Raw genomic sequence first — 144,179 nt, forward strand, 5'->3', positions numbered from 1 at the left:
TTTAAGCACTACAAAGAGTGTAATAAGAAATGTAAAGATGAAATCAGGGCGGCTAAAATAGAACACGAGAGACATATAGCGGAGGAGAGTAAAAAGAACCCCAAGAAGTTCTTTAAGTATATAAACAGTAAGAAAGCGAGGCCAGAACACATTGGCCCCATAAAAGATGATAAAGGAAAAATGGCCACTGAGAACAGAGAAAAGGTGGAAGTGTTAAATAATTTCTTTTCTTCAGTCTTCACAAAGGAATCGGGGGGCTACACGAACCCCGCTTGTAAGGCCGAACTAAATAATACACCTCAGGAAGTGCCGCCATGGCTAACAGAGGATAGACTTAGAGCTAAACTAGAGAAACTTAACAGAAATAAATCCCCGGGACCGGATGGCTTGCACCCAAGGGTTCTTAATGAGCTCAGCCAGGTGATTGCAAGACCATTATTCTTGATCTTTAAGGATAGTTTACAGACAGGTATGGTGTCAGCTGATTGGAAAAAAGCCAACGTGGTACCAATATTTAAAAAGGGGCCGAGATATATCCCGGGTAACTATAGGCCGGTTAGCCTAACATCAGTAGTCTGCAAAATTTTGGAGGGGATGATAAGGGACCACATACAAGACTTTAGTAATGAAAACGGTATTATAAGTAGTAATCAGCATGGATTCATGAAAAATCGTTCATGCCAAACCAATCTATTAACCTTCTACGATGAAGTGAGCTGCCACTTAGATAAAGGTAAGCCTGTGGATGTGGTGTATCTGGACTTTGCAAAGGCCTTTGACACCGTTCCCCACAAACGCTTACTGTACAAACTAAGGAAGATAGGTATGGACCATAAGGTGAGTACCTGGATAGAGAACTGGCTCCAGGGTAGAGTCCAGAGGGTGGTGATTAATGGGGAGTACTCTGATTGGGCGGGTGTGGAAAGTGGGGTCCCCCAGGGATCTGTCCTGGGACCAATCCTGTTTAATTTATTCATAAATGATCTAGAGGAGGGGATATCAAGTACAATCTCAGTATTTGCAGATGATACTAAATTAGGCATGCCAATATCTTCTATGCAGGATGTGGAAATCTTGCAAGCAGACCTGAACAAAATAACGGGGTGGGCAACTACATGGCAGATGAGATTTAATGTAGAAAAATGTAAAGTAATGCACTTGGGGGCCAGAAACCAGAAAGCAAGCTACTCACTAGGGGGGGAACCTCTGGGTGAGTCTAGGATGGAAAGGGACCTGGGGGTACTGGTAGACAACAGGCTTGGAAGTGGCATGCAATGCCAAGCCGCTGCAAGCAAAGCCAACAGAATACTGGGATGTATAAAAAAGGGGATTCACTCCAGAAATAAAGAGATTATTCTTCCACTCTACAAGACTCTGGTCCGGCCACATCTGGAGTATGCTGTCCAGTTCTGGGCACCGGTCCTCAGGAAGGATGTGCTGGAACTGGAGAAAGTCCAGAGAAGGGCAACAAAAATAATTAGGGGAATGGAGGACATCAGCTATGAGGAAAGACTACAAGCACTGAACCTATTCTCTCTGGAGAAGAGACGATTGAGGGGGGATATGATATCAATGTACAAATACTGTACTGGCGACCCTAGCATAAGGAACAAACTATTCAGAGAAAGGAGATACAATAAGACACGTGGCCACTCACTAAAACTTGAGGAAAGGCGGTTTAACCTTAAAGTGCATAAGGGGTTCTTCACTGTAAGAGCGGTAAGGATGTGGAATTCTCTTCCGCAAGCAGTCGTATCAGCGGGGAGCATTGATAGTTTAAAAAAACTATTGGATGGACACCTTAAAGACCACAACATACAGGGGTATACAATGTACTGTTAAAAGCAAACACACACACACATCATAGGTTGAACTGGATGGACTTGTGTCTTTTTTCAGCCTCACTAACTATGTAACTATGTAACTATATATAGGTGTGATAGTAGCAGAAATATATTACTGTAAATGATTTCATTAGCGCAAGCATATATTTCTGCTACTATCACACCTATATATGTCTAGGGGTATATATGTGATATATACGTGTATGTGTATATATACCCCCTATACACATGTTCAGATGTCATGTCTGACATCAAACATGTCCTCAAAAAAGCACTGGCAGTGGCAACCCCTGCAGCATGAAAAATGCTTGCTGGTGAGAAGCCATATTCCTGTCCCGAAGCAACTCAGAGAAATGATCATTTCTCTATAGCGGCCACCCTGCTATGGAAGGGTTTTGTCACCCTTCCATAGCAGTCACTGTCAGTTAACCCTACACTACACTACGGTCCCCTTACACTTAACACTTTCCCTACAGAAACTAAATTTTTGAAGCTAACTAAAGTGTAAAAGGAGCACTCTAACTACACTAGATATCCCTTTCCTCACACTAAAAATAGCTAAATGACACTTTGTAATACATTAGAACAGAACAGCATTCCACTCTCTTCCATGTCCCGTACAAGAATGCTAGGAATTTGGCGGGGGCGATCTTATATACTGGGGGGCGTATTCACTAATGATTGGACTATGGACCCCCTACTCACTCCAATCACATTCCTAGCATTCTTCTGCCCCTCAATTGGCTTTTACTGATGGTTCTGGTCCAATCACTGGCTTTTAAAGCCCATTTCCTGAAGCATTGCATTTTGGTCGGTTCTGGTTGCCGAATTCCGAACTTTTTGGGCAAAAAGTTCTAAATTTGGCCGAACCTCGAACATCCAATGTTCAGGCCGAACCGATGGTGGACCCGAACCGTTCGATCATCCCTAGTTGTGGCTACTATAGAACTTACCTGGTCTGTGATTTAGCGCCATCTATTTCGGATGAGCAGCTTTTCTATATATATAAACGGTTTAGTGGGTTGGAGACAGGGTGTTCGCTTCCTCCCTCGAGGCGCAGTGTGTTCCCTTGGGGCCCGGTCGGGCTCCAGCCCACGACAAGAGCCATTGACCAACTATTTTTTGTTCAGTTTGCCATATTCCTGCTTTCCTCTGTTGACCTTGTTACATATTGCTAATTGTATGCTACTTCCCATGGTGATTTTTGCCTGTTTATACCATGAGTGTTTCTCTTTTTTCATAAAATCAATAAAAATATTGAAATCTAAAGGTGAAAATTGGGGTAGATCAGTATTTTGACTTGATTTGTGACTTGACCAAAATAAATGACCTGACTTGACTTGCTTGACTTCTAGCAGCGACTTGACTTGACTTGACTTGCTTGCTTTTCACCACAGTAACTTGGGACTTGCTTGAGACTTGAAGGTTAAGACTTGAGACTTGCTTGTGACTTGCACATGTGTGACTTACTCCCATGTCTGATGGCTCTTGAGCATACCGCCACCACTCCGTGCGCCTTAGCATACCAGTACACTCATTTTGGACATCTACACCCTCAATTGCCCCCCCAAGAATATTTCCCACTCCAGAGCCAGACCAGTCACCACCAGTGAGTCCCCCTTCCCTGGAGTCCCAGCCCAGGCCGGGGGTGCTCTGTGGGGACCCTGATGTGGGGTGGGGGCGACAAAATTTATAGGCTATAATAGAGTACCGTCACCTCTTTTGGGCCACTTAAAACACTGGTGAGAACCGTTCTAATTTGGCAGCTATTTCCTTACTTTTTTCCTTTACTGTTTGTTGGGGCTGTGAACTGGGGGCCTCCTGTAGCCATGATATATCTCCTTTCTTCCTTGTCATTTTTCTTAACCAATGTAAATTCAATAAATATTAATAACAACCTAGTGGTCAGAGTAGAGCATGAGGTAAAGGTTCTGTCATCCAAAATAGGGTCGACAAAGGTAAATGGTGACCCAAGAGGAGAAAAAAAAATATTTAAGGGACTATCCGTTGTAATTGTATATTTGAAAAGTTCTGTAATATTGATATATCACCTTATCGTATTTCTTATTTCATTTCCAGTTTCCAGTTAATAATAAAAGTAAAGAAAAAAAAAAACAAGAAAGAGGTGCACTTATCTGACTTTTCAGGAGTTTAGGAATAGTTAACAAAAGTCTAGCATCGCCATCCTTTTCCATTCAAGTCAAAATGGAAAAATGTCATCCACAGGCAAGACAGGCAGAGCTGGGGTAACCTTTTACCAGTATCTGGTTCTACTCAGCAGGTTCCAGCAGATCTCATTTAGGACCGGACAGAGCAGAGAGAAGCCGAGCGGAGCCAAATCTTCCTGCCCAGGCACAAACGGTGACCAGCCACTCCCCTCCCTCATTGACAAGACCGAAAATCACAGAGGGCCGCCGATGCTCCACACCAGCCAGCCGGACCACATAGAGTCCTGGCACCGTTCCCCAACACAGCGCACTCCCCGCTGCCTGCCTCCACATCCAGATCAGATCGTCGCTTCTCCATGTACTCTCTGCCGCCCTGGGTGCGCCAAACTTGGCCGCCCTCCCGGGACACCTCGCTCTTGCTCTCAGGATAAAGGAGCCAGGTGAGCTATGAACACCTGCTCACATTGGTGTCAAATCACGCCCTCCACCCATAGTCTGAATAACTTGATTAAACCTGAGAAAAAGTATTTTTGCTAAAATGTTAACATCTGTTTGTACTATGTATATAGGTTTTTAGAATGTCACAGATCGCCCTTTCCTTTCCTCTGGTTTCTGGATCCGCAGTCGGTCCCGGAGAGAGCTGCAGCCATGCCCCGCAAAATCGAAGAGATCAAAGACTTCCTGCTGACAGCCAGAAGGAAGGATGCCAAATCTGTTAAGATTAAGAAGAACAAGGATAATGTAAAAATTCAAGGTCCGCTGCAGCAAATACCTGTACACTCTGGTCATCACAGACAAAGAGAAGGCAGAGAAGCTGAAACAGTCCCTTCCTCCAGGTCTGTCAGTGAAAGAACTGAAGTAAATACATTCTTGTCCTTTGTTCAATAAAAAAAATGTAAAAACAAAAAAAAGAATGTCACAGATCAAGAGAGTCTTATGTGTGCAAATCACATATATTTCTTCATGTAAAGCTAGGGGGGGGGGGGGGCAATCATCTCAATGTATTTGGCATAGAACTCCATTGGTAAGCCATTGATGTTGAGGCCTTAGCCAGCGCAAATTTAAAAATGAAAGACTGGACCTCTCTAAGGGTAAGAGGCATGCCAATATGGTCAGGGCGAGTTGTGGAAAACTAAAATATTGTAGGTGTTGGAAGATTTCCTTAATTGTGTAGGTGGACCTAGGGGCATAAAGTTGCTGGGTAAAAGAGACAGAACCTCCAAGTACCTTCTGCAGATCCATTTTCAGGGAGCCCCTGGGAGAGCAGAGAGCAATAACTGTGGGGGGCTTAAATTCATAATTATCTAAATGTTCCAAGAGCTTGTCACAGCACTCTTCATGTTCAAAAATCCTCGGCTGCTGAAAGAACAGGCATTTCTTGGCTTTAGCTAAGTGTATCGTATTATTAACTCAATACAAACACCTGTGCTTAGTACAGGGACAGATCCTGAGCAAACGCGTCAGTGGCAGCAGTGTTAATTTTGTTCACAAAAATGTTTTCTTAATCTAAATTAACACTATTTTTTTTTTTTTTTTAGAAACTATTTTATTGAATCGTAAGTGCAAAACAAACAAATAGGCCAGTAACACAAGGTAAGTACAAAGCACAGGCTCAATATAAGATCTAACAAAGGACAACTAGCCAGCATCAGAGAAGTAAATATACAATAAGAACCTGATATTTGGACAGGTATTAGCCATAAAACCTCAAAGCAACTGTAACAAAAAGGGGGGGGGGAAGTATAACCCAACTCCCAGCGGGAAATCAAACCTGTACCCCCCTAGTGTGGAAGAGGAAACTCTAGAATAGGAGCTATAACATCTCTGGTCAGTAGACCGTTATAGAGGTTAAAAGGGTTATGTATAAAAGGGTTATGTAACTCGGGGGAATCTCAAACTGGGAGATTTAGGTCCGACAGGACAGGTCCTAGGGCATTCCCATATCCTGGATGCGTGCCACCCAGGAACGGGAAAGAGGGAGTTGTCTGCACATTGGTGAACAAGATCCGGGTATGAAGATTGGGCTAAGGGTGCGTGCCGTCCGGGGCCTGCTGGACGGCAAGTAAGCACCCTGCATAAACGAGGGAGGGGGGGAGGCGAGAAGGTAGAAGGGAGGAGGGGTAAGGAGGGATGAGGAAAGGTGAGAGGGAGAAGAAAAAAAAAAGGGGGGCTTCCAGGCCAAAAGAGGAGGTGATCCCCGATGAGGGAGATCTTGAGGGAGAATCCAAGGGAAAGAACTACTATTGGCAGATACAAGCAAATTCCGGTGTAGAGGTGTAGTGGATCCAACATGCCCACTTTTTGTAGAATTTAGTAGGGGAATCCTTTGCAACGTGAATGAGTACTTCCATTTCGGCTACCCCCTTGAAGTGTAAAAGCCACTGTTTGATTAAGGGGAGTATTGGGATGCACTGTCTGGCCACATTTACCATGTGCGCTGTGAGTGATTTTGTATACGTTTTGCATGAGATAGGGGAATGGTGGAGAAGGAATTGGGCCGGTGTGAAAGCAAAATCATACCTGTTTGATGATCCTGTGGACCTTCTGCCAGAAGTAAGACAGACTTGGGCAGGACCACAGGATGTGGAGAAGCGTTCCAGTCTCCGATAAGTTTGTGTAAAAGCTTCGAAGTGCGATACCATCGAGATACTATTTTGCAGCTGCTTTCCTGAGTGCTCACGTTTAAAGAACATTTGTGATTAATAGTAAATATTTTTTCCCATTCGTCCTGAGAGAGCGATAGAGTTATTTTTCCCACAGCTTACATCGTTTGTTTTTTTGCTGGCCAAGTTTTCAAGCAAGAGGGAATGAGTTGTGGATATAAGCCTATAGATTGGGCCTTCCTGCTGACAGAGGCTGTCGAAAGGGGTGGGGGGTGTCGTACAAGGGTGTTTACATTTCAAATATTGATGGAGTAGAAGACAAGTCCACTGGGGTATGGGAGGTTTGTTCATGCATGTAGCGATGGAGGAGGCGGGGAGTATGGAATGTCCCTCACAGAAGTTAAAGATGCGCTTTTTGTTGAGGGACCAATTGTGGTCTAGGTATTTTTGGTGCATGCCCGGAGGGAAATCAGGGTTCAATCTGACTGGGGTCTTTGGACCTTGGACTACAGAGATATCCCGCGCTTTACACGCAAGTTTAAAGATCTGAATGGATGGGCCAATGAGAGGGTGATGTTTTATCGCTTGGGGGATGTGAGTGTCCAATAGCCAGGGTAAGGAGTGTAAATCTAGAGTGGTGTATCCCCCCTCAATGGTCACCCAGTCTTTGTGGGGTCCGTGCACGTTCCAGTTCACCACTCGGGAAAGGTGACAAGCGGTGTAATAGTTATGTAAGTCCGGGAGTCCAATTCCGCCCTTATTTTTAGGTAAGGTCAGATGTTCATACAGTATGCGTGGTTGTTTGTCATTCCATAGGAAAAAAGTGTTTATTTGTTTATATGCCTTAAAGAAGGTCGAGGGGAGCGAAATAGATATAGTTTGTAAAGCATAAAGTAGGCGTGGCAGAACGTTCATTTTTAAGATTGCCGCCCTGCCAAACCATGAAAATGTTGATTTGGTCCAGGCTTGTGGGTCTTTTTTAATTTTAGTGAGAATTGGAGGGAAGTTGCATTCATATAAATGTTGTAGATTGGACGGAATTTTGATTCCCAGATATCTGATGGAATCTGACTTCCAATTGAACCGGAAGTTCTCTTGGCAGTGTGACACATCTTGTGATGGTAGGGTGACATTTAGGGCATAGGACTTGGAAAAAATACATTTTTAAATTGGAAAGGGACGTGTAATTACCAAACACTTTCAGAACCGAAGTGAGAGTCGTGAGCGGCTCCGTTAAGAAGAGTAAGAGGTTGTCCGCGTAAGCGGCCACCTTATATTCCCTACCACATAGGAATAAGTAGGGAGCCTCACTAAGCTGCTAGTGTTGGCTTAATTCACATAACTGTGAAGAATAAAGAAAATTACCATGAAAAACTAAGTGAGCATTGCACTAAATAAATTGAATAGCAGGTGAAAAATCTTCCATATGCAAATCATACCATACAAAGATGTACACCAAGATGACAAAAATTAATGAAAGACAGCAGGCAACCAGATGGCCATTTCACACACGCACAGAAAATGCATACATTAGTATGTGATTATATATATTACGAAATGTCTCTCTTTACAGTTCCTGCATCTTAAAGGGGTTCTAAAGCTTTGTTGTTACCCTTATGCATTCCCTGTATTAGGGTAAAAAACACCCCACTTACTATTTCCTTCTCCCCTCTCTAAAGTATTACTTGAGCCTGACAGAAATCTAGGGATCGACTGATTATCAGCAAAGCCGATACATCGAGGGCCGATCTGCACTTTCCCCGATATATCGGAATCGGCCCCTGAGGTTACTGATATTGCCGATATTTCGGGAAAGTGCTGTAACCAGCATCCATAGCCGACAGTAGGCTGTCTTGTAATGACAACCGATGCGGCTGAGAAGCCACTGGGCTGTCATTACATGGAGCGGGAGGGGACGTCCCTTCCGTGGCTCGCCCGGGTCTCCCGTCCCACCAGGAGACCGGGCATCCTACCTGCACGGCCGACGAAGACCCGATCAAAGCCGCATTTGGCTGTGATTGGGTCTTCATGTAAAAACCCAGCCGCCAGTTTAAAAAAAAATGGCAGCATTCAAAACAGCCAAACTTGGCGTTTTGAATGCTTAAGTGCAGAGGAGGGGTTTGGGGTCTTTTAGACCCCCAGATCCCTCCTCAAGAGTACCTGTATAAAAAAAAAAACTAAAATAATAATAATCATTTTTTTTTTTAATGTCTGAAAATATTGGCACATATCGGCTGATACTGATATGTGATGACCAAAATATCGGTATCGGTTTAGCAATAAAAAAAACGATATTGGTCGATCACTACAGAAATCCAGGCCTGCCCCGACTTTAGGTCTACTCTCCTCTCTTTTCTTCTTCCCACAGGAACTTGGGCATCAGTGAGAGAAAGGAGAGGAGTATGGGGCCGTGCTGCACTGTGTGTGTCTATAGATGCACACAGCCTGGCTCAGAAATGAGCCTGCAGGTGTGCCCCCATAGCAATTAGCTTGCTATGGGGGCACACCAAGAAGAGGAGGAGCCTGGAGTGTTTGTGTTGCTATCTTGCAAACAAAATAACTCGTTTTAATTAAATTGCTTTGATTTTTGACTTTTTACAATAGGTAGTTTTAAAGCAACATATGTTTCCTAATTACCCTGGAGTTCTCCTTTATAATGATTTGCAGGGAAAAGCAGTATGAAAAAAAAAATAAATTAACTGAGAAAATGAATCAAACTACAGTGATACTATAGCAATTAGGGCAGCATTTCTAAATATAGACCAGCGACATTAAACATGTGCATCTCTAAGCCTATAGAATCTATTTCATTTAAGTACTAATATTGGTCACTCTGTCTGTGTTATCTTTAAATGACAGCTCCGGATTTATAGTCAGATAAGACTAGAGGCAAAATACAGGACAAAATATTTCTTTTTTTAATCAATCCTCCATATACGCTTCTACCTTCCCTGTACCAACACAGTAGTAAAGCAACAGCATATCACATAAAAAGCAGTTTGTTTGCTAACGGCAATCATTTATTATATTCAGGCCACTATAAATTACGCAGAACCCCCTGGAGCCTTTGCTGCTCTTGAAATTTATCATGTAATGCCATAAAGAGTTACTACATTTACATTTTTTCTAAAAATGTATCACACTTTTCAACGCTGACCCAGATTCACTTTCGACTTGTTTAGAAAAGAATTCATATTATTAATAGCTATTTATTTCCCATTGCATTAATTCCTGGAGGGTCTCTGTAGCTGAGTATGATTTCCCAGGAGCGGGGCCCTCCTGAACCTCTAGCTTTTACTGATGTTCACTACCTGCCAATTTGCTTTGTGCAACCTCATTGTGCAGCCCTGTAAATTATAATATTGTTTTATAACTAGTGCTCGGCGTGTAATAGTAACCATGCATTCTGAATAACCCACTGTTATAATATTATTATTTTATCATATGTTCCCCTTTTTTTAACATGAAAGCACAAAGGGCCCATTCACACTTTACTGTTCTTGTGTGTTGCATTAATGCATTTTAGGTCACTTGTTAATCACTTGCCGACTGCCCGCCGCAGATATACTGCGGCAGGCTGGCTCGGCTGTGCCACCTGTACGGCGGTTCGCGGGAGCGCTCCTGGGGGCCCCCTCATGCTGCCGGAGGCACGCACCTGCCCCCATTAGGCAGCAGGGAAGCTGATCCACAGGGCAGGCAGCTGCAATTGCCGAAGGGAACCCGCGATCGCACCCCGTGAAGAGAGAACAACGGCCTTACCACTAAGACCAGTTATAGGTGGAGGCGGTGACCACTTTTTGCATTATTGATATCTATATTGAGCCAGGCAACACACTGACACCTTTGCCGCCATTGTGCAATGTGCTGGGTGTTCAGTGTGACCCTGTGCCTTTAAGGAGGGGTGGGCTCCATCTAGTCACCTGTCCTCCATCTATCCCATTAAATGCATGTGCTCTCATTGTAGAGACTCTTTAAATTGTAGAGTTAGGGACTGCAGATCACAGGGTGAGTTGGTAAGTTGTGACTGGAAATCTCTTCGTTTTTTTGAGCTACCAATCAAGCTACCTCGACTTTTCTTTCACTTCGTACGCTCCGCGTTTATTAAGTTTGTCTGGCATGGTAAACACCCTCGTCTTGGCGGCAATCTGTTGCTTTGCCCCAAGGCGAGAGGTGGCATAGGCTTCCCAGATCCGGCACTATACTACACAGCTGTCCATATGACTAGAGTCATAGACTGGTGCAGGCGCCAGACTATTAACCAATTGCCGACCGCCGCAAGTAAATATACTGCGGCGGTCAGCCCCTCACAGGCAAAGTGACGTATATATAGGTCACTAGCCTGGGAGGGTCTGGGGAGCGAGTGAGCGCCGCCGGCGGCGAGCTCCCGCTCCCGCGCGGTCATGCTACCCCCCGCGCGTGTGACCGGCGGACCCGATGTCCGCCGGTCACTCTGCGATCGTCGGGGGAGAGGGAGAAAGGCAGGCAGCTTGTGTGAACAAGCTGCCTGTCAGTTCTCCCTGTGTAGAGACACTGATCATACGGTTCTACTATGTAGAACCGTTGATCAGTGTAACTACACCTCAAGCCACAGCCAATCACAGTTAGAATCATACCCCTAGGGACACACACAGTCCCTCCCTCTCAAATAAAGTTAACCCCTTCACTGCCAGTGTAATTTTACAGTAACAGTGCATATATATAGCATTGATTACTGTAGAAATGTCACTGGTAACCCCAAAAGTGTCAAAAATGTCAGTCAGGGGTCCGATCTGTCCGCCGCAATGTCGCAGTACCGCAAAAAAAAACGCAGATCGCCGCCATTACGCGTTAAAAAAAAACAACAAAAATGACAAAAATCTTTCCCTTTGTTAGTAAACGCGATAACTTTTGCGCAAACCAATCAAAATACGCTTTTTGCGATTTTTTATACCAAACATTTGTAGCATAAAACAAATTGGCCGAAAATGTTAAAAAATTTTGATTTTTACTTTTTTTGGGGGGGGAATTTCATATAAAAAAATGTGAAAAATATTGTTATTTTTGCAAAATTGACGCTCTTTTTTTGTTTATAGCGCGTGATCAAAAAATCGCACAGGTGATCAAATACCACCAAAAGAAAGCTCTGTTTGTGGGAAAAAAAGGACATCAAATTCGTTTAGGTACAGCATCGCATGACCGCGCAATTGTCCGTTAAAGTCACGCAGTGCCGAATCGCAAAATACCCCCTGGTCTTTTAGCAGCCAAATCCTCCGGGGCTTAAGTGGTTAAACTGTGGGTCCAGGTTGAACAGGACATCGCTGGAGCACCCCTTGCGGAGCTGCCTTGGACGGGTAGACAATACTTGACCTCTATCACAGGACATCCACTGATAGGTACCACCTTGGCAGAGGTGGACAGATTTTTTTAAACTTGCCTCAATAGAGAGCTTCCCCTCTCCCATGACTCCAATAATTGGACATCAGGGTTTTTTACCAGGTCTTACAGACTCCAACTTTAGCCTTCTAGTCAAAGGAGGGCTGGTGTGAGCTTTGCAACTTCTGGGTACGGATGGCTGGTGCACAGCTCGTATTCTGCCGCCCATCCCCCTCCTTCCTTGGTCAATGGCGCTCCCTCCAACCTCCAACTTTTTGTGTTCACTACCGGAACAAACACTCTTCCCTCTGCAATTACATGCTTTTGAGGAGATATGTTTGGGTGAGGGTTCGATTAGAGGATCTTTCCAGTTCATGCAAACATTTATTGGAACTCAAGGCGCAGCCTGAGCCCCCCTTTCTCGTAAAGTGGGAGAAGGAGCTTGGAGTAACTTTCTCAGATCCCCAAAAGGATCGTATACTTTATTATCAGGAATCTACATACAAGCTAATGGCCAGATGGTACAGAACACCAGACCAGACTGACCAGACTGTTTCTTCAACAAAGCAGCAGTTGTTGGAGATGCCACGCATCGGAGCGTACCCTCCTACACATTTTCTGGGACTGCCCTGCGCTCCACACTTTCTGGGGACCAGTGCTCCAACTTATTCAGAAGTTCACGGATGTGCCCTTACAAAATGACTCATTGGCTGTATTGCTTTATCTCACACCAATGTCAAGGAAAAGATACCACAAATCCTTACTTAAACACCTGTTGAACGCTGCCCATGCGTGTATTCCAGCGATGTGGAAACAGCAGTATGCCCCGACAGTCTTGCAGTGGCTTGTTAGGGTGAATGGGATTGGGGGACGACTGAGGAACATTGGACTAGATGGATGCCTTGGAACCTTTTATGAGTCTCAGACGAGTATCTCACTTACTCTGGTACCGCATAAAAGATTGTTGCCTTAGGAGTAACTGTCATTCTTAACGTTCCCTGCGGGGTGACACATCTTTCATTTAGGCCTCCCCCCCCCTCCCCAATTCCCCCCCCCATTTTTTTTGTTTTTCTCTATCTCCTTTTCTCCTCCTTACTATTTCCCTTCTCTCTTCTATAATTTCTTTCTCTTTACCTACTTTAAAATTACAAAATGTTCCTGGATGCCCACAGACACGGACCTTTATTAACACATGTTCTTGCCATATCTAGTAGCTCTCCACCAGTGGGTTGTATCTCTCCATGGGAGTGCAGTCTGTGCCCGTGGAGATGGGAAAGTAGCCTGTACTATATGTTTTCACCTTGCTGTAAAACACTTAAGGATGTTTTTTCTCATGCAATGGCTATTCTCTGAACATACACGTTGTGTTGGATATATATATAAAAACAAGGAAAATAAATTGCACTCACAAGTGGGGGGAAATGATGAGCATGTCTCTGTACTGAAATCAAGTTCCCTCAAAGGGATTGGCTCAGGTGCTACTTACCAGATGGAACACCACAGCTGAAGCAGGAGAGATGCTTCTATAGCCAGCATTTGTGCAGCATGTCCACATAGGATCACTGCTGTGGGATCTTCCTTCTCATGTGCTGAAGCACGGGACCATGGGATACACAATTCTGGACACCCTAGTATCCCCTTTCATCAGTTGAGTAGTTTTGTCAGTATTCAGTTTTTATGCCTATACAACAGTGCTTTACCATCTTTTGCTGTTTGGTTTAGTCTGGGGTTTATTTTGTCATAAGCCAACAGCCACAGACAATACCCGGACTGGCCATAGGGCAGACCGGGCATATTCCCGGTGGGCCACGACTCTCACTCATCACAAAGAAGTTCCCTCACTGCGGCCGGTCCGCGGTCAATCAGCCTTCTGCTCGGGGGGGGGGGGGTGAGTCACACCCCCCTGAGCAGAAGGCTGATTGGCCGCGGAGCCGGACAAGTCAACAGTCAAATGTTCCCGCTTCTTCCCCGCCCCGGGTGCCACTCACTGGGGGGGTGTCAGGCCAGTGTCCTGCCCAGCGCGGCCAGCCCAGCCCGAATCTCTGTGTGAAGCAGCTGCAGATGTGGCAGCTCCTTCAGTCCGGGCTGCTCGCGGGGGTCGGTGGCGGGGAGAAGGTAAGTGCCTGCAGTGCTGTGCAGCCCTGTGTGTGCTGAATAGGAGGGGGATGGGGCAGCTGCATATAAAGAATTTGATATTTCCCTATTCCGGCTCCTGCTGCCGCTGGATGGCTGATTCTCCTCCTCCCTTCTGCAGGCATCCTGCGGTTGCAGGAGAAATATGGAAATATCAATTTCTCTATATGCAGCTGTCCCATCCCCCTCCTGTACGACTTCTTTTACGGCCCCCCTTCTCAGTGCTCTTAACCCCCCCAGTGATCGAACCCCCCCAGTGCTCTTAACCCTCTTCCAGTGCTCTTAACCCCCCCAGTGCTCTTAGCCCCCCCCCCAGTGCTCTTAACCCCCCCCCCTAGTGCTCTTAACCCCCCCCCCAGTGATCTTAGCCCCCCAGTGCTCTTAACCCTCCCCCAGTGCTCTTAACCCACCCCAGTGCTCTTAGCCCCTAGTGTTCTTTACCCCTCCCTAGTGCTCTTACCCCCCAGTGCTCTTAACCCCCCAGTGCTCCTAACCCCCCCAGTGCTCTTAACCCCCCCAGTGCTCTTTAGCCCCCCCATGCTCTTTAGCCCCCCCCCCGTGCTCCTTAGCCCCCCCACCCTGTGCTCTTCAAGTCCCCACAGTGCTTTTCATCTCCCCCTATGCTCTCTGGCTCCCCCAGTGCTCTCCACCCCCCTGTTCTCCCTGGTTCCCCCTAAGTGATTTCCAGTCCCCCCCCAGTGCTCTCCAGTTCCCCCCCATGCTCTCCATCCCCCTGGTTTTCCCTGCCCCCCCCCCAGTGCTATCCACACCCTGCACCTTCCAAGCCCCCTGCAATGCTTTCCAAACCCCCCTTAATTCACTCCAGTCCCCCCCTTGCCCTTCAGCTCCTCCAGTGCTCTCTACTTTCCCTTTGCTCTCCGGCCCCCCTAGTGTCCTTCTATCTTCTATAATGTCTGCAGTCTCTGACCTTCTCTTTTATTACATCCACAGTCTCTGCCAATCTCCTGTACTATGTCTGCAGACTCTGACCATCTCCTGTATCATGTCTGCAGTCTCTGACCATCTCCTGTATCATGTCTGCAGTCTCTGACCAGCTCCTGTATCATGTCTGCAGTCTCTGCCAATCTCCTGTACTATGTCTGCAGAGCCTGACCATCTCCTGTACCATGTCTGCAGTCTCTGACCATCTCTTATATAATGTCTGCAGTCTCTGACCATCTTTTGTATCATGTCTGCAGTCTCTGACCATCTCTTGTATCACGTCTGCAGTCTCTGACCATCTCTTGTATCGTCTCTGACCATCTCTTGTGTCACGTCTGCAGTAACTGACCATCTACGGCATCACATCTGCAGTCTCTGACCATCTCTTGTATCGTGTCCGCAGTCTCTGACCATCTCCTGTATCATGTCCTCAGTCTCTGACTATCTCCTGTATCATGTCCTCAGTTTCTGACTTTCTTCTGTATCATGTCTGTAGTCTCTGACCATCTCTTGTATCAGGTCCGTAGTCTCTGACCATCTCTTGTATCATGTTTGCAGTCTCTGACCATCTCCTGTACTATGTCCAGCGAGAACACTCTGCAGCCACACCGCACAGCACACCCAAGGTAAGTGGAGGACTGGAGAGAGGTGTGACTTCTACTTAGGGATTTCTTTTGCAGATAGGCTGGGCTGGCGCTGGCAGCAACAATTTTATTCAAAAATGAGGATTACTTCTGCAAATAGGCTGGCACTGGCAGCAAAAATGTAATTCAAATCAGTATTTCTTTTGCAAATAGGCTGGCCTAGCACTGGCAGCCAGGAATAGTACTAGTCTAATACTATGCCTGCCAGTGCCAGGTCAGCCTATTTGCAGAAGAAATACTGATTTGAATAAAATATTTGCTGCCAGTGCCAGCCTGCCAGGCCAGGCTATTTTCAGAAGAAACCCTGATTTGAATAAAATTGTTGCTGCCAGTGCCAGCCTACCAGGCTGGCAGGCTGGCACTGGCAGCAACAATTTTATTCAAATCAGGATTTCTTCTGCAAAAAAGCCTGGCCTGGCAGGCTGGCACTGGCAGCAACAATTTAATTCAAATCAGGATTTCTTTTGAAAATAGGCTGGCCTGGCACTGGCAGGCATAGTACTAGTCTAGTACTATGCCTGCCAGTGCCAGGTCAGCCTATTTGCAGAAGAAATCCTGATTTGAATAAAATTGTTGCTGCCAGTGCCAGCCTATTTGCAGAAGAAATCTTGCTTTGAATAAAATATTTGCTGCCAGTGCCAGCCTGCCAGGCCAGGCTATTTGCAGAAGAAACCCTGATTTGAATAAAATTGTTGCTGCCAGTGCCAGCCTACCAGGCTGGCAGGCTGGCACTGGCAGCAACAATTTTATTCAAATCAGGATTTCTTCTGCAAAAAGCCTGGCCTGGCAGGCTGGCACTGGCAGCAACAATTTAATTCAAATCAGGATTAAGGATGATCGAACTTTTGAAAAGTTCAGTTCGACCAGAACACCCGAATTTTCCAAAAGTTCGGTTCGGATTTCAGAACCTCATTGAAATCAATGGGACCCGAACTTCGGTAATCAAAAAACACAATTTTGAAGCCCTAAAACCCAATAAATGCCCCTAAAAAGTGCCTAGAGTTCTGGGTCATGCCCCATTAACTATTAATCACACAAAAAAAGTTCTTAAAAATTGTCATTTTTGATAAAAAAAGCCAATTATTGAAAAAAAAAAAAAAAGAGAGAGATTTTTTGATTTTTACTTTGGATTTAGTATCTGGGGGGTCTAAAAGGTGTGCATGTGAAGTTTCAGCTCTGTAGCATGTCCAGAACCATGAAAAAAAAAGATAATTTTTCAGTAGAACAGGGATGTGGGTCGGGACACTCCTTTAACTTTAACACCTATATGATCTTTTTTTCTGGTTCTGGACATGCTACAGAGCTGAAACTTCACAGGTACACCTTTTAGACCCCCCAGACACAAAATCACACAAAACAAGTTCTTAAAAATTGTAATTTTTGATAAAAAAAGCTAATTATTGAAAAATTAAAAAAAAAAAAAAAAAGAGATTTTTTTGATTTTTACTTTGGATTTAGTATCTGGGGGGTCTAAAAGGTGTGCATGTGAAGTTTCAGCTCTGTAGCATGTCCAGAACCATGCAAAAAAAAAGATAATTTTTCAGTAGAACAGGGATGTGGGTCGGGACCCTCCTTTAACTTTAACACCTATATGATCTTTTTTTTCTGGTTCTGGACATGCTACAGAGCTGAAACTTCACAGGTACACCTTTTAGACCCCCCCAGACACAAAATCACACAAAAAAAGTTCTTAAAAATTGTAATTTTTGATAAAAAAACCAATTATTGAAAAAAAAAAAAGAGATTTTTTAATTTTTACTTTGGATTTAGTATCTGGGGGGTCTAAAAGGTGTGCATGTGAAGTTTCAGCTCTGTAGCATGTCCAGAACCATGAAAAAAAAAGAAAAATTTTCAGTAGAACAGGGATGTGGGTCGGGACCCTCCTTTAACTTTAACACCTATATGATCTTTTTTTCTGGTTCTGGACATGCTACAGAGCTGAAACTTCACAGGTACACCTTTTAGACCCCCCAGACACAAAATCACACAAAAAAAGTTCTTAAAAATTGTAATTTTTGATAAAAAAGCCAATTATTGAAAAATTAAAAAATAGAAGGCATTTTTTTTGGGATCTTTGCAGTCAGGAAAAACATCTGAACTTGTGTATAGTGGTACTGTGCACAAGTTCTGATGTTTTGCCTGCCTCCAAAAACCCCCAAAAAATGCCAGCAAAAACACACCTGGGCATTTTTTTTGACGCTAGCGTTTTTTTTGGCATTTTTTGGGGTTCTTTTGAGGCAGGCAAAACATCTGAACATGTGTATAGGGGGTATATATAGACATATATGTCTGAATATATACCCCTAGACATATATAGGTGTGATAGTAGCAGAAATATATTACTGTAAATGATTTCATTAGCGCAAGCATTTATTTCTGCTACTATCACACCTATATATGTCTAGGGGTATATATTCAGACATATATGTCTATATATACCCCCTATACACATGTTCAGATGTCATGTCTGACATCAAACATGTCCTCAAAAAAGCACTGGCAGTGGCAGCCCCTGCAGCATAAAAAATGCTTGGCTGGTGAGAAGCCATATTCCAGTTCCGAAGCTATTCAGAGAAATGATCATTTCTCTATAGCGGTCACCTTGCTATGGAAGGGTTTTGTCACCCTGCCATAGCAGTCACTGCCAGTTAACCCTACACTACACTACGGTCCCCTGACACTTAACACTTTCCCTACAGAAACTACATTTTTGAAGCTAACTAAAGTGTAAAGGAGCACTCTAACTACACTAGATATCCCTTTCCTCACACTAATAAATAGCTAAATGACACTTTTAAAGTAAAATTAACAAAACTGCTTCCACTCTCTTCCATGTCCAGTATAACAATGCTAGAAATATGGCGGGGGGCGATCTTATATACTGGGGGGCGTATTCACTAATGATTGGTCTAGGGACCCACTAGTCACTCCAATCACATTCCTAGCATTCTCCTGCCCCCTCAATTGGCTTTTGCAAATGTTTCTGGTCCAATCACGGGCTTTTAAAGCCCATTTCCTGAAGCATTGCATTTTGGGCGGTTCTGGTTGCCGAATTCCGAACTTTTTGGGCAAAAAGTTCTAAATTCGGCCGAACCTCGAACACCCAATGTTCGGGCCGAACCGATGGTGGACCCAAACCGTTCGATCATCCCTACTCAGGATTCATTTTGCAAATAGGCTGGCCTGGCACTGGCAGGCATAGTACTAGTCTAGTACTATGCCTGCCAGTGCCAGGTCAGCCTATTTGCAGAAGAAATCCTGATTTATATAAAAATTGTTGCTGCCAGTGCCAGCCTATTTGCAGAAGAAATCCTGATTTGAATTGGTCATGTCATGTGTCTGATGAGATTGGTTTTTGTTAATTGACTGATCTGATGCCACTGCTAGCCTATTTGCAGAAGAAAACCTTATTTTTCCTAATTTTCTGATCATGTGTCTGATGAGATTGGTTTTGTTAATTGTCTGACACTGATGCCAGCCTATTTACAGAAGAAATCCTGATTTGAATAAAATATTTGTTGCCAGTGCCAGCCTGCCAGGCCAGGCTATTTGCAGAAGAAATCCTGATTTGAATAAAATTGTTGCTGCCAGTGCCAGCCTACCAGGGGCTGATCTGAGGTGCGAAGGTGCAGGAATTGGGGCTGATCTGAGGTGTGATAGTGCAGGAATTGGGGTGATCTGAGGTGTAATAGTGCAGGAATTGGGGCTGATCTGAGGTGTGAAGGTGCAGGAATTGGGGTGATCTGAGGTGTGATAGTGCAGGAATTGGGGTGATCTGAGGTGTGAAAGTGCAGGAATTGGGGTGATCTTAGGTGTGATAGTGCAGGAATTGGGGTGATCTGATGTGTGAAGGTGCAGGAATTGGGCTGATCTGATTTGTGAAGGTGCAAAGCTCACTTGATTTCTTACTATTATTCAAGCGGTTTACAGCAGTTACTTTATATGAAGTTGACAGTTGTTTTTTATGTATCTGGCACTCCCAATTTCTTTGAAAACATTTTTCGGCACACTGTGCCCAAAAAGGTTGTCTACCCCTTGATTAGAGTAACCCTCATCTTGTGCTGCTTCATAATATTTTTAGGACTCAACCATCAAAACAGGATTTAAAGTAAGACAAAAAAAACAGCATCATATGGCAGCTCTGATCTAAATTGGCCTGCCTGATCAGATTAAAATAAAAAAAGGTACCGTAATCGAATCCACATATCCTGGAACATTAAATCCTGTTATCAACCATCCCGACGAATGCCACGCCCCCCCCAGTCCCAGTCCGGGCCTGGCCACAGATCCTTTACTTTCCCCACTGGGTCCTAATGCCCTGGGGTACAAATGCTCATCAAGGGATTTTTTTTTTTTTTATTCTTATTGGTGTTTAAGGATGAGGTTCAGGTTTGCTGCTACCATAAATAAAATATTAAAGGGGTGCTATTGTACTTTACCCAATATCACAATTATACCAGATTGCTCTCCCAAATAATTAAATAAAGGGATCAGGTAGAGTTGTGGTATAGGGTAAAATACAAGCACAATTGTGCCCTTTAATATTTGAATAGTTTTAGATTTTAGATCTACACTACAGGGTGGCAGCTTATTCGAACCTTATCCCAGGAATTTTTTTATTTAATTATTTTAATGTACACAGTTTGGCACAGGGGTTTAAACACATTTGCTGCTACCATAAGTTCAAGGTAAATCCTATGGGATTAGGGTTTGTGGTCCTAGTTAGTGTATGTGGAAATTTGCCCAGGAGATATTTTAAAAACTGTAATGCACTGTATGGCCTTTGAAGTATGGGCAGTAGGCTTAGAAGGGCCAAAAGGGAGGCTTTTGATTAAACCAGACTCTTCACCACTAATAAAGAAGAAACACAGATCTGCCATAGGGGTTGATTTACTGAAACTGGAGAGAGCAAAATCTGGTGCTGATGTGCATGGTATAAAATCAGCTTCTTCCTTAAGCTTAAAGGATAATACTGTGCCAGAAAGAATTGTGCAAAATACAATATTATATCAATAAAACATCATAAATATTGTGCAAAAATATTCCACATAAGTGCAAAATAGTGCAAAGTGCTGATAGTCATTAATCACTACATAACTCAGAAAATGATGTGTAAAAATAGTCCATAAAAAAATATAAGATCAAGTGATAAATCCCCGTGGGTGAAACTTCCATGCAGAATCGGCAAAAAACAAAGTGCTCTGTGCTTCTCCACCACCCTTACAGATGAGCCTCTCACCTCACTATCTAACCCCTGTATCACCAGCGGGTCATATTAAGCAGTTTCCCAGTGGGGATAATTCCAATCCGGTGTGCAACTCTGGCTCGGATCCCCCTCGTGGGGAGCGATAAGAGTCCACATAAAAGGCAGAAATAAAATCTAGTGCTCTCCGTAATATAGGAATCACCTTACACTTTATTAAGACCAATATGTACTCACAGGACCAGCACAATCAGCTGTGCGGGCTATGTAAAACATCCAATCATCCTAATGGCCACAGCATGAGATGGACGAACAGGCTCTGCCCCTATATGCGTTATGGGTGGATCTTTTATTTTATTTTATATCAGCCTCATAACTAGGAGCCTCCTATATATATATATATATATATATATATATATATATATATATATATATATATATATATATATATATATATTGGGGCGGGCAGAGCCTGTTCGTCCATCTCACACTGTGGTCATTAGGATGATTGGATGTTTTACATAGCCCGCACAGCTTATTGTGCTGGTCCTGTGAGTACATATGATTCTTAATAAAGTGTATTGTGATTCCTACATTACAGAGAGCACTTGATTTTCTTTCTGCCATTTTCTTTCTGCCATTTTTTCCATCAAATAAGTTTTTATTGAAATATATCAAGTCAAACAATATCAAGCAGTAACATAATGAATATTAAGTGGTATCATAGAAGGAACAAAGTATAAAAGAAGCGTTTCTCGAAATACATCAAAATCATTTTGCAGAATGCGTTTCCGACATATTCATAAACCATAACTCAAAAAGTTAAATATCACCATCAGATTTGCCTTATATCACCTATGAAAGATGACGCTCCCTGTTTCTCGGTTGTTCTCGTCATCATCGGCTTAGATAAGTGAATGGTCATGTTGCGTTAACTATATAGTGATGGGAGGAAGTCTGCTAACAGTCGATTGTATTTGGTCACAGAGCGGATGGGGGGGGTGTCAATTTGTCAGCATCAGGGTCCATCTGATGTGCCCAAGTAAAGTGTATAAAAAGAACCAAAGAGTAGATGGAACAGAAATGAAGTATTGAGAAACGAGAAAGCAAGAGGACATCAGGACAACAGGAAGAAGGTTGCGAGTCGTGTAGTGGGGGGGTGGGATTCGGGAAATGGGAATGGCAATATAGGGAAGTGAGGGAAGATCTGGGTAGTAGGCGTATCATGAGTTTTCCTCAGTCAGTGTGCCCCCGGTTTCCATCGATGGGGAAATAGGATAGGCATTTGTAAAGAAAGAATGTCAGACAGGGAAGATCCCCCTCTTTCATCCCTTGTGTAGGGGAGGGGTGATATTCTGCCGTGAGTGATAAATATATGTATGGAGTAAATGTAAAGATAAGCCAGTTAATAATTAATTGTTGGTTTCCAGTGTATTGTCTACTTAAAGCATAGAGTACCTGTCTGTGTAATGAAATTGTATCCATGGAGCCCAAGTGTCTGAAAATTTTGAAGGTGTGTCCCATTCAATGTGAATTAGTTCTTCCATCTCCGCGATTTTATCAACACGGGCGAGCCATGCAGCAATAGTGGGTTTGCTTGGGGATCTCCAAAGTGGTGGGATACACATCTTGGCTGCATTGATTAAGTGTATCACTAAGGATTTCTTGTATGAGTGGGTGGGTATTGTGGAATGGTGGAGGAGGAATTGTGCTGGAGTGATATGGAAAATATAGATAGTTGTGAGATGAGCTTGTGTACTTGTTTCCAGAACGGTTGTATTAGTGGACACAACCAACAGATGTGTGGGAGGGTACCCTGTTCTTCGAGACAGAGACAGCATTTGTCTGTTATAGTAGGGTTAAAATTATTAAGTAGGAGAGGTGAGGGATACCATCTGGTGAGGATTTTATAGCTGTTTTCTTGTACTAAAATATTAAATGAGCCTTTGTGTGTTAGCGTGTGTATACATTCCCATTGATCTTCAGTCAGGTCTATCTGTAGATCCCTCTCCCATCTTTCGCATGTTCATACTGATTTGGGGGATATGGAGTCAATGAGCATCTTGTGAATGGTCGAGATCATGTGTTGTTGGGGTGAAATTTGACTGCAGAGCTTTTCAAACGGGGTAAGGGGACAAGCTGCCGTGGATGTTTTATTGATACTTTGTAAGAAATGCCGAATTTGAAAGTAGGTCCAGAGTGGTATGTGTGAGCTGTTTTGTTTGGTGGGAATCTTGCTGCATTACAGAAGTATGCCCTCTTGGAAGAAATGGTGTTTCAATACGTCTGGGTGAGCACAGACGTCCTCTAGGAATTGGTCAGACAGTCCTGGCAGAAAAGCTGGGTTATTCCGTAGAGGTGTAAGGAGACCTGGGTTAGAGGACAGGTGGGAGTTCCTTACTACCTCTCTGAAGCAATGTATGGTCACGCCAATTAGGGAGTGCTCTTTTAGGGCTTGAGGAACGTGAGTGGGCAGGATCCAGGGCAGAGATTTAAGTGGAATAGAGGAAAAAGACTCTTCCAACTGGATCCAGCCCTTTATGTGGCTGTGCACTGACCAGTCCACAATTCTGGCTAAGTAACAGGCTTTATAGTAGTCCCATAGCTAAGGGAGACCAATGCCTTCTAGTCTTTTAGGTTTGGACAATTGTTCAAAACGTATTATGGGGCGTTTTCCCTGCCATAAAAAATCTTATACACATCCTTCTGTATGACTGGAAAAAGGCCATGGGTATCTTAATTGGGATTGTTTGCAAAAAGTACAAGATGCTTGGAAGAATATTCATTTTCAAGATCGCGGCACGCCCGAACAACGAGAATTGAGGTCTGTCCCATTTACGTAGGTCTATTGAGATGGCCCTTAGCAGAGTCAAGTGGTTCTGTGTATAAAGGTCTGGCCAGTGTGATGTAAGCTGGATTCCTAAACAAGTGATCACATCCTCTTTCCAGATAAAAAGGAAATTTTGTTTACATTGGGCTACCACTGTGGTCTGGTGTGAAATGTTGAGTGCGTGTAACTTGAAAAAATTAATTTGCAGGTTATATAGACAGTTGAAGACCTCAAAATCTTTTAAGAGGTTTGGAATGGATGTAAGGGGGTCTTTAAGGAAGAGTAGTATGTCGTCGGCAAAGGCCGCTATTTTGTGAGTGTGGCTTGCAATCGGAATGCCTTTAGAGCATATGCGGCGTAATAGGGGTTCAAGGGTCAAGGGTCAGAATAAATAGAATAGGAGAGAGGGGGCATCCCTGTCTTGTTCCGTTATGAATAGGGAAGGCAATTGACAGGTGGCCATTGACTCGGACCCTGGCTGACGGTTTAGTATACATGAACATGATAAGGCTGAGCAGTCTATCCTTCAGTCCTATGTGGCAGAGAACAGCTTCCATGATGTCCCAGGCCAACCTGTCAAATGCCTTCTCAGCGTCCAGTGATAGGAAAAAGCCTTCACAATTTCTAGTGGACAGCCAGTGGTGAACGTTCAATGCTTTGATAGTGTTGTCCCTGGCTTCTCTACCGGGGACAAAACCTACTTGGTCCCTCCCTATCAGTGAAGGTAAAAACGGGAGAATGCGGTTGGCCAAGATTTTCGCAAATAGTTTGATATCAACGTTCAGTAACGAAAATTGGCCTATAGCTGGTGACCGATGTATTGTCTTGCTCCTCTTTTGGTATAACAGTCACGTGTGCGTCTAATATTCTATGTGCAAAGGGGTCAAGCAGGGGTATTGAATTAAATGCCTTTAGGAAAGGTGGAATCAGAGTGGATGTAAAAGTTTTGAAATATGCCGCCGTGAAGCCATCTGGGCCGGGGCTTTTGATTACCTTAAGTTGTGTCATTGCTTGTTTAAGTTCTTTTTCTGACAATGGTGTATTTAGGCTTAGGGCAACCTCTGATGATATATTACAAGGGCCGTGGTTCTGAAGGAATTCTTCGATAAGGTCATGTCATGTTTTGTGCGGAAACCCGTCAAGTCAGCTGGTTGTTGGGGTAGGTTGTAGAGGTCAGTATAGTATTGCTCGAATTGAGCGGCTATGTTTGGAGTGATTACGCTAGATCGACCTTGGGAGTCTTTGATAGTGTGGATGGTAGTATTCACTTTTTATGTATGGAAAGCTTTAGCTAGGAGTCTTCCACATTTATTTCCATGTTCGTAAAAAAGTTTTTGGCTTAGTGTGTAGGTGTGTCTAGTTTTACAATTCATCATTTCCAAGTGCTGTTCTCGCATGAGTAAGTTCTTTTTTTCAAATTTTTCTTTATTAGAAAGAGAACATCCAAGCATACCATATACCAACAACAGGTACAATCAAATTTCAGGTGTGGTGAGCAGATAACAAATTATAAACAATACAGGCAGCATTCCGAAATTTTTAACGTAACACTAAGTCGCCCATAGAGCACATCAGAAACAGAATGTAAACCCTCCGTGAAGCCCACGGTCTAAACTTCTAGAACCGAATAGTGAACAGAGAAAATCTCAGGACACCTTCAGGTAGACCCCCCCCCCCCCACCGGCATCCATCTCATGGCCGGCTACCGGGGAAGGGAGGCCCCTCCCAAGCGCCCCAGAATGCCGCGGCAAACACCCGAGGGTCCACTGGCATTACTTCCCCCAAAGGGGCGTCGCACTGCGTTACTCCTGGAAACCGACTGAACGACCTTACAGGGAGCCCGTAGTAGAATAGCTAATGCCCAGAAACGGTACAGAGGATGAAAACACCTATAGACGGTATGTCTATAGCCTAGATAGAGAAGAAGGAGCTATGGAAAGTAGACAAAGAAAGAAAGAGGGGGAGGAAGGGGACCAGGGTGAGAGAGGAAGGGGTCAGGGAAGAACCAAAGAGGGGGGTGGGGGGCGGCCGGCCGGCCCCCGCCCATCAACCATCAGCAGGAAATCAACTCCGTGTATTCTGAAGTATATTTAAATTCATGCCAGTAGAACCAGCGTTTCAGGAACTTGTCTCGTGAACCGTGCTCAGTGGCTACTAGATCTTCCATCTCATTGAGGCAAGAAACCTTGCGGAGCCACATAGCTACCGTAGGAGGCTGCGTCTGCTTCCAGAGCGGAGGGATGCAGCTTTTAGCTGCCGTGAACAGAAGTGGTAGAATTGATTTCCGATAGGACGCTCTCGGATATTCATGGTGATGAAGGAGGAAGAGGGCCGGGTCCAAGGTGAGGGAATGGTCTGTGAATTTCCTAGCAATTCGTAAGACCTCCGACCAGAAAGATTGCAATCTGGAACATGACCAGAAAACGTGTAGGTAGGTGCCAACCTCCTCCCCACATCGCCAACAGACATCCGGGCAGGCCGGAAACATTCGATGAAGTCTAACTGGGGTATAGTGCCAGCGGGTTAAGCACTTGTAGCCCACCTCCTGATACCGCGAGCAGCGGGAGGTCTTGTAAGTAAAAAATAAAATTCTCTCAACCTGATGGTCCGTAAAAGATACATTCAGGTCTCTTTCCCATTTGGCAATAAATGGGGGACGGTAAGATTCGTCCGGTGAGGCCAGTGCCCGGTAGACCAGGGAGACCGTGTGGCGAAGAGGGGAGGTCGCATGAGTAAGTTCTGCATATGTTCGTTGAGCTTGGGATCATTTGTGCGCTAATTCCAAGGTCTTGATTTTGGTCAGTAAGTCAAGGATCTGTTATTGCGGGGCTTTCTTACAGGTGGGTTTGAGCTCTATAAACTTTCCCCGGAGGACAAATTTGTGTGCCTCCCATTGCGTCATCGGGGAGACCTCCAGGGTGTCATTTAAGTTAAAGAATTCACGTATACTTGTCTCAATGTGGTTAATGTCTGATTCTGTTGTCAGTAACAAAGAGTCAAGATGCCAAATTTTTGTGAAGGGGATATCGTGCCTGGCAAAGTTAATGTGATCGTGGTGGGATGATGGTCTGATACTGTCATGGGCTAGATGCTTGCTGACTTGAGCAGAAGGATGTCTTTTTGAGAAATTAACAAGTAGTCAATCCTCGAGTATTTGTTGTGTGGGGCTGAAAAAAGGTGTAGGTTTTATCGCTAGGGTGGAGGATACGCCAAGTGTCATGTAAAAGAAGCTCTTGCAGTTGAGATTTGATTTGTCGTAGGGCTTTGAATGGTAGAGAAGAGGAACCTGAGGATGAATCTAGCAGAGGGTGTAGGGCTATGTTGAAATCTCCACCAAGGACAGTGATACCCAATTGGAATCCTGCCAGGAGTGTGGAAATGGATCTAAAGCAGCCGACTTGTGCGGAGTTGGGGCTGTATATATTAGCAAGAGTCACTGGTCTGTTATGGATGTGGCCTTTCACGAACAGATATCTGCCATCTGGGTCTATACAAAAAGCATTGAATTGCCACTGGAAACTTTTTGATAGTAGTATAGAGACTCCTTTTGTCTTCGCTAATGGGTTGGTGGCATGATAAAATGTGGGGTATTGGTAGCTTGTAAGTTTGGGGATTTTGTCTGTGCAGAAGTTCGTTTCCTTAAGAAATATAATGTCAGCTTTCATATCATGCATCAAGCGTAACACTTGACTCCTTTTTTCAGGTATGTTAAGTCGTAAGATGTAGGTCTACCTGGCTGGTCAGTAAGTGGTTAAGGGCTGCAACCCTAATCCAGTGGTGTCTTGATGCTCTGATTGTTTGTAAACCCTAATACAATTTATTATGAAAAAAATGTATAATTCTAGTGTCATACCTCCTGTAAACTGCCATACCTCCTGTCACTCTAAACTGGTAACCTGTAATGGCTCTCAAAACTTTGTCTATAGAAAATTGAATGTACAATATTTTGTCACCATTCCACTGCACAATTTTTTTAATTTTATTTTTATTGAACATTTTCAAAAGTTTACAAATATATTTGGATACAGCAGATACATAGAAGGCATATATCAGTACACTTTCAGTGCCAAATGAAATATCTACACATTAGTAGTCAGCTATATGTGGTATTGCTGTCAACCAATAAAGCTGTATATTGACATGTCTTTCAATTAAGTTCTATTAGCACAGTGCTGGGTATTATGTGAAAAGTGCTTTCTGAGAAACCAGCTAATGGTAAGCTGTATAATCTATACATTACTAGTCAGTAACTGTTGATACCCGGTCAAAGCATCACTATGACAAAATAAAAATAGATAGAAGAGAAAAAAGATGTAGGAAAGTAAAGTGAGATAGGGGGACCTTTGAGGGGGGAGTAAAAAATGTAGGTAAAAGTAATAAAGAAAAAGCCTGTAACCTCCCTGCTACTGGAAGGTCCTAAGGAAATCCCAATCTCTCCATGTGCTAAGAAAACAGAGGGAATGCAGTCATCAGGTCGGTAAGATTGGCTGAATGATTTGTCAGGGTCCCCAGACCTTGTTGAATTTAGTCAACAAATTATTTATTCTGGCATGTGAAATTTAAGTGACTTGTTAGGTATCTACTTGACTTAACATCATCTTTCATATTTTTTTAAAAATAGGTATTGTGTTTGTTTGCACGGAAATTCATGAAAGTGTGTTTTTTTTCCTGAAAATTTGCATTTATTAAACCACTGTGCAAAAATCATGTGATATAAAAAATTGCAATAGCCACCATTTTATTTTCCAGGGCCTTTTCTTTCTGAAAATATATAATGTTTGGGTAGAAATGTAAAGAAGGGATTTCTAAGGTGCTAGAGACCTCAATACCACGATATAATAAAATCAAGAAATGTTATTTATACATATTTCAAAAATATTATTTAAAAAACAAGAAATAGGTACTATTTCATAAAACCATGTAACAATTTCATACGGTCATCATGTAAGCCATCACCTTACATGATGACCATATAAAATTGTTCTTGTTTTTAAGAAATATTTTTGGAATATGTCTAAATAAAATTCCTAATTTTATTATATCAAGGTATTGATGTCTCTAGGACCTTAAAAATTGATTCTTTACGATTCTACCAACATTTCTTTAATTAACCACTTCTGGACCGCTCGCTGCAATTTTACGCCGTAACTTTGACGTTAAATACTAGTGTTATGGCAGCAGATAGTTGCCATAACCCCGTTTTTTTCGTATAGGGCCGGCGGTCCTCTTTCACATAAAAGTGGTTCACCACAGAATCACTTTTATGGGCAGCGGGAGAGGTGCCTAAACCCCCCTACCAACGCTTCCCTGTCATTTTCCCCACTTACCAGGGCCGTCGGTAGCGGGCAAAACGATCTGTCCATGTCAGAGGCAGGAAGTCGAGTGAGGGCAAGATGGCAAAATTACATTTTTTTTTTTTTTGCTTTAAAGGGTTGATGTGAGATCTGAAGTTTTTTTAACCCCAGATCTCACATTAAAGAGGACCTGTCCTGCTTATATATATTACAAGGGATGTTTATATTCCTTGTAATAGGAATAAAAGTGATAGAAAAAAAATGTTTAAAGGGATGGTTTGAAAATAAAAAATAAAAGATAAAATAAATAAGAAAAAAAAATTGTGCGCAAAAGCGAATGCATATGCACGTCACACCCACATTTAGTGCTTTTATCACTATATTTTGCACAATTTATTTTGGACATGATATGTTATCCATCAATTTAATTATTTATGGACTTTTTTTTGTTCTTTTTATATATATATATATGAACTTGGACTTTTTAGTTATTTAATACATATGTTTATATATGAATTATATACTTTATGATCCTTTTTTATTAATTTATCACTTATTTTACATGCATTATTGCACTTTATGATCATGTTTATTACATTCTAGTGCTGCACTTTATTTATATATTCTGTATGGGTTTTTCTATTGACCTGTGCTAGTGGCTATTTGTCTGTCTGTCACTGTGGTATTATATATCGAGTGCAGGTTTTTTTGATTATTAAAGTGGTTAAACCTCTTGGAAGACTTCACTATTGTCTGCATATGTTACAGTGCCTGCAGCAGGAGAATGTTGTGAAGAAGAGGAAGATGCAGAAAGTGAAGAACGTGAAAAACATGGCCTTTTGCTGTCAACTTGACTTATTGAGGCACTGCTCCCATTGTGCCCCCCTGTGGTACAGAATCATGTGTTTCTGGGGTGCATGGGGTACCCAATTGGCTGATACTTGTACCATAGCTAATACACTGCAGGCAGTGGCTGAAGGCCACAACTGTGCTTTGGAGGCAGACATACAGTATTTTACAAGGCCCAAACTGTAGAGCTTTTTCTATTATCTGCCTATTGAAGAGCTCCCATATTACTGCGTTGATGATAGCCAATTTCTACCAAACAAATACCTGAAGTCTATATTTTTAATATTTGGGAATAATTGGCAAATATAGGGATGGGCAGGTGTCAGGGGAATGCGGGGCTGTGTTTTTAAGGGGGGTTAAACTGTTTTGGCAGAGGCCGATTTATACAAAGTTGAGGGCTTTAGTTGTTAAATTTGCAATAGCCCTTAGATTTGTTGAGGCTGCTACTTTCAACATTTATTTCAATCCAACTACCTAAAAAAGGTCTTTCTAGTTGAAATAAATCAGATTGAGGTGCTGTTGTTGTGTTTAAGTAAAGCTTAAAAGGATGACTATCTGATTGCTGTATGTTTTTTTTTTTTTCTTTTTTTATTCCTTAAGGCAGTGTCTAGCTCCACTTGTCTTTTTTTTGACAATTTCTTGTCAATTAGCCTTAAAAAAGGCAATAGCTGATTATAGAAATTAGCCCCCATCAGACTTTAGTGGAGTTCAATTTTAAGTTTGGAATTTTGAATTTGGATTTTAAATTAGATTAATTGAATTTGGATATTGATTAATTGCACATTTACTGATCCATAGTAAAAACAATATATATTTTTTATGAAAAGGGAGTATGCAAGAAGAAAGGTGGGTATTGGCGCTGCGGCTCTAAGTGTTTCTAAGTGAATGCGTATATGTAAACGAGAACTGTGCTAATTAATCGCCAATCAATATGTAATAAATAAAATATATATGTCACCTTACACATATATATTACCATAAAAATATATCATCACAAATACTATCACATTTATATGTGCAAAATAGCAATCCAATAGATATAGTACTGTACTATAGCATACAATCCAGCAAGGGCTGGGCTGGTCTGGGCAGGCCTCAGTCCAGCGCTGGCTGGATCATATGCTATAGTACAGGATTTCAAGTTCCTTATTTTTGTATCCGAGGGGGAGCATACCGAGGAGAAGTTACACCAACCAGATACACTCATACACAGCAAGATCCCCTTTTGCAAGGGGTAGGATATCTGGTGAGTGGGATACTGGGTGGGGGACATGATTGAAGACACTGGGACCACTGCATGCTATAATACACATCTGAATGTAACAATTCCACTCAAGGTGCCCCATCGGTGGCACTAGAAGGAGCAGCAAGTTTATAAGTGGGATCTTTTGGACACAGTGCACACTTTTTATTTACAGGACTTCACAACATCTATGCACAATCTATGAATTATTTTTCACAGTAGTATGAACTTTTTTCCACTAATTTATGACCCTTATCTTTTATATGCACTTAGTGGTTTTAAGCACTGGCATTTTTTTTGGGCATGTTTGCATAATTAATTATTTGCATAGATCTACTGGATACTGCACATATAATTGTGATAGTATTTATGATGATATATTTTTATGGTGACATATATGTGAAGGGTGACATATTTTTGCGATTAATTAGCACAGTTCTTGTTTACATATACATATTCACTTAGAAACACTTAGAGCAGTGCCAACACTTACCTTTCTTCTTGCATACTCCCTCTTCATAGACGCCACCCTAGTGGTTAGTCAGCGTGAGGGCAGCAGCTATATCCATAGCGCAGAAACATATATCCATAATTAATATATATTTTCGGTTTATTTCTTCTAGTGATCTTTTTTTTTCTAACTACCATTTCAAGGTGTGTTGTGGTCAAGAAAATGTGTGTAGGAACTCCACAGAGAGAAGACTTGCTAATTGTGCTGGTCTTACATTAAGCAAATAAGATTGCAAGTGTGTGATGTCGGCACTCGGCAGTATATTTTAAAAAGTTTACTCATTTTTGCTCTCCAATTAAGTACAAAATACAGTTGGGAGCAATTAAAAGTCTGTGAAAACTGTGGACTAAATCACAATTGTTTGTACTACTGTGCATATATGATGTGCATTTTTTCTATCCTTATACTGCCAGTAGGTAAACTTTTCATTTTTAATAATTCCTTTCAAAGCTGCCTTTGTTTTGCTTTATGCTTGCTTTCTCATATGCACAATTTTCTTTTTTCTTTCTATTTTTTCTTTTTTTCTGAAATAGGATGTATGAATCAGTTGTTAGAAAACATTTGACAGCATTTATGTAAAAATAGCCTAAGGGGACAGTGCAACAGATGGAATACATTGTACATTTCTCTGCACTCTGAAATATTTTTGCCTTTTCAATATGTTTATTGAATATCTTGATAAAAGGTACATAAGATAATAAATTAGTCTGCAGGGCCCAAAGGTGTAAGCGAATAAGTACAGTAAAAGAAATCAAAACCTTTTAGAGTGGTTTGTGTAATTATATGGAGACAGAGAGATTAAAAATCAAACAAAACGAATGATCACAACAAGAGCCAAATCTTCCTACACCCTCTAAGCTTCTAACCGTAAAAGGCCCAGGGGATCCTGGGCTAGGGGAAGGGAGCATCCCCAGGGCCCCTCCAACCTGGTGGGGAACATACACGCCACCCCCATGGGATCAAACTGTGGACGTAGAGACCCCATCATGGGTATCTGGAGACCCAGAAGCTCCCCCTCCAGCACCTGTCCAAAGCTAATGTCAGAGCCAGGGCCCTTTGAATCGTATAGAGAAGGATACGAGAAATCAAAGATCCACTCTTATGTCCAAAAAAAAAAAAACTTGTGCTTGTCTATCAAAATATAAGAGAGTGAGATGAAGAAAAAGAGTTCCCCTTTGGGAACAAGTGTTCAACCTTCGGGCACTCCATATAGTAAAACTTCAAAATATTTTCTTATTTCATTTGGATGGACTAAATATTATTACAGTTTTCTCAACATGAAAAATACAATGGAAGGATATTTGGAAGGTATCATATTTATTAATTTCTTATCATTACAGAGCACTAGAACCATATGCAATGCTGAATCAAGTGCTGTGGATCATTTACATCAGTCCCTACCCTGGAGGGGCTTTAGGACTAGGAAACTAAGCAGCTGATTTGTTTTAAAGACAGTTAAGGTTCCAGTATATTTGAGGCTGTGAAAGAAAAATTGAGCAATAGGATAAAAACAGGGCTTTAGCCACAGACAAAACTTTGGGCACCACTGTATACAGTATATACAATATACTATATATTTGTACTTAAAAGAGAAATTGGGGCAGTGTGTAACGCTCCTGCGTTTCTTATATGGTGTGGATTTTCAGCTGCAGAAATAGTTCCACGTCAGTAGTCATGTAAGAGATATGCTGAGATACCATTCCCAACCTCAATGACTCATCATGTGTGGAAGGTCTTATTTCAGCCAGTAAATACACACAATTAGCAAGCTGGTTCCTAGAATGACTTTATGTATGTGGTAACACAATGATGAAGGTTGAGGGATAGGTTGAGTGGAGGTGGTAGGTGATAGACACTTGAAGGTGAGACAGTAGCAGATGGATGCAGGAAGGTTTAACAATGTTGTATGGTAGCAGATGACAGAATAGCAGGTGGACATACAAAAGAGATCAACCCAGTGCAGAAAAGTAGCAGTAGTCTCAAGAGCTAGCAATCTAGTTATGCAGATGTGATAAACAGTCTTTACTATGCAGAGCTAGATAGTGTAAGCTTAGTATAAGTTTATAGAGAATTCCCCTGCGGGGTACTTAGCACTATTAGCGATACAGCCGAAGGGTGGTTCAGGAGAGGCGGATGATCCAGTAGCGGGATACAGGGATCAGCGCGGCGAGGTTCCGTCAGCGAGGTAAGCTTGCAAGCATGGAAGCTTCAAGCAAGGTTAGCATCCAGGTAAGGGTGTTTGAACGAACACATGTGAGTGAGAACCGGCGCTTTAAATAGCCATCTAGTCCGGCGCTGGGTGATGACAGCTCCAGTCTTAAAGGTGTATGCGCACCTTTTCCAAAAGTAAATGGTGGGGCGCATACACTTGTGGAAAGTGTAATTTAGGGTACCAAAGGTACCGGAACATTACACAGTGGGACTTTGAATGAGGCATGAATTGAAAAAAGAGGAATTTATTTTGAAAACATAAAATTTATACAGTTAATGTGTTTATAAACAAATATTGAAACAGTATACAATTCATAATGAGAATATATATATAATATAAAGAATGGGATCTCAAATGGGATCTCTACAATTAATTCCAATATAAAAACACTGTATATAATATTTCATTCATGATCAGAATAAAAGAATAATGAGTTTTTTGCATCCGAGTTATAATGTAGACTCGACGCATTTCCTGGACCTCCGTCCATTCATCAGGAGTAATGGATACATATAAAAAGTATCTGAAGAAAAAAGGGAATTTATATATTTTTGCACCAGAACAAGTGAGTATATACAAGATGTATCAATCTGAAAATCTGTAGATATAATTTATTACCTTTAACATCTCCGGGTCAATTATGACACAGGAGAAAATGGGACCCAACCCAGGAGGGAAAATGGTGGCATCTGAGGCAAAGTCTCCCCCGGGGCTGAGGTGCAGAAAGAGCCAGTCACGATCGGGGACAATCCGGGCAGGAAGTACAGACCTCCTGTGTTGGGCAATGATAATTGCAATATAAGATATCCTAGGGATCGGTAAAGATCTGAACAAACATAAAATAAATATATATTGGGTCACATAGGACTACCATAAATTGGCATATTGCTAGGAGCAAATGAACCGATCCCAGGAGAAAGGTGGGTAAAGAGAAATAGAAAGAGGGTGATGGAGAAGGTAAAAGAGAGAAACTGATAAGTGGAATGAGAGGAAAACCAAAAAAAACAGTGAAAGGGATGGTGCATCAAAGTGCTATGAACTGGAGTTCAAAGAATAGAACTGACAGTCCGAACAGAAAGTGCAAGCCTCACAGATGGAAAGATGGTAATTGTAATGGGGTATCCATGGATCGGTATTGATCTATATAGGCATACAAAATATTAGAAATGAAGTCAATTAGACTGTCTAGACACAAACATATTCACAAAAATATTCTTTCATATTCACAAAATCTTATATCTTATATTGCAATTATCATTGCCCAACACAGGAGGTCTGTACTTCCTGCCCGGATTGTCCCCGATCATGACTGGCTCTTTCTGCACCTCAGCCCCGGGGGAGACTTTGCCTCAGATGCCACCATTTTCCCTCCTGGGTTGGGTCCCATTTTCTCCTGTGTCATAATTGACCCGGAGATGTTAAAGGTAATAAATTATGTCTACAGATTTTCAGATTGATACATCTTGTATATACTCACTTGTTCTGGTGCAAAAATATATAAATTTTTTTCTTCAGATACTTTTTATATGTATCCATTACTCCTGATGAATGGACGGAGGTCCAGGAAACGCGTCGAGTCTACATTATAACTCGGATGCAAAAAACTCATTTTTCTTTTATTCTGATCATGTATGAAATATTATATACATTGTTTTTATATTGGAATTAATTGTAGAGATCCCATTTGAGATCCCATTCTTTATATTATATATATATATATTCTCATTATGAATTGTATACTGTTTCAATATTTGTTTATAAACACATTAACTGTATAAATTTTATGTTTTCAAAATAAATTCCTCTTTTTTCAATTCATGCCTCATTCAAAGTCCCACTGCCCCAATTTCTCTTTTAAAAACATTTCCAGGGATGGAGGCTTTTTCTTTTTTTCCTTGTGGCAGATCATTAATTTATTTATCTATATATTTGTACTGTATGCAGACTGTGTAGGGAGTTTGCTGGGCTGGCTGAGGGGTTAACAAGCCCCATTGAAGCAGTTCTTGATACTCGAGGTTACACGCCATGACCCAAATAGAAAATATCTGCAAACGAGAACCCTGATGCCCCATGGGACATGGATCAATAAAACAAAAAAGAAGAAGATTATTTTTTAAGGAGCAGTGATTTTATTAATAAAGATAAACAGAAAAAACTGGTAATAATCCCCGCTTGAAGGTAATATAAGTCCAAAGAAAAAGCTGCCAGCAAAGTCTGATATTGACAGTCAGTAAAAATGATACAAAAGGATTTGCATGCGGCGCTTAAATATCAATCCATTTCCATAGAAAGGTACGATCCAAGCTGCTTACCAGAAGGAAAGAAATAACAGGCCTGTCATCAACTAAAGCTGGTGTTGGTTCTCTTTAAATCAGCCAGATCCACTCAGCAAAGAAGACAAACCATGTGGAATCAAAAACAAAAAAACAAAAAGGCATCTCATGGTGTAGTATATTTGATAATGGAAATAAATCCAGAGAGACCGACACCAAGAACCCGTTTAAAAACCACACAACGCCTGGGTATGTCCTAACAGGCTGCTTACCAGACACAATATGCTTGCAACCAATGTAGATGGATATATACTTCATACGACTAATTGGATTCTTATCACAGGCAGTCAGCACAGACCAGATGTCAGAATTGAAAGACTCGGCATGTTACCAAGGAGAGAAAAATGTAACACATAGTTTAATATTAACAGCATTTATATGGTTAATAGAGAGAAACCACCACCAAGAAGCCATGCAGATGAAAAAACTCCACACCCTAGTGTGTCCAAACCAACCGCTTACCAGACACACTATAGTTGGAGCAGACAGTCCTGGCTGTGGTGATCAGCAGGCACGCTGATTTTGGAGTGAATAGTCTTGATGGTAAGGGAAAGCTAAATGGTCATATACAGGGAGATTAGGTTTTCATCCCAAACCACATCAGATACCGATGGAATTGACAGTAGATTCAGTTCACTCCCCAAAAAGAAAATAGGCTTATAGTGCAGTATACTTAATAAAAGCACATTTAATGTAGTAACTTACATGTATATCCAATAAAAACAGTAGGTGCACAATCGAAAATCCACGGTTTTAGATTCTATGGCGTGTCCCAGGAACTGCAGGAGGGTCACCTATACTGCACTATGAGCCTATTTTCTTTTTGGGGAGCTTTAGTTGATGACAGGCCTGTTATTTCTTTCCTTCTGGTTAGCAGCTTGGATCGTACCTTTCTATGGAAATGGATTGATATTTAAGCGCCACATGCAAATCTTTTTGTAGTGATTTTATTAATGCCTAAAGTGCAACAATAAAAATAAAAAATTCCTTTAAATATAGTGCCTGGGGGGTCCCCTTAAAGTGCCTGTAAAGTGGCGCATCTGTAGCATGTATAGATCTTTGCTACAGCAAAAATGGCAATTTCAAAGAAAAAAAAATGAGTCGAAGCACATTTCAGTTACAATTGCTGGCTCCAGGCTATTAAAAAAATTAAAGAAAATACACGAAAGAAAGAAGACACGTTGACCCTGTGTCGTACGCATAGGGGAGGAGCACACGCGGTGTCTCTGTCTAAACCAGGAAGTGAAGGAGCAGCACACAGAGAATCTCCATTCCCACCCAATTGCCATCACATGCAATCATTACAGATTGCTATTGAGGTTGTTTTATGCTTGGTGCACTTAAAGCACCCACTAAATGTGAGTACAATACTTGTATTTAATTAAATATCATTTATAAAAAGATATAAGCACTATTGGAGTCGCCCCTTTCTTTTTATGTGACAACGTATGGTACTATGAGCGATGTTTACCACAGTGAAACGCTCTCCTGAGGGGCTGAAACACCATCTACTCCAGGAAAGGCGACCCTGAAAGGATAATCTGCACTATAAGACCTCTGCTTAATTGCTAGGTCACAGGAGTGGAGGTGAGGACCCAGACTCATAGGGTGTTGTGGTGAAAGTGACCACAGAGGTTGCCACTGGATGCACTATTTTGTCACTTTATATTGGACTATATAAAGAAATCTTTGGAAAGTGCAATTTCTTTTTTTTTTTTCTCCAAAAACGATTTTTATTAGAATTTTTACATAGTAAAGGTTAACAGCAAAATGATTCAAACAGTCTGAGGCAAAAAAAAAAGATGATCCGACAGAAAATGGGTAATACATATATGAAAAATAACATGTAAATGTCAACAGTGCCCATATCAAGAGTTATGTAATGGCATAATTAAAGGACAATATAGTCCTTGTGACTGGATTCATCAACAGGAACCTCATCGCTCCCATACAGAGCTCTCAAACAGATCAGACTTTCACTTCAGGAGCTTCTATTGCATGACACGTGGCGCACATTAAACCCCTCCGTCAAAGACTTCACTTTCTTCTCCCCCCCACACCAAAAATATTCTTGACTTGATTATTTCTTTTTATCCCAGAAAGATCTCCCTTAAATTAAGAAAACAACAATTGAACCAATGTTGATCTCTGACCACCACCCTATCTCTCTGACTCTCGGCCTCCATACAGACTCCCCAAAAAACAAATTCTGGAGACTTGATGCTACTCTCTTGACTCAGGAAACAGATATCCTATATTGTAGGGAGAAAATCACTGATTTTTTTTTTCAGAGATAATGACACAACAGATATCTCCCCCATAACACTTTGGGAGGATTCCTAATGTCCCTCAAATCGGCAAAGAAAAAAGCCTCCCAAGCCAAAACACAAGACATAATCCGCAAGATTAGCGAACTCGAAAAAGTACATAAAAGAACTCAAGCCCAATCTACCTACCTATATATATATTAATATATATATATATATATATTAATAGAATACCATTTCTTCCCTTGGCTACAGGAGGTTAAATTAAATGGATACCCCGCTGGAAGCCAGCGACTGGCTGGATACCCTTGGAGTGTGTATTGCTCCTGGGCTGTCCACTGTGGCCCTCACGGAATGCTCTATTCAGTTCTACAGTTTGTTCATGACTCTTCTGCTCTAGTTTCGTCTCCATTGCCCTACCTGGCTCCTCTGGACTGGAACTATATTGTCTATGACTGGCTTACCACAGCACGTCCCCACTCACTGGTACACGAAACTACGTACATGTACGTAGTTTTGAGTAACAGAGCCGACTTGCCGCAGTATAACTACAGCGGCTGGTCAGCAAGTGGTTAACCTACATGTTATCTTGTTGACCATTAGCATCTGCTTTGAATATTTGTTTGCTCATGCACTGGACCATATGCCTGAAAAATCCCTTGGGCCTCATTTACACTTGCGATTGAGGGAGAGGTAATAAAACACAGTTGAGATGTTTTTTTTACTGCTCCTTCTTAAGCAAAAGCAGTGGATCGGGTGTACACATGCCACACCACATTATTCTTCTGAGGGCACCACTGGTGTAAACAAGCCCTTACTGTGTGCAAGCATATATCCTAATAGCTATCCTAACTATTACTAATTATCCTTATACATATTAGTTCTTATTCTAATTACTCATTCGATCCCGCACCAGGGGATGCTCTGCAGGAGAAAAATATTTTTATAAATTCAATATAAAAGCTATTACAATAGCTATTACTATAAAGATATTGCTATTTGTTGTGGGAATTGTATCTTTTAGTAATAATAGCTCCAGTAGTGGTATAGTAAGTATGCAGCTAGAAGAGTAAATACAAAGTCCATGATTGGAGTTTAGGCTAGGGTAGGTTCAGGATCAAGGGATGTTAGGACTATTGTTCAGGTTAAAGAAATTAAGAAAGTGACACAGCTTCTACTATGTTGTCTCTTGGAAAGCCTTATAAATCTGTGTCACAAAAGCATCCTCTATTAAATGTTAACTTGTAAAATAAAGATTTTTAATAAAATAGGGTTGGGATCTTGCTTTAAGTTGGAGTGTTTCTAACTAACTTAAAATTACAATAAATGTTTGGGGTTTTTTTTGTTTTTATTTGTTACTTTTTTTTTTTTTTTACATATGCCTTACACACCTGCTCTGTGCAATATTTTTGCTCAGAGCAGCCCCAATCCTATTCTTCTCAGGTCCCTTGCCAGTGCTCTTGGCTCCCCCACCTTGACCAGTGCCCCCAAAAGCAAGCTGCTTGCTATAAGGGTACTGATGCATGTGCATAAGACACAAAGAGCTGTGGCTCAGCCCCACCCACGCTCTCCTCATTGGCTCACTTGCTGTGTTTGACTACTGTGGAAGCCAATGGCTCCTGCTACTGCTATTAAGGAAAGAGAGAGACTAGAGACAGCCAAGGTTCACCGCTCACATCGCTGCATTGAGAGGGGGCTGTGAGGGGAGCATTGCACAGAAAGTTTTTTTTTACCTTCATGCCTTTACAACCACTTTAGTGTGTTTTCATCTGGACTGTAGTCACCTGAGTTTATGTTATCTGTGTTTGGTAAATTTGAAGCAAAATAACCTTTCAAAAAGCACACCATGCCAGATGTCAGACCCAATGAGCAATACATAAAGTGTAAACATTATTCCACTAGTATAGGGACATCATCATATAAATCAAGGAGAGCCATATCCTCATACATATTATTTAATTATATTAAATAATAAATAATATTTATCCTTGGAGCCAGAAAGAGCCTTTAAAGTGAGCATTAGATGCAAATATTTCATTCTCTTGAATAGTGAAACCTCTGGCATTATTACTGTGGCCTAGAACATATATTAAAGTGATAGCAAACTCAGCACCTATTGAAAGAAGCAAAAGGGTAGTAGGTTAAGTGATAACAACTCAAACCACTATATTTAGTCCCAAAAAAATCTCTTATCATAAGTATTCTTCATCTTACTTTCATTTCTGAATTTCTTTGCCGAAGCCTACGCCATCTTGGGATCACTCCTCTTCCGCATTTAGATTCCACCCCCTCTCTTTGAGGACAATCATAATCTCGCACATGCGCAGTATGAATTAGGCAAACCTTGCTGTACACTGCAGCCGACAAGTGATGCTCTCTCCTTCTCCTCTCGGCTTGTCCCATGATCAGAGTCAATGTTTATGCCCCCTTGTGATGTAGCAAGTCACATGAGGTGGGATGCACCCTCGCCGGATTGCAATGCAACGCCATTGAGAGTGGAGGACATGGGGACTGCATTCTATAAAACAGACTGACGGCATAGAGAGCATGCTGTGAATCGTGCCCATAGAGAAGAGATATGCAGCCGATGTTGTTTTACATGCGGATCGGTTCCCAATTGCTACATGCTGGATTTTATCTGGAACATTGTGAATTTTTAGTAGCATATATGTGAATAGACTAATATACAGTTTTACACTATGTGGGCATTCTTTATCTCTTCTCTACGGGCATTGAGAACCTGACTATCAGCCATGACAATTCTATCATGAGTATAACAAAGTGGGAGGACCAGACCTTTTGGGCTTGTGAACAATGCATTTTTAGACTCTTATAATTTGCAGTTTACTTTTCTGGTAAGGAGGCAACTGATATGATTCACGGTGGAGGTGCACCTGGATGACTGGCACATTTATTCACCTAAAACAAAATGTATTGCTGCGCTAAGCCCAAATAATAAACACAATATAATAATAAACACAATATAGAAGTCACGCCGGCCAGTTATTGTGTGATACTCTGCTGCCACTCTGCATACATGTAAGCTGCTTACCTTTTCCTAAAATAAATTTCTGTTTGCATACTACACCATGAGAGGCATTTCTGTTTGTTTTTTGAGAGAGGATAATGAGTGACATGCTGGCTAATACATCAAGCTGGGAGAGATTTACTATGTGTATTAGAGCCTTGGTCTCCATTAACTACTGCCTGCCTGCAATACATGACCTGTTCAGGTCTAGCTGTCTGGTAAGAGAATATTGATGAGTACCTGGTTGTGGATCTCTACTTCCCTGCACTACTAAGCTTGCCGGTGTGATTTACACTTTGCACGTGGACTCTTTATTATTATACTTTCCATGGACTTGAAAGTACCTGGCTATGGATTAGCGCTACACCTTCATTTTTATTACATTTGTACACCTATTTACTCAAATTGGACACACATCAGAAGAATTTCAGCTTACAAATGATTATTCATGTCATTATGGAGAATAGCATGAACTGTTTCACTTCATGGACTTCTTTTTTCATCATATTTATTTTAAATGTTTAGCGTGGCAAATTTCAGTTTTTTATGTTATTTCACAAGTTGTCCCATTGTGTTGGTGCCAGCAGCTTATTTTCACTTTTCTGTTTTTCAACCTGCGCCATCATTTTCCTTTGATTTATTGTTTCAAAAGACATAACCAGGGAACTTTACCAGAGGACCTTTCCAAGGGACATTACTAAAAGCTGGACTACAAGTAAGAGAGTGAGACTGCATAGGTCCAAAACCAATTTTCCTGTAATTACATGAATGCCCAAAAACCTGTTTGCTACTGAAATTGTGGACCATCTATAATGGAAACAAAGTGAATTTTAGCATATTCCTATGCCAATGTCAATTCATTAGGAAGTAATAGGTTGCATGTGTGCAGGTACTGTATGTATGTAGGCACAATTGTAGCACTCCATAGTACTCTGTATGTTGTGCATTGTTTTAGTGCAAATATAAATAACTATACATACAGTATAGTTATAGTAAAAGCACATTGATATACTACTGGGTTTAATTATTTGATTTAATGTAAAGAATTAGACAAACAGATGAAAAGAAAAAAAGCAAAATATTTGGGGCTGTCGTCAGGGATTTGCATCAAAATAATTGGGGGCTCTTAACAAGGAGTTGTAATAATTTCCAAAATCAAATTACAGGAACAGTAAAAGATTAGTAATTTTTGATTCTATACAATCATTCCATAATAAAGTATAATGTCCATGATTTTCCTGATTTTCTGTCAATTCTAGTAAGTAGATATTGAATTGTACAAATCTTGTTAAAAGAAACTTTAGGTGCATGAAAAATAAAATATTTCTGTGTAGATGTGATTAGTAGCAAAAATTATAGACCCCTATAATAATTAGTTTTTTTTGGTATATGTGTTCCATCAGATAAATTTTCCTTGGGCGAAGACACAAACAGCAATAAAACCTAACCGGGAGTTAATGCATCCTCAGCCTATCAAAATTGGTTGGGCTTTACATCCACTCTAATTAATAAGTGCAATATTAATATGTACGCATACCTTATTTTAATCATGCCTGCAAAAATAAAGAGTTTTGCTGTTGATGAGGAGTTTTAGGCTTGGAAATCTTCATCTTGAAAGCAGTCTGTTTACATCATCTCTTCCTGCAACAACTACGCCTAGCCACAGTGAGATGGGGAGCTGAAGAAAAGACAAGAGAAAGACTTTCCCCAACACAAGGCCAGTCTCACATCTTCCTATAATTCCACTTTAGTGGTTGGTGGGAGCAGATACTGCAGTAATAAAGGATATAAACAGACTCAAGGTTGTTTGTTTGAAGCTCCAGTTTATTAGCAAAACATATGACTTTTTTGACCATGTTGCAGGGATGATCATTCTTTAAAACAGTCATGACTCATTTTTAAGATAAGCTGTAACTTTCTATTCTGTGTTTATTGAGAGCTCCTCAAGTAGTGTTACTGATGACTTATGGATTTATCTCTTACCAGCTTTATATGTTATATGACATAAAAAGAAGATGAATGATGCTTATATTACATTGGCTAATAGAATGCATCAGTTTATTTTTATGTGACTGACCTGTGCCAGAATTGTGAACTGTCGAGATGCAAGGTTGCAAAAAGTAATGGATAGCATCATAATGTTACATTCTGAACACATGCTATAGCAGATTTAGTTAACCACTTTTGTCTGTATAACTATAGGTATAGTTTTTTTATGCCCTTTGCGTTCATCTTGCTGTTAGTGCTAACCCCTATTAGGCTTGTATATATATATATGTTTTGTATAGTGGACCTAAATCAAATCCTCTTGAGAAATTCTTCATTTGTTTTAATTAAAATTTTAATTTAAATAAGATGTCCAAATCCATTACTTCCAAAAAAATGTTCTAAATAAAACCTGTTTCAGTTAGGCTTAAGTAACAGTGACAGCAGGAATTTGCACTGGCCAGTGTGAATAAGAGGCACTGTAATGTGGTATAATACAATATCATAAAAAAAACAATGTTTCTGTTAAGTTGATAACTGTTATGTTATCTCAGAAAAACATTCCCCGGTGAGTAATACACTCATTTGAATTAATGAACAGGGCACAGGGATTTTGTGTATTAACATGGATAACTGTATAAAAATGACAATGAATTAAACTCACAAACAGACTGAAATGTATGCACTTATGCAGAGCCTGCCACAGTAGAAGATATCCAGCAGCCCTCTGTGGCCAGTGGTAGGGCTGTGTGTGGATTTTTAACTCTGTTCTGCACAGCTGCTAAGCGATCATGGCAGACCCACTGAAAGGAGAAGAGCAGTGGTGTCCTTGCAACTCCTCGGCAACATGACTGGGTTACAAGGTAACCATGGCAAAGAATTTTGGTAACATCCTCCCTTTTGAAAAGCTACTTGAGCTCACTTACTAGCCCTTTTCTTCTGTGCTGGAGAGTTTACAGGTACAGCTGGGTAGAAGAAGCAGCTGGACTGGCAAGAAGGGTTTACTATTTACAGAATAAGGTACTTGTCGCTGCTCTGAAAGGCTCAGGGGCTTCAATTGTCTAGGGAGAGAAAGTTCCATTGCACATTTTGGAAGAGACTGTGGCTACTCTTACAGAGTAAATTAAAGGAGTTTAAAGTTACCATTTTCTTACAAAAAGTAAGTTATTCAAAGTTATACACATTCTCTTTTACCCTTCTCTCAGTCATTCAGGTTCTTGGTATTTTATGTTGGATCGAATCAGGGAGGGGTAGGAGGAGTTTTCTGTTATATTTTTATTGCTCTCTCTGTTCCCATTGTGGGGATTTCCCTTCAATTTCTTCACCCAGTGACAGCTACAGAAGGTGACCAGGAAGTAAGGATAATACTCATTAAAGAATACACAGACTGAAAGATAAACTTATATGAGATTCTAATCATGCATACATAAAACAAATGCCACACCTGAAGGAGCCAATGGTTAGGATGGGCCCTGTTCCTGGCTTTGACCTTCTCAAGAACCTTAGCTCCTCTGGCACACCAGTCTAAGAACACAAACACTCAGTATTATAGAGGAATGCCTATATATATATATATATATATATATATATATATATATATATATATATATGGTTGTGTATAGTATTGTATACAGGATAAATAGCAATTAAGACAAAGCATATAAGGACACTTGGCATCCAGATCAGCCTAAACAGTAACAATGCCACCTGAAGTGCAGCAGTAATCAGTAAAAAACTTGAGCTAAAAACCCTCGGAGATACAGTGTACTGCCAGAGTGCACTAATGGCAGCTATACAAGGCTTTAAACCATCTGGTAGACACTGTCAGTGTTAAAGAAGACGATTAGATGAAAGGTGGCGTGATGAGATTTGTGGACAGGTTAGATGACAGGGGCAGCCCTTGAGATGTTTCTTCTGCTGGCTATTTTTGGGGCCCTCTAAAAAACATTGGTACACTTAACAAAGGTCCTGACTGCAGGCAGTTAGTGTAATCAATAGAGGGATTGTAGTTCTTAAATGGGTATAGAACAGATAGAGGTTGGAAACAATGAAAGTTCAGTAGAACCACAGTATTCTAAAGGTGCAGCATGGGTCCAGAGAAGAGTTAAATATCTTCACTCCCAGTCTCTGGATCAGGTTCCCTCTTTGCCTTAATTGCTCTGATCCTGGAAAACTCAACAAAAAGGTCTACTCTCTTCCATACCGGGGCATCAAAATCCCAAAACCTTCCCAGGCAGTTTTATAAAAATTCTTCTCTCCCTCCTCCAGTTTCCAAGCATCCTCCTAAAATTTTTAGTCTCTGCATCCATCCCTGCACAGTGTTTCCTAAGGGACTACATGTTCCAGTATGCAAAGCTGTGGCTTTGTCCTCCTCCTGCCCCCTATTGGTCCGAGTAGTGGTTGCTTAATGGGGAGCAGGAGCAAAGGAGAGTGGGATCACATACATTCACACACTACCTGCAGCTTTTAGACCTCAAGCTGCTCCAAACTGTGAGCGGGTGAGGTGAGCGAGGGGGCCCAATCACATGAAGTGGCAGACATTCGACTATATAATCCCCCAAAAAAACTCTTTGGTCCTCAAATATGGGACAAAATCCTTTCAGCACTAGCGTTAATAACAATCAACTGGAATAAATATTAATTTGTGGCAGGGAGAGTTAGTTTATCCATAGTCTATTGTGTCATGTGTATGACTTCTTCTTAACTTTCTCCCAAAGTGTCATATGTCAGTCTCTTTGGGGGCTAAAAGGGTCTCCTAATTTAGGGTTCTTATGATTCAGCAGGTTCAGGATCATCTACTTCAGTTGCTGCCTCTATGGTCTTTGTCGATTTCTACATCTTCTGTTGGTGATATGATAAGATCCTCTGGTGCCTCTAACAGCTGACTTTGAGAAGGGAGCTTTTGTGTATTAGATCTGCTGACCACTGAGTCTGCTCCTTGAGTTTGAGCAAATGTAGTAGAGTTTTCAGGTGGAGAGGGCCATAGCTAATCTGTGTTCATGTTGCCTTCCTCACTGTCCTCTTCATCTGAGTTCAGGATGGTAAGAATGCAGAAATTATCTTACTGCTGGTCTTTCCAGGCCTTCACCCCTCATTTGAGAAAGATCACAGTAATATTTGGCAATGCCAGCTGTAGAAACTCTGACTACCTCAGCTCCTGTCAACCCCTTGGTACGATGCTCCATCCCTTCTGAAGTTGCGTCCAACTGTCTGTGGATATGCCTGAACTGTGAGGCCTTTTGGAGAGAGCATTGGCATCTCTGATTCCCACTCCGGGTGGTACCGCAGGCTGAATCAGATTCCAGAAAAAGCATCCAGCAATCGATGCCTGGTGGTGTCTGACTTGGCTGTGGTAAGTGTATAAGTGACCATGAATTCAGCACCATAAAGATAGTACTGTAACTTGTTTACTACTGCCCACATGAGAGCCAGGAACTTCAACTTGTGAGCGGGATAGTTTTGTTCAGCAGGGGTCAGACTTTGGCTTGCAAATGTGACTGGTTGCAAATGTTCATCTTGCTCTTGGTACAAGACTTTGCCAAGTCTGTCTCTGCTAGCATTAATGTGTAATTCGTATGGTTAAGAGGGGCAACATAAGCTAGCACCAGGGCATTGGTTAGATGTCTCTTCAAATGGCTTTCAATTGGTGTCAAATAGGTTCCTGAGGCTTCCTGGGTAGGGATGATCTAACTTTTGAAAAGTTCGGTTCGACCAGAATACCCGAACTTCCCAAAAGTTCGGCCCCAATTTCAGAACTCCATTGAAATCAATGGGATCCGAACTTCGGTAATAAAAAAAACACAATTTTGAAGCCCTAAAACCCAATAAATGCCCCTAAAAAGTGCCTAGGGTTCTGGGTCACGCCCCAGGGACTATTAATCACACAAAAAAAGTTCTTAAAAATTGTCATTTTTGATAGAGAGCCAATTATTGAAAAAATTATTGAAAAAAAGAATGAGATTTCTTTGGATTTAGTGTCTGGGGGGGTCTAAAAAGTGTACCTGTGAAGTTTCAGCTCTGTAGCATGTCCAGAACCAGAAAAAAAAGATAGTTTGTATTAGAATTGCAGTAGAGCAGGATAGTGGCTCCGCTATTTTCACACCCGGACGTTTTTGTTGCAGGCGTTTATTGGGCTTTTTTGTGGACGTCTTTGGAGGCAGGCATGACATCTGAACTTCTGTGTAGGGGTATATATAGTATATATACACACACACATGTATGTATATATACACATACACATATATAGGTGTGAAAGTAGCAGAACCCTATGCCTGCGCTAATGAAATAATTTGCAGGCATAGGGCTATCACATAACATCTGAACTTCTGTATAGGGGTATATATACACACACACTTATATGTATTTATACACATACACACATATAGGTGTGATAGGAGCGATGTCCTATGCCTGCAAATAATTTCATTAGCGCAGGCATAGGGTTCTGCTACTTTCACACCTATATATGTGTATGTGTATATATACATACATGTGTGTGTGTATATATACCCCTACACAGAAGTTCAGATGTCATGCCTGCCTCCAAAGACGTCCACAAAAAAGCCCAATAAACGCCTGCAACAAAAACGGCCAGGTGTAAAAGTAGCGAAGCCACTATCCTGCTCTACTGCAATTCTAATAGAAACAATCTTTTTTCTATGGCGGTCACCCTGACATGGAAGGGTTTGGTCACCCTGCCATAGCAGTCAGAGTCAGTTAACCCTACACTACACTACGGTCCCCCTGACACTTAACACTTTCCATACAGAAACTAGATTATAAAATCTAACTATAGTGGAAAATAGTACCCTAACTACACTAGGTATCCCTTTCTTCACACTAATATTTGCTAAATGACACTTTGAAGCATGAGTAACAGAACTGCTTCCACTCTCTTCCACATCCCTGTATTACAATGCTAGAGATTTGGAGGGGCTATGTTATATACTGGGGGGCGTATTCACTACTGATTAGCCTCTGGACCCCCTAGTCACTCCAATCACAATCCTAGCATCCTCCTGCCCCCTCAATTGGCTTTTACTGATGGTTCTGGTCCAATCACTGGCTTTTAAAGCCCAGTTCCTGTCCCATTGCATTTTGGTCGGTTCTGGTTGCCGAATTCCGAACTTTTTCAGCAAAAAGTTCGAAATTCGGACGAATTTCGAATAGTCAATGTTCGGGTCGAACCAATGGTCGACCCGAACCGTTCGATCATCCCTTTTCCTGGGCACTCATTCTTTAACAACTCAGTGAGGAGTCAAGCTTTTTTAGTGACTCCTTCGCCAGATCTTTGGTAGTAAGAGCAGAATCCCAGAACTGATCTTAGCTCAGTGACATTATTTGGCTTAGGTCAAAAAGGTGACTGTTTCTATCTTCTTATGGATGGTGGCTACTCCTTCTGCAGGGACAACATGTCCCAGATAGGTGACTGAGGGTTGATAGAATTGACATTTCTCCAGTGCCAGATGTAACTCTTCATGGAGTCTCTACAGTACCTTTTCCAGTTTTTCTTCATGTTCCTCAAGAGTCTTCCCAATGACTATGATATCATAGAAGTACACCAGCCCCTCACACAGGTTAATGTCCCCTGCAGTGCTTTCCATTAGCCTTTGGAAAGTTACAGGGGCTCCTGACAAGCCTTGGGACATTCTATTTAACTTGAAAAAAACCTAACAGTGTGATGAAAGCCGTCTCTCTATCTTTAGGGTGAATGGGAATCTGATAGTATCCACTTTTTAGTCCAACATGCTGAATCACTTGACCCCTGACAGGATCTGTGAGGCATCCTCTATCCTCGAGGTGGTATACTTGTCAGTATACCTCCTCAAGGATAGAGGATGCCTCACAGATCCTGTCAGCGCATGTGTATTTCTGTGTGTGTTTATCTACCATGTACATTTTTAAATTTAATACATAAAAAGCGGTTCTATGTACTTAATAACAAGATTTAGCTCCTATGGACTTCAATAAGTTTGGGTGTTATGTTAGGGATTAGCAGATTTTTACAATTGTCCAGCAAACATCCAAGAAACTGAACTTTGACCTGCAGGAGATACTGGAGCCTTTACTGATCTGTCTATTAGTTGTCACAGCAATGACACTCTAGTAAAAAGAAACTCACAGGACTTTACCAAATTATTTGGGAGGTTGGCAAATATTAAAGTGGTTGTAAAGGCAGAAGGTTTTCTATCCTAATGCATTCTATGCATTAAGATAAAAAAACCTTCTTTGTGGAGGGGCGTGGCGTCCGCGCGGAAGATGGCCACTTAAGACCAGAGCTCCGCACGGCCACCTGGGACATCTCGCACCGGCACCCTGGAAAGCTCCTCTGTCCCCCCTAAGATTCCACCGATGCCCAGAAGGAAGAAGGACTCTCTGCAGCTTACGAAGTTGGAGGGCTTCTTCTTTCCTCGCTCCGCTGGTCTACAACAAAATGGCGCCGGCCTCCAGATCATCCTCTCCTGTCTCCCTTTCTGCCAGGAGCCTGGCTAAAGCAAGAACCCACAGAGAGTCACATCTAGACTAGGATCACAGTGCAGGTATGGAGCATTCTTCTTTGCTGCCCTCTCCTGTCATCCCTCGCACAGATCCTCAGGACCCCATGAATGCATTCCCCACTGGGGACCAACCAGTGTCAGAAAGGGCTCCTAAAAATATGTCACTGACTCTCAGGGCTTCCATACATGCAGACACGCAGTAGTGCCTCCAACAGGTGAAACAAGATGTGCACCACTTAGGTGAGAGAGTGGATGTGTTAGAATCCTCCATGTCAAAATGTGCCTTATCTTTCAATACCTTAGTAGAGGCCCATAACAACCATGCAGATGATATTGTTTGGATCAAAGACAAAATAGCAGACCTGGAGGACAGATCCAGACAGAACAACCTGAAACTCAGGGGTGTTCCTGAAACAGTTCAACCACAACAATTAAACCAATTTGCCAAGGATTTGTTCCCCTCCCTGGTCCCCAATCTCTCAGATACAGATCTGTTAATCGACAGGATCCATAGAATCCCGAAGCCCAATTTTATTGCACCAGATATCCCACGTGACGTTCTCCTCAGAGTCCACTTCTTTCCATCTAAGGAAAAAATTGTGGCGTCAGCTAGACAGAAATCTACTCTCCATGCTGACTATCCTCACTTGCACATACTTCCTGACCTTTCCCGTCACACGCTGCAGAAGCGCAGTAACCTTTCAACGGTGACGAAGGCCCTGAGGTATCATAAAACTCATGATGGATCAACGTTCCTTAATCAAACCCTTAAGGAAGGCATGGTTGTTCTCCATAAATGGGGCATTGTTCCGCCTCTGCAGGACCCATCCAACAGAAACCTGGCTCCTACCGTGCTGAATGATGAATGGAAGGTGGTTTCCAGGCATCGCTCATCCAAGAAGCAATGAGCTGCTGGAGCTGTGTATGACTTGCAAATGCTTCAATATGTCCCTGGCCCTGGACATCTCCATAGTCTCTATGGCCCCTCGTTCCTTCTTGCAGGTTTTGCCTGCACTCAGACTTTTTTATATGTTAAGCACTACATTGAGCGCATTTTTTGACGCACTTATGTCATCCTTGTTCAGTTTTACCCCTTTCCTACCCAACGTGCCTGATATGTCTCTTCCATGTCTCGTCAAGCCACCTGATGCCACTGACACTCTTACCCGCAAAATCAACGTCAGTTCTACAAATGTTCTCACCCCTTTTCAATCATGACTATAAAATTCTTGTCATTAAACGTACATGGACTGAATCACCCAGCCAAGAGGTTCTCCCTATGGTCTGATGTCCGAAGATGCCAGGTGGATATAGTTTCTGTACAAGAAACCCATTTTTTTTCCTCTTCTCATCCTTACTGTGCTCACAAAGATTACCCGCACATCTTCTTCTCCTGTGCCTCTGTTAAGAAGAGAGGAATCATGCTAGCCATCAAGCACACCATGGCATTCACCCTCAAAGACTTACAGCAAGATCCCAAAGGTTGTTTCTTGGTCGTGAAAGGGGACTTCATTGGATTACCTCTCACTCTAGCATCTGTATACTCTCCGAACACTCACCAAAAGCGATTCCTCCAAAGACTTCTCAAGACTGTTTTGATGCCTGTTTATGGTAACGTTTTAATATTTGGGGATTTTAATATGGTAGTTGACCCGACGCTGAAAGTCTCCACTCCCGCTGCGGCCGGACGGGTCTCCTTGGGACCTCTTCTGCATAGGGAGCAGTTATTTGATGTCTGGAGGTGTCAACACGGCTCAGAACATGACTACACGTTCTACTCCTCCAGACATCACTCTTATTTACGTATTGACATGTTCCGTGGATCTGTACTTGCTAAATAGGATCACCTCCACGGCCATCAGGAACATCACGTGGTCTGACCACGCAGCTGTTGAGATGGTCTTGGAGGAGAGCACACCTAGGGACAATTAATTTGTCTGGCATTGCAACACTAGAATCCTGCAGGACCCCCTGACGACTGACCTTGTCAAAATTCATTTATCTAAATTCTTCCAACTCAACGCGAGTTCTGTTTCTGACCCATGGTCCCTTTGGGGAGCTCATCAAGCTTACATGAGGGGGATATGCATACAGCAAACAGCTAGAGCCAAAAAACAATATAACTTGAAACTCACGGGTCTTCTAGTGGAGATCCGTGACCTTGAAGCGTCCCACAAAAATTCCCCTACACCTTCCCTTGCCTCGGACCTGCCCACTCGCGGGCATCCTTAAAAACCCATCTTATGGCACAATACGATCGACATCTAAAAAGACTCAATTTGACCTATTAAGCGCATGTCAACAAAGCCAGTAAACACCTAGCTAATAGAATCAAAGCAAAACAGGCCAGATCCAGAATTGCCCATATTCTTCAACCTTCCTCATCCCAAAGACATTGCAAATGAATTCGCAAAATTCTACGCCTCCCTCTACAACTTGCATTTAGACCCTGTCACCCCACAACCTACCCCTGACGCTATTCAAAAATTCCTGACCCATCTTAACCTATCCACTCTTTCGAAGGACCATCTGCAAGTCCTGAATGATCCCTTTCTACCAGCTGAAATCTCGAAAATTATCTCATCCCTTCCTAACGGTAAATCCCCTGGGCCTGGTGGATTCTCCAACGAATACTATAAGATTCACCACCAACTTCTGAGTCCCTTCTTAGCTGAGGTTTTCACCAAGGTAATGCATAATTCTCACCTCCGTACAGAGATGCTGCGTGCCTATATTACTACAATTCCTAAACCAGGTGCCCACTCTCGCCAACAATTTTTAATTTCATTATTGAACCCCTGGTGGAAGCAATTAGATCCCACCCTGACGTTGCAGGCTTTACCTTAGGGGGAGTGGAGCACAAAGTTAATCTGTTTGCTGATGACGTTGTTGTCTTACTCACTAACCCCTCCAAATCCCTACCAGCTGTTCACAAGATCCTGCTGGAGGATTACATTTTTAACATTTTTTCCTATTACAAAATTAACACTTCCAAGTCACTTATCCTAAACCTTGGTGTTCACCCTGATTTGGTTACCTCCCTACAATCCTCTTGTCCATACCCTTGGACCAGACAAGATTCACTACCTGGGAATCAACCTCACCCCCTCTATTTCTAAACTGATACCAACCAATGTGGAACCCCTTAGGCAATCAACTAATAAAGCTATGTCGGCCATGGCTAAGGTAGAACTGTCCTGGGGGGGCAGGATAGCGGCCTACAAGATGACAATTTTGTCTCAATTCCTACACTTATTCAGGTCCCTCCCAATCCCCTTCCCGATTAAATACCTGGAAGCACTATCGAGGGATATGCGTAAGTTCATTTGGCAGGTCAGAGGGTTAGGGTTGCAGCCACAACTCTGGCACTTTCCAAACATCTGGGAGGAGTAAAACTACCAGACCCACGCAGGTATTACTGGGCTACTCACTTAGAACAACTCTCGGGCTGGCTGTCTGAAGGTGAACTGAACCTGCTTGGGACAACTCAACAATGCCACCAACTATACAGGCTTCTCTTAGGGCTTGGAAGATGCTGGAAAGAGGCTGGCGGATGACTCCACGGTTCCAATAAAGTCACTTCCAGTGAACATTCTCGAATCCCATATTGACTCACTACGGTCCTCTACACTTGCCGCTACAGGCTGTCAAAAATCTTTCCCTCGCACTCACCTGACTGCTGGTGAGGTTGCGGTCAACTGGGTACATTAACCCACACCCTCTGGAGTTGCCCCTCACTTACCAGTTTATGGAATAGAGTTTTCCAATCTATCTCTACATGTACAGGAATACTGTCCCCTCCAAAGCCGGCTCTAGCACTACTTAATCTGGGTATTGATGATTATCCGTCTGAATATAGACAACTCATAATCCATATACTTCTTGCGTCTAGGCTGCTTATTTTGCGCAAGTGGAAGACTATTGAAGCCCCTAATTTCTCTGAGGTCCAGGTTATGGTCAACTCTAATTACCAAATGGAAAAATCTTTAGCATTTAACTCCCTGTCCTGCGCAAGATTCCACAACTCTTGGAAACACTGGGTGTACCAGACTTGAATTCATGGGTATGTTTAACTTGCTGTCTTAGATACTAACTGGAACGGCACAGACTCGTACCCACCTCATGGGTTTATCCTGCCTTCTGGTCACGTTACTTCTGTGTGCAGCCCCCCCCATACTTACCTGAGCCCTCTGAGAGAGACTTGGCTGTCCGGCACTCTCCCTCATAATTGGCTGAGACAGCAGAGGGACCTTGGCTCCCGCTGCTGTCAATCGAAGTCAGTGAGCCAATGAGGAGAGTGGGGAGAGGAGAGAGAGGGGATTGGACCCAGCCGCAGCTCTGGGTCTGAATGGACACACGGAGCTGGGGCTCAGCTCGGGTGCCCCCATTACAAGCTGCTTGATATGGGGGCACTCGCCACAGAAGAGGAAGACCTGGGCTGGTCTGTGCAAAACCACCATTTTTAAATTTTAAAAAAATTGAGACTTTAGTATCACTGTAAGGCAGGCCATAGATGATTATAAAAATGATCGCTTTAACGAAAATCAAAATGTAAATTCAATTTAATATGCAATAGTTCCATCATTGACTGAGAAAATGTGCAGAGAAATTATGACATTCTTCTAATCATTTCCAGCATAGACACATCTTTTTTATTTGATTACTTTAGCTCATGTGCATTTAATTTATTTTTTTATTTTTTTCAACGAGTCCCCTAATAATGATTATATAATAATTCATTCTTTCCAACATGTTCATTCATTCTGTTTTAATGGGAGCATGAAAATCGAGGCCCTCTCCACAGTCTCAGCTGTCTCCTGCCGGCTTCCGTGGAGGAACCGGCAGTGTCTTGTGACTCTGCATCCGGCTTGCGGCTGTGCGCCACGGATGTCCCCAGGAGGAGGAGGCACAGCGAGATCCCCTTCCCTCGGGATCTCCGGACCATCCACTCCCCATCCTCCATCCTTGGATCTGTGAACACACCTGTGGCTGGGTGCTTGTGTCCCAATCACCCCTCGGCACCTATCGTTGGGGATCCATGCTTTTCACCTGAATGCTGATGTTGATTCTCTTAAATGTAAGTGCATTGCAATAAATTTGTTTTTAATTTAAACACTACTCTGACCTGGCACCCTTGTTTCGTTTATTAAAATGCAATCATAGGCAATAAAAAAATAGAGCAGAAAATAAGAGCATTTTTCAACTTCTAATTGTAGCCCTATCCCATTTTCCACATTTTTCCAATGAATGAAATGTCTTTAATAAATAGTTCACACTGATAAAATTATTTGTTGACTTATTTTAAGTGCATATCTAAAAATATTAAAAAGACTATACTTCATTTTTACTATATTTTTTGTCATTTTTTTTACAGCTCCTCATTTTTGTAATATTCTGTATTTCAGGTGGCCTTAGGCTCTTCTTTGAAGTAAATTCAGAATAACTGTTTTAAGTTGTAATAGGCAATAAATGATATTTTAAAACAATGGAAATAGGTATTATTTAAATATTATTCATGAAAGTTTGTTTGAAAAATATTTAAGTATAATTAAACTATGTTTAAAGTGACACTCAACTCAGATTTTTTACATCAATTATTATAAAATATAAAAACAAATAAAGTGCAGCATTAAAAAATAAACTGTGAAAACGTGAACTAATATTAAAAGTCCATTAAATGTGTATAAACACCAATCCACAGAAGTTGTTGTAACAGGAATCGGACCACTGGTGGTAACAGATGTATAGATTCAAAAAAGGTAAAATGGTGACGTAGGTTCTTAACTTCACACCCAAGGTGAATAATATAATCTGCTTACCAGATAATAAGACCACTAAATTATAGGTGGTCAAATGAAGCATATAACAGTAGGTCTCTCATAGGATGGAAAACCCATTCAGCAGGCATAAATGAATCCCAGGGAATATGAAACAAAAAAAGCTTCCATAGCTTCCATAATGCATTAAAATATATCTCTTTAATGAATAAATGGATAATATTGCACTTACAAAATCCAAAGTATAAAGCAGCATGTAAACAGCAAGTGTAGCAGTGTTCCTGTGGGCTTTTCCTCATGCATCTGCTTTGTTTATAGCGCAAAAAACAAAAACCACAGAGGTGATAAAATACCACCAAAAGAAAGCTCTATTTGTGGGAAAAAAAAGACATAAATTGTATTTGGGTACAGTGTCGCACATCAGCTTAATTGTCGGTTAAAATAATGCACTACTGTATCACAAAAAATGGCCTGGTCATGAGGGGGGGGGGGGGGGTGTGAAGCTTCCGGGGCTGAAGTGGTTAAGATCCTGCATTTATTTTATTATATTAAAAAATGTAAGTTTAGTGTCACTCTAAAAGAGGAAAGGAAGGAAGGAACGACAAAGAACTGTTTTAGAGAATGTTAGGTAAAAATATGTTATCCCCTGGATGTGATAGGTTTCCAGGCTTTCTAGCAAAAACTGTTCTAAAATGGCCCCCACTCCTCACACCCAATGTTTTCTGAAATGTATTGGTATTTGTATAGTGGCATTCATTTACATGCTTTGTATATTGTACACTGGCATCAGCCCTTGCCCTCAAAGAGTTTACAATCAAGTTCCCTATCTCACATGAACACACATACTAGGATCAATTTAGACAGCGTCCAGTTAACCATAGCAGCATGTCTTTGGAGTGTAAGAGTAAAACCAACTCAAGCACAGGGAGAAATTGCAAACCCCATGCAGGCAGTGTGCTGACTAGGATTAGAACCAAGGACTCTAGTTCTGCAAGGTGAGAGTGCTAACCACTAAGACATTGTGCCTAATGGAAATGGTTTTCCATTTTATTTTTATTTTTGAAAGTGGAAAACCCCTTTTAGGGTGATTAAAAATGAGCTGACAGCTCCCCGTGAACAACAGGAAGGAAGATATCCCCTGAATGATTGCAGCTCCAACCTCTGTTGAGTAAAGGACTGGGCCAGCTTGCATGGAAATTTTCTAAGTCAGAAAATCTTCTGTGCAATGAGGGACCCTTTCAATGGCACTCATTATTGCTCCCTGGATAATGTATCTACTCACTGTATGGTATTAATGAAGAAGCAGCATTCTTACTCTAGGACAGAATTACAAACACATTTCCTTTCTTCTCTTCTCAAGAACATGGAAGGGAAAGTGTTCTGCATTACACAATGATGAACAACGGAACTGATAAAATTCGGCACAGGCAGGGAGCACAAGAAGTCATTGGCTGACAAAATTTCAGAAGGATTTACAAGTAGTTTTTGCACTTTTCAAATACAAACAACAAAAAGATTATATATATATAATATATAGCTAACAGATTAGAAGGTCCAAATTGGAGGAGCTTATTGTTTATATAGGGTTTACATAAGTGACATTGAAAACTAGTTGCATTGCTGTTTGTGACTAGTGTAAAGCAAAAATTTATTTTTAGAAAAATCATCATGTATAAGGAAGGTTAAAAATGTTACACCTGTTCAAAATTAAATTTCCACAGGTGTATATTTTATTATAATTAGTATGTTAGGAATGCCATATCTTCTGTAATGCCTTTGTCCTGCTGCTAAAAGAGCTACTTAAGACCAATTTTAAAGAAAATAATAGTTCAAAGGAAAAATGGTATTGTTCATAAATACCAGCTTTCAAAATCATGAACTATAGGATGTTTTTCCATTGCATTTTTAATTTGTGTTATAACAACTTACACTAAATCAAAATGACTCAAAAAGTGGATTACCACCACAAGCGCTATACCAAGATTGTAAACTGTTTTTTTTTTTTTTTTTCACATTTTCTGGAGCCAGCTTCACTTTTAAAAAATCCTTTTAATCTAAAAAGGAGCTAATGTTTTAAAATAAATAATGTCATCATTAAATAAAAGATAAAAGATGACCATATATGTTACAATTGTATTACACAATCTTTGAACAATGTTCTTTAGATGTACCAAAACTTTTGTAACATAAAAGGTCTCCATATTTCTTTTATTCACTCTGTATCCAATCAGACCTAGTTTACGTAGTAAGAAAATGTGGTTTACATAAAGTCTTTGCTATATATGAAAAATAAAGTAGTCAAATTTTTTTCACATGTCCATGGATGAGTCTTTTTTTTTATTCAACCAACACATTAAACAAAAAAAATGACTAAATTTTCCCATTTACACTCTTGATGTGGATGATTGAATCCTCCTCACTGAACTATTGTATTTTGACTATGGGGAGACTTCCCCACCTTCAGAATACACTGATCAGTAGAGCAAAAGTTCAGCCCAAACATCCTCTGTTTGCCTACTTAGGGAAAACACCCAAATTGACACAGTGTTTGCCCCCCCCCCCATGGGCAAAGCTTTGCCCAATCAGGGTGCAGTTAGCTGGTTGTTAAGGAGTGGGGCCAGGAAGCTGGCAGTGACGTTCTTAACAACCGATGAGTCATTAGCTGTCAATGGGCTTCCCCGCTGACAGTTGATTAAAAAAACAAAAACATTGCAGGCAATAAAAAAAAAGTGAAGAAAAATGGTGTAGGGCCCCCCCCCCCCCCATCCATACCAGGCCCTTTGAGTCTAGTATAGATTTTAAGGGGAACTCCACACCAAAATGACAAAAAAGAAAAACAATGTAGGGTCCACTACAAAATCTATACCAGACCTTTATCCAAGCACGCAGCCCGGCAGACCAGGAAAGGCCATACCATACCGAACCATACCAAGAAACATGCTCTCAACATGGGGTGTGCTTTTCGGGCAGAGCCCCCTGGCGATGTCACCTGGTGGCACCACTCGCTTGTGACGTCACCGACCGGTTCATGCTGGGTCTGTGATTTCACAAGGTGTCAGTGCCACTAGGTGACATCGCCAGGTGGCCCTGCCCTTACCTATATAACTGTCAAACAGCAAGCCAGGCATTCGACGGTTTGCCTTAGTTGGTGGCGAAGCATTTTTTTTTCTTTTTTGGGGACCAGCAGTGGCAGCAGAGTCGTGATTTATGATGGATCTATATTGGGGGGCACTGTTTTTTTTATTTTTAATAAAGGAATTGTCAAAAACTGCCTCCTGTTGATACTTATTTTAACACTTTTTGGATGAATGGGTAGGGGTACTATGTACCTCATCTTTATTCACATGAGAGGGTGGGATTCCAAATTTTTATAAGCTCCCTGCTTGCAGACCCCCACAACCATCACCCAGGGTTGTCAGGAAGAGGCCCTTGTCCCCATCAACATAGCCCCTCCGCCCCAAAGCACCCCCACGATGTTGAGGGAATTTGGCCTGGTATGGTTCAGGAGGGGGGCGCTCGCTTCCTGACCTGCCAGGCTGCATGCTCAGGTAAGGGTCTGGGGGACCCCATGCAGCTTTTTTAAACATTTTTCTGTTGCCGGCAATGTCATTTCATTCATTTTTTTCTTTAGAAATGTCAGTTTTGCTGCAGTAGGTTCAATCCACGGAGGTGTCCCTATACAGGCAGACTAAGGGGATCCCCTAGGCACTATATTTAAAGGAATATTTAATTTTTGTTTCCAGTTAAGCATCACTAAAATCATTGCTCCTGAAAAAACGATCTTATTAAAAAAACATTTTTGCATTGATACATGTCCCCCAGGGCATTACTCAAACCCTTTTTATGGCCAATAACTTGCATATAAGCCATTAAAATGGAGACTTTTGATTTTTCAAGTTCAGGACCTACAGACTTTAATAGGGTTTGCTGTTCAGATCAGAACTTTTTCTCTGTTCGGGAGTTCTGGTGCAAACTGAACAGGGGGAAATTCGGCCCATCTCTACTAATCAGCCCTGTCATCTATAGCCAATGGCGCTGATCAAATGGGTAAAACCTGACAAGGAGGTTGTACAGAAGTCAGTCAGTAGATTGACTTCCGTACAACCTCCTTGCCCAGACATGTATTGAAATTCAGCAGGTCACGTCTGAACCAGCCTGCTAAACTGGCTGAATTTTGTGACAATTTCAATGGCCAGCTTTCGTCTATTAGAATACTGCTTTTTAGGTCTAGTATAGTAAGCAAAAGTAGTAAGTAATAATCTATGCACATGGGGGCAGTCATATTAACTAATTTTATATGTTGGCTCTAATATCTTTGGTCACTGCCTAACCTCTTATATCAATGCAGGTCTCATAGACAGGATCTGCCTGATAACAAGCAAAAGACTGCACTCCCTATTAAAAAGAAATCAAAATAAAAATATTATTTGGGATTACTGATATGCTCCCTATTGATTAAAGTGAGTTCTGAATGTTGATATACTGTATTGTAAGGGGTTGGCTCGGTAGCGGGTGTGGGTGACCCCCTGGGTCGGTTCGTTACACAGAGAGACAGCCGAGGAGTGGTTGAAAACAACGGTCTATGGTTCATTGTTCCAATTTGCTGGAAACAAGTGCAAGCATATAAACAGCATAAATCAAACAAAACATAAAATAAACCCTAGCCACTTGGGGCGTCTACCTTCCCAACACAGGAACTTACCTATGGAGTCTGTCACAACCTACTGCTGGGCAGACACTGCTGGTCATACAGCAGAAAACCAATAGTCTATTTGTTTTTCTTTTCACATAGAAAAAGTCAACACCACCTCACCTTCAGAAGTCTCTCAGCTCACTGCTCTCCTTAACGCACAAAGCCTCAGGATGCAGCAATCAGTAGTCATCCTCTGGATAACTTATAGAGGCCTTAATTGCCTCATTCTGAATAGCTGAAGCTTTCCAACATCCTTAAACCTTTCTGGCTACCTCGGCAGCCGGCACCTGATAGTAATTGGTGAATTGTCTAAACAAGGCAGAAATGTATCTCCCGTCTGTGACAACACCCACAGATTTATCTGACTTCCTGTCACATACCCCCCCTCTTGTTTCAACCCTAGGGTTGGGACACAGGTTGCCAGGCATGCATGCACTCGGGACAAACCATCTGCATTCCCCATTTGAACACTGGGGCCATGCGTTACCACAAAACTAAATTCCTGAAGGGCCAGGAACCACCAATTTATTCTCCTATTGGTCTCCTTGTTCTGTGCCATCCACTTTAACGGGGCATGATCCATCACCAGTTCAAACTGTCTACCCAGGAGGTAGTATCGGAGAGAAACCAAAGCCCATTTCACCACCAAACACTCTTTCTCAATGGTGGCATAATTCTCCTCATGGGCCTTCAACTTTCGGCTGAGGTACATAACAGGGTGTTCTTCCCCCTTGATAATCTGGGACAGTACAGCTCCTAAACCCACATTTGACGCATCTGTCTGAACCACAAAGTCCCGTGAAAAATCAGGCGAATTTAAAACTGGCTGACTACATAAGGCCTGTTTTAAAGCATAAAAAGCTGTTTCTGCTTCGGGAGTCCATTTGATCATGACAGACTCCTTCCTTTTGGTCAAATTGGTCAGGGAAGCAGCCTGTGAGGCAAAATGGGGAATAAAACGGCGATAATAACCTGCGATCCCCAAAAATGCACAAACCTGTTTCTTGTTGGTGGGACGTGGCCTATCCTGAATAGCCTCAACTTTGTTTATTTGGGGCTTGATTAAACCTCTTCCAATGGTATACCCCAAATACTTCGCCTCTTCTAGCCCAAGGGTACATTTTTTTGGATTGGCTATAAACCTGGCTTTCCAGATGGAATCCAACACAGCCTGAACTTTTGGTAAGTGTGAGTCCCAATCCTCACTGTGGATGACCACGTCATCGAGGTATGCAGCAGCATAGGCTCGATGAGGCCAAAGGGTCTTATCCATGGTGCGTTGAAATGTGGCGGGAGCATTCTGTAACCAAAAAGGCATCCTCCGATATTGGAAAGATCCGTCTGGAGTTACAAATGCTGTTTTTTCCCTGGCGGACCCCGAGAGAGGAATTTGCCAATAACCCTTGGTCAGGTCTAACATTGTCATGTACCGGGCAGTGCCTAGGCGATCAATCAGTTCATCTATGCGGGGCATAGGACAGGTGTCAAACTTAGTGATTTTATTCAGGCAGCGAAAGTCATTACAAAACCGCCAACTTCCGTCTGGTTTGGGCACTAAGACAATGGGACTGGACCAATCACTATTTGACTCTTCTATCACCCCCAACTCAAGCATTTTTTTTTACTCCCTGGCAAATTGCCTCTCGCCAGGCTTCTGGAATTCTATAAGGCTTTAACTTGACCTTATTCCCTGGTGTGGTGATAATATCATGTTTAACTCCGGAAACCCAACCTTGCAGGTCTGAAAACTTCTCCCTATTACGGAGCACAAATTCCTTAACCTCCTGTTGCTGAGTTTTGGGCAGAGTCTCCGCTATCCCAACTTCAGGGACAGCCAGGTTAAATGGAGCAGAAAATCGGATAGGCTTAGCGACCAAGGACTCTCTATCCTTCCATGTTTTTAACAAGTTCATGTGATAGATCTGCTCAGGTTTTCGTCTTCCCGGTTGGCTAATTTTATAATTCACCACCCCCATTCTCTCCAACACTTCAGAGGGACCCTGCCATTTGGCTAGGAATTGACTTTCAACCGTGGGGACCAGCACCAACAATCTATCACCAGGTGCAAAAGAACAGACCTGGGCCCCACGATTGTAAATCCTTTGTTGAGCCAACTGGGCTTGGGCTAAATGTACCTTCACAATCGGCATCGCTTGGGCAATTCTATCTTGCATTTGTGCCACATGTTCAATCACACTTCGATGAGGGGAACTCTCACTCTCCCATGTTTCCCTGGCAATTTACAGTAGGCCCTGGGGGTGCCTCCCATACAGTAGCTCAAACGGAGAGAACCCTGTGGATGATTGGGGAACCTCTCTTATGGCAAACATCAGATAAGGGAGCAGATAATCCCAATTCTTTCCGTCTTTATCCACCACCTTCCTCAACATTTGTATAAAGTTTTATTAAACCTCTCCATTAACCCGTCTGTTTGAGGGTGATATACTGATGTACGTAATTGGGTCACTTTCAGGAGTTTACAAAGTTCTCTGGTCACCCTAGACATAAATGGGGTGCCCTGGTCAGTTAGGACTTCCTTAGGAAGACCCACACGGCTGAAAACTTGAAATAACTCTTTGGCAATGGTTTTAGCAGAGGTATTTCGGAGAGGAATCGCTTCTGGGTAACGGGTGGCATAGTCCATTATTACCAAGATGTGCTAGTGCCCTCTAGTGAACTTCAGTAAGGGGCTAACCAAGTCCATGGCGATCCTCTCAAAAGGGACCTCGACAATGGGCAGGGATACCAACGGACTGCGGAAATGTGGCGTGGGTGCAGTAATCTGACCCACTGGACAGGAAGAGCAGTACAATTCCACTTCCTTAGTGATCCCAGGCCAATAAAACCTCTGGGTGATTCTCTCCCGGGTTTTTTCTGCTCCCAAATGTCCCCCAAGAATATGCCCATGGGCCAGTCCCAAAACTATCTTGCGGTATGGTTTAGGCACTACCAGTTGCTCAAGGGTGTCCTCTATCCTCTGTGACACTCAATATAACAAGTCCCTTTCAATAATGAAGTAAGGGAGGGCAATCCTCTCGTCAGGGTTAACTAACTCCCCATCTATCTTCACTACATTCTCCCGGGCTCTTAGCAATGTGGGGTCCCTTAATTGCTCAGTGATAAAATTTTCTCGGTGCACTTCGAGGTCATCAAACCCTATCGGCCGCTGTTCCTCTTCTGAGGTAGCAGGCTCCTCCCTAGGGACTGGTGTTTCCCCTGCTAAGACTAGTTAGAGGATTCTGGAGTAGATGTTTCAGGCTCAGAAGAACCACCTACTGTGGAATCTGGGCAATCCCAGAGTTCCCAGAACTTTGGGAAATCCCTTCCCATAATGGCGTCATGTGGCAGTTTGGGAACTAAACCCACTTGGTGACACAAGTTACCGAGGGAGGTTTCAAAGGAAACCGTAGTCACCGGATATTCTCGAGTGTCCCCATGTACACAAACTACAGCCATTTTCCTAGGATGTAAGGTTTTTCCCACCACTAGATCACTTTTCACTAAGGTGACCAGGCTACCTGAATCCAACAATACCACAACATCTTTACCATCTAAGCACATTCTATATAAAGGTTTCTCATTCCCCTTTACTGCAGTGCATGTGATTGCAAAAAGGGACTGTTGTCTCTCTGTCAGAAAGTCACACTGCATGAGTTCATCACCCGCTGGGCAAACCGCTGCTACATGTCCCTCTTCCCGACAACGGTAACAAATCAACCTTATGGTCCTCTCCTGTGGGATGGGTCTTCCAGGCCACTCTCGCCAAACATTAGCAGTAGTCCTGATAATCCCGCTAGTTGCTCTTTGGTCCCTCTCTCCACCCCCATCCCTTGATGCAGTCTTACCTATATGTGGGGAGGGTCTGGTCTTGGGGTGAAAAGGCTGTGCGTCTCTGGGGAAAGAGGTCAAATTCTCTGTTGTTAGGTACCTTTCTACCAGGTTTGTCTGCGGATTCCGGACCACCATGGCTCACCCATTTCTGCAGGGTGTTAGGAAGAGACCTAAGAAATTTGTCCATGACTATTCCTTCCAAAAAAAATTTTCCCGGACAGAATTTCTGGCTGCAGCCATTTCCTAGCCAAATGGATGAGGTCATACATCTGTGACCGAGGTGGCTTCCTCAGCTGATAACTCCAATTGTGGACCCGCTGAGCAAGGACATCCAAGGTTACCCCAAAACGTGCCAATATTTCCTCTTTTAATCGATCATAGTTTTTTTCATCTGCAAGCTCCAAATCAAAATATGCCTTTTGGGCTTCTCCAGATAATAGGGGGGGCCACTAGTCCAGCCCACTGTTCTTTAGGCCAACTCTCTTTCTCCGCTGTTCTTTCAAACATGGTCAGAAACATCTCAAGGTCATCATCTGCAGTCATCTTTGGCAATAAATGGCTTACCCGAAAAGTCGGTATGTTACTGGCCTGACTCCCAGCCTCGGTCTGCTGTCTCTGAAGCTGTTTCACGATTGCCTCCATTTGCTGCTGGTGTCTCTGTTCCAGGCCTGCAATGCTCTCTTGGTGAGCCTGTTGTTGAGCTACAAGGCTCTGCTGAAAACCCGCATTTGTCTGCTGTTGATTTGCATTTGCCTGCGGTTGATTTGCATTTGCTATAGCCTGTTGTTTCAGTATCTCCTCCATTTTGGGTTTTCTTTAACGGCCCGCATTCTCCACCATGTGTAAGGGGTTGGCTCGGTAGCGGGTGTGGGTGACCCCCTGGGTCAGTTCGTTACACAGAGAGACAGCAATCAGTAGTCATCCTCTGGATAACTTATAGAGGCCTCAATTGCCTCATTCTGAATAGCTGAAGCTTTCCAACGTCCTTAAACCTTTCTGGCTACCTCGGCACCTGACACCTGATAGTAATTGGTGAATTGTCTAAACAAGGCAGAAATGTATCTCCCGTCTGTGACAACACCCACAGATTTATCTGACTTCCTGTCACAGTATATACATTCACTTAATAAGTCTTAATCATTACATCGACATTCACAATAGTTACATAAATACATAGTTAGTCTAGCTGAAAAAAAAAAAGGCACAAGTCCATCTTATTTAACCAATAAAAAAAAAAAAAACTCCACCCCATATATACACAATCCTATACCCAAAATTGATCCTATCATTTGTTTGAATATGGATTGCAGCTTTTATAATTGCAACCCTGTATTAAGGCAAGTTACTCCTTTGACATCATGCAGGTGTGTGTCAGATGCCACTAATCACACTCTGAACCATCTCCACCTACATGGGAGGCTGCTGCGGGACTCTTGAGAGATCAGCCATCTCCAATCATGGCGTACAGTGAACGCTTATTAACATCCTTTAGAGCAGCATACCCAAACACAGTGAAGCGCATTCAGCTCCCAGGTTTGGCACACACATACTATATGCAGTACCTCTAGGCTACTTGGATTGACATCCTGCACCTAGATCGAGCCGTCTGCTTGTGGGGCGTAGAGGTGGGATTGGGATTGATATGGATTGAGTTACCACTGTTTGATTTGTTAACTATCCACTTGCCTATTCCCTCCACTCCTTGCTAACAGGTGTCAGACTTGCTGCTTGAGATCCCTTGCTGTGATTTGCTGCTTGCTCTGCACTTTCTGCTGCTGTTTACCTGCCTGCTATCTACCCTCTCCTGCAAACCGTCCTTATTTCCATCTCTTAACACTATGACTATCTGTCCATTGATGACAGGGCCATACTGCGGATAGTCGCATGTGGACACTAGTCTGGTGCATTCATCTACAAATTACTGTCAGTATCATTCAGTGGAGATTACTTCATACTACAACACAGTTACTTTGTCTTCTGCTCCTATCGTTTATGGACAGTCAGAGCAGCAATCCTATTCCTGTCCCATGTTCATATTTATGGTACTTTTCTTTACCTGGGGACTCTTCCTGATGTTGCAGCAGTGACAGATCATTAGTTAACCCAGATTGACTTGTACTTTGTGCTACCTGGGCTGTATTTTTGATAATTCTGTACCTGCTGCACCGTCTGGATGAGTTTTTCTAAGTTGGTTCTGTGTACACACTGTTCCCTTATTGCTTAATTTATTATTTATTAACCGCTTTAGCCCCAGCCGCCGCAGATGTACTGGGGCAGGCTGGCTCTCCCAGGCAAAGCCCTGTACATGTACAACACTTGCCTGGGAGGAGATAGGGGGGCGATCGCGAGCCGCCGGAGGCACACTGCTACCCCCGCTCGTCAGTGGGGAAGCTAGTGCATGTGACAGGCGGCTTCGATGGCTGCCAGCCACTCGCGATCTCCCGTCACTGACAGAGAAGGACAGACGGCTGATGTAAATACAGCCGTCCGTACTTCTCCCTGAAGTTATCACAGATGTCATGTGATCCTGCTATATAGGATCACATGTCTCTGTGATTACTTCACAATCCACGCCCCCCCCCCCCACCATTGGAATCACGCTCCTAGGGTCACATTTAACCCCTTGATCACCCACAGGGTTAACCCCTTCCCTGCCAGTGTTATTATTACAGTAACAGTGCATATTTATAGCACTGATTACTGTAATAATGTCAATAATGGCCCCAAAAGTGTCAAAAATGTCAGTTAGGGGTCCGATCTGTCCGCCGCAATGTTGCAGTCCCGCAAAAAATCGCAGCTCGCCGCCATTACTAGTAAAAAAATAAACAAAAAAAATGATATAAATCTTTCCTGTAGTTAGTAAACGTGATAACTTTTGCGCAAACCAATCAAAATACGCTTATTGCAATTTTTTTTACCAAAAATATGTAGCAGAAAACAAATTTGCCTAAAATGTTAAAAAAAATAGATTTTTTTATTCTTTTTTGGGAATGTTATATAGCAGAATGTGAAAAATATTGTTTTTTTTTTTTTTTCAAAATTGTCGCTCTTTTTTTGTTTATAGCGCAAAAATTAAAAATCGCACAGGTGATCAAATACCAACAAAAGAAAGCTCTATTTGTGAGAAAAAAAGGCAACTTGCCCCCATTACTAGTAAAAAAAATAAATAAATAAAAATGACAAATCTTTCCTGTATTTAGTAAACGCGAACCAATCAAAATACGCTTATTGCAATTTTCTTTACCAAAAATATGTAGCAGAAAACAAATTGGCCTAAAATGTTAAAACATTTTAATTTTTAATTTTTTTTTATGGGAATGTTATATAGCAGAATGTGAAAAATATTTTTTTTTTTTCCCAAATTTACGCTCTTTTTTTGTTTATAGCGCAAAAGTAAAAATTGCACAGGTCATCAAATACCAAAAAAAGAAAGCTCTATTTGTGAGAAAAAAAGGACGTAAATTTTGTTTGAATACAGCGTCGCAAGACCACGCAATTGTCCGTTAAAATAACATAGTGCCGAATCGCAAAATAGGGCCTGGTAAGGAAGGGGGTAAAATCTTCTGGTCTTAAAGTGGTTAAAGAGATCACGGTTTCCTCAAAGAGAGTGAGAATCCCATTCTGCTGCTGGCAGGGGAACATACTTTTCTGCTTAGACTGTTGCTGCTGTAACAAGGAAACAAACTGTAAGACTTTGCACACCTTTTGTTTTAATGTACCTGGAATGTATTTAGCTAATGTAAACTGAAAGTTCAATTGGGTTTTATCAATAAAGAATAAACAAAGAAAAATGATCCTTCATGCAATACATTATTTAATTTTATGTATATCAAATATACCAGAGACAGAAACAACACTCATATACGGTAAGTATATACATACATATATTTATATGTGTTAAGAGAAGTTCAGTGTCTGTGTGGATACATGTACAAATACTGTACATGCTCTTTTACTTTTACACAGTATTAATATAATTTAGTATAAAGTTTCTTATATATATATATATATATATATATATATATTACATGTAATCCATGGCTTAAACTGAGCTTCAGAATTTGTGGGATGAGCATTTGAAAACCCCATATGGTGAGTTATCTGCTGTATGCTACATCCTCAAGTGAACCCTATGGGGATAATGCTTGCTTCATTCCACTTGACTGTGTTTAATGCAGTATCAGAAATATGACTACAATCCAACACCTGCTGTAAATTCATCCTAAGTACACTTTACAGAGGGAACAAACAGAAAGGAGAGGCTAGAAAATTCTATTTATGGCGTTCCTAAATGTAAATGCAAAAAGTGCCAATTCAATTTTGTATCAGTAGACAGAAATAAATAGTTTAGTAAACTAAAGGTAGCAAGCTGACCTCTTGGAATTGTTATTTAAGAGAGAGGAGAATGTGTAAGCTGCTTAATGGCATGATTTGAGGTAAAAAGTAAGTCTGTTGTTAAAATTCACACTTGACGTGAATCAATAGGGTGCATGTCAGCAGTTCCAAATCTCAATATTATTCTGAGAAAAAAAATAACTCATTCCTGTCATGAAAAAACATACTTTTTTGGAGCTCCTTGGTGTATTTTTGGAGCATTGTTGATGTTTTATATCATTAGAGACTGCGGAAACCTATTATTCTCAGTCAGATATATCTTAGCTGGTTAAGCTAATGTATGTTTGCACTTTTGTAAGCAAATATGTATAACACCTACTTTATATTGGTTATGTGTTATCATTCACATAGCATAATTTAATTTAAAAAAAATTCTGCTTACGTTTTACTTGCTCTTTTATGAAAACTCAAAATTGAAGTTTTCTTCTGCTATGTAGAAGGATCTGGGGAATAAAGGTTTACCATAAGTAACCCTGTCTGAAAGATCATATTATCAGTAGGGTTGAGCGAACCCGGACTGTCTTGTTCGGGATCGTACCGGACTTTTGGGTATTCGGTACCCGGACATAGACCCGAACATTTCACTGTATGTTCGGGAGGATACTGTCCGTTGTTCGGTAATGTTATTTCATGTTTTGGTGTGGTTTTAATGGTGCGGTTTTAACAGGTGCAAGGCAGCCAATCAGCAAGCATTTAACTAGTGTGCCCTTAGAAGCCATCACAGCCATGCCTACTAATGGCATGGCTGTGATTGGCCAGTACAGCATGTGACCCAGACTCTATAAAAGCTAGAGTCACATAGCGCCGTGCATCACTCTGCTATAACTATACTAGGGAGAGGTTCCTGATGCTGCTGCTGAGGGAGAGATAGGAGATTATTGTAGGGGCAGGCTGGAGATTGCTTTTAGGGAAAGAATATGAAGAATCTTCTTTAATCAGACAGCGATCTACATTGATTTTATTGTGTGGGGGTGCAGTGCATGATCTTTTTGCCCTAATGGAGAGATAGGAGAATATTGTAGGGTCAGGCTGGAGATTGCTTTCAGGGAAAGAGTAGGAAGAATCTTCTTTAATCAGACAGCGATCTACATTGATTGTATTGTGTGGGGGTGCAGTGCACAATCTTTATGCCCTGACCTGAGCCCAGTGAGGAGGAGGGAGAAAAAAAAAACTTTTATCAGTCTGTTAGGTGGACGGCGTGAGGTGTGTAGCGGCCATGAAATGCAAGCTCAGTGCATATGTGTCTGCTTAATCTGCATTTAAAAAAGAAAAAAACATTTTTCCTTTATATTTTATTTTGACATACATTGTTTAGACACTGCTTTTTCTAATCTGCTCTTCAAAAAGCACCAATGTAAGAGGAAAATAATTATTTTTCAGTATTTATGGAAAAAAAATATTTTTCAGTTTTTCATTCAAATGGGTTTTTTTAATTCAATAGCGGAATAGAACAACAACAGTATCCAACCTGTTAGGCTTGTGGTGCGTAGCGGCCATGTAATGCAAGCTCAGTGCATATGCGTCTGCTTAATCTGCATTTAAAAAAGAAAACAACTTTTTTCCTTCATATTTTACTTTGACATACATTGTTTAGACACTGCTTTTTCTAATCTTCAAAAAGCACCAATGTAAGGGGAAAATAATTATTTTTCAGTATTTAGGGAAAAAATATAATTTTTTAGTTTTTCATTCATATTTTACTGTGACACTGTCATACAGCGTTTAGACACTGCTGTTCAAATCTGCTCTTCAAAAATCATCAATTAAAGGGAAAAATATACATTTTTCATTCATACGTTACAGTGAGATACACCCATTGGATACTGTTGTTGTATTCCGCTTATCAATAAAAACCCATTTAGGGGAAAAAAAAATTATTGCAGCCTAGTCTGCACATGTTACAGTGAGCTACACCCATTGGATACTGTTGTTGTATTCTGCTTATCAATAAAAACCCATTTAGGGGAAAAAATGTAATTTGCTGCCTAGTCTGCATATGTTACAGTGAGCTACACCCATTGGATACTGTTGTTGTATTCCGCTTATCAATAAAAACCCATTTAGGGGAAAAAATGTAATTGCGGCCTAGTCTGCATATGTTACAGTGAGCTACACACATTGGATACTGTTAATGTATTCCGCTTATCAATAAAAACCCATTTAGGGGAAAAAAATGTAATTGCGGCCTAGTCTGCATATGTTACAGTGAGCTACACCCATTGGATACTGTTGTTGTATTCTGCTTATCAATAAAAACCCATATAGGGGAAAAAATGTAATTGCGGCCTAGTCTGCATTTGTTACAGTGAGCTACGCCCATTGGATACTGTTGTTGTATTCCACTTATCAATAAAAACCCATTTAGGGAGGAAAAAAATTGCGGTCTAGTCTGCATATTTTACTGATATACCCTTTGTATACTGTTGTTCTATTCCGCTATTTAATAAACACCCATTTACTGAAAAAATATTAAATTGCGGCCTAGTCTGTATCTGTACGTGTGAGATACACCCTTTAGATACTGTTGTTCTATTCTGCTAATCAATAAACACCCATTTAGGGAAAAGAAATTAAATTGCGGCCTAGTCTGCATATGTTACTGTGAGATACACCCTTTGGATACTGTTGTTCTATTACGCTATTCAATAAACACCTATTTAGGGAAAAAAATAATTGCGGCCTAGTCTGCATATATTACAGTGAGATACACCCATTGGATACTGTTGCTGTATTCCAATTATCAATAAAAACCCATTTAAGGGAAAAAAAATAAATTGCGGCCTGGTCTGCATATGTTACAGCGCAACAAGGCACACGGTCTCGCATGGAAGCCCAGTTATTGGTGGTGAAGTGGTGCTGTTCCGCAGAGCGACTCAGGCATGCGTGCTGCAGCTAAAGCTCCACTATGGCCTGCTGCTGCTTGCACAGTCTGGCCAGCATGTGCAATGTGGAGTTCCACCTTGTGGGCACGTCACATATGAGGCGGTGAGCGGGAAGGCCGAAGTTACACTGCAGCGCTGACAGGCGACCAGCAGCAGGGTGAGAACGCCGAAAGTGCGCACAGATGGCCCACACTTTCTGCAGCAGCTCTGACATATCGGGGTAATTTCTAAGGAACCTCTGCACCACCAAATTCAGCACATGAGCCAGGGAAAGGATGTGTGTCAAACCGGCTAGGCCCAGAGCTGCTACGACCACCAGGCCGGGCTTGAGGCTCACTGGCAGCAACCACTCATCGGTCTGCTGTTGAATGCCCCTCCACAACTCCTTTGCGGTGTGTGGTTTTTCCCCCAAACAGGCAAGTTTTAAAACTGCCTGCTGCCGTTTACCCCTGGTTGTGCTGAAGTTGGTGGTGAAGGTGTTACGCTGACTGGATGAGGAGGGGGTAGAGGATGAGGAAGCGGAGTAGGAGAAGTTAGGAACAGGAGGCAAACTGAAGCGCACTGCAATCCTCGGTGGTGGAAGGACATGCACCAAACTGCTATCCGCCTCAGGCCCAGCCGCCACTGGGCATTTACCCAGTGTGCTGTTAGGGAGATATAACGTCCTGACCGTGCTTACTGGTCCGCGTATCCTTAGTTAGGTGGACCTTGCCACAGATGGCTTTGCGCAGTGCACACCTGATTTTGTCACCCACATGGTTGTGCAGGGAAGGGATGGCTTGCCTGGAAAAGTAGTGGCGGCTGGGCACGATGTACTGTGGGACAGCCACCGCCATAAGGCTGGTAAAACTTTGCGTCTCCACCAGATGGAATGACAGCATTTCAAATGCCAGGAATTTTGAAATGCTGGAATTCAGGGCCAGGGATCGTGGGTGGGTAGGGGGGGTACTTCCTCTTCCGCTCCAGTGTTTAGGAGATAGAAAGTTGAATGCTTCCACAGGACATTGTGGAGATGGTTGTTGGTGACCCAGGTGGTGATGTTGCTGGCAGATCCTCTGTTTGCGGGGTGGCAGGTGCCACTGTTACTACGGAGGTGGATGAAGAGGCCGAGACTGCAGCAGCAGAAGAGGAAGCAGGAGGAGCCAGAGACCTTTCTTGGTTTTTGAGGTGTCTACTCCACTGCAGCTCCTGCTTTGCACTTAGATGCCTGGTCATGCAGATTGTGCTCAGGTTGAGAAGGTTTATGCCTCGCTTCAGGCTCTAATTGCACAGCGTGCAAACCACTCGTGTCCTGTCATCATCACATTGTCTGAAGAACTGCCACACTAGGGAACTCCTTTGAGCTGGCTTTGGTGTGCTCGGTCCCTTGCTGCATTGGGCAGTAGCTAGCGTAGTGTCTAGGGCACGGCCGCTCTGCTTTTGCACCCTGCTCCCTCTTCTGCTGTGCTGGTGGCTCTGTGCGACCACCGCCTCGTCCTCCAAACTACTAAGATCACCTGCATGACGTTCATGCCATGTGGGGTCGAGGACCTCATCATCCTCCACATCATCTTCCACCCAATCTTCACCCCTGCCCTCCTTGTTGGTCTCCACTATTGGGAATTGCTCAGCAGTTGGCACCTGTGTTTCGTCATCATCCGAGACGTGCTGCGATGGTCCTCCCATGTACTCATCTTGAGACATAAGTGGTTGGGCATCGGTGCAATCAATCTCTTCCACTTCTGGGGCAGGGCTAGGTGGATGGCCCTGGGAAACCATGCTAACAGAGTAATCAAAAAGAAGAAGAGACTGCTGCATGACTTGGGGCTCAGACTGCTTGGCTGATTTGCAAGGGGGTGAGGTGAAAGATTGATGGACTTCGGCTGCAGTTGCCAACTCTGACCTTTCAGCAGAAGACTGGGTGGGAGACAATGTGAAGGAACTGGAGGCACTGTCAGCAACCCAATCTACTATCGCCTGTACTTGTTCTGGCCTCAACATTTGTAGATGCACATTAAGCCCTGCCAAATACTGCTGTAAGGTTCTGTCGCGTACTCACAGCTGAGAAAGGTGTTTCACTTGTGCATGTAGCTGGCACAGATCGACCACGTCCTCTCCTTGCAACAGCACTAACATGGTGGAGCAGTAAGTGTGCACACGCCTAGACGTACTGAATGACGGGTCTGCCCCCTTCAACTTCTGGGTCTCCAAATTGGGCACATGGCCTGAGCTTGCCCTTTACGCCTTGGAGGTGCTGGCCTGCCCTGCAGCCAGTGTATTATCTGAACGTGTATTTAGCACGGCTGGGGGGCGTTATCACAGACAAGCGCAGCCGCCTGTCCAGAGCCAATGTGGACAAGCTCACGTTCATTAAAATGAACCAGGCATGAATCCCACAGGACTTGTCTGTACCTTGTGCAGAATATACGTGTATACCGGCATTTCCCAGCTATTGTTGTATTTGATCTTTCTAACTCTTTTGGGGTGTACCCTAATTTAAAAAGAAATAAAATTAAAAACAAAAACCAGTCTTGGCTACCTCGTTCTCCTCCACAACCGCTTCCACCTACACCGACACCTCAACCTCCTACTCCATATGGGCCTCGTCCTCCTCCTCCACCGCCGCTGCCACTTCCACCTACACCGCCATATCCACCGCCACCTCAACCTCCTACTCCACATGGGCCTCGTAAACCTCCTACATCATTCAAGATTATTATTTTTCTGTTTTTTAAGTTATTTCCCTATCCACATTTGTTTGCAGAGCACTTGTCATGCTCTTAAGAAGATTTTGCTGCCATTTGCAGCCCTCTAGCCCTTTCCATGTGTTTTTTAGAGCCATTTTAGTGCTCAAAAGTTCGGGTCACCATTGACTTCAATGGGGATCGGGATCAGGGGAAAGTTCGGATTAAGTCCGGGTCACGAACCCGGACTTTTTTTTCAAGTTCGGCCGGACCCACCGAACCCGGTCATCCAGGTGTTTGATCAACTCTAATTATCAGATGTAAACTTGATTTGATCTCAGTGGGGTTGATTTGCTAAAACTGGAAAGTGCAAAATCTAGTGCAGCTCTGGATAGAAACCTAACAGCTTCCAGTTTTTTGTTAAAGCTTATTTGAAAAAGTTGAAGTTAGAAGCTGATTGGCTACCATGCACAGCTGCATCGGATTTTGCACACTTCAGTTTTAGGAAACCAACTGCCCCCCACCCTGAAGCACCTTGTGGTTGTTGGGGTCTGCGGGCAGGGGGCTTATTGGAATCTGACCCCCCTATGTGAATGATTATGGGGTACATTATACCCCTACCCATTCACCCAAAAAAATGTCATAAATCAAAAAACATAGTTTTTTTACAATTCCTTTATTAAAGAAATAAATAAAATAAAAAAAAAACAATGTTCCCCCGATGTAGATCCATCAATCACGATGCACTCATGGAAGGCTGAGCACCAAATGCCTACTCAACCGGTTGACGGCTCAACCGGCTGAACTTGTGTATAGTGGTACTGTGCACAAGTTTCACAGTACCTTGCTGGTTTAATAGCAGGCATTTTTTTGGGTTCTTTGCAGTCAGGAAAAACATCTGAACTTGTGTATAGTGTTACTGTGCACAAGTTCAGATGTTTTGCCTGCCTCCAAAAACCCCCAAAAAATGCCTGCAACAACACACCTGGGCGTTTTTTTTTTGACGCTATGGTTTTTTTGGGCATTTTTTGGGGTTCTTTTGAGGCAGGCAAAACATCTGAACTTGTGTATAGTGGTATATATACACATACTTATATGTATATACACACCTAGCCATATATAGGTGTGATAGTAGCATAAATATATTAGTGTAAATGATTTCATTAGCGCAAGCATATATTTCTGCTACTATCACACCTATATATGTCTAGGTGTATATATACAGACATGGTTGTGTATATATACCCCCTATACACATGTTCAGATGTCATGTCTGACTCCAAACATGTCCTCAAAAAAGCACTGGCAACCCCTGCAGCATAAAGAATGCTGACAGGTGAGAAGCCATATTCCAGTTCTGAAGCAACCCAGAGAAATGATCATTTCTCTATAGCGGTCACCCTGATATGGAAGGGTTTTGTCACCCTTCCATAGCAGTCAGTGTCAGTTAACCCTACACTGCACTACGGTCCCCTTACACTTTACACTTTCCCTACAGAAACTGAATAAATTAAAGCTAACTAAAGTGTAAAAGAGCACTCTAACTACACTAGATATCCCTTTCCTCGCACTAATAAATGCTAAATGACACTTTGTAACACTTTGTAGCAGAAGTAACAGAACAGCATTCCACTCTCTTCCATGTCCTGTATAAGAATGCTAGGAATTTGGCGGGGGCTATCCTATATACTGGGGGGGCGTATTCACTATTGATTGGACTATGGACCCCCTAGTCTCTCCAATCACATTCCTAGCATTCTCCTGCCCCCTCAATTGGCTTTTGCTAATGGTTCTGGTCCAATCCCAGGCTTTTAAAGCCCATTTCCTGTCCCATTGCATTTTGGTCGGTTCTGGTTGCCGAATTCCGAACTTTTTGGGCAAAAAGTTCTAAATTCGGCCGAACCACGAACACCCAATGTTCGGGCCGAACCGATGGTCGACCCGAACCGTTCGATCATCCCTACTGCTGACCTGTATAAAGTACAGATATGCAGAGGTCCCTACACATACCTGCAGAAGCTATCAGTATCTCCTGCTTTGCCTGATACCCAAGAAGTAATTCTGATTAAACAGATCCAAGCTTTGCTTTGCTTTTTCCCTTTGCAAACTGTTAACCAATACGAATGTGTAGGTTGGAAGGAGCAGGCAAGCTTCAATGTTACCAGGAAGTGTTCCCAAAGCTTTGTCTGTGCTTTATACCTGTCAGCAACTTTTTTGTTAAAGTTAAAATCCTTTTAATACTGATAATAGGTGAGTACCCGCATTATTCTTAACTAGACATTAAGCCTATTAAATTAACGGGCGCTAGAACATATGTGGTCAAACATTTGTAAAAACAGACTTGTTCCAGTAAGGCGTACTTTGCTACTAAAGTCAGTTTGCTTATAAATGTCCCTTTAATAGCGTGTCTATGTTTCCGATTTTTTTTTAACAGTAATGCACCTACAGTCGCAGATTTCATACAGGCGTGTTTTGCATCTGCAGTCTTTCTATTTGCAAATGTCCCGTTCAAAACGTGTCTTTACTTTCCATTGTTTTGTAAGGTTTCGCAATCACACTCACAGATTTTCTGTAGGCGTACTTTGCTACTAAAGTCAGTTTGCTTATAAATGTCCCTTTAATAGCGTGTCTATGTTTTGCATTTTTTTTTTACAGTAATGCACTTACAATGGTAGATTTCAATCAGGCAATGTCCCTTTAACAGCGTTTCTACAGTCGCAGATTTGCTTTGCTGAGTGTGACAGTTTTTTTCCTCTGTTTATATGATCCTTTTCCTGACAGCAACAGCTTTTTTCCTTTAAAAATTAATCATGGCTTTATTCGCTTTTTTCACCACAATAATTACAGTCAAAGGGTTTGCCAAGTATAAGTTTCCTCATGCAATTCCAAGTATAAGTTTCCTCATACAATGTCCTTTTAATATCTTTAAGTCTCTCCCTCATCAGCCTCCTTGTCCGACCTGTCACGCACTGTGCACTGCGTCCCCGTTGCACTAGCAATCTAGCAATCCAATCTAGTGTCCCCATCGGAGTGCCTCCTTACATCAGTGTCCCCATCTGAGTGCCTCCTTACATTAGTGTCCCCATCGGAGTGCTCCCTTACATTAGTGTCCCCATCAGAGTGCCTCCTTACATCAGTGTCCCCATCAGAGTGCCTCCTTACATCAGTGTCCCCATCGGAGTGCTTTCTTACATCAGTGTCCCCATCGGAGTGCTCCCTTACATACGTGTCCCCATCGGAGTGCCTCCTTACATCAGTGTCCCCACTGGAGAGTGCCCCCTTACATCAGTGTCCCCACTGGAGAGTGCTCCCTTACATTAGTGTCCCCACTGGAGAGTGCTCCCTTACATCAGTGTCCCCATCGGAGTGCTCCCTTACATCAGTGTCCCCACTGGAGAGTGCTCCCTTACATCAGTGTCCCCACTGGAGAGTGCTCCCTTACATCAGTGTCCCCACTGGAGAGTGCTCCCTTACATCAGTGTCCCCATCGGAGTGCCTCCTTACATCAGTGTCCCCATCGGAGTGCTCCCTTACATTAGTGTCCCCATTGGAGTGCCTCCTTACATCAGTGTTCCCATCGGAGTGCCTCCTTACATCAGTGTCCCCACTGGAGAGTGCTCCCTTACATCAGTGTCCCCATCGGAGTGCTCCCTTACATCAGTGTCCCCACTGGAGAGTGCTCCCTTACATCAGTGTCCCCATCAGAGTGCTCCCTTACATCAGTGTCCCCATTGGAGTGCTTCCTTACATCAGTGTCCCCACTGGAGAGTGCTCCCTTACATCAGTGTCCCCACTGGAGAGTGCTCCCTTACATCAGTGCCCCCACTGGAGAGTGCTCCCTTACATCAGTGTCCCCATCGGAGTGCTCCCTTACATCAGTGTCCCCATCGGAGTGCCTCCTTACATCAGTGTCCCAACTGGAGAGTGCTCCCTTACATCAGTGTCCCCATTGGAGTGCTCCCTAACATCAGTGTCCCCATCGGAGTGCTCCCTTACATCAGTGTCCCCATCGGAGTGCTCCCTTACATCAGTGTCCCCATCGGAGTGCTCCCTTAAATCAGTGTCCCCATCTGAGTGCCTCCTTACATCAGTTTCCCCATCAGAGTGCCTCCTTACATCAGTGTCCCCACTGGAGAGTGCTCCCTTCCATCACTGTCCCCATCGGAGTGCTCCCTTACATCAGTGTCCCCATCGGAGTGCTCCCTTACATCAGTGTCCCCATCGGAGTGCCTCCTTACATCAGTGTCCCCATCGGAGTGCCTCCTTACATCAGTGTCCCCATCGGAGTGCCTCCTTACATCAGTGTCCCCACTGGAGAGTGCTCCCTTACATCAGTGTCCCCATTGGAGTGCTCCCTTACATCAGTGTCCCCATCAGAGTGCCTCCTTACAACAGTGTCCCCATCGGAGTGCTCCCTTACATCAGTGTCCCCATCGGAGTGCTCCCTTACATCAGTGTCTCCATCGGAGTGCCTCCTTACATCAGTGTCCCTTTGTGTCCGGGTCAGAGTTCCCCTGTATGAGCCCTGGTTAAAGTGCCCCTGGTCATAGTCCCCCTTTAATAATGCGGTCAGAGTCCCCCTTTAATAATGCGGTCAGAGTCCTCCTTACTAATGTGGTCGGAGTCCCCCTTAATAATGCGGTCTGAGTCCCCCTTAATAATGCCGTCAGAGTCCCACTTAATAATGCCATCAGAGTCCCCCTTAATAATGCCGTCAGAGTCCCCCTTAATAATGCCATGAGAGCCCCCCTTAATAATGCGGTCAGAGTCCCCCTTAAAAATGCGATTGGAGTCCCCCTTTAATAATGCGGTCGGAGTCCCCCTTTAAGAATGCAGTCGGAGTCCCCCTTAATAATGCCGTCGGAGTCCCCCTTAATAATGCCATGAGTCCCCCTTAATAATTCCATCGGAGGCCCCCTTTAATAATGCCGTCGGAGTCCCCCTTTAATAATGCCGTCAGAGTCCCCCTTTAATAATGCCGTCGGAGTCCCCCTTAATAATGCCGTCGGAGTCTCCCTTAAATAATGCCGTCGGAGTCCCCCGTTAACAATGCCGTCAGAGTCCCCCTTTAATAATGCCATCAGAGTCCCCTTTAATTTTCCCCGGATAAGAGCTGTGTTTGTGTTCTCTAATCAGCTGAGCAGACAACTTCTACTTTCTGATTGGTAGGTGGGAGTGGTTTATGCAAATTACCCACAGAATTGCCGAGCTGATCACATGCTGAAGTGCCATGCTGTATTTATTAGTTTCCAATATATATATATTGTGCAGAATGAAATGTAAAGTCTTTAATATATACAGTATGTGCATTATGAAGTATATTGAATACAACATTTAAATGGCTTTTATTATTAATGACAGAATTCATCACCGTAATGTGAAAAGGCATTTGTATTGGGCTGGCAGCAGTGACTGCCGGCTATTCACTCAGATACGGCTGTGGGTTGCCAGTTTGGGAAGTCCTCCTCTAACTGACTGAAGTAGGGCGTGGGTGAAGTCTCTGCACTCCCAACTGCTTTCTGTGGGGCACATGCGCAGTAGCGCAATCCAACGGACACAGGGAAAGGACGCAGAGACACTTGGATTTTACTATTATTATAGATAATAAGTATGTCTGTGAAGATTCTCATTTATCCAGGTCATGGTAAACCTAGTATTAATAGTGACATTCAGCTGGACTTGTTCTTTAATGTTGAAGATGTTTCATAACTTATCAAGTCACTTCTTTAGTTCCTGTGTCAAGAAGATACCCCAGCATTTTAATTCACATCTTAGAACACCTTATTCAAATATCAAGGAATGTTGGGGTATCTTCCTGACACTATAGGAACTGAAGAAGTGGCTTGGTAAGCTAGGAAACATCTTCAACCTTACAGAACAAGTCCAGTTAAAAGGGTCTAACAACTACTAGATATTATGTTTAACACCTAATAGGTAAGTCATTTGGAATCATGCACCTCTCTAAATTTCAAGATACCACATACGTAATTGGCTCCCCCATAAGGCTCAAATCATGTTTTCAGAACTTTTGAGTACACTTTGCTCACTGACTAATGAACATAAGTCAAGGTAAATGTACTAGATGTACAGAGAAAGCACTCATATGAACACTTGACTGTATTACTGATGGTGAATAAGTAGCAGAACAATGAGCTTTCGGTTGCTGCTGCTTTTTGCCTTTGATTAAAATCTGCTGCAATGCAGTTCAGCTATCAGCTATGTAGTTTTATAGCAATACTATAATGCTTGTATTTAGTTAACATTGTGGCAAGTTTTGAAATATCATTTTAGGATAATCTTAGAATTATTAATATAACTGTAATAACATATTGTAGCAAGAATGATGCAATAACCTTATTTTATTTTCAGATTTTGCAATGTTCCAACCATTTGCAATGTACATTTGTTCTCTGAGCTAAACAGCAGTTTTGCTCTTGTGAGTGAGAGACAAATTGAAATGCAGACGTGATGAGAATGTATCATGGTTGCCAAGGAGGTGGTTTCCCCAGCAACTGTATCCACACAGAAGCTCAGAAAACTTTGTAAAGTATCTTTTCAGTACTTTAGGTTAGGATAATTTTATCTTTTTAGACAGAACCAACAAAATATTCAACCTGTTTCAAGATAGCACAGATTCTTGTAAATGTTTGAATCAGCTAAAATAATTAAAACTATACCATGCATTTAATAAGTTGCAAATAGATAGAAAACATTGGATGCCAAATCTAAATGCACGCCATAGATCAATGGATCGCATTTAATCTTCTTACTTCTTACTCCTTCTCATTTGTTGAGCTAGATGCTGTGTAATATAGTTCAGAGTTTGCTGGCCCAGTATTGACAACTTTTACTGAGCCAAGTTCCATCAGCTTAATTCCTCTTCTATGTGTGCTGCTGGGCTAGCACAGCTTTTGGTAGATAAGCCAGCATGATTTCTATTTCCTAGCATCCTTGTATTCCTTTGCACTGAACGATCAACGCTAGAACTTAAAGATCTTCAATATTTTTTTAATCAGCTGTATCCTAAGCTCTAGATGTATATATATATATATATATATATATATATATATATATATATATATATATATATATATATATATATATATATATATATCCAACAACCAATTCTCATATACTGTAAGCCTAAACATGTTACTGTAATTTGAAAGTCATTTTCTATATTTCTAAATCTGCAACTCTTTTTTAAACAATGGCTGGTGATCTAGCCATGGTGGTCCTGTTATAGGATGAGAAGAAGAATTTGCCTTATACACACTAGTATCTGTTTATCACTATTCACTATTTGCATGAGAGAAGCTAGCTGAAAAAGAACAGTTTTGAAACCTTTAGGTGACAAGAGTTCCTGTTTTGTGATATTCCACTAGATTTAGGAATGTTTAATGAATATTACATTTCTACTTATTGAAATGGTTGTAAAGTCGAACATTTAAATCAGCATGCTCCCTTTTAATTTTGGGCTCTTATATTTGCAGTGTTTTTTTTTTTTAATAAAGTGTCTAAATACCTTTTCCATGTAGCCTGATATAGCATTCACATGATTTCTTCTGCTCCCTCTCTCCATCTGCAAGACTGATATGGGAGGGGATGCTAGACTTCTGATGAGAGGACTGCATAAACATTGACCTTGTGTCTGATGGGCAGTGTGCCAATATAGGAGAGATTCTGCACTCAAGATCCAGCCTGCCGAGAACGTGAAATGCGTAGCACCATTTGAAACATTGGGAATGCAACATTTAACAGGTAGGAAGGAGCAGAGTGACTGTCAGAATTCATTACAGAGCCGACACTTCCTGCTTGTCTCTACTAACAGGGGAGGGGGGGGGGGGATGGTGCTTTCACAGTTATCTTTATCAACAGAGCCAGTGGAAGACAAAACATAGATTTACCCCACAGCTGCTGTGGGGAGCTGAGCAGGAAGATCACAAGTAATCCCTCAATGACTAGGCACCTTCACTATGTAACCAGCAGCCACTACTTGAAGCCACTACTTAAAGCCCCCTACTTATATTTCAGCCTGTCATTTTACACATAAATACACATATACATACACACATGGACATACACACATACAGTATACGCATTAATGCATGCATTCACATATACACATATATACATGTAAACATACACGCATGGACATGCACACACACATACACACATGGACATGCACACACACATACAAACAGGACATGCACACGGACATACACACAAATACAGTATCTCACACACGTGAGTACACCCCTCACATCTTTGTAAATATTTTATTATATCTTTTCATGTAACAACATGGAAGAAGTTACACTTTGCTACAATGTAAAGTAGTGAGTGCACAGCTTGTATAACAGTGTAAATTTGCTGTCCCCTCAAAATAACTCAACACACAGCCATTAATATCTAAACCACTGGCAACAAAAGTGAGTACACCCCTAAGTAACAATGTCCTAATCGGGCCCAATCAGCCATTTTCTCTCCCCGGTGTCCTGTGGCTCATTAGTAATACAAGGTCTCAGGTGTGAATGGGGAGCAGGTGTGTTAAATTTGGTGTTATCGCTCTCCTTCTCTCATACTGGTCACTGGAAGTTCAACATGGCACCTCATGGCAAAGAACTTTCTGAGGATCTGAGAATCTGAAAAAAATAATTGTTGCTTTACATAAAGATGGCCTAGGCTGTAAGAAGAGTGCCAAGACCCTGGAACTGAGCTGCAGCATGGTGGCCAAGACCATACAGTGGTTTAACAGGACAGGTTCCATACAGAAAAGGCCTTGCCATGGTCGACAAAAGAAGTTGAGTGCACGTGCTCAGCGTCATATCCAGAGGTTGTCTTTGGGAAATAGACGTGTGAGTGCTGCCAGCATTGCTGCAGAGGTTGAAGGGGATGGGGAGTCAGCCTGTCAGTGCTCAGACCATACGCCGCATACTGCATCAAATTAGTCTGCATGCCTGTCGTCCCAAAGATAATGCACAAGAAAGCCCACAAACAGTTTGCTGAAGACAAGCAGACTAAGGATATGGATTACTGGAGCCATGTCCTGGCGGCAACCAGGTGAGGAGTACAACGACAAGTGTGTCTTGCCTACAGTCAAGCATGGTGGTGGGAGTGTCATGGTCTGGGGCTGCATGAGTGCTGCTGACACTGGGGAGCTACAGTTCATTGAGGGAACCATGAATGCCAACATGTACTGTGACATACTGAAGCAGAGCACAATCCCCTTCTGGGCTGCAGGGCAGTGTTTCAACATGATAATGACCCCAAACACACTTCCAATACGACCACTGCCTTCCTATAGAAGCTGAGGGTAAAGGTGATGGAATGGCCAAGCATGTCTCCAGACCTAAACCCTATTGAGCATCTGTGGGGCATCCTCAAATGGAAGGTGGGGGAGTGCAAGGTCTCTAACATCCACCAGCTCCATGATGTCTTCATGGATCATGGAGCAGTGGAAGAGGAATCCAGTGGCAACCTGTGAAGCTCTGGTGAACTCCATGCCAAAGAGTGTTAAGGCAGTGCTGAAAAATAATGGTGGCCACACAAAATATTGACACTTTGGGCCAAATTTGGACATTTCCACTTAAGGGTGTACTCACTTTTGTTGCCAGCGGTTTAGACATTAATGGCTGTGTGTTGAGCTATTTTGAGGGGACAGCAAATTTACACTGTCCCACTAGACTAGACAGGAAGGATCACTATGACACATGAAAGACAGGAAGGATCACTAGGACACATGGAAGACAGGAAGGATCACTATGGCACATGGAAGACAGGAAGAATTAGTGTAACACATGAAAGACAGGGAGAATAACTATGACACATGGAAGACAGGAAGGATCAGTATAACACATGGAAGATGGGAAGAATCACTATGACACATGGAAGACAGGAAGGGTCACTATGACACATGGAAGACAGGAAGGATTACTATGGCACATGGAAGAAAGGAAGGATCAGTATAGCACATGGAAGACAGGAACAATCACTATGACACATGGAAGACAGGGAGGATCACTATGACACATGGAAGACTGAAAGGATCACTATGACACATGTAAGACAGGAAGGATCAGTACGACACATGTAAGACAGGAAGGATCAGTACGACACATGTAAGACAGGAAGGATCAGTATGACACATGAAAGACAGGAAGGATCACTATGACACATGGAAGACAGGAAGGATTACCATGACACATGGAAGACAGAAAGGATCAGTATGACACATGGAAGCCAGGAAGGATCAGTATGATACATGGAAGACAGGAAGGATCAGTATGACATATGGAAGACAGGAAGGATCAGTATAACACATGGAAGACAGGAAGAATCACTATGACACGTAGAAGACAGGAAGGACCACTATGACACATGGAAGACAGGAAGGACCACTATGACACATGGAAGACAGGAAGAATCACTATGACACATGATAGTGATAGTAATAATCTACCCCTGCTGGGGTGCCATGGCCTTTTTTTTATGTGTGCCTTTTGTTTGGAAATTACTGTTACTCCAGACTAGTTAGTTTATCTATGCACTTTTGAGCTACCCCCCAGGTGCAGTAACTCTTACTGCTCATTGCTCCTTTGTTTCTGAGAGCTTTTTTATATATTTTTTCGTTGGTTTGTTTCTCACTTCCCCTGTTCACATTTCCAGTCACAGAGTCACCGTGCATCTTTAAATAAAACTCTACTCATCCTTGCAGACTGTGCCCTGCTACAATTCCGGGCGCCAGCTTATTTAAATGCATGCTCACACTGCTATACCATGCCTCTGAAGATGTCATAGATGTTTGACAATACGCACGCGTAAGGCGGACGTATCGGAGCTGAGCACACTACATACCGTGGTTTTATCCATTGATGCTGTTATATGATGTCTACTATGTAAGTGCATTACTTTTTAATAAATTTATGTGCCTCGATGTACTTCACGATTGGATGCCTCGTTGTCTTTTTTCTGAGCCTGCATGTGAAAGACACTTCTGTGGGGTCCTGTGAAGGCATTGTACGTCTGTGAATTGTGAAGTTCTCTCTCCCTGCAATGGAATGTGAGGAATGTGACTAGGAACCATCATTTACGCCGAGCGCTGTTTGCTCTTATGCCTGTTTGACCACTCTGTGACAGGAGGGTCAAAAGTTCCGGTAAGAGGCTACGGGTGTCAGCACAGGGGGTAACTCATCTCTCTCACTATTCACTGGTGATTGGCTGATTGGATTGGGTCCTTTCTTTCTACCTGCAGTTCTACTCCATTAGATTGTTCATGGACTGTATTACTGTGATAGATTGTTTAATATATGTCTGGCGCAGCTCCTAATATACATCTACCCTGCTACAAAAGCACCCGATCTGCTCATCTTCTATCCCCTAAACTCCACTGAGTACCTGTCTCCATTCCTCAACATCTAAATAAACTCTGAGATCTCCTGAAGTATCTGAGTGCATCCCCTACACACATCATCACTATATTACCAGAAGATGTCATTCAAAATCATATCTATAAATGCGAAAGGGCTCAACAGCCCCTTCAAAAGGTCCACGCTACTAAAAGAATCCTTCTCCCTCTGCGGAGATATCCTATTTGTACTGAGAATAGACATGAACGATTCGTTTTAGTCCGAATGTAAATTCAGACACATTTTTGTTTATTCGGAGACTAGATGTATCCAAATCTCTGAACTAAACAGTAACAAGTTTTGCTGAAATTCATTAAAATGCATTTTGTCTATTTGCTTATGTAGCACCCTACAGGTAGGTGCTAGGCAAATGTATAGTGGGCCTTGTCTTTCTAACAGCAGGGCCATGATTTCTGTTAGTTAGGGTGTCATGGGTTCCAGATGTGTTTGCTGAAGGGGAAGTCTCCCCACTGGCTCCTGTGAAAGGCTTCTCATAGGGTAGTGGAGGAAGCCCAATCAGGGGACACATTCAAGCTTGTAACTACCCTGGGAGGCAGATTATTCCGCAAAGGATTCTGGGAGTGGATATAAGTTTGGGGGAAGTGCGTTACACTGTGTCTTTGGTGGGAGAAGAGTCCCAGGAGGGAGTGACTTTGCAGTACCGCAGTGTCAGTAGTTCTATAATCCACAGTCCTGGATCTTCTGGACGTAAAGTCGAGGATTCAGCACTTCTATCAAGTTACAGTGTGTTCTGAGAGTCAGTGAGCGTTGGCTAGCGTCGACTGGCGTCAAGGCAGCGTTAACGGACATTTTTCCTGGATAAAGTCCCAAGTGTATTTATTGAGCCTAAGGAGTATCCCACTCATTCCCTCTCCCATCCCCTTATCTACAATAAAACCACCAAACAAAGATGCCGGAGTTGTTAATGTCTCAGTTCTCACACCCAGGGTCGCAGCTCACATGGGCTGGAGAGGTAACCGGTAACAATGGCAGACCCACATCAGGCCACAGGCCTGGAAACCTTGCTACATTTACTAACAAATTCTGAATTTTCTGAAAGATTTGAATTTATGTAGGCCGAAAAATGATTGACCGATTGGCATTTTGTGTGAAGAATAGCTGGTTATTAAGCAGCAGGCCAGGAAGCTGGCCATTGCACCCTTAACAACCGATGACTCATCAGCTTTCTGTGAGCTTCCCCACTGATAGCTGAAATGTAAAGGAAACAATGCTGGCGATAGAAAATTCCAAACAAAAACAGCATGGGGCTCCCCCAAGGGCCTGGTATGGATTATAAGGGAAACCCTAAGCCAAAATTAAAAAAAAGGCATGGGGTCCTCCCAAAATCCATAACAGAGCCTTATCCGAGCATTCAGCCTGGCAGGCCAGGAAAGGGAGGGGAGGGGCGAGCCACATGCCCTTAACAAGGTGGGTGCTTTGGGGCAGGGGGCTCTACCACAACATCCTCCTTACATTTCAACAAATGCCTTTATTAAAAAAAATAAAAAACAATATCCCCCAAGGTAGATCCTGATCAATCACTCCACCTGCCACCACCACTGGACTTGAAAAAAGAAAAAAAAAACCTCCGGCCTCGTCAAACACTTCCCACTGACTGACTGCTCCTCTTTCTGACATTTCTTAAATAGCTAAGGTGCTGAGTTACCAACTGATGTTAGCAGGTGACACCTTGTGACATCATTAACCCAGAATACCTTGGTCAGTGACGTCACAAGGGGGCAAGGGGCCCGAATGGCCTGGTAAGGATTAACCACTTTACCCCCAGCCCTATTTCGGACACTTTTTGTTCACAAGTTAAAACCAGTATTTTTTCCTAGAAAACTACTTAGAACCCCCAAACATTATATATATTTTTTTAGCAAAGACTCTGGAGAATAAAATGTCGGTCATTGCAAAATTTTTTGTCACGCGGTATTTGCGCAGCGGTCTTTAAAGCGCCATTTTTTTGGAAAAAATTTGAAAAATCACATTTCACTAATTTTAAAAAATACTAAACAGTAAAGTTAGCCCATTTTTTTTTGTATATTGTGAAAGAACATGTCACGCCGAGTAAATAGATACCAAACATGTTACTGTTTAAAATTGCGCCCCCCCCGTGGGATGGCGACAAACTACGGTCAATAGAGATCTCAATCTGCGACGCTTTAAATTTATTTAACGGTTACCAGTTTTGGGTTAGAGTGTAGCTCTTTTTTTTTAATTATTGCCCACGCTCTGGCAATCGCGGCGATACCTCACATGTGTGGTTTGAACAGCGATTTCATTTGCGGCTCGACTTGCGTATACGTTTATTTTGTGCGCGAGCTAACGGTGACAGGGGCGGCTAAATTTTTTTTTTTTTTTTCCTATTTATTTTTTCTTTTTTTTTAACTTTATTACAGGTTTTTAAAAAAAAAAAAATCTGATCACTTTTATTGCTGTCACAAGCAATGTAAACATCCCTTGTGACAGCAATATGTGTGACAGGTACACTTTATGGAGGGATCGAGGGTCTAAAAGACCCTAGACCCCTCCACTACACTTCCCTGTATGCAAAACGCCAAAAACGGCATTTTTGCATACAGCCGTTTTTTAAATCTGCCGCCTTTTGCGGCACAGTAACCCGGATGTGACGTCATGGACGCCGCCTCCGGGTTACGTCATCGGAGACCCGATCGATGCCGTTTCCGGCATTCATCAGGACTCCATCCAGCCGGCGGACGTGCCGGCTGGGTGCTCGGGGCTCCCGGTGGGACGGGAGCCCCGAGCAAAGCCGCGGAAGGCGGCGGGAGGGGGGGGACGTCCCCTCCCGCCCCCCCGGGTAACGATCGAGCAGCTCCCGAGCCGCATCGATCATTACCGACGGAAAGCCGACCGCCGGCTTCAAACAACGGTACCGGGATGATGCCTCTAGCTAGAGGCATCATCCCGGTATAACCACTCAAAGTCAGCCGACGTAGATCTACGTGGCTGGTCGTTAAGTGGTTAAGAGGGACCCCATGCAGTTTTTGTCTTTGGAGTTTTCTATTGCCGGCATTATTTTGTTTACATTTGAGCTGTCAGTGGAAAAAGCCTGCTTACAGCTGGCGAGTCAAGGACACGGCAGCCGGCTTCCTAGCCCACTGCTTCACAACCAGCTATTCTTCACACAGAATTCAAATTAGTTGATCATTTTTTGACTGATCTGAATTAGAATCATTCCAAAATTGTGGAATTCGTTAAAAGAGTAATAGCCGAAACAAAATTTACTGTAAATGAAACTCAACAAATTCTGAGAATTCCAAAAATGAATCAGCAAAACTATGTTAGTAACATAACGAATCAATCCGAAACAAAACTAAATTTTCCATTTTGCACATGTCTACAGGAGACTCACGTTGCCGCCATTGTGAAAACGCCTTCCTTAAAGTTAAAACATTTTGACCACATTTTTTCTAGCCTTGTGCGAGAAAAAGAAGAAAGATGTCTTGATTTAAATTTTAGATTACCTACAGTTCCAACTCCACAAGACAATCGAGGACCGTATGTAAACCCTTGTAAATGTATATGTTCTGAACCAAAAACAACTTTGTTTCTGTAAATACCTCCTCAAACAAGTTTCACTATATAGATGCTTGATTAAATGAGGGGACTTCAAGGCAGTTGGTGACCCTCTCATGTACTCACCATCAGGAAAACATCCTCCTCCCAAGACGTTAAACCAGTTTCTTCACAGACACGATTTGTATGATGTCTAGAGATGTCAACATGGGCTTAGAAAGACTACACTTACTATTCCCCATCTAAAGCTTTTTATCCCCTCATCAATATGTTCCTTACAGATAAATAGACTCCCCAAGCCATCTTCTCTACAGCCATAGGAGCCATCACGTGGTCAGACCACGCTCCTGTCTAGATCTAATTTGGTCACCTTGGCCACCAGATTATTCCACGCCTCTGGAGCCTTATTGCTTTGCTCTTTGCGGACCCATCCATCAACCAACAGATCAAGCAAGTTCATCAAGAATTCTTTGAATTCAATGTTATACCTGAAACGGATATGTATGCTTTGGACTACATATAAGGCTTTCATGCAACTACGTACAGTATACGGCTTTTATGTGTGGTGTACTTATAAAACTCAGTTCAGTTGCAAAGAGCCAGAGGACTAGGCAAATTGATGAGATGCTTGATTCTATTAGGCATTCCTCCAATCAGCTCTCACACAGTGTAACTGCAGTCTCTCCGCTTCCTCCTCTCTGCTGCTGACTGATGAAGAAGGATTTGCAAGTAACCACTCAGATGTGCAGTTACCGGTGTTTACTTGCAAATAGGAATGGATGAGTATTCCTGAGAACACAAACTGCATACAGGGGTGTACATACTTCTATGTAGGTAGGTAAACACCCATGTACAGATGTGTGTTTACCAGTGTATATCTACAGCCTGTCATTGATTTGTATGCAAACACCTGTCACTCCCAGGTGCAGAAATATGCTTGTTTTTCATGGTGTTTGGCTGTCATGCCTATGTAAAGGAACTCTAAAGCTGAACTCTAGTCAGTTTTATAAGAAAACTGGAAGTCATTCTGTAATCAATCAAACATACAGTGGGCACGGAAAGTATTCAGACCCCCTTAAATTTTTCACTCTTTGTTATATTGCAGCCATTTGCTAAAATCATTTAGGTTCATTCTTCTTCCTCATGAATGTACACATAGCACCCCATACTGACAGAAAAACACAGAATTGTTGACATTGTTGCAGATTTATTAAAAAAGAAAAACTGAAATATCACATGGTCCTAAGTATTCAGACCCTTTGCTGTGACACTCATATATTTAACTCAGGTGCTTTCCATTTCTTCTGATCATCCTTGAGATGGTTCTACACCTTCATTTGAGTCCAGCTGTGTTTGATTATACTGATTGGACTTGATTAGGAAAGCCACACACCTGTCTATATAAGACCTTCCAGATCACAATGCATGTCAGAGCAAATGAGAATCATGAGGTCAAAGGAACTGCCTGAAGAGCTCAGAGACAGAATTGTGGCAAGGCACAGATCTGGCCAAGGTTACAAAAAGATTTCTGCTGCACTTAAGGTTCCTAAGAGCACAGTGGCCTCCATAATCCTCAAATGGAAGACGTTTGGGACGACCAGAACCCTTCCTAGAGCTGGCCGTCCGGCCAAACTGAGCTATCGGGGGAGAAGAGCCTTGGTGAGAGAGGTAAAGAAGAACCCAAAGATCACTGTGGCTGAGCTGCAGAGATGCAGTCAGGAGATGGGAGAAAGTTGTAGAAAGACAACCATCACTGCAGCCCTCCACCAGTCGGGGCTTTATGGCAGAGTGGCCCGACGGAAGCCTCTCCTCAGTGTAAGACACATGAAAGCCCGCATGGAGTTTGCTAAAAAACACCTGAAGGACTCCAAGATGGTGAGCAATAAGATTCTCTGGTCTGATGAGACCAAAATAGAACTTTTTGGCCTTAATTCTAAGCGGTATGTGTGGAGAAAACCAGGCACTGCTCATCACCTGTCCAATACAGTCCCAACAGTGAAGCATGGTGGTGGCAGCATCATGCTGTGGGGGTGTTTTTCAGCTGCAGGGACAGGACGACTGGTTGCAATCGAGGGAAAGATGAATGCGGCCAAGTACAGGGATATCCTGGACAAAAACCTTCTCCAGAGTGCTCTGGACCTCAGACTGGGCCGAAGGTTTACCTTCCAACAAGACAATGACCCTAAGCACACAGCTAAAATAACGAAGGAGTGGCTTCACAACAACTCCGTGACTGTTCTTGAATGGCCCAGCCAGAGCCCTGACTTAAACCCAATTGAGCATCTCTGGAGAGACCTAAAAATGGCTGTCCACCAACGTTTACCATCCAACCTGACAGAACTGGAGAGGATCTGCAAGGAGGAATGGCAGAGGATCCCCAAATCCAGGTGTGAAAGACTTGTTGCATCTTTCCCAAAAAGACTCCTCAAAGGGGAGAGATTAAAAGGGGGCTTCTACTAAATACTAAGCAAAGGGTCTGAATACTTAGGACCATGTGATATTTCAGTTTTTCTTTTTTAATAAATCTGCAACAATGTCAACAATTCTGTGTTTTTCTGTCAGTATGGGGTGCTATGTGTACATTCATGAGGAAGAAGAATGAACCTAAATGATTTTAGCAAATGGCTGCAATATAACAAAGAGTGAAAAATTTAAGGGGGTCTGAATACTTTCCGTACCCACTGTAAATAGATAAAATATATATATTTTTTTAGGCAGTGTAAATAAAAAATAAATACCTGAATTTGACCTGAAAGGAAAAGTTTGAATGAAGCTTGGACACCTAGCATTAGAAAACAATTATTATGTTAGTGGAAATCAATGTATTAAAGGTGATTATTGTAGCAAAAGCTAATTTACTTTTTTATATTTTAGTAATTTTATATTTATTTGATGTCTAAATTTTTGCTTTCGTGTCAACATACAGTCTCTCCAACATACATTTAAAATCCAATAAGTCTTTTTTTTGTTTTATATTTTTGTGCAGGAGAAAAAGGAGAGGCAGGAAAAGAGCAGAATTATGATAAGCAACTAACATCGGGAAAATAGGGAACTTGGAAATACCCCTTTATGTCTGTCATCCTTTATGTGTCATGTCTAGAGTGAAAATATACTGTAGATATATATTAATGATAATAATAAGAATACAATTTAGGAATAACCATTAACAAAATCCAGTTGGATATGACATCCACATCTTTACTTTTTACTAGCTACTTACTAGCTAGAAACAGCTGTATGGAAGCTGGATAAATTAAGTTTTATTGAAAACTTTTTTTCTTCATTTTGGATAGTGTAAGTTAGGGTTATAACCCCTGTCCAATTTTTTTTCTCCATCTGTGTCCTATTAGGGAGATTTCCCTTCACTTCCTGTTCCATAGCCAAACAGGAAGAGAGAGAAATCCCTGCAAATTAAGGGAATTCCTTGGGAATTCCCAGGTTACCAGAACTAGTGTCCCCATTGGAAAATGCCCCCTCATTTCTTGGGACAATCTAAATTTGGGATTTTATTTTCCTTTCACTTTTAATGATAAACAGGACAAATAGAGACACTGAATCTACTTAACAGGGGCACAGACAGCAATAAAAACAGATCCATCACCACTTGTCCAAAACAAAAAAAAAGTTTTCCCTTTAGTTAATCTTTAAGTATAGTAGGGGAAGACTAGAGCTCATGTCATATTTTTTTTATTTTTGTTTGTATCCCTGTTGCAAGATTTTCTCTCATTTCCTTTCTGATGAAACTGTTGCCACAGGACAAAAAGTGAGGGCACATTTCTACAACAGATCCCGACAGCAAAAAAAAAAAAAAAAACAGAAAGGGGTTCTAATCCTTTCTCACTCTATACAAAGCAAAAAAAAATATTTTCGGCTTGACATACATCAGTATAATGATCCAGCATTTCTGTGGGGACATAAACAAAATGATATGTCTATCTTGCTGTTCAGAAAGTAATGTTTCACTACACGGGTCCTGGAAGGTAAATGAAAAGACTAAACAGTAGGAAAAATGTACTGTTTACTGAAATATTATTTTTCTCCTGAGTATTCTGTCTTTCCGTTTTTGAAGAAGTCAAATTATTATTATTCAAATTATTGTAAATGCTAGTATTGCAGACAAAAGCTAGAGTGAAACATCCCATTTTTCATAACTTTCATTATGTCAAATTTGAAGCAATGGGAACAGTGCTGATAGCTATATTGCTTGTCAGAAAATCTATTTTCTGAGTTTGCTACTCCTAATCATTCATGCTTATGGAAATATAATTGGGTTCTCTATAATTTACTCCATTCCACCTAAAAATAAACAAATTAATATTTTTGTTTTCAATGTCCTGGATATAAATCTTTCACAACAGCACGTTTTCTCAAGAGGACAATGCAATGCTTCAGTGTTTGTTTCATATGATTTTCTCATAACTTGTAAGTTATAAAATGTTGATTTTTTATTTTTTTTTGGTCATTTGGAGCTAATTGCAATTTTTTCACTCTCAAAGGAGTAAGCAAATATTTTCAGCATTTTGTGGTACATGTGTAGACTTTCTGCCCCGTAAGCACATAGCAAACTCTTATAGGAGATTGGAGGTGCATGAGGTCTCCATCTAAAACAAAATGAGCTGATTGGGAAAAATTATGGACTTATTGCAGATCAAAGGCCATAAGACACATTATCCAACCTCAGCAAGAGTAATCCCACATGTGTGCAATATACAGGTGTCAAATAAGAAACTGAAATCCCACTGGAACATCAAAAACATGAAACTGCCAAACATTTATTTTACTGCACATTTCTTCTACTTCCAAAGGTTTAGGCATTTATTACAATTTCATGGCCCTTTCAGACATAATTAATTGTCATTCATTGCAAAATGAGCTAACATTTAACAAAGTACAGAGAGATCTCTTAAAACCACCTCTGCTCTAAAGGAGATGCTAGCAAATGTATTTGTGCTTTTAATAAATTTGTATTAAAGAGTTTTGAAGAACACAAATAGTTGTAGGAAATTGATTGGTTACACAGTAGACAGTCATGTAATATAATCAGTAGGGATGATCAAACGGTTCGGGTCAACTATCAGTTCGACCCGAACATTGCCTGTTCGAAATTCGGCCAAATTCCGAACTTTTTGCGGAAAAAGTTCGGAATTTGGCAACCAGAACCGACCAAAATACAATGGGACAGGAACTGGGCTTTAAAAGCCCGTGATTGGACCAGAAACATTAGTAAAAGCCAATTGAGGGGGCAGGAGGATGCTTGGAATGTGATTGGAGTGACTAGGGGGTCCAGAGGCCAATCAGTAGTGAATACGCACCCCAGTATATAACATAGCCCCGCCAAATCTCTAGCACTGTAATACAGGGGCTGTGGAAGAGAGTGGAAGCAGTTCTGTTACTCCTGCTTCAAAAGTGTCATTTAGCAATTATTAGTGTGAGGAAAGGGATATCTAGTGTAGTTAGGGTACTATATACCACTATAGTTAGATTCAATAATCTAGTTTCTGTAGGGAAAGTGTTAAGTGTCAGGGTGACCGTAGTGTAGTGTAGGGTGAACTGACTCTGACTGCTATGGCAGGGTGACCAAACTCTTCCATGTCAGGCTGACCGCCATAGAAAAAAGATTGTTTTGCAGAAGAGCAGGCATAGGGCTCCGCTACTTTAACACCTGGCCGTTTTTGTTGCAGGCATTTATTGGGCTGTTTTGTGGACGTCTTTGGAGGCAGGCATGACATCTGAACTTCTGTGTAGAGGTATATATACACAAACACATATATGTATATATACACATACACACATATAGGGTGAAAGTAGCGGAACCCTATGCCTGCGCTAATGAAATTATTTGCAGGGATGTGGCTACGCTCCTATCACACCTATATGTGTGTATGTGTGTATGTGTATATATACATATATGTGTGTGTGTGTATATATACCCCTATACAGAAGTTCAGATGTTATGCCTGCCTCCAAAGACGCCCAAAAAATGCCCAATAAACGCCTGCAACAACACACCTGGGCTTTTTTGTTGCAGGCGTTTATTGTGCATTTTTTGGGCATCTTTGGAGGCAGGCATAACATCTGAACTTCTGTATAGGGGTATATATACACACACACATATATGCATATATACACATACACACATATAGGTGTGATAGTAGCATAACCCTATGCCTGCGCTAATGAAATTATTTGCAAGGATAGGGTTCCGCTCCTATCACACCTGTATGTGTGTATGTGTATATATACATGTATGTGTGTGTGTATATATACCCCTATACAGAAGTTCAGATGTCATGCCTGCCTCCAAAGACGCCCAAAAAATGCACAATAAACGCCTGCAACAAAAACGCCCAGGTGTGTTGTTGCAGGCGTTTATTGGGAATGTTTTGGGCGTCGTCCCTGAGGCGATTGTATTTGGTTCAGAACCAATCAGTCATCTGGTCCAGGCCAATGATTTAAGGCCTGGACCTGCTGATTGGTTCTGACCAATAAAAGAACCTCCTGTGCCTGTGTAACGTAAACTCAGGCACAGAAAATGATGCAATCTCCCTTCCTGGAGCCCTTTTTGGCTCCAGCGAGCGAGGAGAGAGCATCTACTGTGAGTATACAAACATTACACTGACACCATTACACGTAGGCACATATATTTTACCAAATGGTAAGAAATATCAGCGCTCAACCCTATCAGATAGCAGCTGGACACTAAAAACAGGCACAGAAACAAAACCTGGGTAGCAAAAATATAAACAGTAGAACAGTGCAGCGCTCTAAAAATAATAAAACTCAATGGAATAAAATCGCAGCTAAAATCGCAGATAAAACACAAAAGCAAAGTCCATCTATAAGAGCCAGATCAAAGGTCGGGTAAGAAGTAGTAGGTGTAATAGTCCTTATAAGGTGCAAAGATTCCTATTGAATTCCCGAGGAGCCAGGTGCAGATAGCAGAAGACACACACACTCCCTCCACCTTCCAGAGTGGCCTCTCACCTTATTAAGGTATTACACGGGCATTGTAAACATAGACACATCACCAACTCCAACCTCTTGACGATCCTTCCGGTTATCAATGAAGGAAAACAATCTGTAGTAAGCATGAACCTACACAGCTTCGTACTGCACACTCCTGGATGTCTCTCCGATGACAGGGTATTAAAAGGAAAAAAACGCCAGGATAGTGTAATACTGATTTTTAATATGATTAAAACATCACAAAGTGGCCTCTTACTTGTTAAAGATGGACATCAGGCATATAACAATAGAAGGACCGGGACAGCGGGACTCGCTCGGTGTCACTCGGTCTCCTCCGTGCCAGCGGGTGACGTCAGACGCTCGACTCCTCCTCCCTCCGCACGCGTATCGCCTCCGTGGGTGGAGGCTTCGTCAGCGATGAAGAGGATTGGTCCAACGTCACCTTATTAATAATCCTCCCCTTAATCTGATTGGCCAGTCCTTCTACAACGTTCCTATGGATACCCTAATGCCGGAACTAGAGGGAAATCCCAGCTCAGACTTCAGACAATCCCGAGTATGGCTATAAACAAGATGAGAGGAAACTTAACCCCTTCTCCACCTTCGGGCAGCTTAATACGCTCCCCAAAGCCAATTATTAACAGGATCAGGATGGATAGCACTCAATTGATGTGCTTAATTAAGAGTTTAAAAAATAATACAACAGCGTATGACGCCGTATACCCGTTGGCACGGAAGATACATAAAGAATAAATACATCATAAAGGTACATGTTAAGAACGATAAAAACTTTAAACATGATAATACAACTACTTAGAACACTGCACATGTAGCTATATAAATAAAAATAGAAATGAACATAAAAGAATAATTTATCGATCAGAAATAAAACAATTCAAATCAAAATCCGTGTTCAGACCCCGGGGTACGGCAACTTTCATTTCATAAATCCAAAAGGATTCCCTTTTACTTAATTGGCGAATGTAGTTGCCGCCCCTCCAGTGCTTTTTAACTTTTTCAATGCCCCAGAAATTCATATCCTTGGGGTCTTTGTTATGGAAGTTTTTGAAATGCTGGTACAGAAAATGGGGGGATTTTCCCTTTCTAATGCACCTAACATGTTCAGCAAGTCTTACTTGGAGGGCTCTTGAGGTCCTACCGACGTACTGTAGTCCACAACTACATTCGATCACATACACAACCCCAGTAGTCGCACAGGTAATAAGGTCATTGATCTTATACTCTCTACCTGTCGCCTGAGCCACGAAATCCTTCCTGCGTTTCACATTCTTTTTCGCAGAACGGCACACTATGCATTTGCCACATGCATAAAAACCTTTCAGGAAAGCAAACAATTTATTATGTGCCTCCACTGGGGGATCTACTACTCCAGGGGCTAAAATATTCCTCAAAGTAGGTGCCCGTTTATAAACAAAACGTGGTCTGGCTGGGAGATGGTCGCATAGTACTCGGTCTTGCATCAAAATAGGCCAATGTTTGTTAAAAATACTTTCAATTTTTTTGTATTGAATATTGTAATCTAAAACAATCCTTACATCACCTTTTGGTGCTTCTCGTTTGGGGCCACTAGTTAACAGCGTATTACGGTCAATCTCTTTGACACTTGAGAGGTCCTTAGATAGTCTCTCTTTATTGTAACCTTTCTGTAAAAACCTTTCAGATAAGACATTGGCCTGTTCCATATAGTCAACTTCTGAGGAACAATATATTTTACCTCCTGATAGCACCCCCCAAGTTAACCCTTTCACTCCCTGTCACAGTGTCACCAAGTACAGTGTAAAAATATTTTACTGATCACTGAATTGGTGTCACTAGTGACGCCAGTTAGCGCTAGCGGAAGTTAGCGGTAGTTAGCGTCAGTCCCAGGTTTAGGGTACCCGCCATATATTCCCTAATAAAGAACTATACTAGCATCCTAAAATAGTATAGTGTTCCCAAAAAGGCGGCGTTAGCAGGATCAGCCCTGACACCTGCCAGGACGTGTATTTAGTCCCTTAGCCCAGCCCACCCAAACAAGTGCAGTAACAATTGATCACTGTCACTTCCAATACACAGCACACAAAACCACAGTGTTAGAAGAGCCAGGCTGGATCTCTGCTAGCACTAGCAGTTATTTTTTTTGTAGAGGTTCAAACAGTCCTTGACAACCAGGTGCTTTTTTACCTGTTAGTCACACTAGGTACCTGTAAATTTAGTGGTCAAAATGTCAAACGAAAGGTACACTAGTGAGCAGGCCTATAGTGTACTGAGCATGACAGATGAGAGCGATGGGGAGTCCTCACTGTCAGAATCAGGCTCAGTAAACTAACCTGTAGAGAGTAGCGGCACCCTGACAGATAGCTCTGACCACGTTTTAGAGGTCCCTGCTAAGGCCAGGCGTACCCGACCCCATTCTTCTGTTGCTAAGGTGCTACAATCGCATTATTCTCGTATGCAGCAGAGTGTTGATACTAGTGCCGCTCTACCTTCTGGTGAACTGACGAGCACCAGCGGCCTGATCCACCCTGGTCGTAGAAAAACCACCAGTATCATTTGGTGACATGGCGAGTCCCGTGCAGTTCAAGCTGGTGCGATGGCTAGCAGAAGTAGTGGCCCACAGCCATCAAGAATTCAAATGTAGGCCCATAGTGTCCTTCCTGATGTGCTTGCAAATCCTGATTGGCAGCCCAAAATTTCTACTTCCCCCATTCATTGGCCAACCCAGAATTCAGGTGGAAACAGCCAATTTTACTCCCCATGATTTTTTTGAGCTGTTTTTCACAGAAGATCTGTACAGATCTATTATGTACTAAAGCAATTTGTATGCTAATCAATTTATCACCGCAAACCCAAATTTGACCCTTGCTAGACAATTTGGCTGGAAACCTATCATGGTTCCCAAATTTAAGACCTTTCTGGGCCTATCCCTCAACATGGGCATTACAAAAAAGAGGTGCAGTCATATTGGTCCACTGACCAAATTCATCATATGCCAGTGTTCCCTTCTGCCATGGCCAGGGTTAGATACAAGAAAATATTGCGGTTCATGCACTTCAGCAACAATGAATTTTGTTGTCCTTGGGGTGACCCTGAACACGATTGGCTCCACAAAATTTGGCCCCCTCGTTAATCACTTTAACCAAAAATTTGCAGCCTTGTACAAGATTTATGCATTGATGAGTTCCTGAATAGGATACCTGGCCGCCTTGCTTTCAAACAATTTCTCCCCAGCAAGCGTGCCAGATTTGGGGTCAAAATGTGTAAGCTCTGTGACAGGGCAACAGGCTATACAGGTAGTTTCCTGTTTTGTGAGGGAAAAGAAAGCAGTGTGAAGTCCTCCAACTGCCCAGACTACATAGGGAGCAGCGGCAAGATTATTTGGGACTTGGTGTCATCCTTATTTGATAAAGGGTACCATTTATACTTGGACAATTTCTACACAAGCATGCCATTTTTTAGACACCTCTTTCAATTAAGTATTGGTGCATGTGGAACCATGCAATCTAGTCGCCTGGGGCTTCCCCCAATGGCTTGTAAATGCCCCACTTAGTCAGGGGGATAGAGCTTGCTTGAAGTGCAGTGAATTGCTTGCAGTGAGGTGGAAGGAAAAATGGAACAATTTCATTCTGTCTTCCATTCATGCAGATACAGCAGTCCAAATTACAATGGCGACTAGTGTTGTTGGGAAGCCCTGCTGTGTCCACGACTACAACTGTAAAATGAGAGGGGTGGACTTCATTGACCAAATGATGGGGTCATACTTAGTTGCACAGAAGGCCAGATGCTGGTAAAAAAAATGTCTGTATACTTATTCCAATTAGCTCTTTTCAACACTAATGTACTATACAAAGTGTCAGGTAGTAGTAGGTTAAAGGAGCGCCCGATAGCAAAAAAAGAGACCAAATTAGATAAAAAAGATTGTCGTTTTAATGGTAAAACGACAATCACATCTCTGCATCGGTGACTGTTTCCGTCGCTACCACACACTAGTGGATTATCAGTATAGGGTACAGCACAGCACAATCTAGGGCACACTTTCAAACAGGGTCTCGACAGATGTTAGATGGCTATCACATTTTGAGAGATGCTAACCTGGAAAGTTTATAGTTACAATAAAAGTGTAAAATAAAACATTTTTTTTTTTAAAGCCAAAAATAGTTTTTTTATTGTTCTTACTGTTTTACTGTATTTTATGCTATACTGTAATGTTTTATTGTTACTGTGTTTTATTGTTAACCATTGTTTGCTTTCTACACAAGTCATTCTACTGTTTTCCTGTACTGTTACTGTGTTTTATTGTTAACCATTGTTTGCTTTGCAGGTATGCAATTCAGATGCAGCACTGATTTGTTTATTTTGACAGAAACAGGATTTGCTCTCAGAATATGTAAAATCAGCGACTCCAGCGCTGTAGGAGGTGATTTCACCACCACAGTTAACCAGTTCCCAACCGCTTACATTATATTTACTGCGGCAGGCTGGCTCATACAGGCAAAACTACGTAGGTCTACATCGCTCACCTGGGAGGAGCTAGGGGGCGAGCGTGCACCGCCGACGGCATGCTCCCGTCCCCGTTTGTCAGTGGGGAAGCCGATGCATGTGTCAGGTGGCTCCGATAGCCGCATGACCCCCTTAATCACTCCCCGCAGAGAAAAGAGAAGGGTCGGCTTTTGTAAACACAGCCGACCGACCTTCTCCCTGAAATGATAACAGAGCTCATGTGATCCTTCTATATAGGATCACATGTCTCTGTGGTCATCTCAGAAGCCACGCCCCCCACAGTTAGAATCACTCCCCTAGGGTGACATTTAACCCCTTGATCACCTATACTGTTAACCCCTTCCCTGCCAGTGTCATTATTACAGTAACAGTGCATATTTTTAGCACTGATTACTGTAGTAATGTCGCTGGTACCCCCACAAGTGTCAAAAATGTCAGTTAGGGGTCCGATCTGTCCACCGCAATGTCGCAGTTCCGCTAAAAATCACAGATCGCTGCCATTACTAGTAAAAAAAAAAAAAAACAATAAAAATGACATAAATCTTTCCCATAGTTAGTAGACAAACCAATCAAAATATGCTTATTGTGATTTTTTTTTACCAAAAATATGTGGCAGAAAACAAATTGGCCTACAATGTTAAAAAATTTAGATTTTTACATTTTTTTGGGGGGGGGGGGGGGGAATGTTATATAGCAGAAAGTGAAAAATATTGTTTTTGTTTCAAAATTGTCACTCTATTTTTGTTTATAACACAAAAAATCAAAATCACACAGGTGATCAAATACCACCAAAAGAAAGCTCTATTTGTGGGGAAAAAAGGACGTAAATTTTGTTTGGGTACAGCATCGCACGACCGCACAATTGTTTGTTAAAATAATGCAGTGTCGACTAGCAAAATAGGGCCTGGTCATTAAGGGGGCAAACCCTTCTGGGCTTAAAGTCGTTAAAAAAGAGCATATATATATATATATATATATATATATATATATATATATATATATATATGGTGAAGCATAGGAGCTGGGGTTGACATAGGGGCAGATTGCCCCTTTGCTTAGCCATTCATTTTTATTCTTTTTTTGGCACAGATTGCAATAAAACATTTTTTTTTTATTGAGTTAATGTTTAATTGATACTGTGTTTTATTGTTAACCATTGTTTGCTTTGCAGGTACGCCATTCAGCTGCAGCACTGATTTGTTTATTTTGACAGCAACAGAATGTGCTCTCACGATACATAAATTCATGACTCCAGGCCTGTAGGAGGTGATTTCACCACCGCACCTATAAAAAAAGCATATATACCGAAACATAGGGGATGGGGTGGACACAGAGGGCAGATCTCCCCTATGCTTCGGCATATATTTATATTCACTTTTCTTGGCAAAGGTTTCTTTATCCACATCGATTGATGTGAATGAAAGAATCTGTTTAGGAACAGTGCATGCATGCCCATCATTAGAATGGGTGGATGCAGGGCGGTATTCTAATGGTGGGCATACTACCGATTGATCAATGTGAATGGAGGAATCTGTTTTCTTTTTTGTTCAGACCACACGCCACATGAAAAAATGAACATTACAAAATATGCCCAACAAGGACCAGCAACGTGCTTATATGTTGCTTAAGTGGTTATACCTGGAGTGATGCTTAAACCTGTCTGCAGGTTTAAGCATCATCTTGGTGTCGTTTTTTTTTTTTTTTTAACTCACGGTCAACTTATAAAAAAGCAATCCTAGCAGCTAAACTAGACTGTTTTACAATCCGTAGAAGGGGACATCCCTCCTGCCGCCTTCCATGGTTTTCTCAGGTTCTCCTGTCCAACCAGGGAACCCGAGAATGCAGCCGGTGGTTCCACGAGCAGACCATAGAGCTGATCGGAGACCAGAATGGTTTAAAAATCATCTCTATGGCCTAAGAAACTGGAAGCTACGAGCAATTCATGACTCCAGTTTCCCCAGATATAAACAGCACCATTTGGAAATTGGGAAAGCATCTTATCACACCGATTTTGGTGTGGTCAGTTGCTTTAAGGGTAGAGGAGAGATCTAGAGTCTAATTTTTCAAAAAAGAGTACCTGTCACTACCTATTGCTATCATAGGGAATATTTACATTCCCTGTGACAACAATAAAAATGATAAAAAATAAAAAAAAAAATGAAAGGGACAGTGTCAAAAATAAAATAAAAAAAGCAAAATAATCAATTAAAAAAAAAAAAATTAAAGCACTCCTGTCCCCCTGTGCTTGCACGCAAAGACGAACACAAGCATCGTTCTCGTGTAGGGTTGAGCGAACACCTAGATGTCCGTGTTCGACGGGTTCGGCCGAACTTTAAAAAAAAGTCCGGGTCCGTGTCCCGGACTTTTACCGAACTTTTCCCGGACGCCGAACCCCATTGAAGTCAATGGGGACCCGAACTTTAAGGCACTAAAATGGCTCTAAAACACCAAAGGAAAGGGCTAGAGTGCTGCAAATGGCAGCAAAACGTAATTAAGAGCATGGCAAGTGCTCTGCAAACAAATGTGGATAGGGAAATAACTTAAAACAACAAAAAAAAACAGAAAAATAAAACAATGTTCTTCTTCATCTCTGAAGGACGAGGCCCATATGGAGTAGGAGGGAGGTTAAGGTGGTGGTGGATGTGGCGGTGACATAGGCGTGCGCACAGGGTGTGCTGGGTGTGCCTGGGCACACCCTAATCACCTAGGGCACATAGCATTGCCAGTGAGGAGATGGGAAAGATCTCCCTGGGACCTGCTCTGCTCTATTTCTCCTTGCCTACAGGTACATGGCCCCGATACATTACTCTCCCTGCTGGCAAACACATGCATGTGTATTTCAACTTTGGGGTGCACACCTTAATGCAATAGGCTGCGCACACCTATGGGCGGTGTAGGTGGAAGCGGCGGTGGAGGAGGACCAGGGCCGGATTAACAGCATCATGGGCTTGGTGCTGAGGATTTTGAAGGGCCTTAGGGCCGTGCCTTGCCATGCACCCAGAGGAGGAAGGGTGCAGCCATGCATGCCTAATTCAACATGGGATGCTGTCTCTGAAGCCCATAAACACATCCATGCATCGCCAACTGTCCCTCCTTGTCCGGCCTTCACGCTGTGTGGGGAGGTTCTGAGGGTGCTGCCTGGGGAAGCGAGCATAGAAGCCAGACTTCTGTGTTTACAAGTGACAGAAGAGCGGTAACAGTGAATATGGCCAACCCGGGGCCTATATAAAAGGTAGGGGCCTGGAGCTGCAGCTCCAATAGCCCCTACATTAATCTGGCCCTGAGGAGGAGGACGAGGTAGCCAACACTGCTTCTTTTCACAAATTTTAAATGAGGGTACACCCCAAAAGAGTGAGAAAGAGCAAAAATGGAACAATGGGTGGGTAAGGTCGGTATCCATTGCTATTCTGCATAAGGTACGGAAAAGTCCCGTGGGATCCATGCCTGGTTCATTTTAATGAACGTGAGCTTGTCCACATTGTCTCTGGACAGGCGGCTGCGCTTGTCTGTTATAACGCCCCCAGCCGTGCTAAATACCCGTTCAGATAATACACTGGCTGCAGGGCACGCCAGCACCTCCAAGGCGTAAAGGGCAAGCTCAGGCCATGTGCCCAATTTGGAGACCCAGAAGTTGAAGGGGGCAGACCCGTCATTCACTACATGTAGGCGTGTGCACACATACTGCTCCACCATGTTGGTAAAATGCTGCCTCCTGCTAAGACGTTCCATCTGAGCTGCTGGTGCTGCTGTTTGTTGTGGCGTGCTGACAAAGCTTTTCCACATTTCGGCCATGCTAACCCTGCCTTCTGAGGTGCTGGCGGTGCCCTGGTTGCGTTGGCGACCTCCTCCTCCTCCTCCTCTGCCTTGTGCTTCCACTGTGGCCCCGCTGTCAGATGGGAATGCCAGCAGCATGGCGTCTACCAGCGTGCGCTTGTACTCGCGCATCTTGCGATCGCGCTCCAGTGAGTGAATTAAGGACGGTACGTTGTCCTTGTAACGGGGATCCAGCAGCGTGGCCACCCAGTAATCAGCACAAGTTAGAATGTGGGCAACTCGGCGGTCGTTGTGGAGACACTGCAGCATGTAATCGCTCATGTGTGCCAGGCTGCCCAGAGGCAACGAAAGGCTGTCCTCTGTGGGAGGTGTATGGTCCGTGTCCTCTGTATCCCCCCAGCCACGCACCAGTGATGGCCATGAGCTGGCCTGGGTGCCACCCTGCTGTGAACATGGTTCCATCTCCTCCTCCAGCTCCTCCTCCTCCTCATCCTCCTCATCCTCCAGAACTGTGCCCCTGCTGGACAATTGCGTCCCTGGCGTTTGCGTGTGCAGGAACCCACCCTCGGAGCCCCTTGCGAATGACTGCCCTGAAAGCCTTGGAAATGTTACCTCTTCATCCTCCTCCTCCTCCTCATCCTGTGCCACATCCTCTTCCATCATCGCCCGAATTGTTTTTTCAAGGAGGCATAGAAGTGGGATAGTTAAGCTGAGAACGGCGTCATTGCCACTGGCCATGTTGGTGGAGTACTCAAAACAGCGCAACAAGGCACACAGGTCTCGCATGGAGGCCCAGTTAAATTAAATAGCGGAATAGAAAATATGATCCAAAAAAAGTGTATGTATATCACACGTACACAACCACACTAGGCCCCAATTACTATTGTTTGTACCCCTAAAAGGCTAGATGAGGAGTAGGGGGAGTATGGAACAGGCAGCACCCTCAAACCTTCAGAAGTATGAGATGAACCCCAACAACTTGGAAAGGTGGATCTCTCTCACACGTACCGACACAGACTATCCCGCAATTCAATTGATCCTCAAAGGTTTTTATTGAATAGCGGAATAGGAAATATGATCAAAAAAAGTGTATGTATCTCGCACGTACACAACCACACTAGGCCCCAATTACTATTGTTTGTACCCCTAAAAGGCTAGATGAGGAGTAGGGGGGGTATGGAACAGGCAGCACCCTCAAACCTTCAGAAGTATGAGATGAACCCCAACAACTTGGAAAGGTGGATCTCTCTCACACGTACCAACACAGACTATCCCCCAATTTAACTGATCCCCAAAGGTTTTTGATTAAATAGCGGAATAGAAAATATGATCCCAAAAAAGTGTATGTATATCACACGTACACAACCACACTAGGCCCCAATTACTATTGTTTGTACCCCTAAAAGGCTAGATGAGGAGTAGGGGGAGTATGGAACAGGCAGCACCCTCAAACCTTCAGTATGAGATTGTGTTCACTGTACCCCACAAAGATTGAGTTCACTGCACCCCACAATGATTGTGTTCACTGCACCCCACAAAGATTGTGTTCACTGCACCTCACAAAGATTGTGTTCACTGTACCCCCCAAAGATTGTGTTCACTGCACCCCACAAAGATTCTGTTCACTGTACCCCACAAAGATTGTGTTCACTGCACCCCAAAAAGATTGTGTTCACTGCACCCCAAAAAGGATGTTGTTCACTGCACCCCAAAAAGGATGTTGTTCACTCCACCCCAAAAAGATTGTGTTCACTGCACCCCACAAAGATTGTGTTCACTGCACCCCAAAAAGATTGTGTTCACTGCACCCCAAAAATGATTTTGTTCACTGCACCCCAAAAAGGATTTTGTTCACTGCACCCCAAAAAGGATGTTGTTCACTCCACCCCAAAAAGATTGTGTTCACTGCACCCCAAAAAGATTGTGTTCACTGCACCCCACAAAGGATTTTGTTCACTGCACCCCAAAAAGATTGTGTTCACTGCACCCCAAAAAGGATTTTGTTCACTGCACCCCAAAAAGATTGTGTTCACTGCACCCCACAAAGGATTTTGTTCACTGCACCCCACAAAGATTGTGTTCACTGCACACCAAAAAGGATTGTGTTCACTGCACCCCAAAAAGATTTTGTTCACTGCACCCCAAAAAGATTGTGTTCACTGCAGCCCAAAAAGATTGTGTTCACTGCAGCCCAAAAAGATTGTGTTCACTGCAGCCCAAAAAGATTGTGTTCACTGCAGCCCAAAAAGATTGTGTTCACTGCAGCCCAAAAAGATTGTGTTCACTGCAGCTCACACACAGAAAAATGGATGTGGATCACTGACACCTGCCTATCTCCAATCCCACACCACACAGCAATATCGATTGTAGTTTGTAGAACACAGTTTCCCTAAAATTCAGCAGACTCTGTCCCTAACAGGATTGAGAAGAGATCGTAGATCAGGATTGAGTGCAGACCCCACCCCCCACACAGCAATATCGATTGTAGTTTGTAGAAGACACTGACCCTATATAATTCAGCAGACTCTATCCCTAAAATGCCTACAACTCGCCCTGCCTAAACACTCCGACCTGTCCCTCAATTCTATCCGGACACAAATGGTTTTTTCCTGCCTATCTTTCCCTAATCAGCAGCCAGCACGTTGATGTGTGCTCTGTCCCTGAATCTAAGCAGCATAATGACGCCGCTGCGGCTGCCTCGAACTTATAAAGACTTGGTCACATGCTTCAGACGGCCAATCACAGCTACTGAGACATTTGCAGGCATGGCTGGGATGGCTTAAGGCACACCAGTTAAACGATTGTTGATTGGCTGTTGAAAGCCCGCCATGAAAAGAGCGCCAAAGCATGCAAAACCCGGAAATAAAACGACCGAACACGGATTTTTACCCGAACATACAGTAAAGTGTCCGTGTCCGTGTTCGGGTACAAAAAATCCAATTATTCGGTACGAACACGAATAATACAGTCCGTGTTCGCTCAACACTATTCTCGTGTTATATGTAAACAGGAATTGCACCATGCACATGAGGTATCACTGTGAACATTAGAATGAAGGCAGCATATCTAGCAGTAGACCTCCTCTGTAAATCTAAAGTGGTAACCTGTAAAGGTATTTAAATGCTTTTAAAAATGTATGTAGTTTGCTGACACTGCATATATATATAGATAATCTTTTATATTTTACCAAACATTTGGGCAATATAGTGAATTAAAAAAGCGTTTTTTTCTTTCCTAAAACAAATTGCGTTTAGAAGAACGATGCACAAATACTGTGTGGGAAAAAAAATTTGCAAAACCCTCCGTTTTAATCTGTAGCACCTCTGCTTTAAAAAAATATATACTGTTTGGGGGTTCAAAGTAATTTTCTAGCAAAAAAAAATATTTTTTTTCATGTAAACAAAAAGTGTCAAAAAGGGCTTAGTCTTTAAGTGGTTAGAAGATGTGTGGAATAAGCTTCTAATGTTGGGCATAAAATGCCAGCACAGTTCAAAACCCCACCAAATGGCCCCTTTTTGGAAAGTAGACACCCCAAGCTATTTGCTGAGAGGCATGTTGAGTCCATGGAATATTCTATATTTTGCCACAAGTTTTGGGAAAAAATGTTTTTTTTTTTGTTTTTTTTTTACATATACTCAGGAGAAGCAGCAGAATGTATTTAGGGGTGTAATTCCACATATACCCATGGCATGTGTGAGCAATATATCATTGAAGTAACAACTTTGCGTAAAAAAGGGGTAATTTGGGGGGTTTGTAATGCCCTGCCATTTTAGCACCTCAAGAAATGAGATCAGCAGTCAAAAATGAAAAGCTGTGTAATTTCCAGTAAATGTACCATAGTTTGTAAATGCTATAACTTTTGCGCAAACCAATATATTTTTTTTTTTTACCCAAGACATGTGGCTGAATACATTTTGGCCTAAATGTATGACAAAAATCGAGTTTATTGGATTAAAACAAAAAGTAGAAAATATCATTTTTTTGTAAATTTTCAGTTTTTTTCATTTGTATCACAAAAAATAAAAATCCCAGAGGTGCTCAAATACCATCAAAAGTAAACTCAATTTGTGGGAAAAAAAGGACGCAAATTTTGTTTGTGTACAGCCTTGCAGGATCGCACAGTTATCAGGTAAAGCAACGCAGTACCAAATTGCAAAAAGTCGAGAACATGGAAGATTGGGAAGGAAGGATTTTCCAGACACATGAAGTAATTAAAATCAATTTTTATTTAAATTCCATAAAACATAGAAAAAAAAAGAGGGGAAGGGGAGGAAAGAGGGAACAAAAAACACATATGAAAAAATACAATATAAAATCGATTGGGGCCTGAACGGCTGCACCAATCATCTGTATAACATACAGCAGTTCTAATAGGTGTAATTCTACATAACTATAATGCTGTTAGCCATAATAAAGACTGTAAATACATAACGGGGATGCTGTCAGAGGTCAGTCCAATGGCAGGCACCGTCCCACACGAGATCAGATAATGGTGACAAAGAGTAATGGTTTAATTGCTCAACATGTTTCGCCTCATATAGAGGCTTCGTCTGGAGCCTAATTGTAAGTATTGTAGAAAGATTCTGTATGAAACAAAAGGTGTTGTTATTAGACATATATATTATTCACAAAAGAGTGTCACATAAATTATCCTATAAAATTTAAGGACCGCATGTATGTTGGCGGTAACACATCCAATCACCGGTTGGGGATATACATGCGGATGGGCGGTAAAACCCCCATGGGCGCAACGGGCAATGCACCCCGGAGGCTCACCAATTGATCACATGTGGGGGACCACACATTAAAGATCTATAATTGTATATCTATGAATAATAAAGATACCAACAAACAAAAGCAGGTCTTTTTTTACATACCTGTATATTTGTTATGCAGGACAGAAGTCACCACAGAATAATTGGTAGTTAGTAACGAAGGGACACTCATGAATTAGTCAGAGCTCGGTATCATATGAAAGAAAGCTGGCCCAGGATTGGTAAAAACCTGGCTGCCACCTAAGTTAAGGTATAATAAACCAGTTAATATATAGCTACAGGGTATGGTCAGAGGGCTAATTCATGATTATATGAGAAAAGGAAAATGCAATTCATTTGAAATGGGATTTGACTCTTTGTATTTTTTTTTTAGAAATTGTATTTTTGCTGCAGCATGTGTTATCTATGGTATGCGCCACTTTACAGGCACATTAAAAGGACCCCCCAGGCACAAAAAAAATGTTTGCATTGATACATGCCTCCCCAGGGCAGTATTCAGACCCCCATACCCCTTTTATGGCCAATTACTTGCATATAAACCTTCAAAATGGGCACTTTTGATTTTTCCTGTTTGGCTCCTATAGACTTCAATGGGGTTCGCTGTTCGGTTTATAACATATCGCCTGTTCAGGAGTTATGCTGCAAACCAAACAGGGGGGTGCTTGGCCTATGTCTAATCAACCCATGTGTTTTTACTTTCTCCACAGTTATTGCCTTTTGTATCACCCACCCTCTTAGATTGTAATCTCTAACGAGCAGGGCCCTCTGATTCCTCTTGTACCAAATTCTATTGTAAATATCTGCATTCAATTTGTAAAGTGCTGCGCAAACTGTTGGCACTATATAGGTCATATATATATATATATATAAAAAAAATCCAGGTGGACGGCTGCACATAAAAGTCCTTATTGAAAAAGATCCAAGTCAAACAAACATGTCAGAGTTTGTCAACAATACGTCCGATAATAGTTTCGGGCTTTCATACTAAGACCTTCCTCATACTGGAACATATCTAATGACAATGATATATGTTACCATTTAACCACTTGCCGACCGCCTAACGCAGATTTACTGCAGCTGCTCATAATCGTGTAGATCTACGTGCTCCCACTGTCATTAGACATAGCGGGAGGCAGACCGCGGGAGGAGCAGGCGCGATCGCCGCCAGCCTCCTGAGATCTTCGGCTACATTGACAGAAGAGCTGTCTGGAATGTAAACAATGCAAGACGGCTCTCCTGTCAGAGAGGCAAGGAAAGATCGTGGGATTCAGCTCAGCTGAATCACTGATCTCTCTGTGCCTCTGTTCAATCCATCCCCACACAATTAGAAAGCACATATAAGGAACACATTTAACCCCTTGATCTCCCCCAGTGTTAACCCCTTCCCTGCAGTGTCATTTATACAGGAACAGTGCATATTATTTAGCACTGATCACTGTACTGATGAAACTGGTCCCCACAAAGTGTCACCCCGTGTCAGATTTGTCAGCCGCAATCTCGCAGTCCCGATAAAAATCGATGATTGCCGCCATTACTAATAAAAAAAATGAATAAGTAAAAAGTCCAAAAATCTATCCCATAGTTTGTAAACACTATAACTTTTATGCAAACCAATTATTATACGCTTTTTGGGTTTTATTTTTTACCAAAAATATGTAGCCGAAAACAAATTGGCCTAAGCTGATAAAAAAATTAGATTTTTTAATTTTTTTTTATTGGGAATGTTTTATAGCAGAATGTAAAAAATATTTTTATTTTTTATTTTTTCAAAATTGTCGTTCTTATTTTGTTTACAGCGCAAAAACTAAAAACCGCAGAGGGGATCAAATACCACCAAAAGAAAGCTCTATTTGTGGGAAATTAAGGACATCAATTTTATTTGGGTACAGCATCCCATGACCATTGTCAGTTAAAGCAATACAGGGCTGTTTTGCAAAAAAATGGCCTGGCCATTAAGGGGGTAAAACCTTCCGGATCTGAAGTGGTTAAATACATTGCATTATTGGAACCACCTGTCCTATCATTTAACAATTTAAACAGACTATCACATGTTGAATACATCATTCAGTGGCCAAAGATATGGCTCCAACAGATCAGGTCAATCACCCCACACCTGTCAGGAGCATCCAAATGTCATTCTATTATTACAAAAATATATAATATATGTATCAATATATATCACACATATCCAATATCAATCAGAATAAACGTATAAACCATCAAAATGGAATCAAAGAATATAAATAAAAAGATAAAGATCCAAATACAAGTTTAACACTTTTGGCTGTAAACTATCAAGAGTATGTATTCATTGTACCTTATGTTTCCTTAATTAAAATTCATGACCACCGCCTCTTCTGTTTTTTTTTATTGCATCTTATTCCATCTGTAAACATGAACTTGAGCTGAGACACTGAATGTTTTTCTTCTACAAAATGTCTGGCTAGGGGGAGCTGTACTAGCTTCTCCCGAATAGAGTATTTGTGTCTAGCAATTCTGTCTTTAAACTTTTACGTAGTTTCCCCTACCTACATCAAACTGCATTGACAATTGATGATGTAAACTACATAACTAAAATGACATGTATAGCAATATTGTGTCCTTTATGTGGGTGTGAAAAACTTTTATCTTTAATCACAAATTACACTGCAGACAGTTTTTCTTTTTTTTTTTTATTATTAATTATTACTATTATTATTACACTGCAGACATAACAAACTGTCCGCAGTGTAACTCTATGATTAAAGGTAAACATTTTACACACCCACATAAAGAGAGAGGAGAAAATAGTGAGTAACCTAAAAGTGGTAGCATAGGCAGGTGTGATGAAAGAAATTTGCTAAAATATTTAGTAGTTTTCCTGGTGTTTGATATATGCCTCATGAGAGGGTTCATAGGTGAGGGCATAGGCCTGAGTAGAAGCCAAGAAAGTGATTGAGGGGACACCATGAAGCAACAGAAGGTTTTGAGGTCAACCCACTGAGAGGCTTTGCCTGAAGTTAATCAAGATATCAGTGAGGTAATTTGTGTGGCTGTAAAATACTTGAGGAAGTTGTGGGCTCCAAGTCTCTCCTGTCATTTGTGCATGAACATTCTTTTTATGGAAGTTATGGTGGTGCCCTGAAGTGATATATTGGGTGCTGGGAATTTGTTTTCATAAATAGTGAGGCCTGATATATTAGAAAATTGTTCAAGAATGGAGAATAAGATTGGAAGGGTATGATTTAGATCCAAGGTCAACTCGTCAAATATCTATATTAGTTCTAATAAGATGTGTCAATGGTTCAAAGGCCAGTGTTAATAGAAATGGGAATAGGGAACATCATTGTTAGGTTCCTCTGTTTATTGGGAAAGGTGCTGATAATTGGGTGAGATAGCACACCTTGGCAGAGAGTTGATGGTATAATGTTTTCAAACAAGTATGAACATGGATCAGAAAGCTCCATTTTTGCAAGGCATAATGCATGTACCAACCCAATTCCAAAAAAGTTGGGACACTGTACAAATTGTGAGTAAAAAAGGAATGGACTAATTTACAAATATCATAAACTTCTATTTCATTCACAATATCATATAGATAACATATCAAATGTTCAAAGTGAGACATTTTGAAATCTCATGCCAACTATTGGATCATTTTGGATTTCATGAGAGCTACACATTCCAAAAAAGTTGGGACAGGTAGCAATAAGAGGCTGGAAAAATTAAATGTACAGGAAAAGCTGGAGTACCAATTGGCAACTTATTAGGTCAATTGGCAACATGATTGGGTATAAAAAAATGTCTCTCGGAGTGGCAGTGTCTCTCAGAAGTCAAGATGGGCAGAGGATCGCCAATTTCCCCAATGCTGCGGTGAAAAATAGTGGAGCAATATCAGAAAGGAGTTTCTCAGAGAAAAATTACAAAGAGTTTGAAGTTATCATCATCTACAGTGCATAATATCATCCAAAGATTAAGAGAATCTGAAACAATCTCTGTGCGTAAGGGTCAAGGCCGTAAAACCATACTGGATGCCCGTGATCTTCGGGCCCTTAGATTACACTGCATCACATACAGGAATACTATTGTAATAGAAATAACAACATAGGCTCAGGAATACTTCCAGAAAACATTGTCAGTGAACACAATCCGCCGTGCCATTCGCCGTTGCTGGCTAAAACTCTATAGGCCAAAAAAGAAGCCATATCTAAACATGATCCAGAAGCGCAGGCATTTTCTCTGGGCCAAGGCTCATTTAAAATGGACTGTGGCAAAGTGGAAACCTATTCTGTGGTCAGACAAATCAAAACTTGAAGTTCTTTTTGGAAAACTGGGATGCCATGTCATCCGGACTAAAGAGGACAAGGACAACCCAAGTTATTATCAGCGCTCAGTTCAGAAGCCTGCATCTCTGATGGTATGGGGTTGCATGAGTGCGTGTGGCATGGGCAGCTTACGCATCTGGAAAGGCACCATCAATGCTGAAAGGTATATCCAAGTTCTAGAACAACATATGCTCCCATCCAGACGTCATCTCTTTCAGGGAAGACCTTGCATTTTCCAACATGACAATGCCAGACCACATACAGCATCAATTACAACATCATGGCTGCGTAGAAGAAGGATCCAGGTACTGAAATGACCAGCCTGCAGTCCATATCTTTCACCCATAGAAAACATTTGGCGCATCATAAAGAGGACGATGTGACAAAGAAGACCTAAGACAGTTGAGCAACTAGAAGCCTGTATTAGACAAGAATGGGACAACATTCCTGTTCCTAAACGTGAGCAACTTGTCTCCTTAGTCCCCAGACGTTTGCATACTGTTATAAAAAGAAGAGGGGATGCCACACAGTGGTAAACATAGACTTGTCCCAACATTTTTGAGATGTGTTGATGCCATGACATTTTTAAATCAACATATTTTTCCCTTAAAACATTTGTTATGTCATCAATGTTGTATTCTGAATAAAATATTGAAATTTGGGGGGCGCATGCACGGAGCCGACTGAGCAGGACATGTCTGCTTAGAGCTCCGCACCTCTGAAGACCGGACAGCCGCTTCACACCGAGTCACCGATGCCTAGCGTCTCACCAGCTGACCTAACGCCACCCAGAGATACCCCTGACCGTCCCGCGATGGTTTACGGCGGCACAAAATCAAAGCTGAAGACAAAATCAATCCGGGACGTGCTGGTCAGAACTACTCCCAAGATGGCTGCGCCACCATCTTCAGATCACCTCACGCGCCTTCACTGACTAAACCCGCGGCGCATCCACCGGAGGGTGAGTTGGATTGCGATTTTGGCTTAACCCCTCTAGAATTCCAGAGGGACACCTCCTAGATGGACCTGCTTAAAAAATTTGAGCGGATGCTCACAAGGGCCCTGAAAAATACCTCAGATGCTATAACTGACAGGCTCACAAGAGAGATTAGGGAAGTGGGCCATCGCACCACTGTATTGGAACAGCACACTGAGGAGCTGGATGTAACCGTAGGCAACCACGCTGAGGTGCTTGAGACCCTCAGATAGGAAAATCTGACCCTACAATCCCGTTTGGAGGATTTTGAAAACCGAGCTAGGAGATCCAATATCAGGATCAGAGGTATCCCAGAGTCTGTGGAGGACCTTCAATCCACCATTACTGCACTATTTCAGGAACCCCAGGAATCCCAATTGAGCGCCTACAAATGGCCAGGATTCATAGATCACTTGTCCCACACACTGCTGAAGGTCCCCCCAGGGACATAATTGTGAAGCTTCACTTTTTCCGCTCAAAGGAGCAGCTAATGGCAGCAGCTCGCAATATGGATGCACTAACCTTTCAAGGTCACCGTTACCAATTATTTCAGGACTTATCGCAGGCCACCCTCACAAAACGCAAAGCTATGAAGCCCCATCTGCTTATCCTGCAACATCATAGGATCACATACAGATGGATCTTTCCCTTTGCTGTTCGCTTTTCTTATAAAGGAACCTCCTACCAGTGCAAATCTTCAGAAGACCTGCAATGCGCTATTTGTGACCTACACCTGGCACCCCCTTATCACTTGACGGAAGGCTCCAGACGCTGTGCAGCATCCAGTCCTCTCCACAGAAGTCTCAGGCCCACCAGGATCAAGTCGCCCAGCAAGGAATCCACAAGAGAGGCTGCTTCTCATCCCCAGCTCCAAATCCTGCTCCAGAGGACTCCATGGATTGAAGACACACCACGACGCATGCCTTTGGTTTTCTTACCTTGCAGGTGCCATGCTGCCAGGGCCAGATTAACGTAGGGGCTATTGGAGCTGCAGTTCCAGGCCCCTACCTTTATATAGGCCCCGGGTTGGCCATATTCACTGTTACCGCTCTTCTGTCACTTGTAAACACAGAAGTCTGACTTCTATGCTCGCTTCCCCAGGCAGCTCCCTCAGAACCTCCCCACACAGCACGAAGGCCGGACAAGGAGGGACAGTTGCCGATGCATGGATGTGTTTATGGGCTTCAGAGACAGCATCCCATGTGGAATAAGGCATGCATGTCTGCACCCTTCCTCCTCTGGGTGCATGCCAAGGCACGGCCCTTAAGGCCCTTCAAAATCCTCAGCACCAAGCCCATGATGCTCTTAATCCGGCCCTGCATGCTGCCCTGCGGATCCTTTTGGATGCCACCACTTGGGTGTCCCCTTGGAACCGTAACTATGCATTTTTTTTTTAATGGTTTTTAGTACGCATCTGGTAGTACCACTTGCTTGGGTGTGATTGGTGGCTGTGACAACTTCCTCTCGGCCTTCCTGTAGGCCTATCCACTTTTTAGAACCCTTTTTCTTTCTCCTCTGCCACCACTCTTACCTGTTGACTATACCTCCCCTTGGGGCCTGCCCTAAGGGGCACTCTGTGCTGTTTGTTTTTATATACTTATTGGTTGTATGTTCTGCTCCCATGTATACTCATACCAGGCACATTTGGCAGGTTTACTGGCTTTCCTTGACCATCACCACGGAAGGAAAGCGTTGACCTTCTGAGGGTTGCCTTGGCTCTCACTAACCACTAACATCTCTCAGCGGCCGGGTTTTTTTCCGTGTCCTGCAATGTCACTGCCTGTTCTGAGTGTGGTGGTATGTTATTATCAGTTGGGACTTTACGTCCCCGTTACTTTCTTTTTATAAGTTGGATTTACTTTTCCACCCTGATTTGCTTTATTGAGCAATGTTTGCTATACTATTGACTCGTTTTAAACACAAATTTTCCTTTGCTTGTTCTCAGGCTGTCCTAGTCTCAGAGACTGTTCACTGTACCCCCAGTTTTTTGTCCTCTAGTGCCAACCCTGTCTGGATTGACACCTATTGGACCCTCTGACTCCTTTTGGCAGTAAGTACTCTTGTCTACACCACTTTATACTATTCCTGAGCTTTCCTTACCAAGCCTACCTTTCTCCCCCTTTCCTACCTTCCTGCTCATACCCGTTCCAACCTCCCTCCCCGTCCGGAGAGAGACCCCTGCCCCCTGTGCCCAACCCCTGCTCCTCCTCGCGCCTTTTTAGCTCAAACATGTCTACCTTAAATGTACTCACCCTTAACGTACAAGGCTTCAACTCCCCCTCCAAACGCGTGAAAGCTTTTAGGTCCCTCTCCTCTTCATCCATTCATGTGGCTTGCCTCCAGGAGACGCATTTCTCCTCACAATCAACTCCCAAACACTTTGGACATCAGTATTCACAGGTCTATACGGCTTCTGCTTCCACAAAGCAGCGGGGTGTGCTAATAGCATTTCATAGGACTACTCCGTTCACCCTTCAGAGGGAGATAAAAGACCCTGAGGGTCGTTATCTCCTTCTGGTGGGCCGACTCCTTGACTCTGAAGTTACAATAGTTTCCTATTATGCCCCTAACAAAAAAACCCTGGCTTTCCTTTCCCATCTACTGTCTATCACGGACACATACAAGCACGGTACGCTTTTGCTCTGTGGCGACTGTAACCATGTACTCTATCCCCTGCAGGATAAATCCCCTGCCCCAACGTCGGCCAAACGCCTCTCCTTCCAACAACTCTTGAATCAACACTCCCTCTTGGACATGTGGCACAAGCATAATCAGACTCGAAGACAGTACACTCATTATTCTCACCCACATAAACTGTTTTCACGGATTGACCACATCTTTACCCACACTGGCACGTCCCCTCTTCTCACTGCCTCCGCCATCATCCCATGCTCCTGGTCTGACCATAATGCGGTTGTTTCCTCTTTCTCCTCCATGGTTCCTAAACCTAATCATTGCTCATGGCAAATCAATGATAGCATACTAGCCAATGCATCTCATCGCCTTGAAATAGAGCGTGCCATCACTGACTACCTATCCATTAACACTCACTCGGATATTTCTCCTCTGACCTTGTGGGAAGCGCACAAACCTGTCATACGAGGGGTCTGCATCAGCAGAGCTTCATATTTATGCAAAGAACAGTCCAGACGGCTTTTTGGCTACGTCTTTCAAGCGTTTTGCACCCTCTTGATACCCCTATTGGTTGGGGCACTCAATTCTTTGCTTGACTGGCAATCCTTTCATTTCGACTCACTCACGGCTGCGATTTATATGATTCCCAAACCTAACTCTGATGACACTTCCTGGTCTATAGGCCTATCTCTATACATAATATGGACATTAAACTGCTGGCCAAGGTCCTTTCCTCTCGTCTTAATGCCATCATCGGAAACCTTAGTCCACCCTGACCAAACGGGTTTCATCCCATCTCGCCAGGCTGGTGATAATGTCCGCCGGGCTACCTTACTGGCTCATATCGCTAGAAAACACCGTATTCCCTCCTGCTTCCTTTCACTCTACATCAGCAAAGCCTTTGACTCTCTATCCTGGCCATACCTTACCTCCGTCCTCGGTTGGTGGGGATTCGGCACACATTTTTTGCAATGGGTAAACTCCCTCTACCGGAACCCCAGGGCTTATGTCTACTACTCAGGCTTTCCGTCGGACTACTTCCCCATCGAGAGAGGCACGCGACAAGGTTGCCCCCTCTCCCCCCTTCTCTTTCCTTGGCTATTGAGCCCCTTGCAATTCTTATACGCGCAGACCCTAATATTCGGGGCATTGAATTAGGTGGGCACAAACATAAGCTCTGCCTTTTTTGTGGACGATGTTCTGCTTTTCCTCACAGCCCCCCCTCTTATCAGCTCCTAGTCTTCTTAATACCCTAACCAAATGTGGGTCTGTCTCCGGCCTCGTAGTTAACCGGCAAACGTTACTGGCCCTGAATGTATCATTATCCTCCGATGTCCTTAACCACCTCAAATCTTTTCTACCGTTCCCTTGGGCACACTCATATATCCCCTATCTGGGTATCAAATTTACGGCAGACCCTGCCAAACTTTACTCTGCTAACTATCCTCACATGCTCTCCACACTTACGAGTCTCATGTCCAAATGGTCTTCTCTACCCATCTCATGGCTGGGGAAAATTACAGTACTTAAGATGTCCATCCTACCTAAAATCCTGTACCTGTTTCGAGTGCTCCCGATACAGGTACCAGCCTACTATTTGCGCATCCTGCAAAAGCGAGCTCTGGATTATGTTTGGGGCAACTCCAAACCCCGCCTGTCTAGACCGACCTTGTACCGACCGCATATCCATGGTGGGCTTGGGGTGCCCCATTTCGCTAAGTATTACTATGCAGCACAGCTGGCTCAGCTTCCTAAGTATCACGCAACAAAGGAAATTCCTTTGTGGGTTTCCTTAGAAGCAGTGGAATGTGATCCGCTGTCAGTGGCTAACCTCCTCTGGCTGCCACCCTCACAACGGAACCGTGTTACCAACCCGGTAACTAAACACAGTTTAACCATTTGGGACAGACTCAAAAAACGTTTCGGTCTTCAATCTCCCCACATCCCCCTACTTTCTTTTCTTCCCAACCCCTTGTTCTACCCGGCCTGGTCCTCTTGGACCTCTTTCTCCACCTGGCCAGTGCTGGCCTGATACGTGCTTATCAATTCTTTACATCGCGTGCCTTCAAATCATTCCCGGCCCGACGTGAAGCCTACAATCTCCCCTCCGGTGAAGTGTTTCGCTACCTACAACTTAAACATTTCTTTACACAGGCTACACCGATTCGGGATGGCCCCTCTACTTTCTCGACTTTTGAACGTGCAAAAGAAACCCTCATATGTGTGGGCTCATATCTGATATCTATGTTCAACTCTTGTCTACTCAGGATGCCACCCCACCCACATATACCACTAAATGGGAACGGGACTTGAACCTCACACTAGACGACGCTGATTGGATACAAATTTGGCAGGCTACTAAATCTGCGTCTCCTAATATTGACGCTCTGGAGACTAACTATAAAGTCCTTACCATGTGGTACTTAGTCCCAGCCAGAATCTCTAAATATGTGCCTCAGTGCTCACCCCGCTGCTTTCGTGGATGTGAATCTCCCGGTACCCATGCACATATCTGGTGGGAATGTCCCATAGTCTGTGCCTTCTGGTCCGAAGTCTACAGTACCCTGTCTTCTATTTTTCACACTCCTCTCGCCCCTGATCCGGCGACTGCACTCCTGATTCTCAAGCCATCTGATATCACACATCGTCAATTTAAACTTTTTTTGTATGTCACGACTGCAGCCAAGCAGACAATAGAAAAAGCCTGGAAGAACCCCACTCTCTGTTTCCTGGCAATGAAGAATAGAGTCATCACGGCACTGATACATGCTAAAACGGAAGCAATTTTGTTAGACAAACTGACCCCCTATGAAAAGCTTTGGAGGCCCTGGATAGACAATTGCCTGCCTTCCAGCCTTGACGACACCCTTGTACTTACTTGACCTAATGCACTTACTCTCTCACCCTGCGTACCCATCTGGGCCCCCAATGGTGGTTCGGGACTCTCTCTGGGCATCTACTACTGCTACTACCTCCCCTCCTTGGTCCCTCCCATTCCCCCTGGTTTCCTCCTTGCCCCCCCCCCCTCCAAGTTGCCTCTGGCCCCTCTATCTCTAGTTTTACTCTTTTAATGTGGCCAGGTTTCCTTCCTTGGTTATACTGACGACTACATACAAAGGTTGTGACCTAGACCACTCCTATACCTTCTGTTTGATTTCTATGCACGTTAAACGAGGTACCAGGACCACCCTCTTTTACAACTTACACTGTTACTTGTTACATGATTGTTATGTTCTTGCATAGTATTTCCACTGTGACTTGTTTTGACATGATATGTATTTATCCTTTATACTGGCATTTTACTGTACCACATTTCATTTGGCTTCAATAAAATTGTTTGAAAAAAAAATATATATATATTGAAATTTGAAACTTTCACATCGTAGCATTTTGTTTTTATTCACACTTTCTACAGTGTCCCAACTTTTTTGGAATCTGGTTTTTTTAATCCTAAAATAGGGTATAAAGGTATAAAGGCTTTGTGGATGTCTAACCCCAGTGATGTGTTTTTGGTTTAATAGTTGGATTAGATTAATAACTTTGCTGGTGTGGTTTGAGAAAGAGATAGCAATAAAGAAGAAAAGAGTGAGAGAGAAACTGAGAAAGAATGAAAAAGAGAGACAGTGAAAGAGAGCAAGATACAGTAAGAGCAAGAGGGACCAATACATTTTTTTTTCTTCAACACAAGAAAAAACACAAAGTGGCTTAGACATTACTTCACAAAAGGTTTGTGGCTAGGGTCAAATTATAACATGAAATGTTTACAATCAATACATATGTGTAAAGAAGTTGTCAGTTGGCATCTCCCTCAACAGGCATTTTGTGTCCTGACTTGTAGGGCTGACACATGGTGCATCTCTGGCTCTCCATCCTCGGGTCATATCCCAATAATCATGCCATTCATGAAGTTGTTATGTAATTTCCAACATGCAACTATGACCCTTTCAGTCTTCCAGTGAGACTACTGCAGCCATACCCTCAGGCCAGGCCTTATTATAGCTATGTTCAACTGCAGTCTGGGGTGCCTGCAGTGCCTTTACCCATGTGAACTGCCTATAGCCTGCATTCCCTAGAACAGAAAACTGTGGACTTCCTTCTCCCTGGTAGCCTTCAAAGCCACATGTGTGCAGTCAATGGTGCCAAGGATATTTAGGAAGCCATCTTGATGAAAAAAAAAAACAAACTTGATATCCCTTCACTTACAATCTGTGAAAAGTGGATGTAACAGGGCACAAGGTCAACAATGCTATAAATGACTAGAGATGTATAGAACTGTTCGCCGGCGAACAGTTCCCGGCGAACTTAGCATGTTCGCGTTCGCCGCTGCCGGCGAACATATGCGATGTTCGGTCCGCCCCCCATAAGACATCATTGAGGCAAACTTTGACCCTGAACTTTACAGTCAGCAGACACATTTCCAGCCAATCAGCGTACCTCCCTCCCACACCCTCCCACCTCCTATAAATAAGCAAGGGCAGCATCCATCTTAGATCATTCTGAAGCAGTGTGTGTAGTGAGAATAGGGAGAGAGCTGCTGCTGCTGCTGCTGCTGTTAAGCTAGGGACAGTTAGTCAGTGTTCCTGGTCTTTGTTCTTGGTCCACTACTGCTGTAATATCAGCACCCCAAAAAGCCCTTCTAAGGGCTGGTATTTGTGTTTTTTTTTTTTTTTATATATATATATATATATATACCTAGCGTCCCCAAAAGCCCTTTTAAGGGCTGGTAATTGAGTTGTTTCTTCATATATATATATATCTATATCTATCTAGTGTCCCCAAAAGCCCTTTTAAGGGCTGGTAATTGAGGATTTTTTTATTTTTATATATATACATATATATATATATATATAGTGTCCCCAAAAGCCCTTTCAAGGGCTGGTAAGGTAATAGATTTTTTTCTTTATATATATATATATATATATATCTATTGTACACTGCAGTTGCCTGCCCGCTGTGTGTGAGAGGCCACAGACCTACCACAGACTGTACTGTGTGCACACCACACTCATTTCGGGTGGCACAGGCACAGTACCTGGCATTTTAAAAAATATTTTTTTTTTCTCTGTCATAATTGCAGTGAGTGCTGTGTCAGGTCCACAGAGTGCACTGTACCCACTGCAGTGCACTGCCCACCACTGATATATATACGTTGGCACAGCATCTTGTTGCAATAAATTGAAAAAAAAAATATTTTTTATTATTGCAGTTGCCTGGGCTGCCAGTGACTGTCAGGTCCACAGAGTGTACTGTGCCCACTGCAGTGCCACTGTGTGCCCACCCACCACTGATACATAAGGTGGCACAGCAGCTTGCAAAGTAAAAAAAAAATATATATTTTTTTAAATTGCAGTTGCCTGGGTGCCAGTGACTGCTGTCAGGTCCACAGAGAGTGTACTGTGCCACTGCCCACCCACCACTGATATATAAGGTGGCACAGCAGCTTGCAAAGTAAAAAAAATATATATATTTTTTTAAATTGCAGTTGCCTGGGTGCCAGTGACTGCTGTCAGGTCCACAGAGAGTGTACTGTGCCACTGCCCACCCACCCACCACTGATATATAAGGTGGCACAGCAGCTTGCAAAGTAAAAAATATATATATATTTTTTTAAATTGCAGTTGCCTGGGTGCCAGTGACTGCTGTCAGGTCCACAGAGAGTGTACTGTGCCACTGCCCACCCACCACTGATATATAAGGTGGCACAGCAGCTTGCAAAGTAAAAAAATATATATATATTTTTTAAATTGCAGTTGTCTGGGTGCCAGTGACTGCTGTCAGGTCCACAGAGAGTGTACTGTGCCACTGCCCACCCACCACTGATATATAAGGTGGCACAGCAGCTTGCAAAGTAAAAAAAAATATATATATTTTTTAAATTGCAGTTGCCTGGGTGCCAGTGACTGCTGTCAGGTCCACAGAGAGTGTACTGTGCCACTGCCCACCCACCACTGATATATAAGGTGGCACAGCAGCTTGCACTCATAGTACAACAGTAACAACACATTAAAAAAAAAATGACAGGCAGAGGCAGGCCACCCCGCAAGGGCCGTCGTGGTCGTGGTGCTGTGATTTCCTTAGGCTCTAGAATAATGCCCAGTGTTCAGAGGCCACCACAGCCCCTGAACTCAAAAAATTCTGAGGCCATAGTTGACTGGCTTACACAGGACACCCAATCGTCTACAGCTTCCGCTCGGAACCTTAATGCACCATCCTCCTCCAGCTCAGCTTCGGGCACCTCTCAATTTACCACTCGCCAGCCCGCCGGCACCACCACCAACACTAGCACCACAGCCGCTTCACTTGATCCGTCAGAGGAGTTATTTTCACATCAGTTTGAAGAAATAAGTGATGCGCAACTATTAGTGCCAGAGGATGTAGATAACGGGGATATGTCTCAGTCAGGCAGCATTATACACATGGACGTACATTGTGATGATGATGATGTTGTACCTGCTGCTGCTGCCTTTGCTGAGTTGTCAAGTGAAGCGGCTGATGATGACGATGTGTCTGTGGATGTCACCTGGGTGCCTGCTCGAAGAGCAGAAGAAGAGGGGGAAAGTTCAGATGGGGAGACAGAGAGGAGGAGGAGACGAGTTGGAAGCAGGGGGAGGAGGTCATCGCAAGGAGCTAGTGGCGCAGTCAGACAGCATGTAGATTCGGCACCCGGGGTCAGCCAGACAGCACGCCAATCAACGCAAGCTGTTGCCACCACCAGAATGCCGTCCTTGCAAAGCTCAGCAGTGTGGCATTTTTTTTGTGTGTCTGCCTCTGATATCAGCGATGCCATTTGTAACCTGTGCCAAAAGAAACTGAGTCGTGGGAAGTCCAACACCCACCTAGGTACAACTGCTTTGCGAAGGCACATGATCTCACATCACAAACGCCTATGGGATCAACACATGAGTAAAAGCAGCACACAAACTGAAAGCCACCATCCTCCTCCTGGTCCAGCATCTTCAGCCACGTCAACCACTGCTGTCCTCCATGCCCCCTATCAACAACCCGCCCCTCCGCCTCTCACCTTCAGCAGTTCCTGCTCGTCACCTGCCCACAGTCAGGTGTCTGTGAAGGAAATGTTTGAGCGCAAAAAGCCAATCTCGCAGAGTCACCCCCTTGCCCGGCGTCTGACAGCTGGCTTGTCGGAACTCTTAGCCCGCCAGCTTTTACCATACAAGCTGGTGGAGTCTGAGGCCTTCAAAAAATTTGTCGCTATTGGGACACCGCAGTGGAAGGTACCCGGCCGAAATTATTTTTCACAAAAGGCAATCCCCAACCTGTACTCTATTGTGGAAAAAGAAATCATGTCACGTCTGGCACACAGTGTTGGGGCAAGGGTCCATCTGACCACTGATAGCTGGTCTGCAAAGCACGGTCAGGGCAGGTATATAACGTACACTGCGCATTGGGTAAACCTGCTGGCGGCTGCCAAGCATGGAATGCGTGGCTCTGCTGCAGAGGAGTTGGTGACACCGCCACGACTTGCAGGCAGGCCTGCTGCCACCTCCTCTACTCCTCCTACTCCATCCTCTATGCTAACCTCCTCGGCTGAGTCCTCTTCTGCTGTTGCGTCTTGCTCCACACCAACTGCACCCCCCCAGCTCCCCAGGGGCTATTCCACATGCCGGATACGACAGTGTCACGCTGTCTTGGGGTTGACTTGCCTGAAAGCAGAGAGTCACACCGGACCAGCACTACTGTCCGCCCTGAATGCACAGGTGGATCAGTGGCTGACCCCGCACCAACTGGAGATCGGCAAAGTGGTGTGTGACAACGGGAGCAATTTGTTGGCGGCATTGAATTTGGGCAAGTTGACACATGTGCCGTGCATGGCACATGTGTTGAATCTGATTGTGCAACGTTTTGTGCAGAAGTACCCAGGCTTACAGGACGTCCTCAAGCAGGCCAGGAAGGTGTGTGGCCATTTCAGGCGTTCCTACACGGCCATGGCGCACTTTGCAGATATTCAGCGGCGAAACAACATGCCAGTGAGGCGCTTGATTTGCGACAGCCCGACACGTTGGAATTCAACACTGCTAATGTTCGACCGCCTGCTCCAACAAGAAAAAGCGGTCAACGAGTATTTGTATGACCGGGGTGCTAGGACAGCCTCTGCGGAGCTGGGTATTTTTTTGCCACGCTACTGGACGCTCATGCGCAATGCCTGTAGGCTCATGCGTCCTTTTGAGGAGGTGACAAACCTAGTGAGTCGCACTGAAGGCACCATCAGCGACATCATCCCATATGTTTTTTTCCTGGAGCGTGCCCTGCGAAGAGTGCTGGATCAGGCCGTAGATGAGCGTGAAGAGGAAGAGGAAGAGTTGTGGTCACCATCACCACCACCAGAAACAGCCTTACCATCGATTGCTGGACCTGCGGCAACACTGGAAGAGGAGTGTGAGGAAGAGGAGTCAGAGGAGGAATGTGGCTTTGAGGAGGAGGAACACCAACCACAGCAGGCATCCCAGGGTGCTCGTTGTCACCTATCTGGTACCCGTGGTGTTGTACGTGGCTGGGGGGAAGAACACACCTTCAATGACATCAGTGAGGACGAGGAATTGGACATGAGTAGCTCGGCATCCAACCTTGTCCAAATGGGGTCTTTCATGCTGTCATGCCTGTTGAGAGACCCTCGTATAAAAAGGCTGAAGGAGAACGACCTGTACTGGGTGGCCACGCTACTAGACCCCCGGTATAAGCAGAAAGTCTGTGACATGTTACCCAATTACCGGCAGTCGCAAAGGATGCAGCAGCTACAAAATAAGTTAAAAACTATGCTCTACACAGCGTATAAGGGTGATGTCACAGCACAACGGGAATCCAACAGGGGAAGAGGTGAAAGTAATCCTCCTCCTACCACCACAACCACGCCGGCAAGGACAGGACGCTTTACAGACGTCTTGTTGATGGAGGACATGCAGAGCTTTTTTAGTCCTATGCATCGCCACAGCCCTTCGGGGTCCACCCTCAGAGAACGACTCGACCGACAGGTAGCAGACTACCTTGCCTTAACTGCAGATATCGACACTCTGAGGAGCGATGAACCCCTTGACTACTGGGTGTGCAGGCTTGACCTGTGGCCTGAGCTATCCCAGTTTGCCATTGAACTTCTGGCCTGCCCCGCTTCAAGTGTGCTGTCAGAAAGGACCTTCAGCGCAGCAGGAGGTATTGTCACTGAGAAGAGAAGTCGCCTAGGTCAAAAAAGTCTTGATTACCTCACGTTTATTAAGATGAATGAGGCATGGATCCCGAAGGGACTGACAGTGGGGGATGCATTTGACTAAAAAAGGCCTGGTGATGACTGAGATGCCTTGGCCTAAAAATGGTCCACACGCTGCTGTATATAATCATTCTCTGCATGCCGGATGACTTACGTGACGTCTCCGCCACCAACTACGGTTCAAGCAGCAATGTTTTAGTGCACTTTCTGCCTTAAAACCTCAATTTTTCAGGCCGCTGCTACAGCAGCGGCTGCAACAATACCTACTTTTTCATGCATGTGTACATGCCTAATTTTTCTGGCCTCTGGTGCTACACTGTGGCTGCAAAAAAACAAAAAACAAAAAAAAAGGCACATACATGTGTCAATTCCCCTTCGTGATCGTTACCTTGTCGTGGTGAAGGGGCTTGCGTATCACAATGAAGCGATCACCTCTAGGATTGTGTTGGCACACCCCAGATGATAAGGTCGTTGCTTCATTGTGTACAGACCAAAAGCGATCCGCAGGATAATTTTTCATAAAAAAAAACATTCATTTTCTTTCATTCTTTCTGCGGAGCTGGGTATTTTTTGGCCGCGTTACTGAATGCTCATGAACAATGGCTGTAGGCTCATGCGTCCTTTTGCGGAGATGACAACCCTGGTGGTCAGTCGAACCCAAGGCAACATCATCGACCTCATCCCATATGCGTTTTTTCTGGAGCGTGCCCTGCGAAGAGTACTGGATCAGGCTGTAGATGAGCATGAAGAGGAAGAGTTGTGGTCCTCATCACCACCAGAAGCAGCCTTGTCGTTGTCAATTGCTGGACCTGTGGCAACGCAGAGAGAGGAGTCTGAAGAAGAGAAGTCAGAGGAGGAAGGTGGCTTTGAGGAGGTGGAATACCAGCCACAGCAGGCGTCCCAGGGGGCTTGTTCTCACCTTTCGGGGACCCTTGGTGTTGTATGTGGCTGGGTGGAGGAAGAGACCTTCAATGATGTCAGTGAGGACAAGGAACGGGACATGGCTAGCTTGGTATCCAACCTTGTGCAAATTGGGAGTTTGCGGTTGTGCAAATGGACTGACTGACTGTTAAACGGGGAGTTTGGTCTGTCAGAGTTTGGTCTGTCACTGTGAAGCGGGCAACGGGCGTAACCCTTACACTACTTGACCGATAAAACATCATACCTGATCGTATTCACACACTGGATGTTTTAGTGCTGGTTTACACTGCCGCTACCACTAAAGTAGCGTCGCTTCCAGTGCGACTTTGGCGCGACTTAGCGCAACTTTGGCGCGACCTCATCGCGAGGTGACTTTTTATTTGGCCAATCACAATATCATGTTTTGTTACCGTCACCTAATTTCCTTTTCCTGTTTTTTGTTTTACATATTTCCCCATGTGTGCAGTGTTGTCTGTGTCATAGCTCAACTGATAGGCATGTTTGCCTTGGCATATCATATTTCAGCTTGCCAGAAAGAAAAAAAGACAGCTGGAAAGACACTGCATTAGTTTTCTACTAAAAATCATAAGAAAAATGCTGTTTTTTTTGGGTTGTGGACATACTACAGAGCTGAAACTTGACAGGTACACTTTTTAGACCCCCCAGACACTAAATACAAAAAATGACATGCCTGCCTAAAAAAATGCCCGATAAATGCCTGCAAGAGAAAAAGACAGCCGCAGAGAAGCCGTATTCCTGAAAATATAAGAAAAATGCTGTTTTTTAGGGGTTCTGGACATGCTACAGATCTGAAACTTGACAGGTACACTTTTGTGACCCCCCAGACACTAAATACAAAAAATGACATGCCTGCCTAAAAAAATGCCCGATAAATGCCTGCAAGAGAAAAAGACAGCCGCAGAGAAGCCGTATTCCTGAAAATATAAGAAAAATGCTGTTTTTTAGGGGTTCTGGACATGCTACAGATCTGAAACTTGACAGGTACACTTTTGTGACCCCCCAGACACTAAATACAAAAAATGACATGCCTGCCTAAAAAAATGCCCGATAAATGCCTGCAAGAGAAAAAGACAGCCGCAGAGAAGCCGTATTCCTGAAAATATAAGAAAAATGCTGTTTTTTAGGGGTTCTGGACATGCTACAGAGCTGAAACTTGACAGGTACACTTTTGTGACCCCCCAGACAATAAATACAAAAAATGACATGCCTGCCTAAAAAAATGCCCGATAAATGCCTGCAAGAGAAAAAGACAGCCGCAGAGAAGCCGTATTCCTGAAAATATAAGAAAAATGCTGTTTTTTAGGGGTTCTGGACATGCTACAGATCTGAAACTTGACAGGTACACTTTTGTGACCCCCCAGACACTAAATACAAAAAATGACATGCCTGCCTAAAAAAATGCCCGATAAATGCCTGCAAGAGAAAAAGACAGCCGCAGAGAAGCCGTATTCCTGAAAATATAAGAAAAATGCTGTTTTTTAGGGGTTCTGGACATGCTACAGAGCTGAAACTTGACAGGTACACTTTTGTGACCCCCCAGACACTAAATACAAAAAATGACATGCCTGCCTAAAAAAATGCCCGATAAATGCCTGCAAGAGAAAAAGCCAGCCGCAGAGAAGCCGTATTCCTGAAAATATAAGAAAAATGCTGTTTTTTAGGGGTTCTGGACATGCTACAGAGCTGAAACTTGACAGGTACACTTTTGTGACCCCCCAGACACTAAATACAAAAAATGACATGCCTGCCTAAAAAAATGCCCGATAAATGCCTGCAAGAGAAAAAGCCAGCCGCAGAGAAGCCGTATTCCTGAAAATATAAGAAAAATGCTGTTTTTTAGGGGTTCTGGACATGCTACAGAGCTGAAACTTGACAGGTACACTTTTTAGACCCCCCAGACACTAAATACAAAAAATGACATGCCTGCCTAAAAAAATGCCCGATAAATGCCTGCAAGAGAAAAAGCCAGCCGCAGAGAAGCCGTATTCCTGAAAATATAAGAAAAATGCTGTTTTTTAGGGGTTCTGGACATGCTACAGAGCTGAAACTTGACAGGTACACTTTTGTGACCCCCCAGACACTAAATACAAAAAATGACATGCCTGCCTATAAAAATGCCCGATAAATGCCTGCAAGAGAAAAAGCCAGCCGCAGAGAAGCCGTATTCCTGAAAATATAAGAAAAATGCTGTTTTTTAGGGGTTCTGGATAGTGTTGAGCGAACACGGACTGTATTATTCGTGTTCGTACCGAATAATTGGATTTTTTGTACCCGAACACGGACACGGACACTTTACTGTATGTTCGGGTAAAAATCCGTGTTCGGTCGTTTTATTTCCGGGTTTTGCATGCTTTGGCGCTCTTTTCATGGCGGGCTTTCAACAGCCAATCAACAATCGTTTAACTGGTGTGCCTTAAGCCATCCCAGCCATGCCTGCAAATGTCTCAGTAGCTGTGATTGGCCGTCTGAAGCATGTGACCAAGTCTTTATAAGTTCGAGGCAGCCGCAGCGGCGTCATTATGCTGCTTAGATTCAGGGACAGAGCACACATCAACGTGCTGGCTGCTGATTAGGGAAAGATAGGCAGGAAAAAACCATTTGTGTCCGGATAGAATTGAGGGACAGGTCGAAGTGTTTAGGCAGGGCGAGTTGTAGGCATTTTAGGGATAGAGTCTGCTGAATTATATAGGGTCAGTGTCTTCTACAAACTACAATCGATATTGCTGTGTGGGGGGTGGGGTCTGCACTCAATCCTGATCTACGATCTCTTCTCAATCCTGTTAGGGACAGAGTCTGCTGAATTTTAGGGAAACTGTGTTCTACAAACTACAATCGATATTGCTGTGTGGTGTGGGATTGGAGATAGGCAGGTGTCAGTGATCCACATCCATTTTTCTGTGTGTGAGCTGCAGTGAACACAATCTTTTTGGGCTGCAGTGAACACAATCTTTTTGGGCTGCAGTGAACACAATCTTTTTGGGCTGCAGTGAACACAATCTTTTTGGGCTGCAGTGAACACAATCTTTTTGGGGTGCAGTGAACAAAATCTTTTTGGGGTGCAGTGAACACAATCCTTTTTGGTGTGCAGTGAACACAATCTTTGTGGGGTGCAGTGAACAAAATCCTTTGTGGGGTGCAGTGAACACAATCTTTTTGGGGTGCAGTGAACAAAATCCTTTTTGGGGTGCAGTGAACAACATCCTTTTTGGGGTGCAGTGAACACAATCTTTTTGGGGTGCAGTGAACAAAATCCTTTGTGGGGTGCAGTGAACACAATCTTTTTGGGGTGCAGTGAACACAATCTTTTTGGGGTGGAGTGAACAACATCCTTTTTGGGGTGCAGTGAACAAAATCCTTTTTGGGGTGCAGTGAACAAAATCATTTTTGGGGTGCAGTGAACACAATCTTTTTGGGGTGCAGTGAACACAATCTTTGTGGGGTGCAGTGAACACAATCTTTTTGGGGTGGAGTGAACAACATCCTTTTTGGGGTGCAGTGAACAACATCCTTTTTGGGGTGCAGTGAACACAATCTTTTTGGGGTGCAGTGAACACAATCTTTGTGGGGTACAGTGAACAGAATCTTTGTGGGGTGCAGTGAACACAATCTTTGGGGGGTACAGTGAACACAATCTTTGTGAGGTGCAGTGAACACAATCTTTGTGGGGTGCAGTGAACACAATCATTGTGGGGTGCAGTGAACTCAATCTTTGTGGGGTACAGTGAACACAATCTCATACTGAAGGTTTGAGGGTGCTGCCTGTTCCATACTCCCCCTACTCCTCATCTAGCCTTTTAGGGGTACAAACAATAGTAATTGGGGCCTAGTGTGGTTGTGTACGTGTGATATACATACACTTTTTTGGGATCATATTTTCTATTCCGCTATTTAATCAAAAACCTTTGGGGATCAGTTAAATTGGGGGATAGTCTGTGTTGGTACGTGTGAGAGAGATCCACCTTTCCAAGTTGTTGGGGTTCATCTCATACTTCTGAAGGTTTGAGGGTGCTGCCTGTTCCATACTCCCCCTACTCCTAGCCTTTTAGGGGTACAAACAATAGTAATTGGGGCCTAGTGTGGTTGTGTACGTGTGATATACATACACTTTTTTGGGATCATATTTTCTATTCCGCTATTTAATCAAAAACCTTTGGGGATCAGTTAAATTGGGGGATAGTCTGTGTTGGTACGTGTGAGAGAGATCCACCTTTCCAAGTTGTTGGGGTTCATCTCATACTTCTGAAGGTTTGAGGGTGCTGCCTGTTCCATACTCCCCCTACTCCTAGCCTTTTAGGGGTACAAACAATAGTAATTGGGGCCTAGTGTGGTTGTGTACGTGTGATATACATACACTTTTTTGGGATCATATTTTCTATTCCGCTATTTAATCAAAAACCTTTGGGGATCAGTTAAATTGGGGGATAGTCTGTGTTGGTACGTGTGAGAGAGATCCACCTTTCCAAGTTGTTGAGGTTCATCTCATACTTCTGAAGGTTTGAGGGTGCTGCCTGTTCCATACTCCCCCTACTCCTAGCCTTTTAGGGGTACAAACAATAGTAATTGGGGCCTAGTGTGGTTGTGTACGTGTGATATACATACACTTTTTTGGGATCATATTTTCTATTCCGCTATTTAATCAAAAACCTCTGGGGATCAGTTAAATTGGGGGATAGTCTGTGTTGGTACGTGTGAGAGAGATCCACCTTTCCAAGTTGTTGGGGTTCATCTCATACTTCTGAAGGTTTGAGGGTGCTGCCTGTTCCATACTCCCCCTACTCCTAGCCTTTTAGGGGTACAAACAATAGTAATTGGGGCCTAGTGTGGTTGTGTACGTGTGATATACATACACTTTTTTGGGATCATATTTTCTATTCCGCTATTTAATCAAAAACCTCTGGGGATCAGTTAAATTGGGGGATAGTCTGTGTTGGTACGTGTGAGAGAGATCCACCTTTCCAAGTTGTTGGGGTTCATCTCATACTTCTGAAGGTTTGAGGGTGCTGCCTGTTCCATACTCCCCCTACTCCTAGCCTTTTAGGGGTACAAACAATAGTAATTGGGGCCTAGTGTGGTTGTGTACGTGTGATATACATACACTTTTTTGGGATCATATTTTCTATTCCGCTATTTAATCAAAAACCTTTGGGGATCAGTTAAATTGGGGGATAGTCTGTGTTGGTACGTGTGAGAGAGATCCACCTTTCCAAGTTGTTGGGGTTCATCTCATACTTCTGAAGGTTTGAGGGTGCTGCCTGTTCCATACTCCCCCTACTCCTAGCCTTTTAGGGGTACAAACAATAGTAATTGGGGCCTAGTGTGGTTGTGTACGTGTGATATACATACACTTTTTTGGGATCATATTTTCTATTCCGCTATTTAATCAAAAACCTCTGGGGATCAGTTAAATTGGGGGATAGTCTGTGTTGGTACGTGTGAGAGAGATCCACCTTTCCAAGTTGTTGGGGTTCATCTCATACTTCTGAAGGTTTGAGGGTGCTGCCTGTTCCATACTCCCCCTACTCCTAGCCTTTTAGGGGTACAAACAATAGTAATTGGGGCCTAGTGTGGTTGTGTACGTGTGATATACATACACTTTTTTGGGATCATATTTTCTATTCCGCTATTTAATCAAAAACCTTTGGGGATCAGTTAAATTGGGGGATAGTCTGTGTTGGTACGTGTGAGAGAGATCCACCTTTCCAAGTTGTTGGGGTTCATCTCATACTTCTGAAGGTTTGAGGGTGCTGCCTGTTCCATACTCCCCCTACTCCTAGCCTTTTAGGGGTACAAACAATAGTAATTGGGGCCTAGTGTGGTTGTGTACGTGTGATATACATACACTTTTTTGGGATCATATTTTCTATTCCGCTATTTAATCAAAAACCTTTGGGGATCAGTTAAATTGGGGGATAGTCTGTGTTGGTACGTGTGAGAGAGATCCACCTTTCCAAGTTGTTGAGGTTCATCTCATACTTCTGAAGGTTTGAGGGTGCTGCCTGTTCCATACTCCCCCTACTCCTAGCCTTTTAGGGGTACAAACAATAGTAATTGGGGCCTAGTGTGGTTGTGTACGTGTGATATACATACACTTTTTTGGGATCATATTTTCTATTCCGCTATTTAATCAAAAACCTCTGGGGATCAGTTAAATTGGGGGATAGTCTGTGTTGGTACGTGTGAGAGAGATCCACCTTTCCAAGTTGTTGGGGTTCATCTCATACTTCTGAAGGTTTGAGGGTGCTGCCTGTTCCATACTCCCCCTACTCCTAGCCTTTTAGGGGTACAAACAATAGTAATTGGGGCCTAGTGTGGTTGTGTACGTGTGATATACATACACTTTTTTGGGATCATATTTTCTATTCCGCTATTTAATCAAAAACCTTTGGGGATCAGTTAAATTGGGGGATAGTCTGTGTTGGTACGTGTGAGAGAGATCCACCTTTCCAAGTTGTTGGGGTTCATCTCATACTTCTGAAGGTTTGAGGGTGCTGCCTGTTCCATACTCCCCCTACTCCTAGCCTTTTAGGGGTACAAACAATAGTAATTGGGGCCTAGTGTGGTTGTGTACGTGCGAGATACATACACTTTTTTTGATCATATTTCCTATTCCGCTATTCAATAAAAACCTTTGAGGATCAATTGAATTGCGGGATAGTCTGTGTCGGTACGTGTGAGAGAGATCCACCTTTCCAAGTTGTTGGGGTTCATCTCATACTTCTGAAGGTTTGAGGGTGCTGCCTGTTCCATACCCCCCCTACTCCTCATCTAGCCTTTTAGGGGTACAAACAATAGTAATTGGGGCCTAGTGTGGTTGTGTACGTGCGAGATACATACACTTTTTTTGATCATATTTCCTATTCCGCTATTCAATAAAAACCTTTGAGGATCAATTGAATTGCGGGATAGTCTGTGTCGGTACGTGTGAGAGAGATCCACCTTTCCAAGTTGTTGGGGTTCATCTCATACTTCTGAAGGTTTGAGGGTGCTGCCTGTTCCATACCCCCCCTACTCCTCATCTAGCCTTTTAGGGGTACAAACAATAGTAATTGGGGCCTAGTGTGGTTGTGTACGTGCGAGATACATACACTTTTTTTGATCATATTTCCTATTCCGCTATTCAATAAAAACCTTTGAGGATCAATTGAATTGCGGGATAGTCTGTGTCGGTACGTGTGAGAGAGATCCACCTTTCCAAGTTGTTGGGGTTCATCTCATACTTCTGAAGGTTTGAGGGTGCTGCCTGTTCCATACTCCCCCTACTCCTCATCTAGCCTTTTAGGGGTACAAACAATAGTAATTGGGGCCTAGTGTGGTTGTGTACGTGTGATATACATACACTTTTTTTGGATCATATTTTCTATTCCGCTATTTAATTTAACTGGGCCTCCATGCGAGACCTGTGTGCCTTGTTGCGCTGTTTTGAGTACTCCACCAACATGGCCAGTGGCAATGACGCCGTTCTCAGCTTAACTATCCCACTTCTATGCCTCCTTGAAAAAACAATTCGGGCGATGATGGAAGAGGATGTGGCACAGGATGAGGAGGAGGAGGAGGATGAAGAGGTAACATTTCCAAGGCTTTCAGGGCAGTCATTCGCAAGGGGCTCCGAGGGTGGGTTCCTGCACACGCAAACGCCAGGGACGCAATTGTCCAGCAGGGGCACAGTTCTGGAGGATGAGGAGGATGAGGAGGAGGAGGAGCTGGAGGAGGAGATGGAACCATGTTCACAGCAGGGTGGCACCCAGGCCAGCTCATGGCCATCACTGGTGCGTGGCTGGGGGGATACAGAGGACACGGACCATACACCTCCCACAGAGGACAGCCTTTCGTTGCCTCTGGGCAGCCTGGCACACATGAGCGATTACATGCTGCAGTGTCTCCACAACGACCGCCGAGTTGCCCACATTCTAACTTGTGCTGATTACTGGGTGGCCACGCTGCTGGATCCCCGTTACAAGGACAACGTACCGTCCTTAATTCACTCACTGGAGCGCGATCGCAAGATGCGCGAGTACAAGCGCACGCTGGTAGACGCCATGCTGCTGGCATTCCCATCTGACAGCGGGGCCACAGTGGAAGCACAAGGCAGAGGAGGAGGAGGAGGAGGTCGCCAACGCAACCAGGGCACCGCCAGCACCTCAGAAGGCAGGGTTAGCATGGCCGAAATGTGGAAAAGCTTTGTCAGCACGCCACAACAAACAGCAGCACCAGCAGCTCAGATGGAACGTCTTAGCAGGAGGCAGCATTTTACCAACATGGTGGAGCAGTATGTGTGCACACGCCTACATGTAGTGAATGACGGGTCTGCCCCCTTCAACTTCTGGGTCTCCAAATTGGGCACATGGCCTGAGCTTGCCCTTTACGCCTTGGAGGTGCTGGCGTGCCCTGCAGCCAGTGTATTATCTGAACGGGTATTTAGCACGGCTGGGGGCGTTATAACAGACAAGCGCAGCCGCCTGTCCAGAGACAATGTGGACAAGCTCACGTTCATTAAAATGAACCAGGCATGGATCCCACGGGACTTTTCCGTACCTTATGCAGAATAGCAATGGATACCGACCTTACCCACCCATTGTTCCATTTTTGCTCTTTCTCACTCTTTTGGGGTGTACCCTCATTTAAAATTTGTGAAAAGAAGCAGTGTTGGCTACCTCGTCCTCCTCCTCAGGGCCAGATTAATGTAGGGGCTATTGGAGCTGCAGCTCCAGGCCCCTACCTTTTATATAGGCCCCGGGTTGGCCATATTCACTGTTACCGCTCTTCTGTCACTTGTAAACACAGAAGTCTGGCTTCTATGCTCGCTTCCCCAGGCAGCACCCTCAGAACCTCCCCACACAGCGTGAAGGCCGGACAAGGAGGGACAGTTGGCGATGCATGGATGTGTTTATGGGCTTCAGAGACAGCATCCCATGTTGAATTAGGCATGCATGGCTGCACCCTTCCTCCTCTGGGTGCATGGCAAGGCACGGCCCTAAGGCCCTTCAAAATCCTCAGCACCAAGCCCATGATGCTGTTAATCCGGCCCTGGTCCTCCTCCACCGCCGCTTCCACCTACACCGCCCATAGGTGTGCGCAGCCTATTGCATTAAGGTGTGCACCCCAAAGTTGAAATACACATGCATGTGTTTGCCAGCAGGGAGAGTAATGTATCGGGGCCATGTACCTGTAGGCAAGGAGAAATAGAGCAGAGCAGGTCCCAGGGAGATCTTTCCCATCTCCTCACTGGCAATGCTATGTGCCCTAGGTGATTAGGGTGTGCCCAGGCACACCCAGCACACCCTGTGCGCACGCCTATGTCACCGCCACATCCACCACCACCTTAACCTCCCTCCTACTCCATATGGGCCTCGTCCTTCAGAGATGAAGAAGAACATTGTTTTATTTTTCTGTTTTTTTTTGTTGTTTTAAGTTATTTCCCTATCCACATTTGTTTGCAGAGCACTTGCCATGCTCTTAATTACGTTTTGCTGCCATTTGCAGCACTCTAGCCCTTTCCTTTGGTGTTTTAGAGCCATTTTAGTGCCTTAAAGTTCGGGTCCCCATTGACTTCAATGGGGTTCGGCGTCCGGGAAAAGTTCGGTAAAAGTCCGGGACACGGACCCGGACTTTTTTTTAAAGTTCGGCCGAACCCGTCGAACACGGACATCTAGGTGTTCGCTCAACCCTAGTTCTGGACATGCTACAGAGCTGAAACTTGACAGGTACACTTTTGTGACCCCCCAGACACTAAATACAAAAAATGACATGCCTGCCTAAAAAAATGCCCGATAAATGCCTGCAAGAGAAAAAGCCAGCCGCAGAGAAGCCATATTCCTGAAAATATAAGAAAAATGCTGTTTTTTAGGGGTTCTGGACATGCTACAGAGCTGAAACTTCACAGGTACACTTTTTAGACCCCCCAGATGCTAAATCCAAAGAAATTTTTTATTTTTATTTTTTTTTAATTTTTCCAATAATTGGCTCTCTATCAAAAAATTATAATTTTTAAGAACTTTTTTTTGCGTGATCCCTCTCCGGCATGCCACAGTCCAGGTGTTAGTCCCCTTGAAACAACTTTTCCATCACTATTGTGGCCAGAAAGAGTCCCTGTGTGTTTTAAAATTCGCCTGCCTATTGAAGTCTATGGCGGTTCGCCCGGTTCGCCGGTTCGCGAACATTTGCCGATGTTCGCGTTCGCCGTTCGCGAACCGCGAATTTTAGGTTCGCGACATCACTATAAATGACCTGGATAAACACCCTGGACGCTGTTGGTTGACTTGGTCCACATACTATTCCTAAGGTCATTTTGAAGGATCTGCAATCTAACATTCAAAGGATCTAAACATTTCCATATCAGGAACTGGATGACTGCATGAAGTGGCGGGACTGATTTTTTCCTCCATTGGACAGGTGCATATTAGTTCTTCTGCTCAGCCTGTTTCTGTACCAAATAATGATATTCTGCATGGTTCACAAACATGTGTGCTGGAAAATGACAATCGGTTGATGAAATTGAGGACTAGCAGTGTTATCCTCCTCTACAGCCATAGCAACATCAGCTGCTGCTGAATCTACTAAAACATTTGAGACGTGTTCATAAGCCATTGCTAGCTGAGTATGAACCTGTATATAGGCTGTCATAAAGCACCTTCCCACCAAGCTTGTATTAAAGCAGAAATGCCTAAAAAGTGGATTGGAAATGTGCATGTGCAGTTTCCAGCTCTAAAATACAATTTACCTTCTACTCATAGGGAACAAAAAATAAATGCATGACATATAGGTCTACATCATTTTTCAGAACACTGCTTTAATAGTTTTTGCATAATGTTACACAATTTAAATATTGAGTGATGAAATAATTTATCACATATACCAGCCTAGCTATATAAATAGTTTGCTTCTCAAATTGCTCTATTAAACAAATATAATACAAAAAAATACCACTTTTGAAGCGATCGTATGATAATCTGATCGTTAGTATACAGTTTTCCTCTGACATTTTTCAAAGGGACAAATACGAAAATGTTTCTCATACGATACCAGATCATTCGATTTATTTGTTTTAATCATTACAGTTTTCATTTGAAAATACAATGCAAATACATTACATCACTTCTGAATTTTTATTCTAATGCACGAGAATTTTCCTACTTTAGTAACCTATTTGTTTTTTGATATGGAGACTAGCATGCAAAAAAAAAACTCATTGTGTGTACTAGGCTTAAGCCTGGCTGCTAGTGAATGCTACTGACCAGCCTGTGTTAAAATGCCAGTGACTGTTGCATTGTGTGTTGGTTTGTTTATAAATCCTCAGTAGCAGTGAGGATTGATTGAATAAAAAATTTTTTAGGAAGTAAAGTAAAATCACATATGGTTATCAGCCCTAGGATCAGATGTATATGTCCTTTTGCATCTTGAACGATGTGCTTCAATCCTTGCAGGGTTCTCTAACAAGTTTCTAGCTTTATCTAGCTTATTCACATATTGTTTGCTTGCTGCAGGGGTATACAACTGCTGTCAAGGTCCCAAAGAAAGCTAATAATCAGAGTAGATTTCTGGCTGAACCAAGCTTGAACCTTGTGGGACATTTAAATCTTTTACCTTGAGAATTTGTGGGGCATATTACACTGAGCCATAGGTAAATAATATGGTAGGATATTAGGTGAGAGAGAGAGAGAGAGAAAGAGGCACTGTCACATACCAAGTTTATAGAGCCTAATATGATGAGGAAGGCCTCTCTTACACCTCTGACTAGGGTCCCCTTGTAGAGTGAACAGGAGGTGCAGGAGTGCAGAGTGGCACAAGTGCCTGTAGGTCTTACTAGCAGGAGGGTAGGTATCCACACCAGGCAGGAGGCCTCATTAGTGGGCCTTAGTGCAGTCGGTGAGTTGAGTAGCAGCTGATGAGCAGCAGGCGGGAGCAGGCTGGACCTGGAAACAGCAGACAGGTGAGGCATAGGCTGGTAGCAGGCAGAAGGTAGTGGAGTAGGACAAGCCAGGTCATACACAGGTAGGCACATAGAGTAAAGATGCATAATCTCTCAGATAATCTCTCCCCTAATGAACACAAGGCCTTGGTAAATTTGAAAAAAGAACCAATTTAGTTAGTAAATCTGCCGACAAAGGCGGGAATGTGATAATGATAAACTGCACACAATACACTGACATGTGCAGGAAATTGTTACAGAATAAATCCTGGTATAAGAGTATTAAAAGCTTTCACTTGGATAGACATAAACGGAAATTTTTCCAACTGATTGACCAACAGTTTAGACTTGGTGCAATTACCAAAGAACAAGACTTTTTGAGGATTGAAGAACCTCTCACCCCCACATTTTATGCACTACCTAAAGTGCACAAATTGAATCCACCAGGTAGGCCCATTTTTTCCGATATTACCAATCTTCCACAAAATACTAGTTCAGTAATCAATGCATATTTAGGACCGCACATGTACTCCCTCCCCTCGTATCTTAAGGATATAATGCACATGCTGACCATGCTAGATGGTATTCAGGTTTCACCGGAGACTATTCTAGCCTCTATTGATATTGAGTCCTTATATTCAAATATCCCACACCAACATAAGGTTAAAATTGGCAAAACTTTCCTTGACAAGAGGAGTCTAGAACAGCAGGCATATAGTCAATTTATTTTGGATGTTTTGCTCTTTACACTGACGCACAATGCATTTGTCTTTGATGACTCCAGGCACAAGGATGGGATCTAAGTGTGCCCCATCATGTGCCAACTTGTACCTGGGGGGTGGGAGCATTGGCTGGTCTCTTCTGCGCCTATGTCGTGGTACCTCTGCCAAGTTGACATGTGGCGGAGGTATATTGATGATATTTTCATTTCATGGTTGGGCCCCAGTGAGCTGCTGAATTAATTCATTCATTAATTGAATCTCAATACATTCAATTTACAATTTACCTTTACCTATGATATTCAACATACTGTATCGCCTTTTTGGACCTTACTATCTGTAAGGGACCAAACAATCAATTGGCTACAACATTATACCATAAAACAGTACATGCTTTGAGTTGCCACACCAAACATGTTATCAGGGAATGATAGGACAGTACTGTAGGATTTGTAGGAAATGTACAGAGCCTGAGACCTTCAAACGAGAAGCACAAAATCTGCTTCAACCTTTTCTAAAAAGGGGATATAGTCAAAAGAGTGTTAATAAAGCATATCATAAAGCACTCCACATAACCTCCTTTTATTTCAGGGGGAAAAATGGCATCCCCAAACAAGACTAGATTGATCACAAACTTTAATGTGCAATCTGAGCAGATGCAGAAAATCCTAAACAAATATTGGCATAATCTGGCAGAGGACAAGGTTTTGCAAGAAATTGTCAATCCCAAACCTAGTTTTACACATAGATGGGACCAATCGATTAAGGATTTGGTGACATCAAGTCATTATACAAGAGGGGGTAAATCAGGGGGCAAAAGAGATCCCTGTACTAAACTCCCTCTAGGGGTGGGTACTGCAAGTTTATATCAGACAAACCCTTCCAAACTCTACCAAAAGGAAAATAAAATTGTCCCCCCACACTTTTTATCATGTCAAACAGTTGGTATTGTGTATATCATGAAATGTCGATGTCAGGCTTTTTGCTTGGGTAAAACCAAACATATGTCCTGGGAATGCATACGCGATCATATTAAATGTACCAAAGAAGGCAATCTGGAGAGCCCTGTGGCTCACAACTTCGCCCATTGCCAGGGTTACAAATTTGACAGTCTCTAATTCTTTGCATTGGAACGTATCCACCCACATCTGCATGGTGGACTATTCTATAAATTCATATTACAACGCAATTGTAAGTAGATTTTCAACTTGATTGCATGTAAAAATCCAGGTTTAAATGACTAACTGAGCATTGCCCCATTTTTGGACACATAATGTATTCCAATCACACAATTCCCATTCTCTAATAGGGTAACCTCTTGGTTTAGCATGTAAACCAATGTACATTAAACATTTATATTGAGAGATGTTTTTATGCTTTGCAGATTGCTAATCCTGTATCTATATTGTGAATTTGGGGAAATATAATTATGTGAGATTTGTGGAAAGCATTAATATATGTTTAGTCTGGGTAGGTTGGGTTGTGTTTTTTTTTTTTTATACTGAATTTATCTGAGACATGTACTAGCTATGCACATTGTCCCCCATAGCTCTCTGTATCCTGTGGTTCCCTATATTTAATACTTCCAAAGCTAGTTTTTTCTTTCTTTTTGTGACAACTTGTGCCACATATAGAATGTTTGACCAATTCTGTTTGTTTTCATGAAGATTCCTCTCCACTGTATACCCCTTTTTATTTGGTGGTTGTTTTGCTATATATCCTGTGTGAGATTTGGTACATCTGTGCTGGTTGGTGTTTTGCGGTTTTCGGCTGGGAAGTTTAGATCAATAATATCAAGATCCTTCAGAATGTGATCACTTACAAACTATGTCCACTTGGTAAGTGGTTGTCAATTCTGTTTTAAATTCACTTTACCACTTTTAACCTTTTTGACAGTTTTGTGATATTGGGTATTTCTTGCTCCTATTAGATGGCGGCTATTTGGTGGCGTCCTTTCTCTTTCTTAGTGATTATCCATTTAATTGTGACATATACTATGCTGACGACCAATTTGTGGGAGGCTCTCTCCTAATGTCAATGTACATATGCTTTCTGGTTATTATCCAAGGTAAGATTTATTATTAGTATATTCGCTCCTCCATCTTCCTTGCCTTTGTCCCCCCATTGTGTGGATATATGTAACCTCCCTCAAATTTTTTCTTTTTGTGGTTGATGGGTGGTGTTTTTTTTTTTTTCTTTCATAAATCTCACATTTACTATAACCAGTAAATCTCCTGTATACAGTAATACTCATGTTGTTTTAATAAATTATATGTTTGTTAGACTATGTATTCTATTTTGTGATAATCAATGTAGTTTTGTATTTAGAAGAATTAATATATTGTTTATATCATTTGTTAGCTATATGGTCTAATAACATTGAAAAAGTGGATCCTGAGAAAGCCCTTAATTTGGGCAAAACACGCCGATCCATAAATCTCCTGCTATCCATTGATATACAGACGTTTGTACCCTATGTCTATGGTTATGATAAATCACTTTGTAGAAGTTTGTTTTCAATTTTTGTATAAATAAAAAATTGTATATGCAATATACTGTACTATATCGTCTACTGTTTTTGGGCACTAAAAATCCCCATTCCCCATGGTCTCCCCTCTTGGAAAGACATAGTGAATCTCCCTTATACAGATTTTTGCTCATCAAAGGAGATTGTGTCAGGTCTTTTTTAATGCAATGTCCTCTCATTTAACACTTCAAGGCAGTGGCTGCTTGTTCCATTATGGTTAAGACTTGTCAAAACATTGTTCTCTTACACCCACTGATACTGCATCAAGGCATTCATGTACTTAACAACTATGCACTATCTGACAGCCCAGAGGAGGTCAGAATATGAGATGATTCTTCCTTCTAATCAGAATCTTATTATTAAATATATGCACCTTGCACCTCAGGCCCAGAAGCTCGCAAAAAAGAACATGACTTTTTTTCAATAGTTTTTATTAATTTTCAATTCAGTTTTACAACAATTTAAAAATAAGAAGGAAAATTACTTGGAATTACAGAATCATCTTAATTCCCCCTATATCCCAACCCCCTAATCCTCCCACCCCCTTTCATTTCCGCTCCGTTCCTTTGTTGCGCTCCTACATTTCCTCTCTATATACATTTAACATATCCCAGAATTTAGTCACCCCCCTAATCTTTGCATATTTCTATGTAATCTCTGGTCTTTTTAAAAGTCTATCCTTTTTCTCCATTTATTGGAAAATCTATCTACTTGTTCTTCATATCTGCTGTACAGATATTCCATTTGATAAATATATTCCACTCTACCACACCACTCCCTTATGGTAGGACCTCCTGTATCGAGCCATTTTTTGGAATTGTCCCTTTCGCTGCATTTAACAGATTTGGAACTAATGTATTTCTATAGTGCCTTCAGGGTCCACTTGTTCTATGAAATAGGCATATCCAGGGGTCATCCATAATATTCTCACCCGTGATTTTATTGATACGTTTTTGTATCCTTAACCAGCATTCCTGAATCTTGGGACATTGCCACCAGATATGAGACATTGTGCCCAACAACTGACAGCCCCTCCAACACAGATTTGATTTTTTTGGTTGACAATTATGTGCTTTTACTGGTGTTATATGCCATCTCGACAGGCACTTGTAATTCATTTCTATGTATTCACATCTATGACAGTGCAGTGTATGGTTCTCAGCACAACATTCACCTCGTGCTCTTCTAAACCTAATCCTATTTCTTTTTCCCAGCTTTCTATAAATGGAAGTTTCCTCATACCCCCAGGATCAGTTAACATCTTATATATCTGAGACAATTTTTGTTAATGGATTACAGAGCTTTTCCACAGGGTTCAGCTCTTTTTCTGATCTGAGGGGCTGAGGCAAAAAGATGCTACAAAATGTTTTAATTGTAAATATCTCCATTCATTTAGTGTCCTCCCTCCCCTGGTGTTAAGTTTGTGAAATGACCTAATCTTACCCTTGTGTATTATATCTTTTAACTGTAAATTCCCCAACCAACCGCCAAACTGTTTCTCAGTTCCTAGTAAAAAATATTTTGTGCCTTCTAGTGATATTAACAGAGAGTTGTATTCCCACTTGGCTTACCTATATAACATATCCCAAGTCTTATATACAACTCTCATTATTTTGTGTGTATCCTCGTGTATTCCCCTGTACTTTGGTGGAATCCAAATATTCCTATCCAATTGTGTTTGACCTAATGTGATTTCTATCTTAACCTATCTTTTTTTTTTTTTTTTGTCCGCTCTTTCATATGTGATATCACAGCTGCCGTGTAGTATCTTTTAATACCTGGTGCCGCTAGTCCCCCCCTGTATTTTATCTC

The sequence above is a fragment of the Pelophylax lessonae genome (genome assembly GCF_965119305.1).
Source record: "Pelophylax lessonae genome assembly, chromosome: 4".
Lineage (NCBI taxonomy): Eukaryota > Metazoa > Chordata > Amphibia > Anura > Ranidae > Pelophylax > Pelophylax lessonae.